We start from the raw sequence: 144,179 nt of genomic DNA, 5'->3' as shown, positions 1-144,179 counted from the left end.
TCATCTATTTCTCCAGATCTCCAAAAAGTCTTGGACAATCATTCCAAGGTATTTGAGACTCCCAAAGGTCTCCCACCTATGCGTGATCATGATCATGCTATTCATCTGATTCCAGGAAGTGTTCCTCCAAAAGAGTGAAATTGAACGTATGGTTGCAGAAATGCTAGAGGCTGGTATAATTCAACCGAGTCAAAGTTCTTTCTCTGCTCCAGTAGTATTGGTGCACAAGAAGGATGGATCATGGCGCATGTGTCTGGATTATAGGGAGCTCAACAAGCTCACTATTAAAGATAAGTTCCCCATTCCTGTCATTGATGAATTACTGGATGAATTGCATGGATCAATTTACTTCACCAAGTTGGATCTTCGTTCAGGATATCATCAAATCAGAATGAAGACTGAAGACATTCCGAAAACAACATTTAGAACTCATGAGGGTCATTATGAATTTTTGGTCATGCCTTTTGGCCTTACCAATGCACCTTCAACATTTCAAGGTTTGATGAATTCAATTTTCAAACCATTCCTTAGAAAATTTGTGTTAGTATTTTTTGATGATATACTAATCTACAGCAAGTCTTGGAAGGATCATGTTGAACATGTTGACAGGGTGCTACAACTATTGGAGGAGAAACAATTATATGCAAAAAGATCCAAATGTTTCTTTGGAGTCCAGGAGGTGGAATATCTGGGTCATATTGTATCTCATGAAGGAGTTAAGGTAGACCCTAGCAAAATTAAAGCCATTAAGGAATGGAAAATCCCCACATCCATAAAGCATCTGCGAGGATTTCTTGGGTTGACAGGGTATTATCGCAAGTTTGTTAAGAATTATGGGAGAATAGCAGCACCTCTAACAACATTATTGAAGAAAGATGCATTTTCATGGACTCCGGAAGCAACAAAGGCCTTTGAACATCTTAAAGAGGCAATGTGCCAAGCACCGGTCTTAGCTACACCGGACTTCACAAAAACCTTTATTGTGGAATGTGATGCTTCAGGAAATGGAATTGGTGCTGTTCTAATGCAAGATGAAAGACCCATTGCTTTTGAAAGTCGTCCAATCAAGGGAAAGTTTTTAAGCAAAGCTATTTATGAGAAGGAAATGTTGGCAATACTCCATGCACTTAAGAAATGGCGACCCTACCTAATGGGAAGACACTTCAAGGTAAAAACGGATCATGATAGCCTTAAATACTTTTTAGAACAAAGATTATCCTCTGAAGAGCAACAAAAGTGGGTCACAAAGATGTTGGGTTATGACTTTGAAATCATCTACAAAAAAGGGAAGCAAAATGTGGTGGCAGATGCACTCTCAAGAAAGGATGAGGATGTGGAAGCATTGTTGTGCGCCATTTCTATTATCCAACCAGATTGGATAAACGAAGCAAGGGAGGAATGGAAGAATGACGAAGAAGTGTGGGCACTTATTCGAAAGCTACAACAAGATTCCAGTACGTCTGATACATTTAGCTGGAAAAATGATTCGTTATGGTACAAAGATCGCTTATACCTCTGTAAGAATTCCCAGCTAAAACAAAAGATTCTTATGGAATTGCACACTTCTCCCTTAGGAGGGCACTCAGGATTTTTAAAAACTTACCACAGGGTTAAGAAGGAATTTTTTTGGGATGGCCTTAAATCAGATATTCAAAAGTTTGTGGCGAAATGTTTGGTTTGCCAACAAAATAAAGTTGAAACAATTAAGACACCGGGTCTATTACAACCTTTATCCATTCCAAGCCAACGTTGGGAGGAGGTTTCAATGGATTTTATCACAGGTTTACCCAAGTCTGAGGGAAAGAGTGTCATCATGGTGGTAGTTGACAGACTTACCAAGTATGCACACTTTTGTGCATTATCACATCCATTTAAAGCCAGTACAGTTTCTACTGCATTTATGGAAACAATTCAAAAGCTACATGGAAACCCAAAGATTATTGTAAGTGACAGAGATCCCATTTTCACTGGAAATTTTTGGACAGAATTATTTTCTTGTCTTGGTACTCAGTTAGCTCATAGCTCATCTTATCATCCTCAATCTGATGGGCAAACTGAGATAGTAAACAAATGTTTGGAAGGATATCTTCGTTGCTTTGTATCTGATAAACAGACACAATGGGTCAAATGGTTGCCTCTGGCTGAATGGTGGTATAACACTTCCTTCCATACAGCAACAAAAATGACCCCATTTATGGCACTTTATGGGTATCAACCACCATCCATCACATCATATTTAAGAGAAAATTCTAAGGTTCAGGCAGTGGAACATCACATCGAACATCAACAACAAGTCCTCCAACTCTTAAAGGATAACCTCGTGTTGGCACAGAATAGAATGAAACAACAGGCAGATCAACATCGCAGTGAAAGAAGTTTTGATGTAGGTGATTGGGTATTCCTACGGCTACAACCATATAAGAAAATGTCCCTCAAGCAAGCTAAGAAGGATAATAAATTATCACCAAAGTATTATGGTCCGTACAAGGTGTTGCAAAAGATTGGTACTATGGCATACAAATTGGAGCTTCCTGCAGCTTCTCGATTGCACCCAGTTTTCCATGTTTCATGTTTAAAGAAGGTTATAGGCAACAAGCTCCCAATTCAAACAATATTGCCAAAACTTGATGAGGAAGGAAAAATTATATCTGAACCAGAAGCAGTCACAGAAACAAGAACTCGACAGCTACGAAATCGATCAATTTCAGAGTATCTTATCAAGTGGAAGAACTTATCTGCTGAAGATTCCACATGGGAGGATGAGAATTTTATGCAAAAGTATCCAGAACTACTCAAGCGTTGAGGACAACACTTTTGAAGGAGAGGGGCATGTTGGGTCCCTATAATACTAGTGATTACCCATTACTATTGTAGTTATACCCCTTATTAATATTGTTGTGCCCCTATTGCCCCCATATTGTTATTACTGTGCCCCATAGAATCCCTCTATTGTTATTTTTGTGGCTTTATATTATTATTGTTAGGTCGGCTGTATTATATTGTGACTCCTTAGACTCCTATATATAGAAAGGAGGTTTTGTCATTTGAATCATCGAAGAATTGTTCATTTATGTAATGTAAAGGAAGTTGCCCCCTCGAAGAGGCTAAATTCTAAGGCGTTGATCTATCTTTTATATCTTTTCTTGAGCTGGTTTCATAATAGGGACTCTTTTGAAAAATGACTAATTCCAATGTTGCATATGTATATTCTCAAGTGGTAGGTTAGTAATATTGGAAATTTTGTATAAAATTTTCTCTTCATAATTGATAAAAAAATTAACTTACAAAAAACTTGTGCATGGTGGTTAAGAACATGTGTGCTTTTTGGTAAGAGTTCACATGTTTAAATCCAAAGGGGAATAAAATATATACACTTCAAGAAAATCTAGTAGTCAAATCATGAAGATCCCACAAATAATAAGATCCCATACATTAATTTAGCATCTAATCTCACAAAGACAACATCAATTGAAGATAATGTTTATATTTTTTACTTAAACTCCCTTTTAAGGTATTAAATATAAAAATAGGAAGAAGGATACTGAGGCTGAGGAACTCCAACAGTGAAAAGTGGTTGGGATCCGAGCAAAACATTTCAAAGAATCTTGTAGTAGCAATGTTTGAATCTTGTTTTTAATGGTGGAAATAGATCCAACGCCATGAAAAACCTCTAGATTTGAATGATTAGACATGACAAGGACTCGAGACCCAAGTTCTAAGCCTTTGGGTAGATATAACAACACTACGGTTGCAGTCAAGTCATCTTACTTCATTTCACAATACATTACATTCAAGATATTGCAGGACTCAGTCCATTCCCAAAAAAAAAATAGAAACATCTCCTAATTCCTCCGTTTTCTTCTCTTTATTCATCCCTAGTTCTACAAGCATAACAAGAGCGTTGACGCAACTTTCACCGGGTTCAATCTTGTTCATTGTAACCTCCAATGTCTGGTTAGTACTCATGGAATTTATCTTGGCCTCAATACATCTGCCATAATGACATCAGATCTTGAGGTGGTTAGAGACCCCTTAAACAATCCACTCAGCAATTTCATGTTCAACATGGCTATGGGATTTGTGCTTAAAGGTGATTATTGAAGCTTCCTATGATGAATTTCTGCTACACGTCTCCTAGCATACGACATCAGTCTAAAATTAACGGTGGCGCTCTGAACCTCTAACACATCAAGAAAGTGGTGCTTAGGAATATGATGGATGATGCTCCATCCATAACGAGAATGAGAAGAATCTTTCCCAGATGATGGATGAGGGATTAAAGCTCCTGGGAGTATTCAATTGTGCTAATCACTCATTTTTTAAAATCATCTCTATTTTATTGTCCATTTTTTTCTTAAATACTATAGTAATAAAAACATGTGTTACTCTACGTTTTTGACTTATTTATTTTTCTTTACTTTTTAATATATCTCAATTTTAACTTAACTTACATATATATAAAATTGAAAGACTTTGGGGGTGAGAAGGGAAGGGAGCGAAGAAAATGGAAAATAGAGATAGGGTTTTTATGCTCTGCAATGGGGCCTGAGGCACTGCTACCATATTCCATCCCTTGGACAGCTCATGGGGATGCAGGGATACTGATGCATAACGTCGATGGCAGCACCAATCTCCTAGATGGGGTTTATATGAGAAACCATTTTGATGGGAACAAACATGGCTGATTTTTTGCACATGGCTTCGTTATCTCTCTGAGCCCATAGAGATCGGATCCTTCAAGATGATTTGGCTACCAAGGCTATTTGGAAGGATTTATGGTCCGCAAAGACTGTATATTACTCTGGGAACAAAGCAATTTATTACTGCCACTTTGGTGAAATGCTTCCTAGTTTGGGCCTCCTTATGACCGAGGGCATTGTAAGGGGGAATGGATCAACCAGAGATGAGATTTGGCAGATGGATCACTGGGATCACGGCGCCATGGTGGAGGCAAGACCATTTGGTTGGTTACTCTCTACATTAGTCGGCTACAAACATTTCCCACCCCTTGTGTGATTGAAGATCAAGGATATACCCACGACTTGGTTGGTTCTATGTCATGCACCATATGTGGGGGCACAAATAATGCTCCCCACCAACTCGCAAACACCTTGGACCCCACGCTGTTTGGGATACCTGAATTTGGGTGTTCTATGGATCATAATAGGGAGACCGGCCAACGGAAACAGGGCAACAGAACACAGATAGAGATCACCTTCAAATGGAAACAGAACCCAAACCTCTGGTAATTTCTCTTCATTTTCAAGTTTTTCTTAAAACACATTCTGGGATGTGACTTTTGGTATGGGTACATGCAACCGACTGCGTGTTGCATTTGAAGAATCTCATCTCCCATCATGTTGGATATCCTATCAGATTACAACATCTAATTTTTGGGGGCAGAGCACTCTAGGACCCTAGGCCCCTCATGGACTACAATATTTTACCTGTCTACCATAATACTCAATCTGAGGCTGAGAGGTGGCACGACAGACTACGGTAAAACAATTATATGGGAGGGTTCATTGGGAGAAGCTCAACAAAAAATACAGAAACACATCAGAAGAAGAAAAACGAAGGACTTTCTTTCAAGAACATCCTCTAAGGGAAAAATACACTGTCAACAACACCAAAGCAAGCTGGAACCGAACCCAGTCCATATATTGTGGAGCAACTGAATTATACCCCATAATTAAATATAGATATATGAGAAATAGATGAGCATTGTATTGCATTTGAAAAACAAGCTATAATTTGTAGATTCAACTGCTTCTAACCAAAACTAGTTGAGCACCTTCAATGGATTTTCAAAAACTAGACTACTCACTGTGAAATTCACCTTTATTCCAAGGGTTTCTTCATTGTAACTTTCCCTTCAACAGAAGCCAGAGACATTATATTACGGGAAGGACCATGGTTCTGGGGATCCACGGGTCTCTTCATCACACCATGGTTTCCAAAATTTGATGTAAATAGAATGGTTGTTTCCAGGATGTCAGTTTGGGTTTGTTTGCACAATCTCGCATTACATATTTGGAACCAATAAGTCCTTGCAGATACCGATAACACCATAGGGAATTTTATAAAACAAACACACAAAGACTAGAGGAAAAATTTTCACATTCACATGAATTTGCATGGAAGTAGATCTTAGCAAAGGCTTGCTAGACCAAATACAACTGAAACACAAACAGAGGTGCTGGACATAGATACTAGATTATGAAAATAAAACATTTAGATGCAGAATGTGCTTCCAAACAGGACATCTACAAAATACATGCCCTGAAGCCAAAAAAGATACCAAAAGAAAGAAGAAAACAAGGAAACAATCCAAGGGATGTCAATTTCCCCCACCAGTCTCCGATGAGGAGGAGGAAGCTCATGTGGAACATCCCATACCGAATGAGAACAATCAGATGAACAAAAAAAATTTAAAAGATCTGATGGACTTGCAACCGACAAAGATACTAGAAACAATGGATATCAGTGGATCCAAATGATTACATATATCAGACAACTCTAATTCTGATAAATACAAGCCTCAACCTATGGTCGACACTTCACTTTCACTTGTATCTTCGATGCCGACTCAAGGGGAGTGGTGCAAGGTTGAGAAGAAAAAAGGGGGAAAAGCATGATTTTCTCCCCATTTATACATTATGTTTTGTTTTCATTGAATTTATGATATGCAGTTATTGAATGTATCACACCATCTGCAACATGTAATTTTGTTTTCATTACTAAAATTACAAATTTTCTTTTGGAAAAGAAAGCTTACATCTATATAAAAAAATTAAACTGAATATAACTTTAATCCCATCCTTTAACTTATATATATGAAAAATTAAACTTAAATATAACTTTAATCCCATCCTTATGAACATGCTTATTTATTTGCAACTTATATATATTCATTTTCATAATTTGAATTTGTGAAAGATGTAATAGTTTCATTTTTCTTTCTGTCCCTGCATTTTTTTTGTACTTTAATCTATCTTTCATGTGGTAAATTGAGCTTTATGACATTTCCGAAAACGTAGTGATGGCCACAGTAGTGATTCCATGTAAGGGAGATGTAAAAGTTTGAAATTTTGATAGTTGAAAAAAATGTGGACTGCTGCTGGGTAAGACGGATTTAAAACTTTTAAAAGAGTGATAGTTGAAAATTTGTCGAATATCGCTCCCTAAATATAGCAAACTAATGAATCAAAATTATATTGCGTACTTATGTTATTGATACAGTAACATCAATTGGTAAGTGTTATTGTTCCTTAACTACTATATCATATATCATAAAGCTTACTAATATAGATTGTATATGAGTTTAGCTCCTGGTGACATTCAAGAAGTAGCCAAAAAAAGCAATATTCATAACGTTTAGCGATTTAATTTAGCTATCGGTAAGATTTAAGAAGTTAAATAAGCCCATATCATAGTGTTTAATGGTATAAAATGATTTTTTATCTTATGCTCAACTTTACATCCCAAAAGTAAATATTTTTTCCAAGGCATTAATTATATATCCTACTCGTTTATATATATATATATATATATATATATATATATATATATATATATATATATATATATATAATTCAAATAATGTGAATCGAATTTCACTTAACATATATCAAAGATAAGTTTAACATTATTTTTAATATAAAAATGTTAGCATGCATTCATCTCATAGATTAAGTTGTATATAAAAAAGAAATTGAAATAATGTGAATCGAATTTTACTTAACATATATCAAAGTTAAGTTTAACATTATGTTTAATATAAAAATGTTAACATGCATTCATCTCATAGAGTAAGTTATATATATATATAAAAATTCAAATAATGTGAATCGAATTTTACTTAACATATATCAAAGATAAGTTTAACATTATTTTTAATATAAAAATGTTAACATGCATTCATCTCATAGATTAAGTTATATATATAAAAGATTAGTTTTAATATAAATATATTTACTAATATAAAAACTTGTATTAATTATAAATATATCAAAAATATAATATATATAATGTTAAGTTTAAGTAGAGATTAATTTTAATTTTAATATTGAATAGAAGAATATTATGTATAATTGTAATAAATTATCACTAAAATTATGTTATAGAATATTGTCATTAGAGTTGTGTAATACTATTGCACATGGCACTTTCCAATTGAGTATGACACTTTTCTACTGAATTTTGAACCCGTGGCTTTCACATTACTAAATGATTTAACAATACATCCCATTATCATCTATCCTCTACCCAATAAGTCAAATAATAATATGTTTCCAATCATTTAAATTATAGAAATCAAATTAATTAAATTTAACCTTATTTTTAATTTAAAAAAAAACCATTACTATAAAAGTTTGTATTAATTTTTATTTTCTAACTGTAATTTAAGTGAAATATAAACATTAATGGCACAATTTGTATTTCTTATAATTGGCTTTTAATCTCAACCCTTTCTCATTAAACATGACATTCTAATTTGAAGATTGTGGAGGGAAGATAAATCAACCATAACCTTAACCAGTGATCAAATTGGAAGGGCAAGTCTTAATTTCATTTAGAAGGGCACACATCTAGGTCACTCTTCTATAATGAAAAGCATAAAAAAAAATGCAATTCAATTGACAATAGTAAATTATTTTCAAATTTCTTTTTATTTTTTCACAAACAAAAAGATACTACTATGTTAAAGGCTGCATTAGTAAATGAATTACTCTTACACGTGTGATTGACAAATGTAACAACATAAGATCATATTGCGCAGGCCTTGAACTCAGCCACAATTGAACCAACTATAGGGACAAAATCATAGTTGGGAAACTGCATATGAGTACAAAAAATAAACATATATACATAATTACATCTTAATGAAATTGAAATAAAAATAAAAATACGAAGAAACAAAAATACTTATATTAAAAGTATATGGAAGGTCCCATTTACAAAATTAAAAATAAATTCTAGCTTATATAGGAAGTATCAGTGTAATTCTAGCTTATAAACTTCAAATTTGACCAAATCACTATTCTATTGTCTATTAAAACTCTTTTGGAAAGCTGAGACTTCCAATATTTGCACAACTCAAATTATTGGAACTACAGTCCCTATACTTGGCTGCAAAATTGATCTAAGATAGCTTTTTCTTTCAGTTATAAAACTTTGACAGTCGTGGTCCTCCAGCTTAACATATCTTGTGCAATATCCTGCAATGATGACATTCAATATGTGTTAGAAAAACTTCACATACAAACTTGAAAAATATTGTTATGCTTTCATTTACAAAAGGCAAATGGTATAAAACTAAAAAAATTCACTTACCAAAATGGTTCATTCAAGTGCTCGATAGAGTAAGACAATGATGGTAATAAACACTGAAACTTACTAGTTCTTTCAATCTATTTTCATAGTGGAAGAGGTTTTCGAGTTTTCATCACTTTCCATTCATCATAAATAGCATTCCAATCTACCTCATTTAGAGCATGAGGTGCACTGAGAGAGATAAACATTAACATATCCAATGTTTTTAAAGAAAGCCTTGACCTATCCTCATTTTTTATCCGATTTAATTTTGAAAAACCTCTTTCACAAACTGCTGTACTAGCTGGAATAGAAAGAATTGCTTGCCATAGCTGCATTAAGCATGGAAATCCTTCAAACCATTCAATTTCACCTCCACATAGATCCCATGCTCCAAACATATGCTTTCTTGGGTAAGATTTATACATAGTACATATAAATTCATCCATTTCACCCATACATTTAATGTTTTCCACAACAAGCAAGCCTGCAGCACTAAATTTTTCACATAAACATGTCAACCATCTTCTTGTTTGAGAGTCTCTATCATCCATATCCTCATAATAATTATGAGGACTAAAAAACTTAGCTGCATTAAAAATAGGTAAATCTGTGAATGTTGCATTTAGAGAGTCAATCACCTTCATTACAAAAGCCTTTCCCAGCGTAATGCAGTCATCTAGTGTCCCTGATATTTGTGACTTTGGCAAACTCTCAAACCTCAATTCATGTACATGTACTATACCTGTGAAATCTGCAAACTCAAGAGTTCCTTGTTGTGTTTTATTTAAGAAGGATGTTGTATCCATTGCACCTGCCCCAAATGTGCCTCTTAGAAATCACTTATGAAGAAAGCTAATAGTGATATCCAAAGTTGTTCCAATAGATGTAATGTCAACATGATCCTCTTGAAACTTTTGATTCATCTTATTTAATTCAATAAGCACATCTGCAAGTAAGTGGATGCAAAATTGAACTTGAAATATTGTAGCCATCTCATACATTTTTTTCTCCACTAACTCCCAGTCCCTTAACAAAGCAAGCATGAGCTTAACGATTCTTTCCATGACTTTTCCTCTAGAAAGCCATCTAATATGATGAATTTGTAACACTTCTAGCCTTGGTATTTGAGATGACTCCATTAGCTCTTTCAATTCTCCATGTATTTTAGTAGATTTCCCTAACCATGAATAGATCTTGTTTGCAAACTTATCAATAGTTTCCAACTCTTCAAAATAAGATGAAGCATCATTAGCTGCTAATGCTTCTTGATGAGCTATACAGTGGATATCTACTAAATGAGGGGCATGTCGACGAAGCTTATTAGATAAACCTTCACGAATACCCCTCATGGATGATGCTCCATTAGATCCAAATCCAACTAACTTTGTGATGGATAGATTCATGTTTGCTAAAAGAGATGTCACAGCATCATACATAGACTGTGATGTTCCATCCCTAATTTGTAGCAATTGTATGAATTTTGTAGCACATGGACCTCTTCCTTCATTGGTCAAATATGTAATATAAATAATCAAATGTTGCACCATAGTCCGATCAGTGCTTTTATCAACTAAAAGTGAGTAATATGGACTTTGGAAAATCTCATCTCTTAATTTTTTCCAATATACCTCCTTAGTAGCTTCTAGAAAGTCTTTTCCAGATGTTGTATTTATATATGCTGAGTATTCATCTATTAGAGGCATGTGAGGAGTGTTTTTATACCTATTGAAGTCACAAATTGGCTTATATACTTCCAAAGGTAAATCATGTATTGCAACAAAATACATGTTCTCAATAACTGATATAATTCTCTCTTTCTGAGCATCAACCATTAGTTCTACACGTTTTGTAATTGGAAGAGTACTCCATTTACTTTCTCCCTCTACAAGCTGCAAAGAAAATTTATGAGCCTCTGATGTTGCATGGATGTTTAAAGCACTGACTTGAAGGGTTGTGCTTCCATATTTAGCAAATGAAGTTTCCCTTTTAAATTTTACACACCATGAACATTTTATCCTTTCAACACCATTAAAATCTTTTACAGCGTAAGCCCATGGAAATCTCAACTTCCATTTGGACTTGAATGTTCTTTTGTACCTCTCGGATGTTGGTTCCTCTTCAAGAAGTTCTCCACTATATGATTCATGGTCCTCATCCACATGATCATATACTTCATTTTCAGAAATATGCGGTTGATTAGAACATTCAGAGATACCAAATGCATCGGAAAGTGAATGTTGTTTCAGATCCTTTTGGGGGCGACCAAGAGGTGGCATTTTATACCTATAGTCAACAAAACAAGAAATATAAAAATATAAATTAATATAAAAATACATAATACTATTTGAAAATAAGACAATATATAACAAAATTCATATGAAAACTAATGAAAAGCAACAAATAGATCTCACACACATAGGTCTGTTGATCATTGAAAATTAAGATTAACATTGATCTTCATGGAAGGTTATGCACATTGCTATCACTAAAATGAAATTTCTTCTATAACAAGGAATCTCTCAAATTGTGTTTTAGTAATTGTAATGTAGAAGGCATCATGATTCACAAGGACAACAATCACAAAAAAGGGGATGCACAAAGCACACCAGCAGTTGGCAGTTCGAGTGGGGCAAGTCTATGCAGCATGTGTCATGTATGAATACTTCTTGAGAAGAGTTCACAAACACTTCCAACTAGACAAGAGCATTAAGATGCTTCCTTTTGTCTCAAATGAAGAAAGTGATTCTCAGCAGTTGAATTACACCCACCCAGAATTAGAAGGTAGAAATTAGCAAGAAAATTCAGCTGTACAAGGTGGTGTGGCTGGATAATAAATAATGAATAAAAATCACACACGATTATCTCCCAACACTGCTAACACCAGATGATTAGGATAGCCATGAATATTAACATGCATGGTTCCATGATTTTTATCTATGTTAACAACTACATATGGTTGAGAGTGGAGGTGGGCAACTAGAAGTCCAAATTTCAATGCTCAACCACTGTACATTTCAAGTTATGGTTCTAATTACATCACACATAAAATTATAGACATGCATGTGTGTAAATTTCAATGTTATGGTTCTAATTACATCTCAAATAAAATTACAAACATGAAAGAGTGTGCATTTCAATTGTTTCAAATACTCTTATTGTGTGTTTTTCTTTAGGAAAATAAAAACAACAAATGCCTCTATCTCTCTCTCTCTGAGTTGTTACATGCCTTTATTAGTGGAATATTTTTCTTCATCTATTTATCCTTCTTTTATACAGTAAAAAAAATGCATTGAACAATGTACATATGTTTCAAATCATTCCATTGCATCTCAAGTCAACTTGTTATAATGAACATAATATTGACTAGTCAACACATATAAACATATTATCACATGACATTGTAAAGCCATCACTCATTCTATCTTATTAATTATTATTGTCCTATATGGATTTATATCTATTGTTTTTGTATGTATAAATTAACATTATTCATTTCACTATTCCTAACATGTGATATTAGACGTCTCTAGGATTAAAATATAGGTAGATATACTTTGATCAATGTCATTATTGTATAGGGATTTAAACAATACTTTGATTGATTGAATAACTTCCAATTTTTTTATCCTTCAAAATGCTTGTTTATATTTTTGTAAAAATAAATAAAGTGAATGAACAATAATCAATTCACTCATGAGTGTGAGTTTTTTCTAGTGTAATTAAATTGCTTTGTATATCATGACCAAAAACTTGTGTTTCTACTCTAAAATATAGCATTTTAAATTTCTTTGTTTAATTTAAAAAGATATAAAAAAATTATTTTCTTACTTCTTGATTTATAAAATTGAAATCCATATTACATTTGGTAAAAAAGATGATTGCCATATTGAAAAAAAATAAATAAAAACAAAAAAAAAACAAAAAAAAAACTGTTGTTAAATCTTTTCCACTTACATCTTATTATTCTCTTTTTACTCATTATTCTTCTATATTCATTTCATTAACTAAACTTTTATGTTCAAAATAAGTTGTTATGAGAGACAATTGATTGTAAATCACTTTACCATTAACTTTATTGGCAATGAAATTGATAATTTTTCAATTTTTGTTCCCCTTAAATATCTTATATTGTGCTATTATTAAATCAATCTATGTATCACTTTGGTCTAACTTCATGAATTAGAATTTGGGATACATAATTCATTTGGGATACAATGTTAATGAAATTGATAATCTTTCAATGTTTGGTCCCTTTAAATCTCTTATATTGCGCTATTATTAAATCAATCAATGTATCGCTTTGGTCCCCGTTCACCAATTAGACTTTGGGATATTATGTTTTAGAGCATACATTCATAGTCAACACAAATGTATGAGCAAAATTAATGGCCACTCATTTGAAATTATTATTAATTCTTATAAATTGAATAAATTAAGCTTAATTGCAACTAGGAGAATGAGGTGTTTTTGCATTTAAATTGAATTAACTAAATGTATGAATTATGTGTCTAAATTAAAATGAGTATGGAAATTTTAAAGACCGAAAATTTTCTTCAAACTGAACATGGAAAATTTGAAGGATGGAAAAAAATTTCCAAGTTTAAAAATGTTAGAAAAAAATGTTTAGCAATATTTTTGTAAGAATACTAATTTTTTTAATTATTTTATAGTCTCTAAATTAGTATAAAATTTAGGTGAATCATTTTTAAAATAAACGGAAATTCGCAAATCTTTTTTTTTTTAGAAAACCATGGAAAATTAGCTCACTTGGAAACATTGGCCCCTATAACTTTCCTTGAAAAACAAAAAAAATTCATCTGCCTTTAATGTCAATATTACAATAATAAAAAAAATCATTTGAATACATTAAAAATATATCATAGATTCATCTTAACCTAGTCCAAAATTATATCATAGATTCATCTTAACTTAGTCCAAAATTATCACCAATATATGATTAGGCATTAAGCTAATTCTATAATATAACAAATATTCATATAAAAAAAAAATAAAAAAATTCACAAAATTAAAAAAGCCTCTGTAATTTTTTTAAATAATTAATTTATAACCAATATTTAATAAAACTAAAATTAAACAAAACATTTACTCTCATTTACATATTTTTATTTTAACTTATATTTTTTATTAATTATATATATTAATAACATAGAAATATATATTAATAACATATTTGTAACCTTCCATTAAAAAAAATTCACGTAATATAATGCTATTTGTGATGTCTTCTTGTTTTGGTAACTCTCTATTGATATATTGTGAAAATTTTATATAATATTTCTGAGTGAAAGGAGATGAATAAACTAATGGGCATATATCAAACTATGATTTGAACTAAATTCCGTCTCATTATATTGTTACAATCTCAATTTATTGGAACAGATTGAAATCACCCCTATGCAGTGATTATGCCAAATGCATGATATAGTCATTGTAAATGGCCAGTTACCAGGACCAACTCTTTTTTAATCAACGAGGACACTGTGGGATTCCACTATTCACTAGTTTGTCTCTGCTCTCATATTTTGGACATCCCTTAATTGGAATATGGTGATTCAATCTTTGGTGAAGTTAATTTAATTCAAATTCACCGGGCAGATTTTTGGAGATTCAATTTCTTATATTAATTGCACATTTCTGAAATATTTTATTCAATTCAAAATATTTCTGGTATGAAGGTCTCTATTAGGCAACTAGTTCCTGGCATGATACAACAAATGCAACATGTCTGTCCCGATTGTAGAGGCTCAGACGAGACAATCAGTGGCAAGGATGAGTGTCACACGGACCATATATTAAAAACAAACCACTATCCTAACCACTCAACTAACTATAACCATAACCATATATTAAAGAAAACCACCATCCCCTACCACTCAACTAAACACCCTAATGAGTTGCGATGTCCGTTGAAGTTAAATCTAAAGCTATGTGGCTTGGAAATAAGACGGGGTTATTAGCGTATCTCGAAGACGGGGAACACTCACCAAATAAAGGAAGGTTCGGCTCATTGACTCCGTTATAAACACTTCACTTGGAACAACCAGATGATCTCATAAAGAAAATCACTAAACTTGTAGTTTTCTTTATAAAATTGTAGAAGCGTCTGAGAGAAACAACAATCGCTAACAACCACTTTGTAGAAGCGTCAGGGAGAAACAATATTCAGAAAAAGGATTTTGGCAGAGCAAAAGCCTATCACTTTGTCTTCTACGTAGAAGAGGTATTCTATATCTTTGGAGTAGCTATTTTCCCTTTATATTTTCTTTTGTTAATGTGAGAGTTAGGGCTGGATTATTCACTTACAATTTTTCTTTGATTTTTATCACTGAGATTGGTAGGCCTGTTATAAAATATTGTTGTGGGTGTACGCCGTTTCCCTGTTCTTAAAGTTCAGTTTGTTCTTTTATGTAGAGTATTTGCATACAGTTTAGCCGAAAATTAGTTTCCTCCGGAAATTCTACGTGGTTCTTAACAACTTCGTCGGAATGTGCTGATTCACTATGCACTGGCAATTTCTTTAACTTGTGTTCACTAGCATTTACATGTTTCGACTCGTGTGGTCAGTGTAAAGGGAACAAAGTTGTTCAAGACAAGAAAGTACTAGAGGTACACGTCGAGAAGGGACTCTTGCATGGATAGAGGATAGTCTTTCAGGTTGAAGTTGATGAAGCACCGGACACTTTAACTGGGGACATTGTTTTTGTATTGCAATTGAAAGATCACTCTAAGCTCAAACGAAAGGGTGATGATGAAATGGACCATCCTATTGAATATTGATATTGATGGGAAATAATATGATATTGATTGATTAAAAATGAGTACATGTGTTGGGTCCCTATAATAGTAGTGATTACCCCATTACTATTGTAGTTATACCCCTTATTTATATTGTTGTGCTCCTATTACCCCCATATTGTTATTTCTGTGCCCCATAGAATCCCTCTATTGTTATTTTTGTGGCTTTATATTATTATTGTTAGGTCGGCTGGATTATATTGTGACTCCTTAGACTCCTATATATAGAAAGGAGGTTTTGTCATTTGTATCATCCAAGAATTGTTCATTTATGTAATGTAAAGGAGGTTGCCCCCTCGAAGAGGCTGAATTCTAAGGTGTTGATCTATCCTTTCTATCTTTTCTTGAGCTGGTTTCATAACATTTGGTATCAGAGCTTTGGATTCTAGGGTTTCGCTGCTCCAAACAGGTCATCGTGGCATTTTCGCTATAAAGTTTTTTCTGTAAAGTTTCAGAAGTCGCCAAAAATACCCATTTGAGAAGAAATTGCGCTGAACCTTGGGTCCGAATTTCAGAGATTTTCGCGCGATATTTGCGGAGATATGATCTGAGGAAGTTGGTCTTTTTGCAGACTCCTGAATTACATTGAAAACAGGTGACCTGGGGAAAATTGTCATAACTTTCTCTCTGCGGATTGGATTGAAATTTCGTAAGAAGGTACAGAAAGAAGACGGACTGTAGTTTCTTGTATGTGTGTTTCAGATTCAAAAGTTGAAACAATGACTCGTGGTACGTCGTACAAGTTCGCTCTATTGAAGTAGTCTAAAAGCATGTCACTGTGGGAGATTTCACATAACTATTCCTTGGAGAATCCAATTTGGCTCAGACTTGTGGCATTAGAAAGAGGACGCAGAAGGCTACTACAGGTAGCAATTTCAGAACTGGATGATCCGAAATTACAGAGATACACCAGATTCAATATCAGGCTTCTATAAAGTGAAAAAAGGTGTGTAGTTTTTTTTTAAATTTTTGTGTAAGCTTGGTTTAACGGAATTCAAAGGGCATAGTAAAGCATTATTATCGGTAATTGATGCCCCGAGGAAAGAAAATGCAAACACCTAGTAAGGAACTTGAAAGCTCTAGCATGACTCATGAAGAAGAGGAAAAAATGCTACATGATATATCAAAATTACAAGAACAAGTGCAACAAATGTCACGCTCACAAAAGCTAACAGAAGCTAAGATAAGTGGCGTGGAATCTAAGATAAATGGCGTGGAATATAAGATAAAGGGCATGGAAGCTAAGATGGATGATTTGAAGACAGATTTGAAGAGAGACATGGCAGATTTGAAGATAGATTTGAAGACAGACATGGAAGAATTGAAGAAGTTGCTACAAGAAAGGGTCAGTAATGGTGAAAAGGTAGTAAAGGAAACTCATGATGAGAACAAAAGAAATGTTAATCGTGATTCCATAGATGCTAATGTTGGATCGAAGAATCACCATATTCCAAAAATCGATATGAGGAAGTTTGATGGCAAGGATCCCGCCACATGGATATTACAGATGGAGCAATTCTTCGATCTCAATAATGTGCAAAACGCACAAAAGGTACGTATGGCAACTGTATATTTGGAACCAAATCAGTTTGTATGGTATCAATGGCTTTGCTCTCGTAAACAATTTATCACTTGGGCAATTTTTACAGAAGAATTGATAGCACATTATGAAGATACAAAAAGCAACACTTTTTTTAGCCAATTGATAAGTCTCAAACAAAAGGTTTCAGTAATGGAGCACATTGAGGAGTTCCAAAAATTGAACATAAGGGTAAAAGATATTCCAGAGGAGCATAGGATTGATGTGTTCATAGGGTCTTTAAAGGATAATATCCAACATGATGTTCGCCTTTGGGAACCTGATTCATTAGAGAAGGCATTCATGTTAGCAAGAAAAATGGAAAGCAAAATTATGGCAACCAGGAAGCATACCACTCACAACTATAAAGACGGAAGTGTTGTTGCCCCTAGTGTTCCACAACCTATAAGGTTGACACCACAACAATTGGAAGAAAAAAGAGCAAAAGGGCTTTGTTACAGTTGTGATAGCAAATACACTAAAGGTCATAAGTGTGCTGAGAAGAAATTATTCTACATAGATTCTGAAGAGGAAGAAGAAAAGGAGTAAGAAAGGTCAAAAGAAGAAGATATACTCCAGGAAAAAAGCCTAGATGAAGAACAAATAAATCCGACCATATCTTGTAATGCATTGGCGGGAATTACCACTCCTCAAACCATCAAGATAGAAGGACAAATAAAGAAGAAAAAGGTAATAGTGTTGATTGATTCAGGAAGCACCCACAATTTTATTCATTGTAGGGTAGCCAAAGAATTGAATTTCTTCCTATATCCAGCACCAAAGTGTCAAGTGATGATTGCAAATGGAGGAACAATAAATTGCTCTGGAAAGTGCCATAATATCAAGCTATCCATGGGAGAATATGTATTGACTAGCCCAATGCTTTCCATTCCAATGGGAGGTGCTGATGTTGTACTAGGAGTCCAATGGCTACAATCCTTGGGTACAATAGCTTTTAATTTTCAAGAACTTTTCATCAAATTTTCTACGGAAGGAAAGGAAGTTGAATTAAGGGGTATTGCAGGGAAACCAGGAAAGATAATCAGCTCTAATGGCATGACAAAGCTTCTAAAAAAGGAGCAAAGAGGTGTAATTGCACAATTATGTTCGCTAGATGTTTCCACATTGGAATCATCTATTTCTCTAGATCTCCAAAAAGTCCTGGACAATCAACAATGTAAACTTTGAAACGGGAACTGATACTATTACCCGTTTCGTAGAGATAGCAAAAAAATGACCCGATTTTCAAAAATGGTGATGCAGAATACACATGTTTTTTTTAGAACATGGTTTTTGGAACTTTAATTTTTTTTTCATGTTCAAGGATGAAATCAAGTTTTAGAATGGAAGTGATTTTCATGCTGATTTTAAAAAGTGAGTATTCTGCATCACACCCTTTTTTTAAAAGACCTATTTTTTGACTTTTAATTTTCTAGTGTCTGAAATGTAAAAAATTATTTTCTAAATTTGATAGTTTTTGAAGTCGTCATTTTATTCATATTTTCGTGTTCTCTATCTTAATTTTTTTTTTTAGGGGCGTTTTTATTGTTTTGCGTTTTTAAATTAGAAAGTCGATAGTTTGAATTTTAGATAATCTACATATTTATACATCCTTAATTAATTTTTCAATCCACATGAAATAATTGTTTCTAAAAACAACATTTTTTAAAAATGGACATAAAAATAACCATTTTTAACATAAATATAACAAAAAAACTAAACGTTTTGATAATTGTTTGCTAGAATTAACATGTCAAAATCACAATTTTTATACAAAAATATTAACTAAAAATGGTCAAATAATAGTTTTTTTTATGAATTTCATGTCAAAAAAATAATAATAACAACTTTTTTTTCAAAAAATAATAATTAACTTAAAAATCAATGCGAAAATCACAGTTGTGCTCTCTCTTTCTTTCACATACCAGACTCTTGATGGAAATTTCACCTCTTTTGAACGTTTCCAATCTGAGATTAGCTTCTTATCACTTAAAGCACTTGAAATATTTGTAGGCATGAGCTCAGGTGGAGTTCGTTCACCAATGGTTTTTGAAGATACACCTTTAAGACTCTTTGGTCCAGAAAGATTCACAGAAATTTTCGTTGATGCCATTTTCCTAAAAAAAACACATAAATTAGTAAATAAAAAAACATATTAACTTAAATTAACAACAAAAATATACCATAAATTTTTTATTTGTATAATCAGAAATTCCCAGCCACCTCTAACGTGCAGGCGGGTCGATGGGCGAGCGGGAGGTCAGGTGAGGGATAATGAGACTAAGTGCACAATTAGGCAAGTATGGGCGAGCCCCTACCCATGCGCCCCCCACAACCCCCTGACGACTACATTGAAGCCCCGACCCCATTAACTTATTCCTCTCACGAGAGATCTCTTGTCTGGATTCACTACACATTAATAATTAAAGTAACACGCCTGATCCAATCTCCGAAAATGATGATGATGACAAATCCCTCGATATGATTACCAAGTTATTGTACTCCTTGCATCCATCAAATCTGTGTTTTCTCTTTGTTTCGCTCGCTAACTCTGTATTTCTTCGTGGTCCATCTTTTGCATGCCACGCTAGATGTTTGTTTTCAGCTGAATTTTCTGTTTGAACGAAGCTTCCTAAGCTTCCCCCCTCGCCGGCCCCCTCCCCTTCCCTCACCCTACCCCCTACCGTCCCCCCACACTCCCGCGCCCCATCCCCCCTCGCCCCCCGCCCTCGCCACCCTTTATCCCCCCAAACCCCCGCCCCCCCCATCCCCCCAAACCCCCTACACCCCTCAACCCCCCCCCGAGGGAGTAAACTTGTTTGAATAACAATAGAAAAGGTGTTTGGTTTTTTCAATGCATGGATAGAGAGTGATTTGTTGTTGATATTTAAGTAATGATATTTTGTTTATGATTGAATTTCAACGTAATCTTTAGGTCTTCCGTTGTGATAAGAACACACATGTTTGACATCATATTCTAGTGTAAAAATGTTGTTTCTACATTGATACATAGCTTAATCTCAAGTCTTTTACAAGTAGTTAAAGTGCCAAAAGGCACATGCAAGGGAGGTTGTGGGCTATTAGCTATAGAGCAATGAATACTACCATAGAGGGACACAACAATCACAAAAGGAGTCATTTTTGAGGAGATAATTGAGACTTAAATAAATATGGATAAGTAGGTGGCAATCTAAAACAACTTAACATATCTTCCTTATTGTGTAGAAATCAATTTTAGTAATGTGATTGCGTGCATAAAATGAGTAAATATTTCCTTCAAACTTAAATCATTTAAACATCAAGCTTTGCATAGATGGTTTGTTTATTGAGTTATCAACATGAATAGTGCATGGTTTATTACCTTTTGCAAAGATTGGCCTTTGAAGAAATTTTGTATGAAATGTTTTGACAACATTTATCCTTCTATTAAAAATGTAAATATTAGAAGATATACTTCCATTATTTTGGAGTTCCACCTAGGTTTCCATTGTGTCTTTTCTAAGCCATTTTTCCTTCAGTGTAAGCATGTGTACAAATTTATTTATTTATTTATTAGAAAAAGTCAAAACAACAATTAGAAGCCCCGCTTCACTCTAACAGTGATAATCGTAATAATTAGAAAATATGATGGTATTCAACCTTGATTGAGGAATCCCCATGTATGGTCCATGTATTAGATATAGAATATGGATATGCAAGCATTGAGAAACATTTCTTGGAATTTGAATTGCTCAACTTTTCATTCCTTTTGAGCATGACCTTTTTTTTTTTTAATTTTTTCAAATGCACTCAGGAATGCTAAAGTAACAGTGTTTTCTCAAATTTCAAATATAAAATGTTATCCTTTGCTAGACATTCATATGCATACATCAAATTCACATACTAACAAATAAATGCATTTTTTCCAACACATAAATGTAAAGACCTTATTTTTAAACATGTGTTTTATTTAATATTATCCTCACATTGATGAGTAGGGAGCCATGTAACATTAATTCCGATGTGATTATTCAACAAGAGTAAACACATCATTTGCTTTATAAATCGTTATTAAAAGAAAAATGGCATAATGTCACTACTTTTGGGATTGTGCTAATCGATGAGACACAACTCTATAGTATTGTTTCAAGGTTTCAGACAGAGTATATAAATAATTGCTTCTCCAATCCACTAATAAGTATGCCTTTCTTATTTATGTAATGCTATGATTTTCATATATGAATGTTCAACTAGGTTTCCATTATTATTTGGGTTAAATCAATTACATATAGCCAAACATTATTTCCATTGATACCAGTAACCATTTTAAAATGCTAAAATCTCAAGTTTTTGTAGTTATAATTTAAGCCCATTGTGAAATCTCATATATTTTTCCACAAACAATATTGATCATTCTCCAAAGTTAGTTCTCTCAACTCCATCGGCAAACTTTTCGTGATAGGCTTGATGCCTTACCTTTTCCTCTCATTGCCTATGTTGTAAAACAAATTCTATGACTGTCAGTGTTCCACATTTAACTTGCTTTCCTAAAAATGCCCATTAAAATTAGTTGGCTATGCCTAAAATAAGAGTTAAGAGCAAAGGATTGGTAGATTAATGGATGAAACAATATGTATTAGCTCATGTAATAGGAAGGAAAATCCTTTAAACCTCTGTGAAAATGTCCATAATGAGACAAATAACTCTATAACATCGTTTCAAGGTTTCAGATTAAGTATATAAATTAATTTGATTATCCAATCCACTAAGAAGTACACCTTTCTTAATTTATGTAATGCTTTGATTTTCATATGTGAATATTAACAGATGATTAGGATAATCAAAGAGTATTCATTCACTGAAACAAGACTTAACTTATTATATTACAGTTTGGAAAATTAAAATTTTAAGTCTTTCAGTTTTCACAGATTTCATATTACTTTAATAATCTATAAAATTATGTCTGAATCAAAATTATTATTAATAATAACTTTTATCCTAATACAAATATGAAAAAAAATATATATATAAAAATGATCAGCTACCCCTTCTCCTCCTTAAAAATAAATAAAGTGAAACTGCTGATTCCGAAACCAGGAGTAGCAACTACCTCATTTAATGGATGATTAGGGTAATCAAAAAGTATTTCCTTTACTGAAACAGGACTCATTATGTTAACCATTTAAGAGATTTAAATTTTAGTTTTTCAGTTTTCGCAAATTTTATATTACTGGAATAGTCTATAAAATTACTTTTAAATCAAAATTATTATTATTAATAACTTTTATCCTCATACAAATATGAAAAAAAAAATTATAAAAATGATCAGCTACCACTCCTTTTTAAAAATAAATAAAGTGAAACTGTTGATTCCAAAACAAGGACCAGCAACAACCTCATATAACCGATGATGAGGATAATCAAAGAGTATTTCCTTTACTGAAACAGGACTCCGCAGTCGGCTCTCATTATTTTTTCTGAGTTGTGTGTAAATATTGTGCACATAATGGTGAGAAGCCTTTCTGTATATACAGAGATGGAGAATTCAACCTGAAATAGCTATGTGCCGAAGTCAAATTAACGTTGGATATGGAATCATATTTTCAGTTTTTAAGGTATATATGTTCGAATCTTTTCGCATTATTTTTCTTTTCATCAAAGTTTTTATTACTGAATTCAAATTTAATAACTATGCATCAACTACTAAATTCCCCACCATTTGAAGAGAGAATGAAGGGCCATGGCGGGGCGGTCGATTCCGGGAATCGACCGGTCGGGTGGCGCTGCTCTTTGGTTCACTCGAATCACAATATCATTTCCAACTTGCATATTCCCCACCATTTGAAGAGAGAATGAAGGGCCATGGCGGGGCGGTCGATTCCAGGAATCGACCGGATGAAGCCCCAGTGTCTGTCTGTGCAAAATATCCGCCAAGTTGGACTCAAAATTATATAAATTAATCTAATTTAACTTGTATAATAGTAAATTAGTTTTGGAAATGAACAAGTTATTTTTAATAAAATATTTGTTTTTAAACTATAAATTTGATAAATAATAAACTTTTCAAACTGATCAAAATTTTATGATAATTGAAACGTTGCGAAATTATATTTTCAAGAATTCTTATCCAATTTTAAATTGATTTAAAAATTTAAATAAATTTCTAAATTCATAAAGATTTCAAACTCCTAGGACAGCTTTGTTATAAAAAATAAATAAACAAATAAAAATTAAAAAAAATAGTAAAACTTGAGAAAAGTTTATAAAAAGCTCGTAGAATATTGGAGGAGTTAGAAACGTGAATCGCATGCTTTAAAGTACGAACAAAACATTAGTAGAGATAGGAGAAGCGTGTAAAATTCCAATTGCATATGCAATCTTGGATTGATTAGGAGAACTCTTTAATTTTTTTAATAACATTTATGCTGAGTTTAGGTTAAGGTGCAAGCTAATTTTAATGTTAAGTGGAAAAATGATATATATTTAATTGTGAAATGCCGTTATTAAATTTTAATGTTCGAGTCAAAAAGAATTAGATATATTTAATTATAAAATATTGTTATTAAAATTGTGCTAGTTTTTTTTCAATTAGTTTGAATTCTTTTATTTATATTTAAATTAAACTAAAACAACTATATTTTAAATTGTAAAATACAAATTTAAATTACTTTGATGAAATCTAAATAATCTTAGGAACGGTTTTTACATTACAGTTAGATCTCACCGTAAATGCTGCCTCTGCCCTAAACCGTCAAAATCATAATTATCCTAAAAACATAATTTGAGAAAAGCAAAGTGTAGTTTCAGCCATAATTTGAGAAATGCAAACATCTTTTGTTTCCTCTAATTCTGGTGGTCTAGTCTCCGGCCGCGCACTAACTGATATTTCCATCATGTCGAGGAATCAATGAGTTAGTTGGCAGGTATGAATAATTGCGTGATTTCGACGAATCAGTGAGTTGGTTGGTTGGTACTTGTGAATCATAAAATGTCGTTGAGACGCCGTGAACTTGACTTTACATATCGCGTTCGTTTATCATTCACATTCAAAAGGATTATCGCAGACCCTGTTTCAAAATGCTGTGTTCAAACTGATGCAGGGCCATGGTAAAACTGAAAAAGCTGAGTGTCCTTCCTTTGAAAATTTGGGAGTGAAACATTACGTTGAGCCGTAATATTTCAATGTTTTTCAGTGAATATCAGGCCGTAATATTTATGTTTTTCAACTGAATAGCGGATATCTGAATTTTACAAGGAATTAATAGCAAGGGTGAATTTTCCTTTTCATGTCAAAAGAGAAGTTTGAATTTTTTTTTCAATGTGCAAAGAGAAGTGATTTAGTCAAAGCGATTTTTTTTTCAATGTCCAAAGAGAAGTGATTTAGTCAAAGTGATTTAGAGAGTCACCTATGGGAATAGACAGCAAGACTTGTGAGAAACCACCTCTGGTAGACCACAGCCCATGGGCTGAATTACTTTGCAATGTTAGTGGCAGTAAATTACCTGTAGTGGATCAAAATCAGAGTAGATTACTTTAGCAGTGGATTGGGTGTGGAGCTTAATTCAGGGGGAGATCTGCAATTTTAGGCGAAGAATCTCGAGGTACTTCAAAGCATCTCGCCTGATAAAGTCGCCGTCAAAATCCACGTATCGAGAGTTGAGCCGGCGTGTATACTCCTTTAGGTGTGACTTTTCTAGAATTTTTAACATATAATGAAATTATTATAACCTACCAGAAACATAAATTGGACATTAACGTATTAGCTCGTGTACCGCCCCCGTCGATTCCCGGAATCGACCGCCCCGCCATGGCCCTTCATGCTCTCTTCAAATGGTGGGGAATATGCAAGCTGGAAATGATATTGTGGTTCGAGTGAACCAAAGAGTAGCGCCATCAGACCGGTCGATTCCCGGAATCGACCGCCCCGCCATGGCCCTTCATTCTCTCTTCAAATGGTGGGGAATTTAGTAGTTGATGCATAGTTATTAAATTTGAATTCAGTAATAAAAACTTTGATGAAAAGAAAAATAATGCGAAAAGATTCGAACATATATACCTTAAAAACTGAAAATATGATTCCATATCCAACGTTAATTTGACTTCGGCACATAGCTATTTCAGGTTGAATTCTCCATCTCTGTATATACAGAAAGGCTTCTCACCATTATGTGCACAATATTTACACACAACTCAGAAAAAATAATGAGAGCCGACTGCGGAGTCCTGTTTCAGTAAAGGAAATACTCTTTCATTATCCTCATCATCCGTTATATGTGGTTGTTGCTGGTCCTTGTTTTGGAATCAGCAGTTTCACTTACTTTATTTTTAAAAAGGAGTGGTAGCTGATCATTTTTATAATTTTTTTTTTCATATTTGTATGAGGATAAAAGTTATTAATAATAATAATTTTGATTTAAAAGTAATTTTATAGACTATTCCAGTAATATAAAATTTCAGAAAACTGAAAAACTAAAATTTAAATCTCTTAAATGGTTAACATAATGAGTCATGTTTCAGTAAAGGAAATACTTTTTGATTACCCTAATCATCCATTAAATGAGGTAGTTGCTGCTCCTGGTTTCGGAATCAGCAGTTTCACTTTATTTATTTTTAAGGAGGAGAAGGGGTAGCTGATCATTTTTGTATATATATATTTTTTCATATTTGTATTAGGATAAAAGTTATTATTAATAATAATTTTGATTCAGACATAATTTTATAGATTATTAAAGTAATATGAAATCTGTGAAAACTGAAAGACTTAAAATTTTAATTTTCCAAACTGTAATATAATAAGTTAAGTCTTGTTTCAGTGAATGAATACTCGTTGATTATCCTAATCATCTGTTAATATTCACATATGAAAATCAAAGCTTTACATAAATTAAGAAAGGTGTACTTCTTAGTGGATTGGATAATCAAATTAATTTATATACTTAATCTGAAACCTTGAAACGATGTTATAGAGTTATTTGTCTCATTATGGACATTTTCACAGAGGTTTAAAGGATTTTCCTTCCTATTACATGAGCTAATACATATTGTTTCATCCATTAATCTACCAATTCTTTGCTCTTAACTCTTATTTTAGGCATAGCCAACTAATTTTAATGGGCATTTTTAGGAAAGCAAGTTAAATGTGGAACACTGACAGTCATAGAATTTGTTTTACAACATAGGCAATGAGAGGAAAAGGTAAGGCATCAAGCCTATCACCAAAAGTTTGCCAATGGAGTTGAGAGAACTAACTTTGGAGAATGATCAATATTGTTTGTGGAAAAATATATGATATTTCACAATGGGCTTAAATTATAACTACAAAAACTTGAGATTTTAGCATTTTAAAATGGTTACTGGTATCAATGGAAATAATGTTTGGCTATATGTAATTGATTTAACCCAAATAATAATGGAAACCTAGTTGAACATTCATATATGAAAATCATAGCATTACATAAATAAGAAAGGCATACTTATTAGTGGATTGGAGAAGCAATTATTTATATACTCTGTCTGAAACCTTGAAACAATACTATAGAGTTGTGTCTCATCGATTAGCACAATCCCAAAAGTAGTGACATTATGCCATTTTTCTTTTAATAACGATTTATAAAGCAAATGATGTGTTTACTCTTGTTGAATAATCGCATCGGAATTAATGTTACATGGCTCCCTACTCATCAATGTGAGGATAATATTAAATAAAACACATGTTTAAAAATAAGGTCTTTACATTTATGTGTTGGAAAAAATGCATTTATTTGTTAGTATGTGAATTTGATGTATGCATATGAATGTCTAGCAAAGGATAACATTTTATATTTGAAATTTGAGAAAACACTGTTACTTTAGCATTCCTGAGTGCATTTGAAAAAAAAAAAAAAAAAAAAAGGTCATGCTCAAAAGGAATGAAAAGTTGAGCAATTCAAATTCCAAGAAATGTTTCTCAATGCTTGCATATCCATATTCTATATCTAATACATGGACCATACATGGGGATTCCTCAATCAAGGTTGAATACCATCATATTTTCTAATTATTACGATTATCACTGTTAGAGTGAAGCGGGGCTTCTAATTGTTGTTTTGACTTTTTCTAATAAATAAATAAATAAATTTGTACACATGCTTACACTGAAGGAAAAATGGCTTAGAAAAGACACAATGGAAACCTAGGTGGAACTCCAAAATAATGGAAGTATATCTTCTAATATTTACATTTTTAATAGAAGGATAAATGTTGTCAAAACATTTCATACAAAATTTCTTCAAAGGCCAATCTTTGCAAAAGGTAATAAACCATGCACTATTCATGTTGATAACTCAATAAACAAACCATCTATGCAAAGCTTGATGTTTAAATGATTTAAGTTTGAAGGAAATATTTACTCATTTTATGCACGCAATCACATTACTAAAATTGATTTCTACACAATAAGGAAGATATGTTAAGTTGTTTTAGATTGCCACCTACTTATCCATATTTATTTAAGTCTCAATTATCTCCTCACAAATGACTCCTTTTGTGATTGTTGTGTCCCTCTATGGTAGTATTCATTGCTCTATAGCTAATAGCCCACAACCTCCCTTGCATGTGCCTTTTGGCACTTTAACTACTTGTAAAAGACTTGAGATTAAGCTATGTATCAATGTAGAAATAACATTTTTACACTATAATATGATGTCAAACATGGGTAAGGGGGGTGCCAGGGGGGGAGGGGGGTAGGGTAGAGGGTTGGCGGGGGAGGGGGGGGGAGGGTAGTGGTTGGGGGGTGGCGGGGGATAGGGTAAGGGTAGGGGGGTGCGGGGTAAGATAAGGGTGGGGCGTGGGGGGAGGTAGGGGGTAGGGGTAGGGAGGAGGGGGGTAGGGCGCGAGGCCCATGGGGCCGGCGTTAAGGAAAGGGGGGAGGAGTTGAGATTGGAGGGGAATGGGAGTTAGGAGGTGGGCTTATGGGGAGGAGAGTTGTGGGGTAGGGAAGGAAGAGTTGGGGAAATGGTGCATGGGTGGGTGAGTTGGGGGTAGCAAGGGCTGGCGCATGGGTAGGGCAGAAGGGGGAAGAGGGCATGGGTGAATGGGAAAGATCGGTAATGGGTTGGGGGAAGGGGGCACGACGACGACCTACCCACGGTTATTGGGTGATTGAGTTTGAATAATTGTTTAAGACAGTTTATATAACTGATGTATGCATCGTATCTTCAAATAAAATTAATGTTTTCCATATTTTGTTAAATGAGAAGTTATGAAGCAATTTTATGTTGTTGGATTATGTCTTAAGTATGATAAATTTTATTGTTTAAACATCTACAATGCAATATCAAATTAGAGATATAATGTCTGTTTTATTCAGTATACAAATAAAGACTTTTGAATTCATTCAGTGATATAATTTGTTCATAATGTCATGTTTTTTTAGTTTTATAGTTGAAAAAATTTCAATTTCTTTTGTATCTAGCATGTTGTGGTTGGAGGAAGATGGAATTAGGCTCTGACGGCGTGCGACAAAAATAACCGCAAAGGGAAGGTTAGCCGCAGACCGCAGCTACAGGACCACAGGATGGAGCAGTTTTCGGCAGCTAGGGTTGCGAGCGATCGACAGATCAGCACCAGCGACGGGAGGCTACAATCGCTGTCCGGCATGGAAGGTTTACCGGAAACGGACCTCGTGGATTACTCTGAGGATCCGTTGGAGGGTCAGGTCTTATTCTCTAACCCTTACTCTGCCCCCCCGGGTTTCGTTCCTCCGCTTTCTGATATCTCAGGTGCCCAGAATATCCTTCCGGTAATCTCCTTGCCGGATCCCTTTTCATCTGGACTAGTAGCCCTGCCTCTCTCTCCCGGCACAGATTCTTTTCTTGCTTCTCATTTGCTTGATCCCGCTGATCTGGATCAGATCCCATCCCCGCCTCCTGATCCACAGACTGCACCAGAGGTTCCTCGGACAAATGTGACAAATCCCTCCCTGGATTTTGGGGCAAAACCCTCAGGCGCTTTCAGCACCCCGGTTGTTAACCCTAAACCCTCTGGACCACCTCCGCCCGGGGTCACAAACCCGCTATCTGAGCATCCGTCGGCCCCCCGATCCAAGAAGCAGAGGTCGAAATGCGTTAGGGCAATTTCGAAAGATACCACGGTTATCTACGGTGACTCTCCGGATTTTGAAGCAACCATGGCTCTAGCTCGCACAATGTTGGTAGGGCACGTGCGGGGGCGTTCCTACACGGTGGACAGATTGATGCGCTGGGTGAAAGAAATTTGGGGAGTACTCCTCACACAGGTGCCGGAGGTTGAGGTTCTACCTCGTGGGTGGTTCTCCCTTCAATTCGCAAACGAAGAACACACAAATCTGGTCCTCGAAAGATACTGGCATATAGAAACTGCTCCTATGCTTCTAAAGAGATGGAGTCCGTTATTCGATCCTGAGCGCGAGCAAATTGCTGCAGGGCCTTTATGGGTCCGATTACCAGGGCTTCCCATACAATATTGGAGCGAAGAATCATTCAAAAGGATCGGCAATGCACTTGGGACATATCTGGATCATGATCGTGGCTACCTCGATACCCGGAAGAAAACTGTAGCTCGCATTCTGGTGCATCTGGACACCAGAGAAGGATTGGAGGAAAGAATTACATTGCAATGGGGTAAGCTCAGGCGTACTCAGATGCTGGATTACGAAGGAGTACCCTTTCGGTGCAATCGATGCCACCAAGTGGGTCATCTCTACAAGGATTGCCCTTTGAAAAAGCGACCAGACAGCACTCCAAAACAATCCCCCATAGCATCCATGTAGACTTCCCCGATCGTTCCTCAGCCATCGCAAGGATTCTCCGTTCCGATTGGAGCTCAGGAGTATACATAGATGAACTCCCTCGAGGCGCCATCGCCTCCGTTGACTCGGGCTCGGGCAGCTACCGCAGCCGCACAAGCTTCGGGTACATGTTCTATCTCTCCCTTTATCTCTAATGCACAATCTTCTGATTATGTTTCCTCTGTATCATGTTCCATGGCTTACTGCAATATTCCCACGCCCCCTCCTATTCCTTCTATCGCTCCACCCACTCTGCGATTCATCATGTCTCCGCCCCCATCTCCTCCCATTGAGACCCCTGTTAATAAGATTCCCCCTCACCCATACTCCCTCCGCCCCCAGACCTCCCTCCCGGAATCCTCTGAGAACCATATGGGTTTGGGCATTGTTCCCTCAAGCGTGAGCTCCGCTTCTACTAGGGGAAGGAAATCAGATTTAAACAAAGCCATCAAAAGAGCTGGCGCAGAAGTCGCATCAGGTCGACAATCCACCATTGTTGGGGCCCTTAGAGCAAATCCCCCGAAAAGGGGTCCTCCATGAAGTGCCTCTCTTTCAATTGCAGGGGTTTGGCTAGCTCCCCCAAAAAGCTAGCCCTCAAACGACTTTTTGAGGTCGAATCCCCTGATATCATCCTCCTTCAAGAAACCCTAGGTCCTGCGGAATCCATCTCCCTCTCCCTGCAAAATATCTCGTCCAGATGGAAGTACATTGCTATGGATGCCAATGGTAGATCAGGCAGCCTGGCGATTGGATACAATCCAAAATCCATAAGACTGGACTCTTCTTGGGGGGGTCAGGGTTTCATGGGGGCTAACATATTCTCATTGGACTTAGGCCTCTCCCTCCGCATCATCAACATTTATGGCCCTTGCCAACAGAGAGAAAGCTTCTGGAGGATGCTTCTCAGCAGGAACCTGATGACTCTGGACCGTATCATTCTGGGGGGGGATCTGAACTTCTCCTTGGGGTTTCGTGAATCATGGGGATCTCGGGCGCAAGTAGATACTATCACTGCTTTCATGAGGAATATGCTGGAACTGCATGACCTTGTTGACATTCCCATGCTGAACCCCCTACCAACATGGAGGAACAGGAGGGTTGGGGAAGCGGCCTTGGCCCGCAGATTGGATCGATTTCTGATAAAAGGTCCGCTGATTCACCAACTACACCACTTCAAGCAATGGGTGGGATCTGGGGGCATCTCTGATCACTCTCCAATTCTAATGGAAATCAAGGGACCCCTACCTAAGCCAAAAGCTCCTTACAAGTTCAATCACCTTTGGCTACAGGATCCTAGCTTCTCAAAACTGGTCTCGGAATTTTGGCATTCACATCCTATCGATAGAGAAGCATCGATGGCCAGGGGATTTGTTAAAAACCTGACTGAGCTCAAGCACATAGTGATTGAGTGGGCCAAGGCAAAAAAGGCCAGAGAAGAGGAGCAGCTCATCAAGATTGAAGAAGACTTAAACTCCCTTCTGGATGAGAGAAGTATGGGGTTCATCTCCGAGGATAGCAAGACTCGACTTATTGAATTGGAGAAGCAAAAGCAAAATATTCTAAAACTCCGGGAGGAATCGCTCAGACTGAGGAGCAGGGCACTATGGCTGAAAGCGGGGGATGAAAACTCTAGATTCTTCTATAATTTTTCCAAAGGAAGGAAGGTGTCCAATACCATTTGGGACCTTCCTCTTCCTGATGGGGGAGTGGCAGATACCTTCAATAAATTATCTCAGCTTGGAACAGCACACTTCAGAGGGATTTTCAAGAGCCCTGCTGGTACCAATCTTGCTGAGATTATCAATGTGGCATCGCACTTTCCCAGGTTCGTAAACAACGATGATTCTGAAGCTCTTACAGACCTTGTTTCCATGGAAGAGCTCGAAAGTACGATCAAATGGTTTCAGAAGGAAAAGAGCCCGGGACCTGACGGATGGACTATTGAGTTTTACATTGCCTTCTTTGACATCTTAGGAGGTGATATCCTGAAGGTGGTAGAGGAAAGCAGAATTTCGGGACAAATCTACCATGCAATCAACTCCACTTTCATCGCCCTCATCCCCAAATCTGACTCCCCCTCTTCATTTGACGACTTCCGCCCCATCTCCCTGTGTAATGTCCTATACAAAATTATATCTAAGATTATTGGCAACAGGATCAGGCCAATCCTGTCCAAGCATATTGCCCCCCAGCAATTTGCATTCTTAGAAGACAGACAAATCCATGAAGCCATTGGATCAGACCAGGAAGCCATTCATTCCATCTGGACTAAACGTCTGAAAAGCATTCTCCTTAAGATCGACCTCTCCAAGGCTTTTGACAGAGTCAGCTGGCTCTATATCAAGATGATTCTCATCCACTTGGGTTTTCCTCATCCCCTCATCAATTGGATCATGGCTTGCATAACATCCCCCACTTACAATATCCTGATAAATGGTGCAGCCTCCCACTTCTTCCATTCTGAGCGAGGCCTTCGACAAGGCTGTCCTTTATCCCCACTTCTTTTTTTCCTGGTAATGGAAGCCTTGAGTCGACTGATCATCTCTGCCAAAAGGGAAGGTACTATCAAGGGCCTTAAAATATCAGAGGACTACTTCATTACTCATCTGTTGTTTGTAGATGATGTACTCATCTTGCTTGATGGCAGTATACAAGACACCTCGACATTCAACAGGATTCTAAAGCTATTTGCACATGCCACTGGAATGGAGGTTAATCGATCCAAATCTTCTATCACTTTGGTAAACACCTCGGTAAATAAATCATATTCTGCCTGCCAAGCTTTCCCTTTCACCACACAGCCCTTGGACAGGGGATTAAAATACCTGGGTTACTGGCTAAATCCCACCACACAGAAGGTGGCAGATTGGGCCTGGCTGATTACCAAAGTGGAAAAAAGGATTACATGTTGGAGCTTCAGATATCTATCCAGAGCAGGAAGACTTACCCTGATCAAATCTGTTGTTGAAGCCACACCAGTTTTCTGGATGGCTCTCACCTGGATTCCCCGGAACATCCTTTCAAAACTCCAGCAGCTCTGCTCTAGATACCTTTGGGCTGGCAACAAAGACAAGCGCACATTTGCCTGGATCGGATGGAAAAAGATTGCCCTGCCCAAGAAATGGGGGGGCTGGGGTTTGAAGGATCTTCCTTCCTTTGCTAGTGCTTTGGCTCCCAAGATGGGTTGGGCACTGCTCTCCTCTCAAAGTCTATGGACAAACATTACATATCACAAGTACATTTGGCCTCTCAACATCTTGGATTGGGCTAGGCTCCCATCTTGGAACAAGACTGGCATATCCTCCATATGGAAAGCCCTTCTACATTCTCTCCCGCTGATCAGGAACAATATAGTATGGAGAATAAGAAACGGAAGCAGAGTCCGCATTGGATTAGATCCTTGGAGCGGTTGTGGGGGGAGACACATGCTCCCACAAGATCTGGTGCAATATCTATCTGCCCAAGGTATTAGAGTCATCTCACAAATCGCGGACCAAGAGCAAACTGACCTTTTCCATCAGGCTTGGAAGAATGCCGCTCATCTCAACCTCCCGCAGAGATGGCACGATGCATGGAGTGAATACTGTGCGGCCCTGATGGAATCACATGTCAGAATATCTGAGGGATCGGACGAAATCATTTGGCACCTGGCGGACAGTGGGCGATATACACCTAAAGAGGGATACGTTCATATCATATGGCAGAGAAAACCCGAAGTTCTTGATCGATGGTGGCATAGCATATGGAAGCTATCTCCCTCTCCTCGCTCGAAATTGTTCACTTGGTGCGTTCTCAGAAACAGGGTACCCACGGGTGAGCATCTCATGCGAAGAGCTCAATTCGGACCGTCGAGATGCGCTCTGTGCAAAGATGCTAGTGAATCCACAGAGCACCTCTTTCTGCGATGTAACGCTGTACTGCAAGTATGGAACAACATAAAACAGGTTATACAATACACGGGAGAATGGAGAGGAATCGACCTTATCAATGCATGGATTGAATGGGGCAACAGTCACAAAGGCACAAAATTTGCAAACTTGCCCATTATCATAAATTGGTCCATCTGGAAAGCAAGGAACCAACTGATTTTCGAAGAGAAGGCCTTACAATGGCCACTTATTGAAGCCCGTATCATATGTGCTTTCAATTAATTACCTGATCCGCCTCCACCAAAATCCCGCAGACCAAATCCTCCCCCCTCCATTGATCGGGGAACTCCTTGGGCTTATTTCGACGGGGCTGCCAATGTCCAAAGCAGCGGGGGAGGGTTCATTTTGCACAAAACTGAAAATCACTCCTACTTCATCAAGGCTGGTTTGGGGGCCGGGACCAACAACTTCGCTGAGCTTATTTCTCTTCATCATCTGCTTCATTTTGCTTTAAGTCACCATTGCAACAGCATAAACATCTTCGGGGATTCACAAATCATTATAAATTGGTTCAACAATATCTCTACATGTCATATTCACTCACTCAATAACATACTTGATGAAGTACTACAATTCAAGGAAGCTTTTAATCACATCTTCGTTTCTCATATCTATAGGGAACATAACCAGGATGCTGACAAACTTTCCAAGGAGGCCGCGTTGATGGAGAAAGGACACTGGGAGATAACCGAGTTTTTGGATCAACAGGAACAAAAGTTTTATCATCGCCCATACATAGACCCACAATATCCTACTGTGGGTCTGCATGAGACTTAATCTAAAACAACAATATGACAGTAGCAGTACACAGAACTGTGGTTTTTTGTAAATTTTTTGTAATCAGATTGATGCCATAAGGCATCAACTCTATGAACTATACCGACCATACAGCGATATAATGCAACATCAGATATATGTATTTATTTTGTAAAATGTACAGAGATACCAGTGAACAAATGGCATATGCGGCATGCATCTACATATGTAACCTTTCATCTTTAATGAAAAGTTTACGGATTTTTCCAGTGGAAAAAAAAAAGCATGTTGTGGTTGAAAACATGTTAAATTTATACTTAGGAAAGAAAAATGATATTCTACCATAAACATTAATGTGTTTTTTCCTTAAAATTTAACTTTTTTTGAGACACAAAAAATTGGTTTTATTAGCATTTTTTAAAAAGTTTGAAAATTGACCCTAAAAAAAAAAATCATTATTCCAGTATCAACACTTTCGTTTTGAAGCTATATTTTGCACGAAAATTTCGTAGTAAATTTCGTAGTCACTTCCATTTTTAAAACACGTTCAAAATTGACACCTAAAAAAAAAAACATCGTTCCAGTATACAGGCTTTTCGTTTTTAGCACTGCTTTTGATGTTTTTTTCGGGTTTTTTGGCTAGAGTTCCCGTTTTGAGTTTATAGTTCCCGTTTCAAAGTTTACATTGTTAATCATTCCAACGTATTTGAGACTCCAAAAGGTCTCCCACCTATGCGTGATCATGATCATGCTATTTATCTGATTCCAGGAAGTGTTCCTCCAAACATCAGGACGTACAGATATCCCTATGTCCAAAAAAGTGAAATTGAACATATGGTTGCAGAAATGCTAGAGGCTGGTATAATTCAACCGAGTCAAAGTTCTTTCTCAGCTCCATTAGTATTGGTGCACAAGAAGGATGGATCATGGCGCATGTGTCCGGATTATAGGGAGCTAAACAAGCTCACTATTAAAGATAAGTTCCCCATTCCTGTTATTGATGAATTACTGGATGAATTGCATGGATCAATTTACTTCACCAAGTTGGATCTTCGTTCGGGATATCATCAAATCAGAATGAAGATTGAAGACATTCCGAAAATGGCATTTAGAACTCATGAGGGTCATTATGAATTTTTGGTCATGCCTTTTGGCCTTACAAATGCACCTTCAACATTTCAAGGTTTGATGAATTCAATTTTCAAACCATTCCTTAGAAAATTTGTGTTAGTATTTTTTGATGATATACTAATCTACAGCAAGTCTTGGAAGGATCATGTTGAACATGTTGACAAGGTGCTACAACTATTGGAGGAGAAACAATTATATGCAAAAAGATCCAAATGTTTCTTTGGAGTCCAGGAGGTGGAATATTTGGGTCATATTGTATCTCATGAAGGAGTTAAGGTAGACCCTAGCAAAATTAAAGCCATTAAGGAATGGAAAATTCCCACATCCATAAAGCATCTGCGAGGATTTCTTGGGTTGACAGGGTATTATCGCAAGTTTGTTAAGAATTATGGGAGAATAGCAGCACCTCTAACAACATTATTGAAGAAAGATTCATTTTCATGGACTCCGGAAGCAACAAAGGCCTTTGAACATCTTAAAGAGGCAATGTGCCAAGCACCGGTCTTAGCTACACCGGACTTCACAAAAACCTTTATTGTGGAATGTGATGCTTCAGGAAATGGAATTGGTGTTGTTCTAATGCAAGATGAAAGACCCATTGCTTTTGAAAGTCGTCCAATCAAGGGAAAGTTTTTAAGCAAAGCTATTTATGAGAAGGAAATGTTGGCAATACTCCATGCACTTAAGAAATGGCGACCCTACCTAATGGGAAGACACTTCAAGGTAAAAACGGATCATGATAGCCTTAAATACTTTTTAGAACAAAGATTATCCTCTGAAGAGCAACAAAAGTGGGTCACAAAGATGTTGGGTTATGACTTTGAAATCATCTACAAAAAAGGGAAGCAAAATGTGGTGGCAGATGCACTCTCAAGAAAGGATGAGGATGTGGAAGCATTGTTGTGTGCCATTTCTATTATCCAACCAGATTGGATAAACGAAGCAAGGGAGGAATGGAAGAATGACGAAGAAGTGTGGGCACTTATTCGAAAGCTACAACAAGATTCCAGTACTTCTGATACATTTAGCTGGCAAAATGATTCGTTATGGTACAAAGATCGCTTATACCTCTGTAAGAATTCCCAGCTAAAACAAAAGATTCTTATGGAATTGCACACTTCTCCCTTAGGAGGGCACTCAGGATTTTTAAAAACTTACCACAGGGTTAAGAAGGAATTTTTTTGGGATGGCCTTAAATCAGATATTCAAAAGTTTGTGGCGGAATGTTTGGTTTGCCAGCAAAATAAAGTTGAAACAATTAAGACACCGGGTCTATTACAACCTTTATCCATTCCAAGCCAACGTTGGGAGGAGGTTTCAATGGATTTTATCACAGGTTTACCCAAGTCTGAGGGAAAGAGTGTCATCATGGTGGTAGTTGACAGACTTACCAAGTATGCACACTTTTGTGCATTATCACATCCATTTAAAGCCAGTACAGTTTCTACTGCATTTATGGAAACAGTTCAAAAGCTACATGGAAACCCAAAGATTATTGTAAGTGACAGAGATCCCATTTTCACTGGAAATTTTTGGACAGAATTATTTTCTTGTCTTGGTACTCAGTTAGCTCATAGCTCATCTTATCATCCTCAATCTGATGGGCAAACTGAGATAGTAAACAAATGTTTGGAAGGATATCTTCGTTGCTTTGTATCTGATAAACAGACACAATGGGTCAAATGGTTGCCTCTGGCTGAATGGTGGTATAACACTTCCTTCCATACAGCAACAAAAATGACCCCATTTATGGCACTTTATGGGTATCAACCACCATCCATCACATCATATTTAAGAGAAAATTCTAAGGTTCAGGTAGTGGAACATCACATCGAACATCAACAACAAGTCCTCCAACTCTTAAAGGATAACCTCGTGTTGGCACAAAATAGAATGAAACAACAGGCAGATCAACATCGCAGTGAAAGAAGTTTTGATGTAGGTGATTGGGTATTCCTACGGCTACAACCATATAAGCAAATGTCCCTAAAGCAAGCTAAGAAGGATAATAAATTATCACCAAAGTATTATGGTTCGTACAAGGTGTTGCAAAAGATTGGTACTATGGCATACAAATTGGAGCTTCCTGCAGCTTCTCGATTGCACCCAGTTTTCCATGTTTCATGTTTAAAGAAGGTTATAGGTGACAAGCTCCCAATTCAAACAATATTGCCAGAACTTGACGAGGAAGGAAAAATTATATTGGAACCGGAAGTAGTCACAGAAACAAGAACTCGACAGCTACGAAATCGATCAATTTCAGAGTATCTTATCAAGTGGAAGAACTTATCCGCTGAAGATTCCACATGGGAGGATGAGAATTTTATGCAGAAGTATCCAGAACTACTCAAGCGTTGAGGACAACACTTTTTTGAAGGAGAGGGGCATGTTGGGTCCCTATAATACTAGTGATTACCCCATTACTATTGTAGTTATACCCCTTATTTATATTGTTGTGCCCCTATTACCCCCATATTGTTATTTCTGTGCCCCATAGAATCCCTCTATTGTTATTTTTGTGGCTTTATATTATTATTGTTAGGTCGGCTGGATTATATTGTGACTCCTTAGACTCTTATATATAGAAAGAAGGTTTTGTCATTTGTATCATCCAAGAATTGTTCATTTATGTAATGTAAAGGAGGTTGCCCCCTCGAAGAGGCTGAATTCTAAGGCGTTGATCTATCCTTTCTATCTTTTCTTGAGCTGGTTTCATAACAACATGTTTATTTACAAATCACATAGAATTGCCTTCTATACCGATCTCGACTAATCTTGTTACGTTATGACATGCATTTCCTCAACAAAACTGTCAATACTCATCAACCAGAAACCGACTAATTTCTTCAAACTCTACAAGGGACTAAAACAAGATTGTTCCCCTTCTCCATTACTATTTATTTTAGTTATTGATGGTCTGAGCAGAGGCATTCAGTTGGCTAGAGAAAATGGACTAATTGCTAGATGCGGGGTAATAAGAACCACTGGTATTTCACATCTCATGTTTGTGGATGACCTGTTGTTTTCTAGAAAAATAAAGTAAGCAAACTACAAGCATTCCACAACATACTTTCCAGATTTGGGGTGGCATCTAGAATTATTATGAACAAAGATAAATCTGTTCTCTGATTACTAGTATCTTGCCTCCAAGTCACTAGCACATTTACTAACACTGATACAAGTAACTCATTCAGAAATTGGGAATATGAAAACATACCAGGAATTGGGAATCCGCAAACAAATAAAATCTAGTACGTTAGGAAGCCTGTGGAATGCGCTCCTCTCCAAGCATAAATTGTGCTTAAACCTTGCTTGACAGGTGTTTGCTGAATCATGAATCTATGCTCCTCTCCAACTTAAATCATTGTCAAACCTTGCTTTGGGCAGCCTTCAGGCACAACCCAGTAAAATTACAGACCCAATACATGACCCATATTAACATCTAGTGGCTCTCAATTGAAACTACAAAATGAAATGGTATGAAAGGGTAATTGTGAAAAAATAATTAATAAGAACTTGGATCATATGCACAATTAGAAAAAACAACTCAAAAAGAAACTGTTGTTTTTTAAATGGGAGCAACTTAGAAACTGCCAAATGTAATGGTATGAAAAGTTAATTTTGGCATACTAAGTAATAAAAACTTGCATCATATGCACAATTAGAAAAAACAACTCAAAAAGAAACTGTTGTTTTTGAAATGGGAGTTTCTCAAATGGAATTTAAGTTTTAACATGAAAGGAAATTCCCAAATTCAACATTCTTAAAATTTTAATTTTAGAAAAAATGAAATTTAAAAAAAAGGTTGAGAATTTAACAGGGCTTCTTAAAAAATTTTAAGATATTATTCCAATTTTTTTTTAAATGACAAAAATCATATTTTAAATTTTTTTTGACGCATAAAAATTTCTCCTTACTTCTCTGACGTGTCAGAGGCCCTTTGAAGGGCTCTGACGTGTCAGAGGCCCTTTGAAGGGCTCTGACGTGTTCAATTTTGAACGCTGGTCCTTAACCTAACCTTCAAAGAATATTCCAATGAAGATGGTGACTTTGTGTGCAGCTTACGAATCTTCGTTTTCGAAGTTGAATATGTGGTCGACGTGACAGTTATCCTTGAATGAAGGCTGGTTGGTGATTTTTCTTTCCTCTGTTCTGCGGTGCACACCATTTTCCACTTCTTTTGGGTAGTTGTCGTGTGGTCAATTGAGCTTTGTGATACTGACAGGAGGAGGCGAAGACGATGAACCAGCAATAACCTTAATCCATTCTTTCAAATTTCATTTCAATGATCACGGTGATTTTGTTGGCAGCTTATGTTGATGGTGATTTTGTTGGCAACTTAGGTTGAAAACGGGGTTCGTCTGACAATTTTTTTATATGTAATTTTTTTTATGAGTGAATTTTTTTTATGTATTTTTTATGACTAGATATTATTTAAATGTTTTGTATAATTATATATATATATTTTAGATTTTTCATAATTTTTATTTTGGGGAATCTAAACAAAATTTCAATTTAATTTTGATGACCAACAAAATTACACAGTAACCACTTAACTCAATAATAAGGTTTTGGAAATTTACTCGTACCTCTCTATATTTATTTAGTGTAATGGCAAACCTCAAGCCTTAACAAAGTTTGATTCCCGTTAATCCCATCGAAAGGAATATTAGGACTAACCGTCACTGCCAACTCAGCATAATGACATGGATTTTAGTATAATGACTGACAGTCAAAAATATGTGGAATGTCGCTCGGAAAATAGAAAATTATAAATGTATTACCCTAATTTTTTGCCGACATATTTGCAGTAGTGCAGCCTGGCGCTATACAGACCACAGACAAACGAGTGACAGTCGAAAAAGCGTGGAATGTTCGTCTCTAAAGGAAATTTATTAACAAAATGAAAATTTCTTACTTTTCAATTTTACAAATGACAGCTTTCTTCCACTTGCATGGTTCACGTTTGATGTTGGACTCTTCACTTTCTTTTTGGTAGTGACTTTAAAATATAGATATTCGTCCACTCGGATTAAAGTATCCATTTTCCATGCAATTTGCATAAATATAGTGTGTTACTTTTAAATATACATATTACTTTGTAAAAAAATGCATATTCAATGTAATTGGATTTATTATTTTTTCTAATAAAAAATGCTGTTTTTATTTTCTTAACAGGGGTGAAATTTATAAGAAAAATATTTTTAAAAAATATTTAATAAATTTTTTTATTAAATATATTTAAAAATTAAATATTTATATTCCGAAATATAGAAAATAAAAATAGTAATATAATCGATATATATATATAAATAATATTTTAATAATATAATTTTTTTAATTAAATTTAGTATAAATGAAAATAATGTATTTTGTGCAGTTTTTATCTGAATTAAAGATGGTACTTTCCTTGGTCTTTATTACATATATATTTTAATTTTTGTTTTTTGGTATTGGTTATAAATTTATTTAAAAAAAAAATTAACATTTTATTTGCTTTATTGTTGATGATGAGTTATATTGGGTGATTCGAAACCCATAGACTCAACATTCTATTTATGATTTCTTATAGAAAAAATTTCCCAAATACAATATGAAAGACATAAATCTAAATTTAGAAACCTCAATAAAATTTAAAAAACCAATTCAGAGAAAATATAGTGAATATTTTTTACAATACAATTTTATATTACTAAATATTTTTTAGAATGTGATTTTTACATTTCAAATATTAGGGAAGTGAATTGTACTTTCATTATTATATTTTAATATATTAAAACAAAATATAAGAATATCAATATGGTTTTGGTCAACAATGAGGTTACAAATATATTTATGGAAGAAATATTGTAATATTATCGGCCTTTTCTATTATGTTTTCTACAAATAATTCTTGGTCGAATTACATATAAATAAATATAAAATAAAAATATTAAAAAAACTGCAAATCTTTGCATAATTAGAATTATAAAATAAATAAGCCCACGGGGCTTTGGATTGACGGTGAATGGGTGCATTGTTTTCATTAATCCTTGTGGGTGCTTACCTACCCAAAAAAAATTATAAAATAAATAAAAATAATAATTTTAATTTTAACTTTATAATTATAAAGTTAAATAGATTAAATTATGATATGGATTTTTCCCATAATATTCTTCTTTAATATAGCCTATTCAATAATTATAATTTTAATTGTACAATCATAAAATTAAATAAACTAAATTACACTTCAAAACGTTTCAGCCAAAAATTTCTCTTATGTGATTTCTACCGAAAGATTTTGCTAAATTCATTATGGATCACAGAAGTCTGAATACAGAAGTAAAATAAACTATTGAAATCCAACTTTTTACAACCCATGGAATTTTGTTTTCACAATCCATGGTTTGTCTCATGATATTTTTCTTTAACTATTGAATTCCAAGTTTTGACAACCCACATATGGTTTTGATAACCCATAATTTAAATAAGAGGCACAAATATCTGCATAAATAAAATAAAAAATAATAATAATAATTAAAATTTTAACTATATAATTATAAAGTTAAATAAATTAAATTATGGGACTTTGGGTTTTCCCATATTATTCTTCTTTAATGTTGCATATTTAATAATTACAATTTTAAATGTATAATAATAAAGTTGAATAAGTTAAACTATAAAAATCCAACTTTTCAGAACAATGGTTTTTCCTATGGTTTTAACACCCTACGGTTTCTCCCATGGTATTCTTCTTTAACTATCTGACTCTAATATTTGACAACGTATGGATAGTTTTGTTAACCCATAATTTAAAGAAGAGACACAAATATTTTCATAATTAAAATTATAAAAATAAAATTAATAATTATAATTTAAACTATATAATTATATAGTTAAATAAATTAAATTATGGTACATTGAGTTTTTCTCATGGGTTTCTTCCTTAATGTAACCTATTTAACAATTATATTTTTAACTATGTAATCATAAGGTTAAATAAATTAAACTATAGAAATCCAACTTTTCACAACCCTTGGCTTTTCCCATGGTTTCAACAACCCATAGCTTCTCCAATAGTACTCTTCCTTAACTATCAAACTCTAAGTTTTGAAAACCCACTGATTATTTTGGTAACCCATAGTTTTACCCATGGTATTCTTCTTTAATGTAACATATTTAAAAGTATAAAATTTCAATGAATTTTACTTTTATTAAAAAAAAACAAATTTCATTTTAAATACTAATTCTGTAATACAAAAAATTAAACCAAGCATTCAAACAAGTTTGGTAATAGAAATCATACATTAGCTTCATGTTCAAGAACTTGTACTTTAACTACATATTTTAGGTAAAAAGCACTAGAAACAATGCATGTGTTGAGTTTTTAGAACCCCTATATTAACTTATATTTTGAGATTAGTGTCCTAATACACAAAGAATTCAACTAACTACATGTTTTAAGTAAAAATAAATATAACCTATATGTGTATTAAGTTTTTAAAATCCACATATTAAATTATAATTTTAGGGTGGCTCTCATCCATGAAGAATTTAACTGATTAAAAAACACTATAACCTACATGTGTATTAAGTTTCTAAAACCCTTATATTAAATTAGAACTCGAATAATGATAATAGGTAAAAATATTAAATGAGAATAGATCCATCTTAACTCTAAATCTATCAAAGAGGGATCAAATCCCTCAAGGTGCAAACCTCTTTTTTAATAAATAAAAGTAAATGTTTTTTATAATATTTGTTTATTTTTTTAATTCAAATTACATGGATCAACATCATTTGATTTTGATGGGTATAAAATGCCATTAATTTACTTATATCAACAACTTTCACTTATGTGGTTGTTTATAGCTGATATTGGATGTGTGTGGGGGAGGATTAATAGAATTTTGATTAAAATATAATTGTAATTAATAATGAGATAATATGAAATGGTTCATCATAGTTGACTACAAATGGGTTGACCTTGTTGACCATGGTGACCACATTGTCGATGGATGGCTATGTTGAAAATGGATTACCATGTTGACCATGATCATCATTGACTATGACCTTGACGAAATTATATCTTTACTATACTTACCATGTTGTCCATGATGATGATGGATGGCCATGTTTACCATGCTTGAACACGTGGAACATGGTGACCATTAAAAAATCATGGATGATTGTGTTGACTGTGACCATCATTGATTGTAGTTGACCTTGACCATGGTTGACTATAATTAACCTTGACCATGTATATGGTTGACCATATTAACCATGGATGTTGACCATGGTTCACTATCTTGACCATGGATCACAATGATTGAACATGGTTTACCATATAAATATAATTAATAATGAAATATATATGATATGGTTCACTATGGATGATCATATTAGACCATGGTTGACCATGAATGAAAATGGATGATTACGATTTACCATATAAATATAATTAATAATTGAATATCTATTATATATTTGACCACGTTAGACCATGTTTGATCATGGATGATGACATTGACCATTATGACCATGTTAAATATGTTGATGATGGTTGCATGACCATCATTGACTGTAGATGATCTTAACCATGGTTGACTAAGGTTAACCATAACCTTGTCCATGTTCACCATGGTAGCCATGCCAAACATGGATGACCATATTAACTATGGTCAACTCTAGTTGAGGTCAACCGTGATTAATTATGGTAGATTGAGGTTGATCTTGACAATGTTTTTGGTTTACTATGCCTAATTATTTCCTTTTCTTTAATCTCCTCCAACAATGATTTATTTGAGAAAAATTCGTCAATGTTGCGGAAGGGGATTTTGTTGAACTCGCACCACCTTCCATTATCCTTTCTTGACTTCCCATTATCCATATTTGCCTGTGGTCACTTGGGATGATTATATTGAGGTTGGTTTTCCTTGCTTTGTCACTCATTTTGTGTGTTAAGCCAATTTTTTGAGGCTTCTATTGTGGCACATTTGTAGACATGAAGTCATTCTTACTTTGTTGCTTCAATTTCTGTTTTATTTTGGAAGCATATGCATAAGTGTCTCCCAATGAGGATATGTTTAGGGAATCAATATCCATTTTGATTTACCTGTGTAGCCCACTACGATACTTCAATACAGGTCTTTCTCGAAGTCTCTAATACCTAGCTTCAAGCAGAAGGTATAGAAATTATTGGTGTACATGAATACCATATAGTCTCTCTCCTACTGCATAGTTATCGACCTCGTATATTGCTTATTAGAGTTCCCTACAAGGTAGAATTCTTCCTTAAGGGAATCAAGAAAATCAACCCAAGTTGGTCTTACATTAAACATCACAAAATCATATTCCTTGTATCTTTCCCAGTAACCTTCCCACTAATGTTTGACATGGGGAAAATTTTTTAGTAGTACAAATGTAACACCCCCTCCCAGGTCTACTAAAAGTAACCATGCCAAATGAAGAAAACATGAGGAGAGATGCTACTACAATTAGATTTGACCTCCTATGTCACATTAAGGAAGTGTAATCGATGAAACATCACATACAATCATACAACATCATCAACCGAACCCTCAAGAGACAAGTCAGGCTCTTAGAAAACCTGTTCATATGTTCCATTTCTATTCTGCAACTCTTAGGCCATAATCTCTCTCATGCTATGGGAAAGGGAGCAACTAGAAACCTAAATTCGCTCTCATAGACCTACGTGCTAGTGACTCTGGACCAAAATTGATAGTTCTATGCTTGGGACACTGGGATTTAAGCCACATTTCTAGCCCCCAATCCTCGCCTTTGCCCAGAACTTGTTGTAACTTTCATAATTCACTAAAACAAGATAAAAATGTTGATCAATAAAAAAATCACACTCAAAACTAGGCTCGTGAATCCCCAATCGGGACTGACATTTTGTCAAACTCTTAGCATCAATGCAACCTACAGGTCTAGGATACAAGACAGGGCATAAATGACTGAAAAAATTATGAAACATAACCAGAAGGATCACCTCCTTCCCCATTCAACTACTATGTCATCAATTAGTTCTTGTATTCATCCATTTAACAGTTACAAGTAAATATATGAAATAACCATGACATAAACCACTCATTCCACCATGATTATAACCAACACAAAACCATATAAGTATGAGAGATATGACAACCATTAAATCCACATATAAATCAGTGCAAACATAAGGGGACTTAGCTTTTATTAATCATAGGAAAATTTGACCAGGTTCGGGACTTCCACATATGACCCGACCATAGACACGGTTGAACCAAATATCTCTTTCAGCGAGTCACCCATGTGCCTTATTCCAAGCATAAATGTGGGATCTAATTGAACCACCAATCCATGAAAAACCAAGGGAAACCAGAAGTTAAACCACCTCCACCCTCATCAAATGGTGATCACACAAAAACCAATGTTCTGATCACAACGAAACCAAACCTTGAATGCGATCCAGAATCCATCACTATCCTTGAGGAATTTTTTGTCTACTTGTCTCTTAAGCTTTACCACAATCGAAACCTGGATCACTATGCCCTAAACCGAGACTACTCCCTTAGGCTTTTCTGTGTATCCCGCCAAAACCAGCCAAGGGATTCCTAGGCCTTTGCTAATTTACCTTGAGACCACCTCCGTCCAGGATTTTAAAATCCATTTGGAAATTCCAAAGCTCAAAAACCGAAATAAACATTGCAACATACCATGGCATCTCAGGAAATGCTAGGTTAGGCTGAAACCCACTATCATAACCCAACAAAACCATGCCACCAATAGTAAGAGAACCATACATGAACATGAAAAGACGTTCATGTCCAAACCAGCTAGAAAGTAACAGATGCAAAAGGTTACCTGCAAGTATTTCTGTTGAATTTACTTGATCTTGCTTTCCTTTCCTTGATCCTTGCTTGTGTTTCCCTTACTTTACTTACTTTTCCTTTCCTTGCTGCAAACTAGAGTATTCCAAGAAACCTCTAAGTGACCAAGAGATTGAGATTGAGAGCTAATAATGAGAGAGCTCCTAGCTTGAACTAATCCTCAGAAGCATTTTTATGCATGAGGCCTCTATTTTCTTCATTTTCCATTATTTTCCTTCAATTTCCTCCTCACATGAAACCTGCGACGTTTCACCTTACTTTTCTCCTAATTTCTTTTATTTTCATCAATAAATGTGCCAAAAATGGACATTTTCATTTTAATACCTTTGCCTTAGGCTTTGCCAATTTTCCTTAGTCAGAACACACATCTAGTGATGCCCACTAGGATATCTTTACCCAACATTCAACTTGGAATAAGTGTCCCTTATCTGTGGTCTTATTTTTCCTTTATTAACATTTATTACATTAATTTTTCACCAGGGCTATTACAGAACCCTCCCCCTTGGTGAACATCATCCTCATTGTTAAACCACATAAAGACCTCAGCAAAACCATGAAAAAACAAACATATTGCTTATGCAGTTTTATAACTTAGCTCATTGAAGTATTTACAATGAAGAACCTGGTCAAAATAAAAACATCATGACAACATGATAAGATAATCATACCTCTTATTGGAAATTTATAAATTAGCTCATGGTGGTATTTACATCCATATACATATACATATACAAATATCAAAACATCAGCAAAACATATACCTATCCTATGCTTCCTTGAGATTCTTCTTTATAACATGCATTTCCTGCTCCATGTTCATCAACATCTATGACCAAATAAGTACCCTGTTCACTCAATCACTCCATCTGATGGGAGTGTTACGATTCGGTCCATACAATGCTGCTAAAGGCCTCCTCAAATACTCCCGATAACCATTATTGCATGGAAACTCCACCAATGGAATATACTCCTCCCATTTCCTCTAATGGTGCACCACGTACATCCTCAACATATCCTAATATCATGTTGACCCTCTGTGTCTGACCATATGTCTACAGATGATAAGCGATACTAAAGGATAACTCTATACCCATGCTTGGAAATAGCTCCTTCCAAAACTTGGAAGTGAAATTTGCATCCCTATCTGACATAATCTTCTTTGGAACACCATGTACTCTCAATATCTCTCTGAGGAACGCCTGTGCTACCTCAATGGTTGAATATGTAGTCGTTATTGGAATGAAGTGAGCTACCTTTCTCAAAATATCAACCACGACCATAATAAAATCATGTTGCCTCACTGTCCTCGAAATACCTGTGATGAAATCCATGGAAATAACCTCCCATTTCCATTATGGAATCACAATAGGATGTAGTAGACCATGTGGATGCTTTTATTATACCTTTAGCTACTGATAGTCTAAACATCCAGCCACGAACTCTGATGCTTCCTTCTTCAAATTTAGCCAATAGTGAAACTTATTCATTGTCGTCAATGTCTTCCGGTATCTTGGATGACCCAAATATAGTTTCATGTGAATCTCCATCAAGATAAGCTTCTTGAGCCCACTACAATTCTGCACATATATCTTGTCTCGAAACCTCACCAGGCCATTTAGCGTAACACGATAATCGGCATATTGATCACCTCTACCTGTACCTGCACTTGTACTTGTTCCAGTACTCTACTATAACCCGTTCACAATCTCCATCATCCCGTTGTCCTGCCTACAAGATCCTATCCTATAACTCTATCCCATTGGAGCTTATAACCATTATATGATTTACCTATACCTTCCTGCTAAGATCATCTGCAACCTAGTTATCCTTCCCTTTGATGTATCTGATCTCGAAGTAAAACTCACTAAGGGTAGCCAACCATCTAGCTTTCCTGGCATTTAGATTTGGTTGTTCAAACAAATACTTCAACCCACTTTGATCACTCATCAATGTAAACCTCCTCCACAAAAGATAATGTCTCCACATCTTCAATGCATGTATAATCGCTGCTAGCTCAAGATCATGCATTGGATAGTTCTGCTAGTGCTCATTTAGTTTTTGTGACTCATAGCACACTACCTATCCTTCTTGCATGAAAGCTCCACCAAGTCCCCTCTTACAAGAATTTGTACACACTACAAACTCCTTGTCTAGATCTGCAATATTTAGCATTGGTGCATGTGTTAAAAAATACTTAATTTGCTCAAAAATATCTTCACATTCTACTGTCCATTCAAACTTCCTACCTTTCTGCTACAATGATGTGATAGGATATACAATGTGTGAGAAGTTCCTGATGAACCTCCTGTAGTAACCTCCCAATCCCATGAATGATCTCACCTCATCTACTTTCTTAGGAGCTTCCCATTCCATGATGGCCCTTAACATTTTTGTATCTACTGCTATGCCTTCCTTGGAGACAACATGTCCCAAGTAGTGTACCTTAGTCTGAAAGAAGCTGCACTTGGTAATATTATAATGCAATCGATTTTCTCTTAGCAATCTCAACACTGCTACTAGACGTTCGACGGGTTCTTCCTCATTCTTAGAATATTCTAGTATGTCATCAATGAATAGAATAACAAACTTGTCCAAATAGGGACACAACACACTATTCATCAAACACATGAATGTAGTTGGAGCATTAGTTCACGCAAATTGAACAACAAAAAACTCATAATGCCCATACCTGGTCCTAAAATTAGGATTGAAGGTATCCTCTTCCTTGATGTGTACCTGATGGTATCGCAATCTCAAGTCGATCTTAGAGAACACTCCTGCTTCCTTCAATTGATCAAACAAATCATCAATCCTCGACAATGGGTACCTGTTCTTGATTGTTACCTTGCTCATCTACCTGTAGTCAATGCACAATCTAAGAGTACCATATTTCTTCTTTACAAACAACATTGGTGCACCTGAAGGTGATAAAATGGGTTTGATCTATCCTTTGTCCAACATTTCCTTCAGCTACAGCTTTAACTCAACGAGCTCGAGTGTGCTCATTCTATAAGGTTCTTTCAACGCTGGAACTTCCCCTAGAACTAACTCAATAGAAACATCTACCTCCTTGTGAGGTGGTAACTTTGTACTGTCCTCCGGAAATACATCGTGAAACTACTGCAAAATTGGGTACCTTTTCAACACATCGGCGTTCTCAACCTCCTTACCCTTGTCACTACAAATGTGTACTGCAAACATCACACAACCTTTTCTGCAACTACGCTTAGCCTCCATAGCTGTAACCATCCTCACTGATGTAGGCTTCTTATTTCCATACAAGGTCCTCTTTTCCCACTATCCTCCACACACTCAATGGTCTTTTGGAATAAATCCACTTTGGTTTTGTGAAGGTATAACCAATCCATAACCAAAAGCATACTATATGAACCCAATGGAAGTACATTCAAATGTGTTGTTGTAGGCATACAGTTTAACTCAAATGCACGAGCTCTTACCCAATGGTGAACTCGCTTATTTGTACCTGTAGCCAACTGTAGCAGCCAATATTTTGCATGCACTTCTTTTCTCAAACCACACTTATCCACCAGGTCAGGATTAATATAACTATAGTTAGATCTAGTATCAGTCAAAATAGAAGAAACTTGATTAAATAGCTTTTCGTCCATCTCAATGATCAATGCTTGATGATTTGCATGCTTGTTTCCCACAACCACATAAATCCGAGGAATGTTATGACCAACATCACCAACTATATGCACCTCCTGAGAACTTTAGATCTAGGTTATACCACCATTCTAATACTCCACACTATACCTCTTACAATGATCCTTACCACATATCCAACACTACAATGGTTCCATACCACCACCTCTAGTTTTCTATTCTCCATGTGCCTACTTAGTTGTATTGAATCTCTTGTAAGAAACTGTATTATCTTTCTCACTTGCATCTTGATGTCTTCCTCGCTTTGGTGGCCATTGTCATTTAGATTTGTTGTTCTCTTCAAGTCATGCTTCGGCTCAACATTGCACGTTGACTACTCAAAACAATGCTTCAACTTTCAGATGGCATCCTCCAATGATTTAGGCTCATTGAACTCAAACCAGTCTCTATATGAAACTGGAAATCCACTGATGAATCTATAAACCTTGGCCTTCTTCTCTATGAGGTAAGGTACGTATCTCTACAGCTACAAAAATCTCCTAGTACACTCATCTATCATAGAAGCTATCTACAACTCATAAAACTCCTTAGCTCTACAATCATAATACCTCTCACACACGTACTTCTTAAAGAGAATTTTAAATGCATGCCAAGACAAATCATCCTCATGTATGTCCTTGAAATTCTTCATGTCTTCCCACCAAATATCTACTTTAGTTTGAGACTGAAAAGGGCTATCCTTTCTTTCATGTTTTCTGAGTAATCACATAATCTAAGGAATTTCCTCCTGCCAAGCTACCAAGCCTCCACATTCTTCTATTTCTTCATATATCCATCAAAGGTAGGTGGCTTTGGCTTCTTGAACTCATCCATCAAGTATCCCCTATCATTCCTCCTGTATGGATGATAATGATGCCGATCATGATGTCTATCAGAACCAGAACTAGAGTAATACTTGTGTTTGTCACCCCTCCTAGCGAGAGTGTCCAACATCTTGCCATCTCTGATAGTGTCAGATCTATCTGACCTATGTCTACTATGAGACTTGCTGCCATATGCCCCATTAGTTATGTCCTCATGTCCATGGTTGATTCGAAGAGGTCCCTGTCACTACAAATCTAACAAACTTTGAAGTAATATCACATTCACCTCTGCATGTTTATCTTGTGGCTCCATGATTTTGTCATTGTCTACTTTGCAACTCCTTATTTCATCCTTCAGGCTTCTCAATGTGTCTGCCAGGTCAGAAGAGTGTGCCACACCATACTACCCATCTGATGCATAGGGAGATTCTATGTAGTCTACCACCTTTCTAGCCATCTGATATCTTTCCTGAAAGACATATTATGTCAGCTAAACCAATTCACCATAAATCAAAATGCCTTAGCATAAGTTGGGGAGGATACCTTGTCTGCAAGATCATCAAATCAGCGTGATGCATGTACAACATAACCATAATAACATATAGACATATATCAATAAGTTCATCAATGCATAACCATCATACTAACTAAGGTCCATTCATCAATGCAAGGCCATATCAACAATGCATGCTATGACCTCATGCATGAAAACAACCATTACTCCAGCATACACATTGCCTCATGCAACTATCCACCTGCATAAGTAATGCCTAATCAACTACACATATGCATAAGTGCATGTAGATGAGCATAAGTGATCAATTCTTGTAATCAAACTACAAGACTGATGCATGTAATCAAATAACCAAGAATGCAACCCAGTGTACAAGGATGTAATCAAGCTGCATATAATTGTATAACCAGTCATATACTCATTACGATGCGTTTCATAAAACCATCATCATGTTCCTAGTGATAACTTTACTACTACCATGCTCAATATGATGCAGTGCAACAAGAAAATGGAACGCAAGTGTAAGAGCCACACACGCAATTGACATGCATGCATGACCAACAAATTCACCCTATGTGTAGCTTCTGATATGACCCAAAGAGAGTGTAACCATGCTTTGATACCGATCTGTAACACCCCTTCCAAGGTCTACCCAAAGTAACCATGCCAACTGGGGTAAACATGAGGAGAGATGCTACTACAATCAAATTCAACATGCTATGTCACCTTAAGGAAGAGGAATCAATGAAACATCACATACAGTCATCCAACATCATCAACAAAACCCTCTGGAGACATGTCAGCCACCAAGACAACCTGTCCTTGGGTCCCATTTCTATTTTGCTGCTCTTAGTCCATAGTAGTTCTCATGCTATGGGCAAGGGAGTGACTAGAAATCCAAAGTCACTCTCACAAGCCTACCTTTCAACAATTGTGGACCAAAATTTCTAGTTCTGTGCAAGAGACCTCGAGATTTGAGCCACTTTTCTAGCCTAGAATCCTAGTCTCTACCCAGAACTTGTTGTAACTTCCAAAATTCATTAAAGACATGATAAAAATGTTGATCAATAAAAAAATCACCCTCGTGACTAGGCCTAAGAATCCCCAACTGAGACTGACATTATGTCAAGCACTTGGCATCAATGCAACCTACAAGTCTACGATATAAAACAGAGCATAAACAACTGAAACAACTTATGAAGCATAACCAAAAGGATCACCTCCTTCTCCATTGAACTAATATGTCATCAATTAGGTCTTTCATCCATCCATTTAACAGTTACAAGTAAATATACTAAATAACCATGACATAAACCACTCATTCCACCATGCTTATAACAAAAAAAAACCATATAAATATCAGAGATATGACAGTCATTAAATCCACATATAAATAAACGAAAAAGTAAGGGAACATAGCTTTTATTAATCATAGGAAAATCTGACCAGGTTCGAGACTTCCACATACCACCCGACCATAGACATGGCTGAACTAAATCTCTCTTTCAGTCAGTCACCCTCGTGCCATATTCAAAGCATGAATCTAGGATCTCAAAGAACAACAAATCCAAGAAAAACCAAGGGAATCCATAGGTGAAACGACCTCCACCCTCATCAAACCGTGATCACACCAAAACCAGTGCTCCGATGAAAACCCAACAGAACTTGGAATTCCATCTCGAATCCATCACTATCCTTGAGGACTTTTTTGTCTCCTTGTCTCTCAGGCTTTACCGCAATCCAAACCAGGATCACTAGGACCTAAGCTGAGACTACTCCCTCAGGCTTTACCATGTATCCTGCAAAAACCACTCAAGGGATTCCTAGTCCTTTCTGAATGAACCTTGAGACCACCTCCACTCTCGATTCTGAAATCCATCGAAATTCTGAATCTCGAAAACCAAAAGAAACATCCGAGCATACCATGGCATCCTGAAAAAGGCTCAGCTAGGTTGAAATCTATTATCATAACTTCGCAAAACCATGCCATCGACAACAAGAGAACCATACACCAACATGCAAAGCAGTGCATGTTCAAACCAGCTAGGAAATCACACATGCAAAAGGTTATCTGCAAGTATTCTTGTTGAATCTCATTGATGCTAGTTTTCTTTCCTTGGTCCTTGCTTGCTTTTCCTTTCCTTGTTCCAAACTAGAGTGCTCCAAGAAAAATCTAAGTGACCAAGGGAGTGAGAGAGAAAGAGAATAATGAGAGAGCTCCCATCTTGAATCGAAAAAAGCCATGAACTGATCCTCAAAAGCCTTTTTATGCACTAGGCCTTTATTTTCTTCATTTTCCATTGTTTTGCTTCAATTTCCTCCTCACATGCAACCTATGACCTTTCACCTTCCTTTTCTCCTAATTTACATTATTCTCATAAATAATTGTGCCAAAACTACCTTTTTGCCTTTTAATGCATTTGTCTTAGCCTTTGCCAATTTTCCTTAGCCAAAACACACATCTAGGGATGCCCACTAGGATATATTTTCCTAACATTCAACTTGGAATAAGTGCCCCCTACCCATGGTCTTATTTTGCCTTTATTAAATTTTATTAGATGAATTTTCCATGAGGGCTATTAGTGTGAAGGTGATCTTCTCATTGTCATATTTTTTTTTTGATAAAGTAATATCCCTCTAACAGATTTGACCATTTCTCCAAAGCATATACATCTATTTGGCCTTTAAATAAGGGGATATCAAAGTTAATTTTTACCTTGAAGTCTCACGCTACCAAAAGTACGAGTTATTGAAGGTTCCTTGACCATTTTTGGTAGACGATGAAGGATCTTGGTGACATATTCCATTATCTCACTCCTTTGTCATGTGAGTGCTTCCTTCAACAACAACTTGACAGGATATTTTTATCTCTCATCTCTTGTATGTTTGACCATGGGAGGACACTTGGGTCTATAAGATTGATCATTCCCATGTCAAGCTAAATCGAGACCCAACTATCTATACTCGTACCTCATTGGGGATATGCACTGAGAAGCTAGAAGGAGTAGATTTATTTGATACCACTGATCTAGGGTATATAAGGAATGAAATGAAATTTAAGAAAGTAAATGGAACACACATAGAGAAATATAACAAAGATTATAATAATGTGGTGGAAATCCCAACTTTTGTTAATAAATGGAATACTAGAATATTGTAGAACATAAACTGGCTAGAATGGTGGTTGATGTCACTAAAGAAAGAGATATGGCAGCTACCTAAAATCATGAAGTATATTACAATAGGCTAACAAAGTGGCCTTTTAGCTTAAAGAAAGAACCCCAGAGGTCTGAAAACCTAACCTTGAAAGGAGCAATGGAAAAATGTTTGCAAGCCTTAATGGGGTTAGTGGTACGCCAAGTTATTTATGTCGTAACTATTGGATACAATCTCTACTTGGTTAACTTGGTAGCCCATTGGCAAGGTTTAGTCAAGAATTACACTTTCTGATTGAGGTGCCGGCCAAAGCTTATGACTATTTCCTGTGCTCCTGCCACGTCAAAAAAACATGATACCAGGCCTCAAAACAAACCTAAACGTTTAGGACCCTAACAAGCATAAAAATACCAAGATGGAGAATTATGCTTTGAGCTAGAGGACCAGGTGGGTTACTGCTTATGTCAACCTAGATAAAACTATTAAGATATGGCAGTCATTAAAGGCATTTGTTTTTGAAATTTTAAAATAATTTGGCCATTTCTACTTTCTAGGAGCCTTGGTGTAACTCAATCAATGGGATTTAGAGATTGAATTGGAATAAGATAAAAGAATCATTTTCATGAATGTATCCTATTCATGAGAGGTTAAGAAAGTATGGGATACTTAATGAGAATTTAAATAAATTGATGTCAATGCAAATAGTTATAAGTGCTCATGTTCATACAAAAAGATATTTCCATAGTGAAAGAAAATCCCATAAACAAGATTCTTAAATCGAGGAAAAAATGAGCATAAACCTTAGACCCATAATGGATTGAAAGTTCTCTAATATTGAATGATTTTAAATTTCACAACAAGGTGTGAGAAATCCCACCCATGAGTAGAGCTCTACACATGATTGTAACTAAACCAGCCTAGATCCATCTTAACACCAGATCTATCAAGAGCCAAGAGGGATCAAATCTCTCGAGATGAAAACCTATTTTTTGAGTGCAAAACTTGAGGAAACGTTTACACCTCAAGAGATTTGACCCCTTTCGGCGCTTGATAGATCCGGTGTTAAGATGGATCTATGCTGGTTTCGGTTGTGTGCGGTCATACAAAATTTGCTGAACATCTAATTATTTTGACCATTTTAAATATGCTAAATACGTCTAAGATTAATTTTATAATTTTAATTTAAAATTTTCTTATTTACCTCATTTTGTTGAGATGAGAGAGACTGTTAGTAACTTGAATGATGAAATATGATGAAATAAAAATTTTGACTGCAAAGTGTCAATGTAACAATTTTGATACATAGAAAATGTGAAAACTAAGAATATAGTCAATTACAAACAATCTTCATTGCAATCAATCTGAAACTATTTTTTTCCATTTTCTCATATCCATCATATGAAAATAGTAGATGGAATCATAGATCATTCAAATATTTAACTTGATCTACTGTAGTAAACAACATACCTTGTCTCTGTTTCTCTCCAATATTAATAGTAGTTTTCTCCAAAGTCAATCATTCTGACTTATGGAGTGTTAAACCCCAAATAATTTTCAATGGTAGTTATTTTCTATTACTACGTTGGAATGCAAAGTAATTAACAATGTTGAATGATGGAAAATGGAAATAATAAGAATGTAGCCAATTATAAATAGTTTATAGTTTCAAGAAGCAAACATTTGGGGTAAGAAAACATTTTATATAGGATGAAAATTCAAGTATTGTATCTAATGTTGAATAATTTTTATGTGCTTACATTGAGAGAGAGTGTGTGTTTTGGGGGTGAGAAGGAGAGACAAGGGGAGATAGAGATATAGATAAGGAGGAGAGGGAAGAAGAGAGAGAAAAGACAGGGAGGGAGGAAGATATATATATATATATATATATATATATATATATATATATATATATATATATATATATATATATATATATATATATATATATATATATATATATATATATATATGTTAGAGAGAGAGAGAGAAGGGGAACAGAGAGATATTTAGGGGAAAGGGAGGGAGCGAGAGATAGATATATATAGAGAGAGTGTGTGTGTATGTTTAGGGGCTGAAATAGAGAGATAGAGAAGGGTAGACAATGGGAGATAGAGATATAGATGGAGGAGGTATAGATGTGCTTACAATGAAATCAATGCACATTATTAATCTAATTACTTTGAAATTAATGTACATCATACATCTTGTTGCATCAAATTAAAAATCAACCTTTACACTAAAATCAACGCATGTAGTGCAAACAATCAAATAGGATTAGAAATCAACATCTATATTGAAATCAATGCATCTAGTGAAAGAAATCAAATAGGATTAGAAATCAATATCTACACTAAAACCAATGCATCTAATGCAAGCAATCAAATCTGAGTAGAAATCAACATCTATGTTGAGATCAATGCATCTAGTGTAAGGTATTAAATATGATTAATAACTGATATCTACATTGAAATCAATGCATCTAGTGCAAGCGATTAAATAGGATTAGAGACTAATATCTACGCTGAAACCAATACATCATGTGCAAGCAATCAAATAGGATTACAAATTAATATCTACATTGAAACCAATGTATCTAATGAAAGCAACAAAATATGAGTGGAAATCAACATGTACACTGAAATCAATGCTTATAGTGTAACATATTAAATATGACTAGAAATCAACATCTACACTGAACTCAATTCATCTAGTGAAAGTGATCAAATAGGATTAGAAATCAATATCTACACTGAAACCAATGCATCATGTGCAAGCAATCAAATAGGAGTAGAAATCAACATCGATAGTGAAATCAATCCATGTACTGTAAGGTATTAAATAGAATTATAAATCGACATCTACATTGAAATCAATGCATATAGTGCATGTGATTAAATATGATTAGAAATAAACAACTACATTGAAAGCAATACATCTATTTTAGTGAAAATATAAAAAATTCATGACTTTCTAGATCTAACTTCTATGTCTGTATTTGTCTCTGTGAGGCTCTTTTCTTCTTCTCTCCACCTTCCATTATGTGTCTATCTCCCTCATCTCCTCCTTCGCTCTCTTCCACTCCCTCTCTCTCCCGTCTCACTCTAGCTACCTCTCCCTAACTTTCTCTATCTTTCTCTTATTTCCTCTATCCCCCTACCATCTATATTTCTACCTCCCTCCATCTCTCCTTATTTGTCTCTCTATCTCAACCCCCTAAACACATGCCATGCTCTCCCTCTCTCCCTATATTATATATCTATCTATGTCTCCCTCTTCCTTTCCCTCTCTATCTCTTCCCCTTCTCTCTATCTCTTCCCCTTCTCTCTCTCTCTCTCTCTCTCTCTCTCCCTCCCTTGCCACTCCCTCTCCACCTTTCTCTCTGTATGTATTTCTTCCCCTTCCAACTCCATCTCTCTCTTCCCCTCTCTCTCCTCTCTCTTAAATCCTCTCTCTTTTTCCCTCCTCTCTCTCCCACCTCCCTCTATTTTTTAATATTTTTTAATGTAACATTACATAACATGACAACATCTCCCTCATATACTGGGTTGTAGCGTGTCTCTCAGTGCAAATATACTGGACTGTAGAGTGCCTCTCAATGCAATAATATTTTATGAAATTTTACTAAACAAATCATAATTTATAACTATCAACGAATATAAAAGAGAAATACATATTAGACCATATTGATTAGCAACAAATCACAAAAATAGAGATAGTTGGAAAAATAGTCTCAACTACTCCATAATATTAGAAAACTAAAAAAATTCTCAAATAAATATACATTAATAATCTCCTCATACAAATAATAATAATACAGTACTCTAAATACATACAAATAATAATATAGTAATATAAGTACTTAGGTTAATCAATATCATTATGATATATACATAATATACACTTTGAAAGAAAAATACATTAATATTATTCAATATTCACTCTATAAAACCTCTCTAAAACTATAAAATATTTATTTAAAACATTTTTAAAAATAGCCTATATCTACGTACTTGAACATGTTTTCCTAAAAATACTTATCCCTAAGTAATTGAACATGTTTTCCTAGAGTAAAGAATGATGGTCCCTAGCTCTTACACCTCTTTGAGCCTATAGAACAAAGTTCACATGTTCAAGTTAGAAAAAAGGAAAACCAAAACTTAATGCATGTACATCTCGATAACTCACTTTGCTTCTTTGATCGGCCTCTTCTTTAGTTCAATATCCCCTCAATTCCAAAGCTATTGAAAGCACTCTCTCCAATATCTTCAAGAACTAAAAGAAGTTTGTCATTATCACTATTAAACTGTATAAATGTTAATAAATTTATTGTTGTTTTAATTTTAACAATTACAATATTGACAAATATTTAGAAATTGGCTATAAATCTTTATTTAAATGTAAATTAAAAAAATTATTTAATATTAAATAGATTTTGGTGTAAAATAAATCTAAATTAATTTATATTAAAGTGAAATTATTATAATTTTCATTTAATATTAATTTTTTTGAGGAAAATTATTTTTTTAATGATTACTCTTGCTCTTTATGGGTATTCTATATTTTTGGGATTAATTATAATAATATCCATATAGAATAGAGAGGAATCAATTTTCTTAAAATGTAAATATCTTTTAAATACAACAAAAAAAAGTTTTGATCCCATATATATATATATATATATATATATATATAATTTAACTTGCATTTAATAGATTCAAAGACTTGAAAATTTCATGGGAACTTCCATTATATAGACTACACATCTTAAACTTACAAATCTAACAAATTTTGGCTAGATTTCTCACAAAATTGATTGGAAAATATACCTAAAAATGGGACAAAATGTAGAATAATAATACTACTTCAAATTTGTAACTATAATTTTTTTTTTCATATTTTCAAGTTATAAACAATATATACATAGTTTTATTTAATATGCGCCATTGTTTTAATTATTTATGGACGTTGACCACATTATTTTTTTGGTTATTAATATATTTTTAAATACAACTAGATATTACTTAATTATGTATATTAAAATATTTTATTTATAAACAACTCCCTTTTATTATTATTATTACAAAGTAACTGATATTTTTTACTTTCAATTACTTTTTCTCTTTGGGGACTTAAATATTTTATTATTATTAAAATGAATAACAAAAATTTCTTCCACACACACATGTAAATCTTATGTTGAAATAAATCAGTTAACATGGATATTCAAATCTCACATACACTCTCTCTTCCCCACACAAAAAATTATATATATATATATATCCCCTGCGAGGATGTTAACGTGGCATATCTACATAAAGTATATTATTAACATAAAGTATATTATTAACATATTCTGATTAGTTGATGCTAAAATTTGTTAGGGTTTTGTGCGGTTTGGAAGTACTTTTTGATTCATTCAATAACAGAATCTCGAGGTGGGAAAACTCTAATGCAATCTTAGGTTCGACATTTTTTGTGGAAAGATGATTATTCTTCTACTCGTTACAAGTCACTCAAGTGAAACCTTAATGAAACAATTAAATCAAGCATTTGTGGTTAGTTCTACATACTTCAAGATGCGAGGGTTCCATTTAAAGGGTGAAACAATGTCTCGAGTAGCTTGAAAACCAAAAGCCCTTCTAGGACACATGAAATGTCGATAACGATTTTACAATTATGATCACAACCATGAGTGTAGCGCTTATGGTACCTTCAAGGTGCTTGTTGTATTCTACTTTTCTGCTTGTCGGTGCATATGCATCTGGTGGTGTTATTCTAGTAGATTACGACCAATCATCGCCACGAAGATAAGTAACTATTCTATTTGAAAATTATTTCATTTTCATATGGTGCATGAAATAATATGAATCAAATTTATTTGTTTAAACTATTTCGTGTTATAAAGAGTCAAGATTATTTTCTTGTAAGACCTCCATGGACTCTAGTGCGCAGAGGAATAATTGTTTTGTGCATTGAATTCTTAAAAGATTTCATGGCTAAATAATTGTGTGAAATGCATGATGTATATGGATAGAGGTTAATTCAACCTAGTTGTTATCTTAGAAAAAATTCTTGTCTATTTTTCTTTTGCATAAAACATGGGTTAGAAAACATGAGAACCTTGCGCCTAGAATGATAGAGAAACTATGTGTCACTTCAAGAAAACATTATGTGAGTATCACGTCAATAAAAGGACAAATAGCCAGTTTTTCTTTAGTAATTATTTTAGTAAGTTATTGAAAAAGGAATATGTGCTTAAATGCACAGATATAATACTTATTTTTCCAAGTTTCTTCAAAAAGAAACACGAGTTTGCATGAAAGAAAAGATATTGTTTTAGAATTTCATAGAAAAGAATAATTATTCCTATGGGAAGAGATCATGTTGCCTCTCGCATGAAAAGAATAATTGTTTCCTTGGGAAAATACCATGTTCCTTCTTACAAGAAAAGATTAATTGCTTCTTGGGAAAATATTATGTCATTTTATATATGTTGTTCTTTCTTGGAAAAGGTAAGTTATTTTCATGCACCAAATAGAACTACTATGCTTGATATTTCTTGGGAGGAAATAAGTTATTTGCATGCACACAATAGAAATACCGTGTGTGATATTTTTTGAAAAGCAATATGTGATTTTGTTGCACGTAAAATAAAAATATTATGTTTGATACAGCGTTCAAAATTGAACACGTCAGAGCCCTTCAAAGGGCCTCTGGCACGTCAGAGAAGTAAGGAGAAATTTTTACGCGTCAAAAAAAATTTAAAATATGATTTTTGTCATTTAAAAAAAAATTGGAATAATATCTTAAAATTTTTTAAGAATGGTTGTTAAATTTTCAACCTTTTTTTTAAATTTCATTTTTTCTAAAATTAAAATTTTAAGAATGTTGAATTTGGGAATTTCCTTTCATGTTAAAACTTAAATCCCATTTGAGAAACTCCCATTTCAAAAACAACAGTTTCTTTTTGAGTTGTTTTTTCTAATTGTGCATATGATGCAAGTTTTTATTACTTATTATGCCAAAATTACCTTTTCATACCATTACATTTGGCAGTTTCTAAGTTGCTCCCATTTAAAAAACAACAGTTTCTTTTTGAGTTGTTTTTTCTAATTGTGCATATGATCCAAGTTCTTATTAATTATTATTTCACAATTACCCTTTGATACCATTTCATTTGGTAGTTTCAATTGAGAGCCACTAGATGTTAATATGGGTCATGTATTGGGTCTGTAATTTTACTTGGTTGTGCCTGAAGGCTGCCCAAAGCAAGGTTTGACAATGATTAAAGTTGGAGAGGAGCATAGATTCATGATTCAGCAAACACCTGTCAAGCAAGGTTTAAGCACAATTTATGCTTGGAGAGGAGCGCATTCCACAGGCTTCCTAACGTACTGGATTTTATTTGTTTGCGGATTCCCAATTCCTGGTATGTTTTCATATTCCCAATTTCTGAATGAGTTACTTGTATCAGTGTTAGTAAATGTGCTAGTGACTTGGAGGCAAGATACTAGTAATCAGAGAATAGATTTATCTTTGTTCATAATAATTCTAGATGCCACCCCAAATCTGGAAAGTATGTTGTGGAATGCTTGTAGTTTGCTTACTTTATTTTTCTAGAAAACAACAGGTCATCCACAAACATGAGATGTGAAATACCAGTGGTTCTTATTACCACACATCTAGCAATTAGTCCATTTTCTCTAGCCAATTGAATGCCTTTGCTCGGACCATCAATAATTAAAATAAATAGTAATGGAGAAGGGGAACAATCTTGTTTTAGTCCTTTGTAGAGTTTGAAGAAATTAGTGGGTTTCTGGTTGATGAGTATTGACAGTTTTGTTGAGGAAATGCATGTCATAACGTAACAAGATTAGTCGAGATCGGTATAGCAGGCAATTCTCTGTGATCTGTAAATAAACATGTACTCATTTTTAATCAATCAATATCATATTATTTCCCATCAATATCAATATTCAATAGGATGGTCCATTTCATCATCACCCTTTCGTTTGAACTTAGAGTGATCTTTCAATTGCAATACAAAAACAATGTCCCCAGTTACAGTGTCCGGTGCTTCATCAACTTCACCCTGAAAGACTATCCTCTGTCCATGCAACAGTCCCTTCTCGACGTGTACCTCTAGTACTTTCTTGTCTTGAACAACTTTGTTCCCTTTACACTGACCACACGAGTCGAAACATGTAAATGCTAGTGAACACAAGTTAAAGAAATTGCCAGTGCATAGTGAATTAGCACATTCCGACGAAGTTGTTAAGAACCCCGTAGAATTTCCGGAGGAAACTAATTTTCGGCTAAACTGTATGCAAATACTCTACATAAAAGAACAAACTGAACTTTAAGAACAGGAAAACGGCGTACACGCACAACAATCTTTGATAACAGCCCTGTCAATCTCAGTGATAAAAATCAAAGAAAAATTGTAACTGAATAATCCAGCCCTAACTCTCACATTAACAAAAGCAAATATAAAGGGAAAATAGCTACTCCAAAGATATAGAATACCTCTTCTACGCAGAAGACAAAATGACAGGCTTTTGCTCTGCCAAAATCCTTTTTCTGAATATTGTTTCTCCCTGACGCTTCTACAAAGTGGTTGTTAGCGATTGCTGTTTCTCTCGGACGCTTCTACAATTTTATAAAGAAAACTGCAAGTTTAGTGATTTTCTTTATGAGATCATCTGGCTGTTCCAAGTGAAGTGTTTATAACGGAGTCAATGAGCCGACCCTTCCTTTATTTGGTGAGTGTTCCCCGTCTTCGAGATACGCTAATAACCCCGTCTTATCTCCAAGCCACATAGCTTTAGCTTTAACTTCAACGGACATCCCAACTCATTAGGGTGTTTAGTTGAGTGGTAGGGGATGGTGGTTTTCTTTAATATATGGTTATGGTTATAGTTAGTTGAGTGGTTAGGATAGTGGTTTGTTTTTAATATATGGTCCGTGTGACACTCATCCTTGCCACTGATTGTCTCGTCTGAGCCTCTACAATCGGGACAGACATGTTGCATTTGCTGTATCATGCCAGGAACCAATTGCCTAATAGAGACCTTCATACCAAAAATATTTTGAATTGAATAAAATATTTTAGAAATGTGCAATTAATATAAGAAATTGAATCTCCAAAAATCTGCCCGGTGAATTTGAATTAAATTAACTTCACCAAAGATTGAATCACCATATTCCACTTAAGGGATGTCCAAAATATGAGAGCAGAGAAAAACTAGTGAATAGTGGAATCCCACAGTGTCCTCGTTGATTAAAAAAGAGTTGGTCCTGGTAACTGGCCATTTACAATGACAATATCGTGCATTTGGCATAATCATTGCATAGGGGCAATTTCAATCTGTTCCAATAAATTGAGATTGTAACAATATAATGAGACGGAATTTAGTTCAAATCATAGTTTGATATATGCCCATTAGTTTATTCATCTCCTTTCACTCAGAAATATTATATAAAATTTTCACAATATATCAATAGAGAGTTACCAAAACAAGAAGACATCACAAATAGCATTATATTACGTGAATTTTTTTTAATGGAAGGTTACAAATATGTTATTAATATATATTTCTATGTTATTAATATATATAATTAATAAAAAATATAAGTTAAAATAAAAATATGTAAATGAGAGTAAATGTTTTGTTTAATTTTAGTTTTATTAAATATTGGTTATAAATTAATTATTTAAAAAAATTACAGAGGCTTTTTTAATTTTGTGAATTTTTTTATTTTTTTTTATATGAATATTTGTTATATTATAGAATTAGCTTAATGCCTAATCATATATTGGTGATAATTTTGGACTAAGTTAAGATGAATCTATGATATAATTTTGGACTAGGTTAAGATGAATCTATGATATATTTTTAATGTATTCAAATGATTTTTTTTATTATTGTAATATTGACATTAAAGGCAGATGATTTTTTTTTGTTTTTCAAGGAAAGTTATAGGGGCCAATGTTTCCAAGTGAGCTAATTTTCCATGGTTTTCTAAAAAAAAATGATTTGCGAATTTCCGTTTATTCTAAAAATGATTCACCTAAATTTTATACTAATTTAGAGACTATAAAATAATTAAAAAATTTAGTATTCTTACAAAAATATTGCTAAACATTTTTTAGCTTAATATTGAGGATTAATAAGATTTTCTAACATTTTTAAACTTGGAAATTTTTTTCCATCCTTCAAATTTTCCATGTTCAATTTGAAGAGAATTTTTGGTCTTTAAAATTTCCATACTCAATTTAATTTAGACACATAATTCATACATTTAGTTAATTCAATTTAAATGCAAAAACACCTCATTCTCCTAGTTGCAATTAAGCTTAATTTAATCAATATATAAGAATTAATAATAATTTCAAATGAGTGGCCATTAATTTTGCTCATACATTTGTGTTGACTATGAATGTATGCTCTAAAACATAATATCCCAAAGTCTAATTGGTGAACGGGGACCAAAGCGATACATTGATTGATTTAATAATAGGGCAATATAAGAGATTTAAAGGGACCAATCATTGAAAGATTATCAATTTCATTAACATTGTATCCCAAATGAATTATGTATCCCAAATTCTAATTCATGAAGTTGGACCAAAGTGATACATAGATTGATTTAATAATAGCACAATATAAGATATTTAAGGGGAACATAAATTGAAAGATTATCAATTTCATTGCCAATAAAGTTAAGGGTAAAGTGATTTACAATCAATTGTCTCTCATAATAACTTATTTTGAACATAAAAGTTTAGTTAATGAAATGAATATAGAAGAATAATGAGTAAAAAGAGAATAATAAGATGTAAGTGGAAAAGATTTAACAACATTTTTTTTTTGTTTTTTTTATTTTTATTTTTATTTTTCAATATGTCAATCATCTTTTTTACCAAATGTAATATGGATTTCAATTTTATAAATCAAGAAGTAAGAAAATATATTTTTTATATGTTTTTAAATTAAACAAAGAAATTTAAAATGCTATATTTTAGAGTAGAAACACAAGTTTTTGGTCATGATATACAAAGCAATTTAATTACACTAGAAAAAACTCACACTCGTGAGTGAATTGATTATTGTTCATTCACTTTATTTATTTTTACAAAAATATAAACAAGCATTTTGAAGGATAAAAAAATTGGAAGTTATTCAATCAATGAAAGTATTGTTTAAATCCCTATACAATAATGACATTGATCAAAGTATATCTACCTATATTTTAATCCTAGAGACGTCTAATATCACATGTTTGCAATAGTGAAATGAATAATGTTAATTTATACATACAAAAACAATAGATATAAATCCATATAGGACAATAATAATTAATAAGATAGAATGAGTGATGGATTTACAATGTCATGTGATAATATGTTTATATGTGTTGACTAGTCAATATTATGTTCATTATAACAAGTTGACTTGAGATGCAATGGAATGATTTGAAACATATGTACATTGTTCAATGTATTTTTTTTACTGTATAAAAGAAGGATAAATAGATGAAGAAAAATATTCCACTAATAAAGGCATGTAACAACTCAGAGAGAGAGATAGAGGCATTTGTTGTTTTCATTTTCCTAAATCAAAACACACAATAAGAGTATTTGAAACAATTGAAATGTGCACTCTTTCATGTTTGTAATTTTATTTGATATGTAATTAGAACCATAACATTGAAATGTACACACATGCATGTCTATAATTTTATGTGTGATGTAGTACAGTGGTTGAGCATTGAAATTTGGACTTCTAGTTGCCCACCTCCACTCTCAACCATATGTAGTTGTTAACATAGATAAAAATCATGGAACCATGCATGTTAATATTCATGGCTAACCTAATCATCTGGTGTTAGCAGTGTTGGGAGATAATCGTGTGTGATTTTTATTCATTATTTATTATCCAGCCACACCACCTTGTACAGCTGAATTTTCTTGCTAATTTCTACCTTCTAATTCTGGGTGGGTGTAATTCAACTGCTGAGAATCACTTTCTTCATTTGAGACAAAAGGAAGCATCTTAATGCTCTTCTCTAGTTGGAAGTGTTTGTGAACTCTTCTCAAGAAGTATCCATACATGACACATGTTGCATAGACTTGCCCCACTCGAACTGCCAACTGCTGGTGTGCTTTGTGCATCCCCTTTTTTGTGATTGTTGTCCTTGTGAATCATGATGCCTTCTACATTACAATTACTAAAAAACAATTTGAGATATTCCTTGTTATAGAAGAAATTTCATTTGGGTGATATCAATGTGCATAACCTTCCATGAAGGTCAATGTTAATCTTAATTTTCAATGATCAAGAGACCTATGTGTGTGAGATCTATTTGTTGCTTTTCATTAGTTTTCATATGAATTTTGTTATATATTGTCTTATTTTCAAATAATATTATGTATTTTTATATTAATTTATATTTTTATATTTCTTGTTTTGTTGACTATAGATATAAAATGCCACCTCTTGGTCGCCCCAAAAAGGATCTGAAACAACTTTCACTTTCCGATGCATTTGGTATCTCTGAATGTTCTAATCAGCTGTATATTTCTCAAAATGAAGTATATGATCATGTTGATGAGGACCATGAATCAGATAGTGCAGAACTTCTTGAAGAGGAACCAACATCCAAGAGGTACAAAAGAACATTCAAGTCCAAATGGAAGTTGAGATTTCCATGGGCTTACGCTGTAAAAGATTTTAATAGTGTTGAAAGGATAAAATGTTCATGGTGTGTAAAATTTAAAAGGGAAACTTCGTTTGCTAAATATGGAAGCACAACCCTTCAAGTTAGTGCTTTAAACATCCATGCAACATCAAAGGCTCATAAATTTGCTTTGCAACTTGTAGAGGAAGAATGTAAATGGAGTACTCTTCCAATTACCAAACATGTAGAACTAATCGTTGATGCTCAGAAAGAGAGAATTATATCAGTTATTGAGAACATGTATTTTGTTGCAATACATGATTTACCTTTGGAAGTATATAAGCCAATTTGTGACTTGAATAGGTATAAAAACACTCCTCACATGCCTCTAACAGATGAATACTCAACATATATAAATACAACATCTAGAAAAGACTTTCTAGAAGCTACTAAGGAGGTATATTGGAAAAAATTAAAAGATGAGATTTTCCAAAGTCCATATTACTCACTTTCAGTTGATGAAAGCACTGATCGGACTATGGTGCAACATTTGATTATTTATATTACATATTTGACCAATGAAGGAAGAGGTCCATGTGCTACAAAATTCATACAATTGCTACAAATTAGGGATGGAACATCACAGTCTATGTATGATGCTGTGACATCTCTTTTAGCAAACATAATCTATCCATCACAAAGTTAGTTGGATTTGGATCTAATGGAGCATCATCCATGAGGGGTATTCATGAAGGTTTATCTAATAAGCTTCGTCGACATGCCCCTCATTTAGTAGATATCCACTGTATAGCTCATCGAGAACCATTAGCAGCTAATGATGCTTCATCTTATTTTGAAGAGTTGCAAGCTATTGATAAGTTTGCAAACAAGATCTATTCATGGTTAGGGAAATCTACTAAAATACATGGAGAATTGAAAGAGCTAATGGAGTCATTTCAAATCACAAGGCTAGAAGTGTTACAAATTCATCATATTAGATAGCTTTCTAGAGGAAAAGTCATGGAAAGAATCATTAAGCTCATGCTTGCTTTGTTAAGGGACTGGGAGTTAGTGGAGAAAAAAATGTATGAGATGGCTACAATATTTCAAGTTCAATTTTGCATCCACTTACTTGCAGATGTGCTTATTGAATTAAATAAGCCGAATCAAAAGTTTCAAGAGGATCATGTTGACATTACATCTATTGGAACAACTTTGGATATCACTATTAGCTTGCTTCATAAGTGATTTCTAAGAGGCACATTTGGGGCAGGTGCAATGGATACATCATCCTTCTTAAATAAAACACAAGGAACTCTTGAGTTTGCAGATTGCACAGGTATAGTACATGTACATGAATTGAGGTTTGAGAGTTTGCCAAAACTGCATTACGCTGGGAAAGGCTTTTGTAATGAAGGTGATTGACTCTCTAAATGCAAGGTTCACAGATTTACCTATTTTTAAAGCAGCTAAGTTTTTTAGTCCTCGTAATTATTATGAGGATATGGATGACAGAGACTCTCAAACAAGAAGATGGTTGACATGTTTATGTGAAAAATTTAGTCCTGGAGGCTTGCTTGTTGTGGACAACATTAAATGTATGGGTGAAATGGATGAATTTATATGTACTATGTATAAATCTTACCCAAAAAAGCATATGTTTGGAGCATGGGATCTATGTGGAGGTGAAATTGAATGGTTTGAAGGATTTCCATGCTTAATGCAGCTATGGCAAGGAATCCTTGTTTTCCAGCTAGTACAGCAGTTTGTGAAAGAGGTTTTTCAAAATTAAATCGGATAAAAAATGAGGATAGGTCAAGGCTTTCTTTAAAAACATTGGATATGTTAATGTTTATCTCTCTCAGTGCACCTCATGCTCTAAATGAGGTAGATTGGAATGCTATTTATGATGAATGGAAAGAGATGAAAACTTGGAAACCTCTTCCACTATGAAAATAGATTGAAAGAACTAGTAAGTTTCAGTGTTTATTACCATCATTGTCTTACTCTATCGAGCACTTGAATGAACCATTTTGGTAAGTGAATTTTTTTAGTTTTATACCATTTGCCTTTTGTAAATGAAAGCATAACCATATTTTTCAAGTTTGTATGCGAAGTTTTTCTAACACATATTGAATGTAATCATTGCAGGATATTGCACAAGATATGTTAAGCTGGAGGACCACAACTGTCAAAGTTTTATAACTGAAAGAAAAAGCTATCTTAGACCAATTTTGCAGCCAAGTATAGGGACTGTAGTTCCAATAATTTGAGATGTGCAAATATTGGAAGTCTCAGCTTTCCAAAAGAGTTTGAATAGACAATAGAATAGTGATTTGGTCAAATTTGAAGTTTATAAGCTAGAATTACACTGATACTTCCTATATAAGCTAGAATTTATTTTTAATTTTATAAATGAGACCTTACATATACTTTTAATATAAGTGTTTTTGTTTCTTCGTATTTTTATTTTTATTTCAATTTCATTAAGATGTAATTATGTATATATGTTTATTTTTTGTACTCATATGCAGTTTCCCAACTATGATTTTGTCGCTATGGTTGGTTCAATTGTGGTTGAGTTCAAGGCCTGCGCAATATGATCTTACGTGGTTACATTTCTCAATCACACGTGTAAGAGTAATTCATTTACTAATGCAGCCTTTAACATAGTAGTATCTTTTTGGTTGTGAAAAAATAAAAAGAAATTTGAAAATAATTTACTATTATCAATTGAATTGCATTTTTTTTTTATGCTTTTCATTATAGAAGAGTGACCTAGATGTGTGCCCTTCTAAATGAAATTAAGACTTGCCCTTCCAATTTGATCACTGGTTTGATATCTTGAACAGAAATATGATCTTTATATCCATGAAATGTACAACTATGATGTTGCATTCTTTGAAAAGAGATACGAATGGAAATAATATAATTATTGTGTTATACCTTTTAAGGAGAAAAATGAATTTGTGTGTTGAAAAGAATAATTATTATGTTATACCGTTCAAAAGAAAAAAAAAATTGTGTGTAATAAATGCATTAGATTTCCTTTGGAAAAATACATATATCCGCACACAAGAAATAAGAACTAACATGGTAGTTTTCATTTAGAACAACATGTGTTTACATGTACAATAGACTTTTTAAATAGCTCTATATGGGAAAATAGGCTTTTGGAATGCATTCACATAAATAATAATAAGAATATCTATGGTATTGGAAATATTACTTAGTTACATGCATAAAGAAAAAGCCGAGGGGATAAATTTCTTTAAATAAGTATTATCTAACTACATGCATGAAAATCAAAGCTCAGATGTTAGTATCCTTTAAATGAGAATGGATGGCTAATAATGTTTTCCTTTGGAAAAGAACGTGTTCATGTGAGGGAAGAATCATAGTAATGTGGTATTTATTTTGACATGATTTGATAACTATATGCTTATAATTAATGCATGAGCAGTGTTGTGAGAGGAAGCATGTTGCGATATTTTATTTACATTTCATGTATGAACATGAATAGATGTTGAAGAATCACTATTAAATATTGATTATTGGTTGACTAATACTTTATTTAATCATGGATCAAAATTTGGTGATGACAACAATGGAAAGAAATGATAGTGACTTGTGAAAGATAGATTATGTTTAACAATGTGGTAGGTAAAAAGCTATTGGTCCATGTAGATTGAGGAGTGTGAGGTGTAGGGGTGTCTAGTGATAGAATAAATAGGTCACAAATATATAAATATTGAAGATTTGTGGGTAAATGATATAATGATGATTGTAATATCTTTTATATAGATATGTTGTGTTTAAATGATACTTCTTTGAAATATTTTATGACAATGTTTAAGGGATTGACCTTCTTACAAGACATTGAGTCAGGGTTGAACACCCTCATGAGTGTTTAATACTAAAACTAAATATTTGTTGGTTTTCACCCTGCGAAGTTTCTAGGGTATATCAATGTCCAATAATATGGTTCCTTGTTGTGCTACTTATATGATGTGGATTCATTGCATGAGCTAATATTTATAGTATCAAGTATGTGATTAACTAATCTAGTTGAATGAATCATCAAAATGATGCAAGGTTACATCAGAAATTTTATGTTAATATGATACAACAGTGGTTGTTAATAGTTATGTAACTTACAATTCTTTTACTAAAGTTACTCTATGTAATGATGAAGATTCTATTTAATTGTTAATGAGTAACCATGAATTATAATTTAGATAATTACGCGTGGGTAAATTGTGTAGAATTTTTCTAAATCCATGCATTTTCATTTGAGGTTACCTAGGGATGTTACAAGTGGTATCTAAGCTGAAGATTGTAGCACTGGCGCCTTTTGGTACTTGGAAGGAGGAAAGAAATCAAGGTATGATAATAGTGGGCATCAACTCAGGTATGATTCTAACAATATACATATTGAAAGATGTTGTATACTACTTTTGACATGAGATGAATGATGCATGTTTATAATCGCATTGAAGAGTAGTAAGTAATAAAGCATTAAAAAATTGTGTTAATCACATTTGAATCCTGTTGAGGATGAAAGACAATAAAAACTTTATTGCACCTATGACAAAGTCTGAACAGACACTAGTGAAAGTGATATTTGACTACCAACCTTTGCAAACATGAAAATATTAATGATACATTTAATTAACATGTCTAGAATTTACAATGTATTATTTATAATGAATCAACGCATGAATGTAAAAGATTGGAAATGTCATTGAAGAGGACGATAGAATTTTTTTAAATGACATTGAAATAACCCATTTAGATGTAAAAAATAATCAATGATTCAAGTAGTGAGACTTGAATTTAATAGCTAGTTGTTGATTGAGTCTTGTCATGGCTACATTAAGATGGTTGGTAACATTGATTAGTTAGCGTTGCATGACTAACTAATAAAAATTATATCCATGAATTGGTTTTGATTAAAGCCGATTTTAAGTTGGAAAGAAGTCAATATGGTAATTACTTCATGTGTGGGTTTGTTGGTAATAATTCATTGTAGAAATTTGGAAATATTTGGTTTGCTACCCTAACTGTGATTGACATTTACACATTATTGAATATTTGCATATAATTTTATGGATGGTAGTATTGTATGCATGAAACTAAAATTATTGTGAAAGTTAAAACTTGTTTAAACAATTCATATATATGACTAAAGGTTCTTGAACGTGACGACAACTTGGATCGTGATATAGTAATGTCATTAAAGTGATTAAGTAGATGGTTCCATCAAATTAATGATAGTAGTAATCAGATCATATGCCAATTACCTTGTTGTTTAAGCCTTACAACTGTAAAAATTGATGATTTTAGTGTGATGTTATCTGGTATGCATTAATAATTGTTCATCAGATGCACATGCATAAATGAAATGATAGGTTGCATGAGTTAGAAACTATGGGAATGATAATGATTAAAGTACTTTCTCCTTAACTATTGTATTTAAAAAAAAAAAAATTTGATTTAAATTTTCTTGGATGTAACATCGGGAAGATGTATCCTTCCTTGTTATGCTTGTTATAATGCATGAAAAAGGTTTATGAAAAGTAATAGGATCAATACCTTTCTACATGTTGAATTATTGAGAAAATTGATAAAATTTCTTATTTATAACAATATTTTGTAGAAGGTATGATTTTATTAAAAAAAAAAATGACTAATGCTGCTAATGGGATTAAGCAGGGGTAGCTTAATGGCAACATGAGAACGTGTGAAGGTAAAATGTTGCAATGTGAATTGCAACCATAAATGACAATGTATAATGTAATGATATGCATGATTGTGTTATTTGGAAAATCAGAACGTATACTACTTGTATCTCAGTTATGTTTCCTATCAATCTAGATATTGTGGACCCACGTTGAGGGTCAAGTATGAATACATGATGTACGTATATGTTCATATTGCTTTAATGTCAATGTGCATATGGTAAATTATGAAAATTACAGTGGGAAGAGGTGCTAAAGAGAATTTCACTTGCCAAACAGTTGTGGACAGTTGTGAAAGGCTAGGAGGCCTTTGGTTGATGAAAGTTTCCTACCTGGATGGGTTAATGGTGGTCTCCTACCCATATTTCCTCTCCCTAGAGATAGATGATCTCATTAAAGGAAAATATTTGGCCAATATGGTGAAGAGGGGATAAATCTTGAGGAAAACTTGTATATTTTGGATCCACTTAGAGGAGACCCAAAATTCCTCATAAGCGAGACATTGTTAGAGGAATATGCAGGACTTTGCTAAGAAGAATCATGTATTGAACCCTGTGTGGTCATTAGAATTCTTAAGATAGTTGTCCAGTGGAATTCCATAATGGACCTGGTATGGTCTTTGTCATTTAACTGTCTAGATGTGAAAATGGCCCAATTTGGTTTTAGAAACCAGTTCCCACTGGTTTGGAGGAGTATTCTTCTCCCATTGTGGTTCTCATAGTAGAACAAGTCGACTAATTAGTTATGTGTTGTATTAAAATTAACGTTCTATATGATTGTGCAAGGATGTTATGTACATTTTTAATGGAAAGGAGCCTACTTCTAAAGAAATTTCTAGAAGTGTAAGTTCCTTTATTATATTACCAATATTGTGAATGCCATTAGCAAGAGGCTAAAACAATATGAACTTGGCCCAGTTATTGATCATTTCAATGATTCGAGAGCTTGTCACTCTTTGAGTACTTGTAGAAGTATTGTGTTGATGTCTCTAGCAAGAGGCTAAGAAATTATGCACTTGATGCAATTATTTATCCTTTTTATGGTTAGAGGGTTGGATTCTCTCTCAATACTCATGGAAGTATTCTGATTAACATATCACTTGACATTGTATAAATAAGTGATAGTTATAATAATTTCATTTGATTGAAAATATTGTGACTAATGTGATTATGTTAGATTTATTTATCATAGATTACAAGGTGCTTTTTGTTTGGATGTCAAACCATTGGAGTCCTCATGTCAAAGTGACCATGACGTTCAAGAGTAATTGGTATGTAATGGTAAGTTGGTATAGAGATTCTATTTTGTTTCTATGAATTTGAATAATGGCCAAGTGATGGAAAGTAGAATTTGCATATTTTCGTAGCTATAAATGCTTATGACTAATAATAAAACATTATTATTTTTGTTTTTTGACATTTCTTAGAATGAAATCCTTAATTTTAAACAAGCAAGATCATCTTTTGGGTGGTTTAGATTATTATATCATGAGTAAAAGTTAAAGTTCTAACAAGAGAGGAACAACGAGGATGATGTTCTCTTTAAGGGGGGGAGTATGTAATACCCCAAGCTAGCATGTTCATGTGCCATATCTGATTCATTAACGTAAAGTATATTAGTAAATACTCTAATTAGTTGATGTAAAAAGTTGGTAGGGTTTTGTGTGGTTTGGAACTACTTTATGATTCATTCAATAATGGAATATCGAGGTGGGAAAACTCTAATCCAATCTTAGGTTCGACCTTTTTGGGGGAAAATGGTTATTCATTTGTTGATTGCAAGTCACTCAAGTAAAACCTTAATGAAACAATTAAATTAAGAACTTGTGGTCGACTCTACATGCTTCAAGCTGTGACCGTTCCATATAAAGGGTGAAGCAAAGTTTTAGGAAGCTTGAAAACTAGAAACCGTGATATAATACATGAAATATAGATTGTTGAAAATGGAAAGGATGAATTTACAATTACAATAACCGCCACAAGTGGAGTGACATGTTGGTGTGTATCCATCTAGCCTTGCCATTGTGGTGGTGTCTAGGAAATCATGGCCACAAAGATAAGTAAATATGCTATTTGAAAATTATTGCATTTGCATATGGTGCATGAAATAATAAGAATTAAATTTATTTTCTTAAAATATTTCATATGATAAAGAGTCAATATTATTTTCTTGGACAACCTCCATGCACTCTCGTGCGTAGAGGAATAAGTATTTTGTTCATTGAATTATTAAAATATTTCATGTGCAATGAATTCTTAAAAGATACCATGGCTAAATAATTGTATGACTTGCATGATGTACGTGGATAGAAGTTAAGTCATCCTATTTGTTGTCTTAAAAGATATTCTTGTCTTTTCATTTTTGCATAAAAGATGGGTTAGAAAACATGAGAACTTGACATCTATAATGATATAGAAACTATGTGTTGGTTCATGAAAATGATTATGTGAGTATCATGTGCATAAAAGGGAATTAACCATGTTTTATTTAGTAATTATTTTAACAGTTTCTTGAAAACAGAATATGTGCTTAAATGCATAGAGATAATAGTTATTTTTCCAAACTTATTCAGAAAGAAACATGTGTTTGCACGAATGAAAAGTTACTATGTTATATTTTCATAGAAAAGAATAATAGTCCCTTTGGGAAGAGATCATGTTGCTTCTTGCATGGAAAGAATAATTGTTTCCTTGGGAAGAGACCATGTTGCTTGTTGCGTGAAGAGATTAATTTCTTCTTGGGAAAATATCGTGTTGTTTTATATACATTTTTCTTTCTTGAAAAGAAGTAATTTATTTTCCTGCACCAAATAGAACTAATATGCTTGATCTTTCTCAGGAGGAAATAATTTATATGCATACACAAAATAGAAATGCTATGTTTGATATTTCTCAAAAATAAATGTGTTATTTGCTTGCACAGAAAATAGAAATATTGTGTTTGATCTCTTAAAAGGAAATATGATATTTGCATCCATGAAAAGTACAAATATGATGTTGAATTCTTTGAAAGGAAATATGCACGGAAATAGTATAATTTTTGTGTTAGACCTTTTAAAGAGAAACATGAACTTGTGTGTAGAAAAAAATAACTATTATGTTAGACCTTAGAAGAGAAAACAAGTAATTGCATTCAATAAATACATTAGCTTTCCTTTGCAAAAATAAATATATCCACACAAAAGAAATAATAAAAACATGTTAGTTTCATTTTAGGACAACGCATGTATTTGCATGTACAATAGATTTTTTAAATAGTTGTATCTTGGAAAATATGCTTTTGGAAAATGGACTTGCATTTGCATGCATGATAATAGTATCTATTGTGTTAGCTTTCCCTTAGTAGGGTACATGCATTCGCATGCATGCCTAATAATAATAATAATAATAATAATAATAATAATAATAATAATAATAATAATACATGTTGTATTGGAAATATTACTTAGTTACATGCATGAAGAAAAACCTTAGGCGCTAACTTTATTTGAATAAGTTTCATCTAATTGCATGCACGTAAATCAAAGCTAAGATCTTAGTATCCTTTAAATGAAAATGGATGGTTATAGTGCTTTTCCTTTGGAAAATAACATGTGCTTGTGTGAGAAGAATGATAGTAATGTGGTATTTATTTTGACTTGCTTTGGTAGTTATATGCTTATAATTAATTCATGAATAGTGGAAGAATTTTGCAATATTTTATTTACATTTCATGTATGCACATGAATAGATGTTGAAGAATAGCTATCAAAGATTAATTATTGGTTGATTAATAATTTATGTAATCATGATATCAAATTCAGTTGACGACAAAAACAACAAGAAAGGATGGTGACTTGAGAAAAATATATATTACTTTTAACAATGTGGTAGGTAAAGAACTAATGTTCCATGCAGATTAGTGAGTGTGAGTTGCAGGATGGTCCACCGATGGGACAACTAGGCCACAAAGATATAAATGTTGAATATTTGTGGGTAAATAATATCATGATGATTGTAATAGCTTTTAGCTAGATATGTTGTATTTAAATGATATTTATTTGTAAGATATTATGGAAATGGTTAAGGGATGGATTCCCTGTTGATGGTACTAGACTCGCCAACATTCAAAGAATATCCACAATATGAAGCCCTAGCTAGACCTCATATTGTTTGTTGTAAGATTCCCATCCGGTATAAAGGCTCGTTTTCTTAATCGCTAAATATTTGCCTTGGCTCTAACTATTAGAAAGAGAGAGGGATGAAATGATGTCTTCGAAAAGAAAGAATGTGAGGCTAGTGAGTGTTCAGTTGTATATGTGTCAAGGTTCTTCTATTGTGGAGAGGAGAGAAAAGTGAGCCTCTAAGTGAGAGGTAGTAGTATCACCCAAGAAGAGACACACATGAACAGGAAGGATCCATCTAACATCTAGTGGAATAGTCCACAGAGGATGTGATGGTCATTAGAACCAACGAATGAAGAAATATCTATCTAATATCCCGTGGAATAGTCCACAAGGATAGGACAACAATGACAACCATTACAACACATTCTAACTAAAACAACCGAAATAGTTCAACTATCTTAGTACATGTGAAAGAAAACATGAAGTACACGCATCCACAGAATAGTTTTACAAACATTCATAATCCATGCATAAAGAATGTATTGGCCTTGAAGGCTTCTATTATTAAGTAAACCTTCCAAGACACATGTTTACAATGTACATCACTAGCTCCAACAGTGGAGCATTAGAGCCACCCCCTTGTCCTCAAAGAATTGATCTATCTCTCTAATGCCTTATAGGAGGAGCCAATTTGAAAAGACCTTTTCTTATACAATGAGGGAGTATATATAAGCAAGGATGACTCTTTGACTACCCCCGTGACTATTTGACATCCTATGAAATTTAAATTTACATGACTCTTTACATTTCATGTGTGTCCTATGGACTTCCACTTTCAATACATTTTGAATATAATATACATTGTATTCAATGGAGATGTGACATCTGACAACTCATGACATGACATGACATGACACTGCTCACATGGATTTCTGGGTGACGTGGTAATTTCAAACCATTGTTGTTGTTGAGTGTTGGATGTATTCTTGAAGATTCTTTCTTTTCGCTATTATATGGCTTGGTGGTGAGGAATCTTCAATCATCTCAAGTGTTGGATAGTGATCGCAAACTAGTGTTCCTTCACTTTCTCTTGATAGATCAACTTGTAATTTCCTCTACAAGAGAGTATTTAAGCATGCTACCCTCCTTCTTCTCCCTCTCCATCATCTTCTCATGACATGATAAGGTACACGTTCCAGCAATTCACTCATGACGAGATGACATCAATCTGAAAATAGCCTAGTCTAAGATGATGCATTCTGATCCACTGACTAAGATCGGAACAACTGATAGGCTGGGAAGAGGGACTCAATGACTACATAGTTCATAGTTCCAGAAGCTAGGGGAAATGCTTGAGCCTTGATACTGCACAGTGTGTAGTTCAGGCAAGTTTGACGGACAAGACTGCAAAGTTTCTGGAGCAACTCGGACAGGCTGAGGGAATGGGAACTGGGAGAGATAACTACATAGTTCTAGGAGTCAAGGAAGGTTGGAAAAATCTACAGCTTCATAGTTCAATGGCTCAGGGGATGATATTGAAGCTTGAGGATGCCAAGTGCACAGTTTAAGTCAGGTTGGGGACATGACTGGGAAATTATGGAGGTCATGGTCGGAGCTTGGGCAACGAAATTGCGCAGTGCAACAGTTCTGGGAGGTAGGGACTACACATTGCACAGTGCCAAGAAAAAATATCATAGCTAGAGGACTAAGACTACGTAGTGTGTAGCACAGGAGAGGCTCGGTGAAGCTATGTTGCTCGGTCAGGAAGTGTTTCCAAAAATGGCTAAGTGTGGGATAGGTGACATCGGTGTGAACAGTGATGAAATTTGACTGTGATTACACACTTAGAATTTTTTTGACAACATGAAAACACAGATAATCTAACATATGAACAAATAATCTCCCTCCATGTGACAACTTTATAGAAAGTTATGACAAGTGCAACAGTTAAGATAGACTTTGGGACGACTTTGACGACACTAGTGCGATAGTACTCAGAACCTTATGCATGAGTGTGATAGTTGTTTACATTGTTATAACAACTCATATACACAAATATATATCCTTGAAATCATCAAAATAGGCTTGGACACATTGTGTGACAACTAAACATGCCAAAAGATGATAGTTTACTCCACATGTAAAAGGGAGCAAAATACTTCAAGAAAGTTCATGAAATAAGTTTAGTTGTTTTCTACACCAATTTACAAGAGCAAGGAAGGCTCTAAAATTGAGTGTAAGACAAAATTTTTGAGCATGGTGTAGCAACTACAACACTTGGAGACACGCTAGGTGAATTCCAACTTCTATATCTTGGTTAACTTATTCTATGCAGGGCCCTGGTTCTTCATGGAGTATTGATTCATCATGTAGATTATTTTGGTATTACCAATTACTTCACGAATAGACTCAGTCCCTTTTATCCCTTCTCAGTTGAACACAGAATAATATTCAGCAATATCACAATGTCTCAAGTTGGGAAGGGTAGTGTAGCTCGCAAGATTAATATTTTTAGAGTATAATTGCTCATCTCTAGCATTACTCTACTGCCAGCAGGCCAGTATAGTACCCCAACAGAGTCACAGAGGAGAAAAAACATTTCTCCACTGCCAACAAGCCTGGACAGTACCCGAGTGGAGTTACTTACTTCACCCCTCTCTGCAAGATGTCTTTCTCTTCTTTTGCCTTTATTTATTTATTTAAAGAGAAGTGTGCATCGACACATATTTATTTTGGGGCCAAATATGGATCCCAACTTATTGAGCATAGAAGATATTTCTCTTTTAGAGAACCATATAGATGCCTCTAATTTAGGTTTTCTTATTTAGGTTTTTCTCCTTCACTTCTTCTACTCATTGGGTAAACATGAAAACAACGAAACATAAAGGAAAAGTTTAGGCATGAGGTTTCCGAAATAGAAATGGGTTCATGGTTGGACCAAAAATCCCCTTATTGATGGATTGAATTTTCTGTTTGGAACTTCATTAGTCAAAAGATATAGCCAACACAAGGAAGATGTAAAAAATATTATCCAAATATTGATGTGTCCTAAGACTCTTTAGAGTTTGACCACACACATAATTAGAAGCCACAACATTTACATGCACAACACTTATTCACAGGATGAAAACATAAGAAAATTCAAACAACCAAGGAAGAAAATACTATGTACACAATGTATAAGGGAACAACCCTAGATCTTCGTTGGAAGTATTATTTTAAGCCTTGGCCATTCACAGGGAGATATTCAATCTTCCCTTAATGTGATTGAAGATGATAAGTGTGTTGGCCAATCCTTTCATGTACTGTAAATGGTCTAATTCATAAGGACTGAAACTTAGTGTGTTTTCCTCTGTCCTTATGGGATTTGTCCCACTTGAGGACTAAGAAGTTGTTCTTCCTTGTAGACTTCTTGTTGAACCACCTCTTAATACGACTCTAATGAAGTGATTTTTTTTTCACTTTTAAACTTTCTTCATATAGCTTGTGAAGCGTGTCCATGCTACGTTTCACTAATAGACACAACTTGCCTTTAGATTATTGTGAGAGTTGGAGGGAAAGCATGTAGATGTTGGGGAAGAGGATGGCTTGTTTTCCATATACCAGTATGTAAGGGGAGGTGTTCAGGGAAGGCTTCCACATGAATCAGTCAACTGGTAAGGAATTTACCAAAGTGAAGTGCGAGTTTTTCTACAGAGAATAACATGGTCTTTTTGATAACGAAGTTTAGGTTATTATTCATGGATTAAGAAAGACCATAACCCTATGGAAAAAAAATTAGCTTGATGCTTTAATATAATACGATTTTCAAATGAAAATCCATAAACTATTAGTGATTAGAAGTATGTTTCATTGTCAAAAACAAGTGAAGTAGGGATGCCAAACCTGGAAATGATATTATGCTGAAGGAAATTTATGACTTCCTAATGATTCACCTATTTGAGTGGAACTGCTTCTGTCCACCATGTGAATTAATCTATGGCAGTAAGGATATAACAGTGTTTCTTTGATGAATGTGGAAATATTTGTCCAATAATATCCAAGCCCCACTGTTTAAAAGGTTCTTCTACTGCAATGGGATACAATGGGGCTGCTGACTTCTTGTTTCTGTCGGCACATCTCTCATAGATCAAACATTCCCAGGCGTAAACATGAGTATCTTTGAATAGTAGGCCAATAAAAATTGGCATGCATGACCTTATGCACCAATGTGTTGCCCGCAAAGTGTCATCCGGCTAGTCCGTCATGGAGATCATGCAATACCTCTCCTGAATCATGTCCTTCAAAACACCTGAGACGTACTTCGTTGTGGTGATTTCTGAAAATAACCCCATACACCAACTGGTAGGATAATTTCTTAAGTCTGAGTTCCCTCTTCTACCATATGGAAAATTGGGAGGGCACGGTGTCGTGGTCAAGGTATTGTTGCACATCAACGTAGCAATATTTTGTGCTAGCAGAGGGGAGGCTTGCTTAATGTTGTACATATCAGTTTATTTCTCCCATCCTGAAAGATCTTCTTCTTCTCCCTTTCTGTGCACTTGTTCTACCGCTAACCAACAAAGACCATGGCCCTTGATTTTGTTAACTGGCTTGATCTCTAGATCATATTCTTGCAAACTAGTCATCCAGTTCGCTCTCCTTTCACCCATCTCTTGTTGAAAGAGAAGTGATATGACTTTTAGTGGAGAACGAATATGACGCAATGCCTTTTCAATAGATAGGGAAAAAAGTTCTTTACCACCTCTTATACCGCAGAAGGTTTTTTATCGACAGCGGGATAGTTAATTTTGGGTCCTTACAGACTCACGCCCGCAAAGGAAATAGGTTTCTCATTGTTTATATCATCCTTTTGGGTGAGTACAATGGTGAGAGAAGTATAAGAAGAAAAGGTGTAGAGAAAAAAATCTTTATTGAAGTCTCAGTTGTATAATGCAGGTGCTTCTGTGATATCCTATTTAATACGGGAAAATGCATCTTTTCCCCTTTTATCCCATTTATAAATTGCTTCCTTCTTCACCATACCCTGTATCGGGTTAACAATCTGAGCATATTCGGAGATGAACTTGCGGAGGAAATTGATTTTCCCTAAGAAGGACTGCATGGAATTTTTGTTCACTAGGAAGGGAATATGTGTGATTTCTTTGACCCTATCTGTGTCTATATTAATCCCACTTTTGGAAATAATGTGTCCTAAGAGATTACCCTCGGACGCCATGAAGATACTTTTCTTGGGATTTAAATATATCCTGTACTTGTGACATCGCTCAAAATTTTTCTTTAAGTGGCGTATGTGGTCTGACCTTTGTTTGGAAAATATTATCGCATTTCCAAGATAGACCACTACACTCTGTCCAATCAACCCGTAGAATGTGATGTCCATAGCATGTTGAAATTTTGCACCAACATTGATTACCCAAAATAACATTCGCTTGAATGCCAACGTGCCCCACTTCATGAGAAAGGTAGTCTTAAGTCTATTAGGCTCTGAAACCAAAACCTAGTTGTATCCAAAGTAATTGTCTAGCAAAGAAAACATTTCTGATCCTGATACTCTTTGTAGTATTTGTTCCATGGATGACATGGGGTAGTTGTCCTTTTCCAAGGCACGATTGAGATTTTAGAAATCGACGCACAAGTTTATTTCCCCAAACTTCTTTCATACTGGGACCAAATTTGACACCCAAGTTGTGTGCCACACTGTGTATATGATTCAGGCATCTAACAATTTCCTTAACTCTTTTTGAATAAGAGGCTCAAGCGTTGGATGTACTTTTCTCATTTTTTTTTGGAATGGCTTGGCCCCTTCTTTTATTGGTATCACATGCTCGATGATTCTCGTGTCATAAGTTTTAAACTCATCGTACATCCACGTGAACACATCTCAGTACTGTATGAATACACAGATAAAGGCTTGCCACTATTGTGGTGTACAAAAAGTACCAAGATTGGCATACTTCATATCCTCTTTTGTTCCCAAGTTAACCTGCCTGTGTGATAATGTGGAACTATGGGTTTTAGCATTAATAGGTCCCCAGAAGTGATTCTACAAGCGATACAACTTTTCAAATGAGACCACACCTTTTGGGTTGAGATTTCCTTTACTTGCACTAGTTGCTTCCCGCAATGCCTTTTTGTTCTCGTCCTCATCGATTGTTACGTCTTTGAACACATCAACGTTCACAATGAAGCACAATATTTGTTGGTCATCATCAAAAATGTGTAAATTAGTGATATCATTGGGGACAGATGGCTTATAAATAATTTCAATAGAAAAACTGTCCCTCAACAGTGAGAACCTAGCAGTGGCATTTTCTAATGAAGTCATAGCTATGTTACACATTATTGGAACATAAATGGTATTAAAAGCTTGGAAATGTGAAACCAGACACCATACCTCTTGTTGATAGCTTCTAATATGAGCTGACACACAATGTATGGTATTGTTGACCTGTCGTACGAAAATTTCCGAGTCACCTACTACTTTCAGGATCGCAACGTTGAGGTCAATATCTCTTTGTAGGCCCAAGATGAGTGCTTCATATTCTGCAGTGTTGTTCGTGCACTCAAGTTCCAAGCGACTAGAGATGAAATTATTTCTCTGTAGTAGGTCTATTAAAATGCTACCAGCTCCAGATTCCTCCTATTTTTTGAAACCATCAAAATAGAAGGTCCACATACCATATGTACAAGGACTGGGAACTACACTGGTGCTATTATTACTATTGCTAACTATACAAATGTCCTTTCATCAGTTGGAATAGGAAGGAGTTCCAAATATGTATTTGGTGGGACTAGTGATGGTTGTGCAATATAGCACCCCAGTTGGGTTTCCAAGAAGCAATTACTAAAGATACGTTTTGTGAAATCTACCAGTTCATTCTGTCCATTCAAGGGAGTGATGATATGTTTCATGTATCTTTCTTAATTCACCCAGATCTGATTATTTCAGCCCTTATACGAAATCCATAAATGTGACCAGTCTATAGAAAAGTACCCTTGTAGCTTGCTGGACAAGTATCTTCTCAACAACACTCCATATGCTTCTAGAATGTCCATAATCACTATGTTTATACATTGGTGGACTTGCTCGTTGGATGATAAATAGATGATCACATCTTTAAGTTCACCAATTTCATGGACATGAGTTATGTCTAGATGAATAATTTGTGCATCTATTTTGTCTGATTTTTCATTGACTTTCTTGGTGACAGATAATGGCATTATGTTCACCAATGCATTGGAATCAACAAGGAAATTGTGTACATTGAAATTAAATATTTCAAAAGTTAACATGAAAGCAGGGAAGAGTGTATTTGCATCCATTGTAAAAGCATTAAGTACAGATTCGAGGTAAATAAAAGATGGATAAGATTCCTTGCCAAAAGAAGCATCATTACCTACAGTGGACTGCCCACATGCACGTAAGAGGATGTCCCACCAGTTCATGATCTTTGTTAGTTCGAACATTGAAATGTTCACACGAACCTTCTTCATGTCGTCAACTATGTTGTAGTCTACAACGGGAAGGATTTTCGAAGGGTTTGGAACGTAACTTGGTTTGTGACTTCTGGAATGTCGATATTATTAATACTACTTACGAAATCAATTTTCATTGTATTAGTTACCAGACTTTCTCTGAGTGTTCTTTGTTGAGCTAACGGGTGGAATGATCAATCTTAATAGTTTTTCTTTGATTTTCTGCTTCATCAACTATGGTATAGTAGTGTTAGGCCCCTACACTACCAGTGTAACCCTTATTGTTATTAATACAACCCCCTTATTATATTGTGCCCCATAGATGCCCACTATTGTTATTATTGTTCCCTTACATTATTATTTTTATGTTGGCTCTGATTATATTATGACCCCTTAGACTCCTATATATAGAAAGGAGGTCTTGTCATTCGTATCCTCCAAGAATTGTTCATTTGTGTAATGTAAAGGAGGTTGCCCCATCAAAGAGGCTTATTTCTAAGGCATTCATCTATCTTTCCTATCTTTTTGTGAGCTTGTTTCATAACTTTTGGTATCAGAGCTTTGGATTCTAGGGTTTCACTACTCCAAACAGGTCATTATGGAATTTTCACTATAACACTTTTTCTACGAAGTTTCCGAAGCTAAAAAAAAACCCATTTGAGAAGAGATCGATCTAAACCTCGATTCCAAATTTGAGATCCTCTCACACTACATTTCCAGAGATATAATCTAAGGAAGTTAGGGCTTTGTAGACCCCTGAATTACATTCCAAATAGGTCACCTTGGGAAAACCATCATAAATTTTGTTCTGCACATCATATTGAAATTTCGTAAAAATTTTCAGAAGGAGGACTGCCTGTAGTTTTCTATAAATTAGTTTCAGATACTAAGGTAGAAACAGTGAGATGTGGCATGTTGTACAAGTTTTCTCTACTGAACTAGTCTATAATCAAGTCACCATGGGAGATTTGGCATAACTCTTTCTTGGATAATCAAATTATGATTAGCCTTACAGGTTTAGAAAGATAACTCAGAGATTTACCGCAGGAAGAAATTTCAGAACTTGGAGATCTTAAATTACAAAGTTATAGTCGTTTCAAGATCGAGCTCCTAAAATCAAGAAAAATCGAGACGAGGAAGTTTGATGGCAAGGATTCGGTAAATTGGATACTATAGATGGAGAAATATTTGGATCTACATGGTGTACCACTATTACAAAAGGTAGGTATTGCATCTTCATATTTACAACAAGATCAATTTTTGTGGTATAAAGGGCTTTGTTCTCGTAAAACACTTATTACGTGTTGAATTTTCATGGAGAAAATTATAGCACATTATGAGGATACAAAGAGCAACACCTTCTTTAGAGAAACACCACAACAATTGGAAGAAAAAAGAGAAAAAGGGCTTTGTTACAAAGTGGAAAGAAAAATTATGGAAATAAGGAAGTCTACCCAACACAACTATAAAGATGGAAGTGTTGTTTCTCCTAGCCTTCGACAACCTACAAGGGTTACACAACAACAATTGGAATAAAAAGGAGAAAAATGGCTTTGTTACAATTGTGATAAAAAATACATTAAAGGTCATAAGTGTGTTGAGAAGAAATTATTTTACATTGATTGTGGAGAGGAGGAAGAAAAGGATCAAGAAACATCAAAAGAAGAGTATATACACCAGGAACCAACCTCGGAGAGAGAAGAAATGAATCTGACCACATCTTGTAAAGCATTGGAAATAATTACTACTCCTCAAACTCTTAAGATAGATGGACATATCAAGAAGAAAAAGATTCAAGAAGTGAAAGATCACATCGAGCATCAACAACAAATTCTCCAACTTTTAAAATATCATGCCACTTTGGTGTAGAATCGAATGAAACAACACGAAAATCAACATCGCAATGAAAGAAGTTTTGATGTAGGCGATTGGGTATTTTTATGGTTACATACATACAAATAAATGTCCCTCAAGAAAGCTATTTATGAGAAGGAAATGTTGGCAATACTATACACACTTAAGAAATGGCGACCTTACCCAATGAGAAGACACTTCAACGTAAGAATGGATCATGATATCTTAAATACTTTTTAGAACAAATATTATCTTTAGAAGAATAGAAAAAATGGGTCACAAATATGCTGGGTTATGACTTTGATATCATCTACAGAAAAGGGAAGAAATTTTTTGTTGTAGATGCACTCTCAAGAAAGGATGAGGACGTGGTAGCATTTTTTTGTGCTATTATCCAACCAGATTGGATAAATGAAGCAAGGGATGAATGGAAGAAGGACAAAGAAGTGTGGCCACTCATTCAAAAGTTGCAGAATATCCCAATTCAAACAATATTGCCAGAACTTGAAGAGGAAGGAAAAATCATATTGGAACCTGGAGCAGTCACAGAAACAAGAACCTAACAGTTATGAAATCAATTAATTTCAGAGTATCTCATCAAGTGGAAGAACTTACCTACTGAAGATTCCACATGGGAGGACAAGAATTTTATAGAGAAGCATCAAGAAGTACTCAAGCATTGAGGACAACACCTTTTGAAGGAGAGGGGCATGTTAGGCCCCTAGACTACCATTGTAACCCCTTATTGTTATTAATACAACCCCCTTATTATATTGTTGTACCCATGTAGTTGCCATGTTGTTACCATTGTGCCCCATAGAATCCCACTATTGTTACTATTGTTCCCTTACATTATTATTGTTATGTCGACTCTGATTATATTATGACCCCATAGACTCCTATATATAGAAAGGAGGTCTTTTCATTTGTATCCTCTAAGAATTGTTCATTTGTGTAATGTAAAGGAGGTTTCCCCCTCAAAGAGGCTTATTTCTAAGGCGTTCATCTATCTTTTCTATCTTTTTATGCACTGGTTTCATAACAAGTAGCTAGCCTTTGGCTTCTCAAATTGTACCAGTTGGTCTGCTTTTGGTTCAGACCATCGTTCGGAGGTTTCTTGTCAGAAATAATATTTTTCTCATGAGTATTATATTGAACATGTTCACTATGTGCCCCACACTCAGAGTCTCTTTCGTTGTAGCAACTTTTCGATTTTCTTCTCCAGACTCAGTCTACTCCTCAATGGTTACCGTATCAACAAGATGCATGGAAAGAATTCTCATGGACTGATTCCACTGTGGTTATGTTTTGGCGGAATGAGATTCATGATTATACGAACGATATTGATTTGTGCCCATGTTTTCAATATTCAATACAACATTAGACCTCTGCGCAGATTTATCAAGTTGGTTGTTGCTACTGCCAGAAGTTACAACCCCTCTAAATAGGTTTAACCTAAGATGCTTTCTACTCATGGTGGTTTTTCATAGCCTTTGTTTCAGTTTTTCCAACTCATTTGAGAGAGTCTTGATAGTACGGGTCAAGCTCTCAAGATCAAAAGTTTCTTTCTCTTTGGCCTAACTCATAAAGGCCTTAGACCTTTTACCCGTGTCCTTGGATCCTTTAGCTAACTCATCATATGAAATGACTCCAATCATGTGAAATTCCTTTTCAACCACGATTTCCTCTTCATAATTTTTGGTCAATGTTTGTTTCACAGTTCTCTTTACAAACTATGGAATGCTAGTTGACAAGGCAGAAGTGTAATAGTCGATGGTGATGGAGTCATGAGGTTTAGTGCTTGCTAAATATTTATTGAGAATGCAGATAAAATAGATTAAAATATTTTACCTTTTCCTTTTTCTCGATCATGGGGTTTTCCATCTCTTTAAATAACATGATGGGGGTCTTGTCACCAACAAATTTCACAAGGACTAAATCCCCGCCATTTCTAGATGGAATTCGGAGGAATACTATGATAATGCACACATTAGGGGAATTTTGACGTCTAATATGGGTCTCCTAAGAAAAATGTATAACCAAAATAAAATTCATAAGAACCAATAGGATTCATGATGATGATGTAAACCATGGGCGATGATTCACCTTTTTTGGAGTAAAAAAGTACAAAAATTAAAAAATAATAAAATAATAAAACTAATTTTTCACCTTGTATTTTCAATTTATCTCAATAAGGTTTTATTCAAATTTCGAGTGGGATTACTCAATGGATGAAAAATTTAATTCCTCATCCAAGGAGTAACCATGTTGCTACACAAAAAAATGAAAAATAAAAAATACATCAAAAGACCTGGACCCTGCTATACAAAAAATGAGAAATACATGAAAAAACATGATTGCAATCACATTTTTCATGTATTTCTCATTTTTCGTGTAGGAATGTCCTTCAAAAGTATGAAACAATGGCACTCCTTGGATGAGGAATCAAATTATGCATCCAATGAGTGTTTCCGCTCAAAATTTGAGTAAACCCATAGGGAGATAAGTTGAAAATATGATTTGAAAAAATAGTTTTTTCTTTTTTCCCTCTAAAATGTGATGATGTAATACAACATTATTTTATTATTTCCACTACTATTTTATAATTTCCTTATGAGGCCCATTTTAGACATCAAAATTTCCCTAATGGATGCTCTACCATATAAGGTACACAAAAATAGTCTACATGCAACATCATCATAGCGTACCTCAAGTGTTTGCAGAAGTAAGTAGAAGTTGTCCAGATGGTCCTCTACCTTTACTGCCCTATCAAGGTCATACTTCGATGGGAGATTTTCTCGATGCCTTGGCATCTTGTGTAACACACTTGTTAGTGCAAGTGGGCTCTAAGACATCCAATCGAGACCTTGATATTCCATGTCCTCTTTGATGTCTTCCCCTCCTCCTTTAGAATCTGATTTGTCTTCATTTTTGTCTTCTTCTTCACCCAACCCATATAAGTTATCATCTCAGAGCACTCCGTTATTACCATCACCATTGTTGAAGGTTGGAGGCTATTCTGGTTTTTCTATGCTTTCTTTAGAATCTGCTAATTCTTCAAGGGTGGTGAGAACCAACTCTTCAACTCTTGAAACCACTATCCCACTAGGGGTGGTTTGGTTCTTCTTCGGAAAATATGGAAGAATTTCTATTCTAGGTATTAGTATGATAGCTGTAGTAAACTTTTGAGTGATGGGATGGATGGCCTAGAGATTTTCGTATGTGAGTTCGTAAGGCTGTGCAGACTTAGGCTTAGAAGAATTACCAACTTTTGGAATGCATGCAGGGGAGTTACTAGGAATATTACTACCTTATCCAGAGGAAGTAAGATTGGAGTTTATGGGGCTATCATCCATAAAACTCTGATTGGCCTCCTTCCAGTGCCAAAAATGTTGATGGTGTTGGAACCATGAACATTCAGGGGATATCCTCGATATGAAGTCCCAACTAGACCTCACACCATTTGGTGTAGGAGTATCATCTGGTATAAAGTCTTGTTGAATCCTTAAATATTTTCCTTTTGTCTAACTGGCAGCAAGAGAGAGGGATGTAATTGTGTCTTCTAAAAGAAAGAAGGTGTGCCTGGTGAGCATTTAGTTGTATATGTGTCAAGGTTCTTCTACGATGGAGAGGGGAGAAAAGTGAGCCTCTAAGTGAGAGGTAGTAGTACCACCTAAGAAGAGACACACATGAACAGGAATGATCCATCTAACATCCAGCGGAATAGTCCACAGAGGATGTGATAGTCATTACAACCAATGAAAGAAGAAATATATGTCTAATATCCTATGGAATAGTCCAAAAGGATGGGACAACAATGACAACCATTACAACACATTCTCAATAAGATAAGTACTAAAACAACCAAAATAGTTCAACTATCTTAGCACATGTGAAATCAAACATGACATAGAAACATTCGCATAATATAATTACAAACATTCATAATCCATGCATGAAGAACGTGTTGGCCTTGAAAGCTTATTTTATTAATTAAAAGTTCCAAGACACTTGTTTACAATGTACATCACTATCTTCAGTAGTGGAGCATTGGAGCCAACTGTTGCTCCTCAAAGAACTGATCTATCTCTCTAATGGCTTGCGGGAGGAGCCAAGGTGAAAAGTCTTTTTCTCATACAATGAGGGAGTATATATAACCAAGGGTGACTCCTTGACTACCCTGGAAACTGTTTGACATCCTATGACTTTTCAACTTACATGACTCTTTACATTCCATGTGCGTCCTTTGGACTTCCACTTTACAATAAATTTTGAATACACTATACATGATCCATAGTGGTGATTTGGCATATGACGACTCATGACATGACATGACATGACACTACTAACATGGACTGCTTGATGATGTAGTAATGTCAAGCCACTATTTCTGTTGAGTGTTGGATGTGTTCCTGAATATGATTTCTTTTCACCTCCACATGGCTTCGTGATGAGGAATCTTCGATGATCTCAAGTCTTGGATAGTATTCACAAATTAGCGTCCCTTTTCTTTCTCTTGATCAATCAACCTATAATTTTAGCTACAATAGAGTCTTTAAGCTTGATCCCCTCCTTCCTCTCCCTCTCCATCATCTTTTCATCACATGATAAGGTACAAGTTTGTGCAATTCACTCATGACAAGACAAAATCAATCTGAAAATCCCCAAGTCTAAGGTGATGCATTATGATCCATTGACTAAGCCTAGAACAAGTGAAAGGCTGGGAAGGGGGACTCAGTGAAATTGTAGTGCACATATCCAGTAACTAGGAGAAAATCTTAAGCCTTGAGAATACATAGTGCATAGTTGTGGAAGGTTTGAGGGACAAGACTGCGCAATTTTTGGAGCCATTGAGATACGCTGACAAAATGGGCACTAGGAGAGCTAACTGCACAATTTCGAGCATCAATAAAGGTTGGAAAAATAAACATCTATGTAGTTTAAGGGCTCAAGGGATGAGCTTCAGGCTTGAGGATGTGAAATGTGTAGTTTAATCCGCACTAGGGACATGACTGCGCAATTCTGGAGGTCAAGGTCGCAGCTTGGCCATAGAAACTCCGTAGTGCAATAGTCCTAGGAGGTAGGAAATATGCACTGCATAGTGACAAGAACCAAGGTCATAGCTAGAGGACTATGACTGCGCAGTGCGCAGCTCAGGAGAGGCCCAGTGAATCTTGGTTTCTCGGTCGTGAAGTCTTTTTGAAAATGGCTAAGTGTGGGATCGGTGAGATCGGTGTGAACGATGATGAACATTGACTTTGATCACACAATTACAATATTTTTTATGACATCAGAAAGTATATCATCTGAGCATATAAACAAATTATCTCCCTACGTGCGACAACTTTACGATGAGTTACGACAAGTGCGATACTTAAGATAGACGTTGGGACGACCGTGAGGACAGTTGTGCAACCATGCTCAGAACCTTGTTCATGAGGGCGATAGATGTTTACATAGTTAGAACAACTCATATACACAAGCATAGACCCTTGAAACCATCAGAATAGTTTACTCCACATGCAAAAGGGAATGAAATACTTCAGGAAAGTTCATGAAATAAGCTTTAGTGTTTACAACATCCATATACGAGACCAAGGACACTAAAATTGAATATAAGCCAAAATATTGGAGGGTGTTGTAGCAACTAAAACACTCCCTTATAAGCCATTGATTGAGGGTTGAACAACCTCACAAGCATTTAATAATAAAATTAAATGTTTGTTGGTTTTAACCCTACGGGTTTTCCAGGGTATATTGATGTCTAATGATGTGGATTCCTTGCAAGATTTGATTTTTTTCATGTCAAGCATATGATTAACTAATATATATAAAGGAATCATGAAAATGATGCAATGTCACATCAAAAAGTTTATGTTAATATGCTATAACAGTGGTTTTTGATGGTTATGTAACTTACTATTCATTTACTAAAGTTTCTCTATGTAATAATGAAGATTCTTTCTAATGGTTAATGAGGAATTGGGAATAGTAATTTGGATAATCACCCATGGTTAAATTGTGTACAAAAATTCTAACTCCATGCATTTTCATGTGAGGTTATTAGACGATGTTACATAAACACACTCTCTCTGCCGCCCCACACACACACACACACACTATATATATATATATATATATATATATATCCGTGAATGAATGAAGATAGGTTACACTTTTGGGCCAAATGTGGTGACGAAATCTCAAGTTTTTCCTCTTTTATCGAATTGTTGCCCTCAAAATTCATATAAGCATTGTGAATTTTGATTAGGAGTAAAATGAGAATATGTGTAAAATTATGTTGTTGTCCTAATTATATTTTTTGTAAAAAAATTTAGTGTCATATAATCTCTCAATTTTCCATTTAATGCAATATATGTCCTTGCAAATTTTCAAAAAACTTAAGAGGTATGCATGTGCTCATGTAGCATAACTTAGTCTAAAATCTATAATTTGTAAAAGATATAAATATGAGCATGATATACATGGAGTGAAATAAGTTTTTCATATTAAAAATTTAATTTTTTATGCAGAATTATATTTTTTATTATTTTTTGAAGTTGGTGAAGTAATATTTCAATTGCGTTTTGGAGACACAGGTTCACATAATATCTTTTTCAACTCTTTGAATGAATTGAAAAACCAAGAGTACATTTTTTAAGAGGACTCGTAAACGAATATAGTGGTATATTTTGAATTTTTTTTGTTTTGTATATTTTATATTATTGATTTTTTATTCAACACATTTGAAATTGTCCAAAAAAATTTCAGGCGTTATGTTTAAAAGAAATTAGATGAGAAATATCATATTAATTCAAAAGTGTCAAATTAATATGCTATTGGATAGAGGATTCTTTCATGAATCCAACATGATCAACTCCGCTACTTAAGGACAAACTATTCCCTAAATCTGCTAGGGTACAAAAAGGGGTTGCAGAGAAATCTATAGAAGGGGTGTTGCAACTATGATTTTTAGGACCTCAAGAGCATGATCAAACTTTTCAAACACTCGATCACGCACTTAAATTAAAAATTCAAATTGCTCAATCAAGCGTTAAAGAAAACCTCCATTGAGTTGTATATGTGGTTAACCATTGACTTGATCGAGCCATTAAAAGCCTAACCTACCATTAAAATATAGCTTGATCAAGCAATAACTCTCGATCAAGACTTTAACTCAGGTTATAAAGTGGCTCAATCAAGGGTTTGTTTAAACGCTCGATCTAGCTATTTTTAAGCACCTCAATAGCTCGACTAAGCGCTTAAAAATTGTTTGATCAATTTCTTAAAATTTCTCAATTGAGCATCCTTTTAGTACTAAAATGCATCCTAGTTTCACCAAAAGATGTAACCCAACTCAATGATATACATATACATATACATATACATATACATATACATATACATATACATATACATATACATATACATATATATATATATATATATATATAGATATATATTACTTTAACTTTCTTTAAAGTTGATATAAAAGTAAGTTACTTCACATGGACATTAAAATATTTTATTTATGGTAGAGAGTGAGAGTGAAATATTTTTACCACATCACCTTCATATTGGATTAAATTGGATTATCATACTTTTAATTAGAACTATCAAAATACTTATATTCATTTATATGTTTTAATTATAGTGGAAATTGTTTTTTATTTAAATAATATTTTATTTTTATTTTAAAAGGGACACATGCCAACTCCATGTTAAACATGGAAGAAATCACACATCGCTATCACATTGGGCTATAAAATGTGCATATGAACACAATCAACAATAAATCGAATGACATAGTGAGGTTGATATTATTTATATTTTATAATGTTTCTAATTTAAAACTAACTAAACATTCATTTTTATTTTTTTATTATAGCGAAGATTTCTGAAAGAATATTTATTTTAATTTTAAGAAGGACATATGTAAAATCCACATTAAGCATGAACGAAATCACACATCGCCTGATTTAATTAAGGTAATAATATCACATTCCTTATTTCAATCCAGGTAATAATATCACATTCCTTATTTCAATCCCACATAAAGTTTGCTTGACATGATATGTAAACTAATTATTGTTTCCCCTTATTAGAAAGGACTAAAAAAAAATCATATTATTGTAAATTACGTGGATGGTAGGAATTTAACCTCCATAGAATATTTTGGATGCTATCATCAGCATAGGTGGATGGTTTGAATTTGGTCTCCATACAATATTTTGGATGTTATCATTAGTATTGTGAGAAACATGGTCAATCTTAGACACCCGCAAAGGTGGTTTCCCCCCACATTAACCAATTGGTGGACACCTCATGGGTTAAATCAATGGTTTAGATTTATCTCCAAGGTAGTTATGGTATTTTTACCCTTTTGTTTAAATTTAATAATCAAATGTTATGTAATATGAATAAACATTATATGAAGTAAGTTATGATTTTTTTGGCATGTGATATTGATAAGTCATGGTATTGAACCATAGTATTCTAAAAAGGCATATTTACAGAAGAAAAAAAATCTCCATGGTAGAGTGGCGTAAATATTCATGGTTAAAAGTTTTGTTGAATGTATTTTAAAATTATATATGTTTAACTTATATATTAATCATTTTTATAAACATGTGGATAGAAATGTCTATAGGGGAATAAGGCTTCCATGATTTTAATTTAATTATCAGTTATTATTAGTTGGATGGTAGGTAATTAAGCTTGATAGAATATTCTTAGTAATATACACAAATCAAAGGTTGAGATATATTTCAAAATAGTTATGGGTCCTCTTTCCTTTTAATTAAATTCATTAAATAAAAAAAATGTCATATGAGCAAAGCCATGGTATTGGCCCATGGTAATGTAACAAAGCCTATTTACAAATTAAGAATATTTATGATAAAGTTTGGTTGAATTTCCATGATTAAGAGTCTTATTTGATGTTTTTTTTAATGTATGCATGTTTAACTTATATATTAATTATTTATATCATTAATAATATTATTATTATTTTATATAAAGTTATAATTTAGTTAATTCATATGATTTTTTTAATTTTAGAAGCTTGAGATGTTTGATTAAGGAAATGTTTTGATTCTTATTATGGATTTAAGCTTATAGGCATTTAATAGCCATTTAATTTATATGATTGCGCTAGTTAATATTAATTTAAAATAAAGTTATAATTTAATCAATTTATATAAAGAATTTAATTTTAGCAATGTGAGATGTAATATGAATTGTTTTGATGCTTATTATGGATTCATGCCTATCGGACTTTACCAACCATTTCATTTATGTGGTCATGCTAGTTGCTATTCCTTTATAATATTGATATTATTCAGTATTTTATTTCTTACTAACCATGCATATATGCCTCAACATGCTTGGAAATATATTATTAACTTTAGCCAAAGACTTGCACTGTTGTGATTTATATTTTACTTTGAACTCATTAACTTTTAAATTATCCATGTTGTATGCATGATTAACTAATCATAGATGAGTCATTATGTTGATAGCCATGTCTATTTTGGAATAGGGTTTCCAAAATATAATTTAATTTTTAATAATTAATAGGATAACCTCGATGGAATATTCTAGAATATTCTTAGTGTTATACACAAATAAAAGGTTTAGATTTATCTTGAAAGCATTATGCCCTTATTAAACTTTTAATTAAATTGATTAATAAGAAAATGTCATATAAACAAGTGTCATATGAAGTGAGTTATGGTTTTTGGTCATGTGGTATTGATAAATTGTGGTATTGGCCCATTGTATTTAACAAAACCTATTTCTGATTAAGAATCTTAATTGTAACCACCCATGTAACCACCTGAGATGAAATAAATGTTGGAATAAGGAATTACTAAGAGGGGAGGTGAATAAAGAATAGTGCGGTTCTTAATATTTAAGCTCAATTCTTAAATTTCCTTTCACTTTTTCCAGTTACTTATCTCTCTCTCTCTCTCTCTCTCTCTCTCTCTCTCTATATATATATATATATATATATATATATATATATATATATATATATATATATATATAAACCATTCACATGAGCATGCAATCCACGGCAACACACACATATTGACATAGGTATTTTTTATCTGGAAACCCAAAGGGAGAAAACAACAATCTATTTGTTATTATGCTATAAATTAAGAAACCACATAATTACATGAAGTTGTTTGTGAGAACCCACTCACAGGAGGCTCCAACCCTGTCAAGGTAGCAAGCCACCACCTGCCACAAGGCCCTAACCTATTATGAATGCAGGCCACTACCTTCTCTACCCATTGTTATGCTTTTCATACAATTTCTAGACTGAAAATAGAGGCCAGTAAAAATGATAAAAAATATAGACTTGAATCATTCTTGCATCAACTCCTTCCCTTATACTTTGCACTTACATGTTCCACTACCCTGTTCATGGCTTGACTAGCTCTAGTCTAAGCCATCGACTTCACTGTATAAACAGTTAACTCTTGGGACTTAGCTCCCTTCTTATCACACATTGCTTCTCACACACCCAGTCTCAACACAAATTTTGCATCCACATATCTATGCTATTGTAATCCATAATTTTGTTCCTTTGGTGTACTAAAAATGATGCAGTCTATGTTTTCCTCCATACTACCTGAAGGTGTGCACCATAATACTTTCCCATGCCACTGTTACATCAAATTGTCTATAATTTGCAACCACATTAAACTATGAGAATGGGATTCATTTACTCAACTATTACAATTGCATTAAATGACAAAATTTCACATAAGTGTCTCTTATACTGAGAATAAATTCTCAGTCAAACTACACACTTCAACAAAGCTCCCCGTGCTTATTAATTTACCACAGAAGAAAAAATGTATCTCAGACGTCACTTTGTCCTTCTATAATCAAATCTTCTACACTTAGTGATATTATCAATTTAATTCCTTATGGTGTACAAGCAAGAGTAGAGGAGACTTGCTTCTTCTCGAGATAGACTTTGCACTTTCCATTAATCCAGTCACAAATCTTGGTATGCACATTTACTCAACTCTTAAACCATTCAACTAAGTACACATGCATTTTTCTATAGATCGACAATCCTTGTCAAAATTGCACTACAAAATTAACTTACCTCAGATCCTTTTTATTTTATTAAATAGTGTTGTCAAAAAATAATTTTGGCCTTAAGCCCCTTTCACGCTAGCACCAGTTTGATTTTCCACCATAGGATTACTTCTGTGACCATCGGCAAAACCTTTGGAGCTAAGTTTCTTTGTTCCCTTTGTGGGGCGAGTTCCTTTTACTATATTCTTTGCACCCTTGGTCTTATATCTATGCTAAATGACCAAGCGTTAGTGGTAAGGCCAAATCTCTCTCTATCATGACACTTTTGTTTATGCTTTGTTAATAAACCTCTAGACTCATGCCTCTGGTTTGATTCCACTTGTCACCCTCCGATATGTTTTCATTTCCAAAAGGTATGTCCTCTGTGCCTTGACACATTTTCTCCCAATGTGTTTCCTTTGCAATCCTTAAAATTCCTTTAGGCTTTTTCTCGCTGGCTTAGATGTCAATGGGGGTTTGCCAGGAATGATTTTAATTGGTTGTTGACTTCCATATTTCCATGTTATTTCCATCATGGACTAATAATATCCTCCTATAGCTTTCTTTATTATGCATCTAAAAACTTTTCTAGGCTCCAACCAGTAGGATGACATCATGTTGATGTCACCTATGTCACGTGTCAACCTGTGAGTGGTCCATGTGTCCACTAGAAATTGGGCTTTTGGTTACTTAAAAATTCCAACTCTATCTTTTACGTGTCACACACCATGTCATATTGATATAATCCTCTAACCATTATTATGCTACCACCTATCCTTTGTCAAAGGAGAGAAAAAGGTTCCTACTACCCTTGGTTGCACCAATTTCCTTTATAAAATTTTCAAAGGTTTCTTGCTTGTTTCTTCAAATATTCCTCCTACTTGAATCTCCATCACATGCCTCTTTGTTATCCCTATAGGTTAGCCCTGAGTAGGTTGATTTGTTGGAGTGGGGACGTCCAGCTCAAATCTCATTATTTTGTGATTTGCCTCTGTGTCCTGGCACCTGTCTCCCAACACATTCATTGTGTGCACCTTACGGTTACCTTAGGGTTATACTGCCGGGCTTGACTCCACCAAGTGGGATCCACTTGCACCAATAATAGGTCTCTCCACTATACTATTGGTGCTCCAAGTTAGGCCACCTAATTGCATCCCAACAATTTAACTTGTGCACCCTTTGCAAACTACCAAGGAACATTCGTCAAGATAACTCCACTGGGTGGGCTCTACCTAAGCCAATAAAAAATGTTGCCACCATTGCATTATTAACCACATTAGCCCACTCCTCTTTTGGATGATCCTCTAAATTTTCCATGGTGTTTGGTGAGTGTGCCATACTTAACTATGTGCCAAAAGGATCTCTGACCCTTTTGTCTCTACAAATTTTGACTTTTTGGGTCCAGAGATTTGACTGACTCAATATTTTGATCAAGGAGGCCATTTGCAGGCTTCCACATATTTTTGGAAAGTTGTTTCCAAGAACTAACCAACTATGCCACTTTAATGAGCCTTTAAGTTAATCTCATGAGGTAAAACTCTCTCAAATCCTAGGAGTCTCAACCATCATAGATATGTTTTTATGACTTCTCCACTAAGCCTGCTACTATGATGATTCTCTACAAACTACTGTAAAAACCATGGGGCTCCCGTTGATCTTGACACATCAATAATATAAATGCCAACATGTATTGCCACCAACCTTAATGCTAATCTGGTTTACGTCAATGTCAACATACTGAATGCCACCACCCATTTAGACAAAACCAACTGTCCAACAATCTCCCCCTTTGGAATTGATGGAAATAGACCAAGCCCCCCCCTAAAACTAGACATGGTTTTCTCCATCATTTTTCTTTTGCTTGGAACTAATAAAATTTTCCCCATTTGACATCAATGGAAAAGTATGATTGTTAAATCTCCCCCTGAGACACTGCAACCTACTCTTGAATTCATCCCACAAATTGTGTAGCTGCAAATACTTACTGTAATTGAGTCACTTGGGTGAAGGAGTCACAACTCCTATCTATTGCCAAATATATTCAAAGGGTTCTCTTGCCAATGGCTTAGTGAAAATGTCTGTAAACTGCTCTTTAGTGGCCACATATTCAAGTAGAAAAGTGTTAGCAGTAACTTCTTCTCTCAAGAAATGAAATTTGATAGGAATGTGGTTGGTGTTTGAGTGCATGACAAAGTTCTTAGAAATTTTGATTGCACTAGTGTTGCTGCACATGATTGGAATTGGATCAGTAAGCTCTACCTTAATTTCCTTTAGGGTCTGCTTCATCCTGGTAATTTGTGAGAAAGAAGTGGCGACTAGAATATACTATGTTTTAGTTGTTGATAGAGAGATGGAGTCTTGGTTCTTATTAACCCATGCTAATAATTAGTCTCCTAAAAATAATGTTGCACAGGAAGTGTTCTTCCTATCATTAATGTTCCCTTCCCAGTCAACACCAATATAGGAATTTAGTTTAAGCTCTCTACTTCAAGAATACTTCAACCCATAGTCTTTTGTGTCTTGCAAGTATTTGAAAATCATTTTCATAACAATCATATGACTTTCATCGGGGGCAAGCTTGAAATTTGGCCACCAAACCTACTTCTTACATGATGTTGGAACTAGTTATTGTGAGGTAAAGCAAGATTCCAACCATCAATTTGTAGACTGTATGATTTGTAGAAGGAGTCTCATCTTCTTTACATAACTTACAACCAGTAACCGTAGGAGTGCTATTTGGATTGCATTCTTCTAGTCCAAATTTCTTCAATGTTTCTCGCAAGTACTTGGATTGACAGATGATGATGTCATCCTTTGATTGAGAAATTTGTAGCCCTAAGAAAAAGGATAGTTCTCCTATCATGGATATCTTAAAATCACTATGGATATAGTTTGTATATTAATGTCTCAATTGCTCCAGATCACTGCCAAAGATTATGTAATCTACATACACTACCACAATCAATAGGTGGTCATCTTTAGACTTTATATATAGTTTTATATCTGTAGTGCCCCTCTTAAAGCCTTTTATTTGAAGGTATCTATCCAATCTGGAATACCAGCCTATTCGGGCCTATTTGAGCCTATAAAATGCCTTTTTCAGTTTGTAAACAAACCCTTCATTTCTAGTGAGCATGAGCCCTTCTCGTTGCTCGATGTATAATTCTTCTTCCAAATGTCCATTGAGAAAAGTCGACTTCACATCCATCTAATACACCTTGATGTTTTTATAACTAGAAAAAGATAAAAACATTATGATAGCTTCTAATCTTCCTACAGGTGCAAATGTTTCTTCAAAGTTTATCCCTTCTATTTGGGCATACCCTTTGCGAACTAAGCAAGCCTTGTTCCTAATCACTTTACCTTGTTCATTTAGCATATTTTTTAATACTCATTTGGTGCATATGACATTTATCTCTTTGGGTATAGAAACATGCTCCAAAGATTCATTATTCTCAATTTGATTCAACTCCTCATTCATTGCATTTACCTAGGACTGATCCTCACTTGCATGACTGAGATTCTTGGGCTCAATCTAAGATAGCAGAGCAACATTTATGGAGCTTGGGATATCATGGGATCTCTTCCTTATTTGAAAACCTAGTATTTGATCTCCAATAATTTGACTCTCGGGATGTTGTTTCTACACATAAATGGAAGGAGTTTTGGGACTTGGAGTTACACTTGTTTCTTTATCTTCATCATCTCCCTTTATTTCTGCTTGATACGACAATTTGGTGGCTAAAATTTCTTGTCCTTCTGAGTTCATGTTTTCTTTGGAAGACTCTAATTGTGGTACTATTTCATCCACTACTATGTTAATGCAATCTTTGACTCTCTTTGTTCTTTTTTTGAAACATTTGTACCATTTTCTCTAGACTGAGTACCCAAGAAATATACCCTCATTAATGCGAGGATTAAAATTTTCAGGTTTTTTATCATTCCTTTTGATAAACAATTTTCTCCCAAACACCTTTTAATTTTTTACTGATGCAGGTCTCCCCTTCAATAACTCATAGGAAGTCTTAAAATTATTAGGCTTGAGTTGTGTTCTGTTTTCTAAGTACAATGTTTCATGAGTTAGTTCTTCCCAAAATGTGTGGGGTACATCTGCTTCATCTATCATCTCTCTGAACATATCTTGAATTGTTCTATTCTTTCTTTCTGCTACTCTATTTTGTTGTGGAGTTTTGGCCACAGAATATTGCCTTCTTATACCATGTTCTTCACAATACTCCTCAAATTATCTCTAACTAAATTATCCACCTTTGTCTGATCTTAAAAATTTGATATCTAGATCTTTCTAATTCTCAACTTGAGCCTTGAATTTCTTAAAATATTTAAGATATTATGATTTTTGTTTTAAGAGAATTATCCATGTGGCTCTAGTAAATTCATCAATAAATAAAATGAAATACCTTTCTCCTCTTGGAATTTTTGTCCTAATAGGCCACATATGTCAATGTGAATTAACTCTAGAGGTTTAGATGATGTGAAATCCTTTGTCTTGAACTCATTTATTTTCTATTTAAGAAATTGACAAGACATGGAGATTGAATTATTAGGCCTTGACAGTCTTGGCAATCCTCTTACAACTCCTATCTTGTTGACTTTTATCAGACTATCAAAATTCATATGACCAAATCTCCTATGCCACAACCAAGTTTGATTTGTCTTACTCAAGTAGCAACTTACTCTGGAGCAATCAAACAAATATACATTATTGTGAGTTATGACTACATTTCCCACTAGATTTCCATTCTTCTCATTTTGAATCTAGCAGTATTTGGATTGAAATGTATCACATGATATCCATTGCCACATATCTGACTCACACTTCGAAAATTGTGCTTGAGATCCTCTACATATAGCACATTTTGAGCTTTAGTCTTTTCATCAAGATTGACTATGCCCTTACCCTTAATTTTTATTGGAGCATTGTTGCTGAAAGTGACATTGTTCCCTCTGTCTTTTTATTTTAGAGACATGAATTTACTCTTATCTTCAGTCATGTGCTTGGAACAACCACTATCTAGATACCACCTATTTTCTTGATCATGTGCACACAAATAAAGTCTACACTCCATGGTTTTCTCATTTTTACATTTCTAGCTCTTCTTATCTTTTGGGAAAGAAGATTGCCAGACATACTGAGATTTAGAAGCATACTCAAAACAACTTCTATATTCATTGGCCTTATGTTTGAAATTGTTACATTTAAAGCATTCAACATCATGTCCATTAGGGGAGAGAAGTAATTTCCATTCCTTGGAGGGGGAGTTTTGAGATCTAAAATTCTGATACATTCCTATCTAAAATTTTCATCTCTTTCAACAATGACTCTTCTACAATTAACAATTTTATGTTCAAAGACATTCCATTTACACAAGTTACCATAAAACAAATTACGATACCTAAAATTGGACAGTTCATTGTTTTTTGTAGGTTGTTGGTATCTATGTTTTCTTTTTTATTGATTCAATCTACCTTCGTGCGAGTCCTTTGAGAATTTAGAACTCTTGTTCCTATGTTGGGTACCACTTTTACTAGAGTTCAATTTTCCCCCATTGATTCAACCTTGGAGCACCTTCACATAGCTCTGGGGTTCTTCAAGTCCTATGGACCTCAACTCATATTTCTCATAGATGAGTCCTTTGATATATAATATCCCTAGCCTATCTTTCTTTCTGGAGACCTTTGATTACTTAGAATGTGATTTATCTTTCTAGTCCCTTCATCAAACCTTTCATCAAGGTCCTTCTTGGTCTCCAATTTCTCAAGATTTGTTCTTAGGGAGACAATCTCAACCTCTAGATTCTAATAGTGATCCTCTCATTTGAGAATCATACCATTAACAATTTCTTCTTTCTTTCTTGCTTCCTCTAGGTTGACTTTTAGGGACATAATCTCCTATTTGCATGGTTCATAGGTTATAATTTTCCTTCTCTCTCTTAATCTAGTTTTTCTTTAAGAGACTATTTTCTTCTTCAAAGTTTGTAATATTTTATTTCTCGGAGTAAGCTCCAAATTCCATGAGTAAACACTCATTTGAGCCATCCTTTGAGGAATTATTGCTATCATGATTTGGTGTCGAGCTATCCTATGTGGAGCAGAGCCCCTTGTTCTTAAATATCTTCTTCTTTTAATGTTTCTGATCTTTGCTTATGACCTTTTGATCATCTTCATTTTTTTTCTTTTCTTTGTAAGTAATAGAGAATTCTTGAGGTCTAAACTAGGCCTCCTAAGGAATATTATAAAATATATTGGAAATAGTAAAATAATATTAGACTACACAATCAAATTTTAAAGGGAGAAAAGGAAACAACTATTTTTTCAACTCGTATTTTCAAATTATCTCCCTACACTTTTACTCAAATTTCGATTGGGATCTCTCATTGAATGCATAATTTAATTCTTCATCCAAGGAGTACCCATGTTGCATATTTTCGAAGGACCCTGCTACACAAAAAATGAGAAATACATGAAAAATGTGATCGCAATAACATTTTTCATGTATTTCTCATTTTCCATGTAGTAGGGTGCATTGAAAGTATGCAACATGGGTACTCATTAGATCAGGAATTAAATTTTGCATCCAAGGAGTTCTCCTGCTTGAAAATTTATTACAACTATAAGGATATATGTTGAAAATTCGATTTGAAAGAGTAGCGTTTTTTTGTTTTTTGTTTTAATATTTTTACCTTCTTACTCCAAAAATGGTGAATTATCCACCATGGTTGACATCAACATCTTGAATCCTGTTGGATCCAAGAAAGTTAATTTTGGTTGTACATTTTTGTTTTGAGGCCCATTTTATACCTCAAAATTTCTCTAATGGACACTTGGATCCAAAATGTCCAACTTTACTATTGTCAAAGCATTTGAAGGGAGGCTTCCCTCTATACTTTCTTGAGCCACGCTTTAGTTTCCTAGAAAAGTGGGCCAACTCTTGATCATATTCACAGTTGGAACAATCTTAATGATCTTTGTGCTCCCTACCCTTCTTAGACACCTTGAAGATTGCCTCATTTGGTTCATTCTTCTCTTGTCCTACTCTCATTTCATAGGTTGTGAGAGTACCAAGTAGTTGGTCCATTGTGAGACTTTTCATATTAGACATCTCTTCAATGGTTGATATTTTATCATTAAATCTCATAGGTAGAGATCTTCAGACTTTTTGAAGAATTACATCTTCTTTGATAGCTTCAACAAGTCCTCTAATGATATTGGTTACTTCATCACCTTTGAGGAAATACTATGATATGCTTTTCTCTTCACTCATTCTTAAGCTCTCAAACATCATTCTGAAAGTTTGAAGTTTTACCTTCTTGACTCTATCATCTCCTTCATGACTCTGATTGAGAATGACCCACACTTCATTGCCAGACTTACAGTGCATAAATTTTACAAGCTTAATTTGACTAAGGCCAAGGAGAATGGCATTCTTCTCTTTAGCATTATTCCCATACACCTTTTTATTTTCTACATCTATGGGAGGGATGTCAGGGAAATCATAATATAGAAACAAAGATCTCCAAACATCTACTCCTAGGGACATAAGATAGGCTTCCATCCTAACATTCCAAAAGGCATAGTTTGTCCCGTCAAAGACTAGTATCTTACTTGAGTAAGCATCCTGACTCTCTTGACTAGACATAATTCCTTATGGATCTACCTTCTAGTGGTTAAACTATTACCGAAGGAAACCTCACTCTAATACCAATTGTTGGAATAAGGAATTACTAGGGGGGTGAATCATTAATAGCGAGGTTCTTAATATTTAAGCTCAATTCTTAGGGTTAGGGTTTTAGATGTTTATGGTTTCTCATTGTTTCTTCATGATAAAAAGGCCTCAAGCCTCATTATAACATAGCTCAGGAAGGTGCATAACCATCACATCTTTTCATGGTGATAAGATACCACTATTCAAACTAGTTTTCTTTCATTCTATATGTAAATAATTTCAACATTGTTGAATTGAGGTTTTTGTGATCCATATCAAGTTTATGAGAAAACGTTTTTTGGCGTAAATCGCATGATAATACATTTGTGACACGTTTTGAACCAACGAGTGTGGTTCATTGTCAGGACAAGTTGAAGAATCAGATCATGGCTACATATTAAATAGGGAGAGCAGATCATCCAATGGCTAGGTTTGACTGAAAAACAACTATATTAGATCAAACTGGATAAACGGCTAAGATTGACCAAGAAATGGCTAGATTTGACTATTCAAATTGTTTAATTATATAATATTATTATGTTAAAACAAATATTATTTTAATACCTATCATATGTTATTTAAGTGAAAGGTTAACCATATTTGAGTTAACAATACTACTAGGGAATATTTATAATAAAATTGATTGAAATGTTAACATATAATAATATATCTAGGGAAAATAATTGTTAGTAATCGAAACGATTTAATAATAACTAATAATAATTAATATTATATTATTATTATAATAATGTTCTACTATTAATCTTATTATTAATGTTTTCTGTAACTAATTAATATAAATTTAATAGTAAGGTTATTTAAGGGAATAAGTATTAATAGATCTAGGGATATTAGTAATTGTAACGATTTAATATTAACTAAAATAATAATAATTATTGTTATATTATATATAATAGATTATTTAGATTAGTCATGAAAAGGGAATATCTATACTAATATCTAACATATATTATTAGTCATATTAACTAAAGTAATATTAGTTATTATTATATTCTTGTTATAGTAATAGTATTATCCTTATTATTAATGGATAGGGTATCAATTTATTAGTAATCTAATAAGAAAATATATTAATAGTTCCAGGGAAAATTAGTAATTGTAAGGATTTATTGTATTATTATTAATAATATAATAGTGTTATAATAATAGTATTTAATTAATTAATATAGATTTATTAGTAAAGATGTCATACTAGATAATTTAACCCATTAAGATAGGTATGAAAAGGACTATCTTTAAAAATAAGAAATCAAGGAAGATTTTCAAACAAGATCAAAGAACTATGGCTAAAGAAAGCAGGTTAAAGGATAACAAGGGGAAATTTTTTTTTGTAAGAAATCTAGAACAAGCTATTAATAGAGGGAGGGGAGGAAGGGGAGGAAACGACTAGGAAGCGAGTGTCAGGATCTAGCAACTACTGATCTTCTAGCCATCATCTTTACTGAGATTGCTTGGCCTTCTTTCAATCTCAATGGCTTCCCTAAATTTTCGATGATGGAACTACAGAACTTTAGCAATAACATTGGCCTCCTCAATACAAACATGATGTTTGGTCTTCTCCACATGCTTTGCTAGTGTGGAAGACTTGGTTCTCCTATGTTTAAGGTCAGTTGCATGCTCATTAATCCTTTGACTAATAGAGCCTCCAGTCTCACTAATATAGGGGGTCCCACAGGAACAAGGAATAATATAGACACCCTTCATGTTCTTAGGGTCGATAAGATCCTTCACTGATTGGAGGGATTTACGAATTGTGTTAAGGGGTCTAAATGTCGAGGGAACATTATGCTTCTTCATAATCCTTGCAATCTTATCAGTGGTCCCTTGAAAAAAAGGTAGATGGACCCCTAGGACTCGTTCTTTAGGTTCTTTTTTAAGCACTGAATTTCTGTAAGCTTTAAGGAAAGCCTTTTGTCCAAGGTGTCTACTATAACCACTCTCAATAAAGACATTAAGGAGATGGGATTTCTCTTTCTCGAAGCTCTTTTCATCAGAGATCCTTAGGGCATGAGTAGTGAGGGCGTTAAGAACGCCAAACTTTTGAGTCAAAAAATGATGGGAACTGGCATGAAGATATTTCTCCGTATGTGTTTTCTTCCGAAACACTTGGTGGGAGAGGGAACCATCAATATTCTTTGAAATAATAATATCAAGGAAAGGGAGGCAACCATCAACTTCCTGTTCCATGGTGAACTTAATGGAAGAGAACCAACTGTTGGGATGATTGAAGAAGAGATCTAATTCCTCTTGGCCATGAGACCAGATGACATTAGTGTCATCTACAAATCTTTTCCAAAGTTTAGGTAGGAGGCAGGCCAAGGCTAGAGCCTTGGATTCAAAATCTTCCATAAAAAGATTGGCAATGATAGGTGATAGGGGTGATCCCATGGCAACACTACAGGTCTGCTCAAAGAACTCACCCTCAAAACTGAAAAAGGTGGAAGTGAGACAAATCTCAACTAACCGAGCGATATTGGGATTCATTAGGTGGTTGAGCACTTCCATGGCCTCCTTTATAGGGATGCAAGTGTAAAGGGAGACTACATCAAAACTAACAAGAATGTCCCCAGGGTCAAGCTTTATGTCCTTGATCTCTTCAACAAAGGATGCAAAGTCTTTGATGAAGGACTCTGTATGGCCTACTAAGGGTTTAAGCTTTAAGGCAAGGAATTTAGCCAGAAGGTAGGTAGGACCACCAATGGTGTTGACAATGGGCCTTAGGGGAGCCCCCTCCTTGTGAATCTTAGGGAGCCCATAGATCCTTGGAGTAATGGGACTGCTCTCAATGAGTTTATGGCAAAGGGAACTCACTGAGCTACTGGACTTGATGGCAAGAGTGATAGTCCCAGAAATCTTCTTTAGCGGGTTCTTGCGAAGCTTTTTATAGCTTCCACTATTATATAGATGATCTAACATCTTCTTGCGGTAATCTTCTTTGTCAAGAATGACAGCAGCCCCTCCTTTTTTGGCTTTCATAACAACGATATCTTTGTTCTGGTTTAAGGATCTGAGGGCCACAAATTCTTCCTTGTTGAGGTTGCTTTGAGGGGGCTTTACCTTCCTAAGGATAACGGCGCAATCCTGTCTAATAGTGTCCTTAATATTATCTGGTAAACCTCTAATCCCGAATTCTATGTCACAAATAATGTCATCTACCGGGATCTTGTTAGTGGCCAGGGAAAAATTTAAACCTTTACCCAAAAGCTTAAAAACAGAAGGGGGAAAGGAGAAACTAGATAAATTGATAACTTTATTATTATGAGAGGGTGGGGGAAGATTAATATTATTATTAATGTTTCTGACAAATTTGTTTATATATTTTAAATTATTATAGTTGTTAAGAATCAATAACTTACTATTATTATTAATCTTATTGTTGTAATTAAGGGATAAATTATTAATATTAGTATTATTATTATCATTAACAAGAAATAAATTATTACTACTGTTATTATTACTCTTATTAATGGATATATCATTGTTTTTATTGTCAGTAATTAATACTATGTTATTGTTATTATTATTATTATTATTATTACATACAAAACTTAAATCACGATTATTAAGATCCCTGCAGTGGGATAGGTTTGTGCCTTCACTGCCGACGTAGATAGGGCTAACTATATCTACGACAAGAACCAAGGAAAGATCCGACTTCAGCGAGAATGAGAGTTGGTTCACTGTTTTCTCAGAGAAACCAACCAGAGATGAATAGCTATGGGATGAATCAGGACCTGGTGTCTCGCGGAAAAAACAAGCGTTCTAGTTAGGCAGGCTAGGGTTACTCGTAATTGACTGTGATAGCCTTGTTGGCATATCACTTCTGCGTAACGAAGAAGAGCTGCATTGTAATCCAGCATTTGGATCAGGCTAACTGAAATGGAGTGTACCCTTGTGCGATGGTTCTGAGGAGCTCAGCACGATACAAACCCTTAGGCTGGGCTCGAAAGATGAAAGATTGTCCATTGAGTTGAGACAGGATTGCTCTGGGTTCATAGCCAAGCAGGAATGCGTTACTGGAGAGATGGAATTTGAATTTGAAAAAGACTGGAGTGGATTGAGGCGACCAGAGGAGATGGCCTCTGCGTCCGAATTCACTGAGTTTTCTTGAACCGTCAGCGGGGGGAAGAGTCAGAAACACCGGAAGAGCCATAGGATAACCAAGTCTGTAGGGTTGATTTTTGATCAACCGAAAGTTGGTTGTTTCAACATTTCTATTTATTAATTGAAGTTCAATTTCACTATATCTTTGTGCTTGATTTTAAATTTGTATTTCATTTTGTTCCATTGTTAAATTCTGGTCATTCATGGAAACAACAACCTGCTATGCCCATTATTAGTTCATCGTAGTACAACATCAACTATTCATATCACTTCCCACCATCATCTAATCACATGGAATAGATGATTGGGTGTTAAATGCAGATCCTAGTTTTCATAACAAAGTTAGGAAGGAATGTTTTAAATGCTATATTTCAGTGCGTGTGTTCTCAATGAGGCCGAAGGTGTATTATTTTGGAGGATTTCGCTGCATATAGTGTCATGAATCCCTTCTATTCTAATATTTTCACTCATTTCTATTATCTAATTGTCATGTATCTATTATACTTGTTCTCACTCTTTTCTTGTACTTCCATGGCTCAAGGTAAATCTTCACATCTTGATCAATAAGGTATAAAGATATTTTTCTATTATTATAGAGCTAAGGAGAGTTCTTCCACTTCTCAAATTTAGCTCTAGGCTTGTGAAGTGGTCAATGCCCTCTTAGAGCATGTTCCTCCACACATTTTTGAGGAAATTGAATAGTGGAGAATCAAATTATGTAGGAGAAGGAAACCATACCAAACTAATATGTTATTATGAAATATTATAATAACATTGATTTCTATTGGCATCTCAAAATAGTTGTTAGGAGACTACTTATTTGTCACAATGAGGTGAAGGAAGAAATCTTGCTACTATTAGACACAATTGAATTACTACTTAATGAAATCATTTCCAGGTTGTCACATTCTACTCAACAATATCTAGTCCATCAGACTTTTAGGTTCATCTTAGAGGCATCAACTTCAAATTTTGCAAACCCTCCACTAGGTATTTCCTTTTGTATTATAGATTAGTCTCTTGGATGACTAGGGTTGTTTTTTTTTTCTAGTATATATGTCAATTATCTCTATCTCTATCTCTTTATGGAATATGAGATGTTATTTTTTGACATAAAGCTTTCTTAATTTTCTTGTTATTATGAAGATAGCGGGGACTCTTTTGAAAAATGACCAATTCCAATGTTGCATATCTAGATTCTCAAGTGGTTGGTTCATAATATTGGAAATTTTGTATAACATTTTCTCTTCATAATTCATAAAAAAATTAACTTACAAAAAAACTGTGCTTGGTGGTTAAGAATATGTGTGCTTTTTCGTAAGAGGTCACAAGTTTAAATCCAAAGGGGAATAAAATATATACACTTCAATAAACTCTAGTAGCCAAATCATGAAGGTCCCTGATCCAGGTGGATATTGGTGGCCACCTACCAAGTTCACTTTGACCCTTGCCATTGTTGCTTTTAGCTTTCCAGTTTCCTTAATTGTAGCACAATTTACTATTTTTAGCAGTTTTTCGGGTCCTGAACTTCCAGAGCCATTTTGAGGCTCTAAATGATGTTTTTTTGGGAATACTGGGAGTAACATCGGTCCATGGACTGATGTTGCTCTTCCCAAAGTTTTAGTTCTCATATGGTTCTTTCTAACGAGATATTGTGCACATCAAATGGAGATTGTATGCCAAAATTACAACCGTGGGAGGTTGATGTACCAATTTACCCAAACGGGGCCCACAGTTTGGTGTTTCATCTTCTAGGGTTAGGGTTTTGGATGTTTAGGGTTTTCCATTGTTTCTCAACAATAAATATGCCTTTGAGCCTCATTGTAACACAATTTAGAGGCATGTAGCTGCCACATCTCTTCTCAGAGGTAAGCTACCATTGCCCTAGCTAGTTTCTTTCCATTTCTATTTGTAAGCATATTTCAGTATTTTATAGTAATGAAATGAAGTATTATTTCCGCTGCATCTCTATGTTTATGGTTATCTATGTAATTTGTTTCGTTCTTGTTTAAATCTAGATCAGTGGTATCAGATCAGTCTGCTTTTTCTCTGTTTTTCTTTGCATGTCCCCAACGAGGTTGGGATATAAGGGGTTAGGGCTTGAACTGGTCGAACCTTTGCAAGACTAGCCTCACAAATCCTGATGGCCTCCCATGGTGGATGAAAAGAAAGATGAGGGGGCAAGTGATCCTATCAAAATATTGCTTGAAGAAGCCCTCGAGTGACAAAGGAATGCGATGATGGACAACTTTGCCCAGATCCTTCAGCGGCTACCTAGGGGCGATGCATCGACTTCCAGCAACTACTTTGGAAACACCACACCATTTAAGTTACAAGTTAATTTTGAAATCCCCATATTGGAGGGTTAGATAGATGTAGATGTCATCAATAAATGGTTAAATCTGCTAGAGCATTATTTTTCTATTCAAGATTTTTCCAGTCGAGAAAAGATTGTTTTCGCTCTTCTCAAAGCAACCACCCACATCAAGGACTAGTGGGAAACCTATTGCGAGTAGAAGGATGAAAGTACAGGCTCACTATCTTCAGCTGTACCCACTTGGAATTTATTCCAGGATGCAATCAAGGATCGATACTACCCTGTCGGAAGCTATGAGGATCACTACATAAAGTGTACCATGCTGCGGCAGGGAAGGGACCAAAGCGTGCTAGAGTTTACCAATATTTTCCATAACCTTCACACAAAGTTGGGTATCAAGGATTCAGAGAAGCATTTGGCACTCAAATACTATGGTTGCCTACACAAGTACATCCAGGAAGAAATAAAATTCCTGAACGTCTCCTCGCTCGGCACGACATACTAATATGCCATCAAGGTCGAGTAAAAGTTTAAATAGAAGAAGCGAGACTTTGGATCTGTGAATCTGAAGCAAGGGAAAGGTGTCCCCAAACTACAGAACAAAGGACAAAGCCATGGTAGGGAAGCCCAAGACAACCCACCAAAGCTACAAGCGAAGAACAATGCCGCGAGGCCAGAAAATGACACGGGAAAGTGGTGTGAGTTTCACAAGAGCTCCACTCACAACATAAGTGAGTGTCGGGCCAAGCAGTCATTGGTGGTCAAGCTAAAGGTTTCAGAATCAGATCCATGTTTCGACTCTGAGTCAGAACCTAACAAGGGGAATGACAAAGGGAAGCAGATTATCGATGCGGACCCCAATGCCACTGTTGCCACCACGAAGATCTAGAAGGAGGAACCCGAAGATCCAGAGGAGGAGCAATGTCTCTTACACTCCTAGATGTGGGTAAAGGGCTCCCCACCACAGTTCATTATCGACAGCAGGAGCCAAAAGAACATCATTTCGGAAGAGGTCATGAAGCGACTTGGGTCAAAAACCATAGCACATCGACAACCGTACACCATCGGGTGGCTTCACCAAGGATGGGATCTTCACGTGAGCCAGTAGTGTCGCCTTCCATACAACATCAAGCCCTTCACGGATGAGGTATTTTGTGACATTTCTCCCCTTAAAGTTTGTGATGATTATTAGGACAACCATACTTGTGGAAGCAATATGATGTGTATGAATTAGGGCCCCATGCTGTTATTGTTACACTCGGAAATAAGTTCTACAGGATACCGGAGGTAGCACCACCTACCGCCATCTCTTTGGTTACTACAAAACAATGTAGTAAGCTCAATTCCAAAACTAGGAAATTTGTTTTGCTGATGATACACCTCAAGGAAAGAAGAAGACAGTGGCCACGACCTCCAGAAAGGGCCCCTCCACATGACAACTACAGATGGACAAGGTCATGGAGGAATATAAGGACATCTTTAATTCCCCCATAGGGGTTCCTCTGTAATGTCAAGTCAAGCACTCCAATGATCTGACACTAGGTACGCCGCTTCCTAATGGACCGATATATCGGTGCTCTGTTCTAGAGAATGATGAAATCAAGAGGTAGGTTCAGGAGCAGCTATATAAAGGTAACATCCGTCGGAGTTCATCACCCTATGGGAGCCTGATCGTGTTGGTACAGATGAAGGATGGGACTTGGAGACTCTGTATTGACTATCAGGCACTGAACAAGATCATTGTCCATAATAGGTACCCGATCCCATGGATTGATGACCTCCTGGACCAACTGAATGTGGAAAAATACTTTAGCAAGATTGATTTGAAGTCAGGATATCACCAGGTACCAATCGAACCCTCCAATGTGTGGAAGACTACCTTCAAAGCCAAGGAGGGCCTTTTCGAATGGTTGGTTATGCCTTTCGGATTGACGAATTCTCCTACAACCTTCATGAGGCTAATGGATGGCATCTTGCAACGATTCACCAACTCATTTGTAGTGGTATACTTGGATGACATCCTGATCATCAGCAAGAGTTGGGAAGAGCACTTCCACCACATCTGACAGGTTCTCCAAACACTACGACAATACAATTTATGTGCCAATTTGGAGAAATACACTTTTGCCAAGACCCAGGTTCAGTATTTTGGATACATTATTAATGAATAGGGGGTGCATGTGGATCCAGCCAAGGTCCAAGTCATTTGGGATTGGCCATCTCCAACCACTCTGACAGAGCTCCGCAACTTTCTAGGTCTTGCCAACTTGTACCGCAGGTTCGTGATGGGATTTTCTCATATCACTTAGCCCTTGAGTCAAGTCACCAAGGGATAAGCAAAAGAAAATTTATTTTGGTCTGAATCTCAATAGAAGGCATTCCCAGAGTTGAAACATGGCCTCTGCTTGGCACCAGTGCTCGCATTACCAGACTTGCAACAACCATTTGAGGTCAAGACACATGCCTCTGACTATGCTATTGGGGTAGTCCTTACTCAACACGGGCATCCAGTGGCATATCACAGTGAGACACTTTCAGATACAATCTGGAAGTATCCCACTTATGACAAAGAGATGTATCCCATTACGCAGGCCTACCGACAATGGAAGCATTACATTTTGGCGAAGGAAAGGGTCATCCACACAGACCACCAACCCCTACAGTTCATACAGACCCAAGGTAAATTGTAGAATGATCACCATCAGAAGTTGTCCACATACCTACAAAAATTCCATTTTAATATCAAGTATAAGAAGGGAAGCAACAGTAATGTTTCAGATTGCCTCAGTCGACCACCGATCATGGCATTAACCATGGTGCTCAACTCTTGTGGGCAGAAGACTTTTGATTGGGCACTTCTCTACAAAAGTGACCCAAAATTTGGCCACACATACTAGACACTCTTGGAGGGTTAGCATGTTCTAGATTTTTCACCTCCACGATGCCCTGTTATGCCACCTGGGTCACCTTTGTGTTCCTTCAAGCAAGCGTACCAAGATGATTTGGGAAGCACACTGTTGTCGGGCTGCTGGGCATTTCGGGGTCAAGAAAATGGTGGCAGTACTACAGAAGTATTTATATTAGCCGAATCTTCGACAGGATGTTGGGAAGTACATTAGATCATGCACTACCTACGCTATTGCCAAATGACAATCAAGAAGTATACCCTCTATACCTCACTACCTACCCCTAGTCGACCTTGGTAATCCATCTCCATGGATTACATGTCAGGCCTTCCTTCCACTAAGCATGGAAACGACTATGCTTTCATGGTCGTCAATAGGTTCTCGAAGATGGCCATTATGGCGGCCTGCAAGAATAATATCATAGCAGAAGCCACTGCTAAACTCTTCTTTGAATGACTGTGGGTATGCTTTGGGATCCCACGGTCTATCATCTCAGATCGGGATAGCAGGTTCCTCAGTACATTTTTGTCCAGTCTCTGGTCGATGTTGGACACCAAGCTCACTAAGTTCACAACCTTCCATCCTCAAATTGATGGCTAGACAGAGGTTGTCAACATGATGATCATACACATTATGTGCATGTACAACTCAAAGCATCCACATACATGGGACAAGAGCCTCCCCTATGTTCAACACAGTTACAATCAAGCCCTCTACAGCTCGATTGGCCACAACCCTTTTCATGTGGGCTTGGGATTACAGCCACTATGTCCCATTGATGTGGCCATGCCATTTGCATCTACTCACATAAATTCGGCTCATGTCTAGTCCAAAACAGATAAGGCAAACAAGTTCATTGGGCACATCCAACATATTCGCCAGTAGTTCCATGACATTCTGGAGAAATCGAATGCCAAGAACAAGTAGCGACATGATCAACATTGGGTGCCACACAAGTTTCATGTGCGTGACAAAGTCTGGTTGCATTTGTAAAAGGAATGCCTTACCGTAGCCTATCGAAAACTCAGACCACTTCGATATGGTCCTTACACCATTACGAAGGTTGTGGGAGATAATGCATTTGAGCTCAGCATTCCCCCATTCCTTGGCCTACACCCAGTGTTCAATGTGGACCACCTTCAACCATACTTCCACCATTACTAGACACCTCCGACATTGTAGAACAACTCACACCCACAGAGTTAAATCTAAATTGCATGGAACAAGCAGCAACTGATTGGATCATGGACACACAGATCAAGCACACTCGCCAACAGAATATCCAACTATATCGAGTTGTCAAAGTAGGCCAACTCCTTCACTACGGCAAGTGGCTCACCAGGGACCAAGTTCAACAAAAGTTTCCTCATCTCATGGAGGAACTCAACGCAATGGGGACCATTGCTTCCTAAGGGGGAGGAATGATCTAGGTGGATATTGGTGGCCACCTGCCAAGTCCACTTGGACCCCCGCCATTTTTCCTTTCAGCTTTTCAGTTTCCTTAATTATAGAACAATTTACTATTTTTAGCAGTTTTTCAGGTCCTGAACTTTCAGAGCCATTTTGAGGCCCTAAACGACGTTTTTTTATGAAAACTGGGAGCAACATGGGTCCACAGATTGATGTTGTTCTTACCAAAGTTGTAGTTCTCAGACAAATCTTTTCTAATGAGATATTGTGCGCATGAAACATAGATCACATGCCAAAGTTACGACCCCGGGAAGTTGATGTACCAATTTACCCAAACGGGGCCCATAGTTTGGCGTTTCATCTTCGATGGTTAGGTTTTTGGATGCTTAGGGTTTTCCATTGTTTCTCAACTATAAAAAGGCCTTCAAGCCTCATTGTAACACAATTCAGAGGCATGTAGCCACCACATCTCTTCTCAAAGATAAGCTACCATTGCCCTAGCTAGTTTATTTCCATTTCTGTTTGTAAGAATATTTCAGTGTTTTATAGTAATGAAATATAGTATTATTTCCACTGCATCTTTGTGTTTATGGTTGTCTTTGTAATTTGTTGCATTCTTGTTTAAATCCATATCAGTCCCACAAATAACAAGAACCCATATATTAATTTAGTATCTAATCTCACAAGGACAACATCAATTGAAGATAGAGTTGCTATTTTTTTACTTAAACTCCATTTTAAGATATTAAATATAAAAATAAGAAGAAGGATACAGAGACTGAGGAAATCCAACAGTTAAAAGTGGTTGGGATCTGGGAAAAAAATTTCAAAAAATCTTGCAGTAGCAATGTTTGAATCATGTTTTTAATGGTGGAAATAAATTGCGCACCATAAAAATCTCTAGAGTGGAATTATTAGACATGACAAGGACTCAAGACCCTAGTGCTAAGACGTTGGGTAGATATAACAACACTACGGTAGTCAACTCATCTTACTTAATTGCACAAGACATTATGTTCAAGGTATTACAGGAGTCAGTCCATTCCTAAAAAAAATTAAAAATGTCTCCTAATTTATCCATTTTATTCTCTTTATTCATCCCTAGTTCTACAATCATACAAGAGTGTCGGCTAAACTTTCACCGGGTTCGATCTTGTTCACTGCAACCACCAATGTCTGTCTAGTACTCAAGGAATTTATCCTTGTCTCAATACGTCTGCCATGATGACATCAAATATTGAGGTGGCCAGAGACTCCTTAAACAATCCACTCAATAGTTTGATGTTCAACATGGCTATGGGATTTGTGCTTTAAGGTGATTATTGAAGCTTCCTATGATGAATTTCTGTTACACGTATCCTAGCATACGATATCAGTCCAAAATTAATGGTGGCTCTATGAACCTCTAACACATCAAGAAAGTGGTGCTTAGAAATATGATGGATGATGGTTCGTCCATACCGAGAATGAGAAGAATCTTCCCTAGATGATGGATGAGGGATTAAAGCTCTTGGGAGCATTCAATTGTGCTAATCATTTTCTATCTCTACGAGTGTTTGACATACTCAAAATCAATAGTTTTTGCATTTGTTTTGTCTGGCATGTCACTAGTATATGGTGGAAAATCATAGTATTTGTATAGTGGTAAAGTCAAAAGGAATAAATAAAAGCATACTCGATGATGAAATTATAGTTCTAAAACATTAATATATTAAAATTAATACATTGTGCAGAGTGAGGAGGAGCTCTAAGAGTGGTGTCTCCCTTGAACCTTTAAAAACTGCATCATGTATCAAGATTATGTCCTCCACCTTACTTAAAGTATTGTTAAAATTTGGCATTGTAGGTTAGGCATATTAGTATAAGTATCGGAGATGGAATGGCCATTTACAAAATTAGTTTTTTTTTTTTATTTTACAAAAAATAAAAAGCCCCTAGGGGAATTATGTCCCCGAATTCCAAAAATAAAATGCCTCTCATGGCAATTATGTCCCATCACAACTTTATCAACCAATTAAAAATTAGAAATATTTTTTTATAGAATTAGAAAACTATTTTTGAATTTACAAGAAAACAAAAATATTCAACATTTTCTTGAAATATTAGTTTGAATTGTAAGAACATAACAAAATAATACAAATCCAATACACTTTGACCAAGAGACAAATACTATAGTACTTGGCTAGCGAGACAAAATTTGCTAAAAATAAAAATAAAATACACATAAAATATTTTATTGTTCTCGTAATCACTCATTTTTTAAAATCATCTCTGCTTGATTATCCATTTTTTTCTTAAATAATATAGTAATAAAAACACGTCTTACTCTATGTTTTTAACTCATTTATTTTTCTTTACTTTTTAATATATCTAAATTTTAACTTAAATTACATCTATATAAAATTGAAAGACTTTGGGGGTGAGAAGGGAAGGGAGCGAAGAAAATGGAAAACATAGATAGGGTTTTTCTACACTGCAATGGGGCCTGAGGAACCACCGCAATATTCCATCCCTTCGAAAGCTCGTGGGGATGCAGCGATACTAATGCACAAGGTCGATGGCCACTCCAGTCTCCCAGATGGGGTTTATATGAGAAACCATTTCAATGGGAACAAACATGGTTGATTTGCCACACACAGCTTCATTATCTCTCTGAGCCCATAGAGGTCAGATCCTTCACGATGAATTGGCTACCAAGGCTATGTTGGATGGATTTATGGTCCGCAAAGATTGTATATTACTCCAGGCACAAATCAATTGATTACTGCTAGATTGGTGAAACACTTCCTAGTTTGGGCCTCCCCATGACCGAGGGCATTGTAAGGGGGAATGGATCAACCAGGGATGAGATTTGGCAGATGGATCACTGGGATCACGGTGCCACAGTGGAGGCAGGACCATTCAGGTGGTTACTCTCTGCATTAGTCGGCTACAAATATTTCCCACCCCTTCTGCAATTCAAGATCAAGGATATACCCATGACTTGGCTAGTTCTGTGTCATGGACCATATGTGGGGGCACAAATAATGCTCCCCGCCAACTCGCGAACACCTTGGTCCTCTGCCCTGCTCGGGATACCTGAATTTGGGTTGTCTAAGGATCATAATAGGGACACCGAACAATGGAAACACAGCAACAGAACCCTGAAGGAGATCACCTTCAGAGAGAAACAAAACCCAAACCTCTGGTAAATTCTCTTCATTTTCAATTTTTTATTAAAACACCTTCTAGGATGTCACTTTTGGTATGGGTACATGCAACCGACTGTGTGTTGCATTTGAAGAATCTCATCTCCCATCATGTTGGATATTCTATCGGATTACAACATCTAATTTTTGGGAGCAGAGAACTCTAGTACCCTAGGCCCCTTATGGACTACGATATTTTACATGTGTCTACCATAATACTCAATCTGAAGCTGAGAGGTGGCATGACAGACTACAGTAAAATAAATTACCTGGGAGGGGTCATTGGGAGAAACTCAAAAAAATACAGAAACACATAAGAAGCACAAAAATGGAGGACTTTCTTTTAAGAACATCCTCCAAGTGAAAAATACACCGTCAACAACACCAAAGCAAGATGGAACCTAACCCAGTCCATATATTGTGGAGCAATTGAATTATACCCCAGAATTATATATAGATATATGAGAAACAGATGAGCATTGTATTACATTTGACAAGCAAGCTATAATTTGTAGATTCAATTGTTTCTAACCAAAACCAGTTGAGCTCTTTCAATGGATGTTCACAAACTAGACTACTCACTGTGAAATTCACCTCTGTTCCAAGGGTTTCTTCATTGTAACTTTCCCTTCAACAGAAACCAGAGACATTATATTACGGGAAGGACCATCGTTCTGGCGATCCACGGGTCTCTTCATCACACCACAGTTTCCAGAATTTGATGTAAATACAATGGTTATTTACAGGATGCCAGTTGCGTTCATTTGCACAATCTCCCATTATATCTTTTGAACCAACAAGTCCTTGCAGGTATCGATAACACCATTTGGCATTATATAAAATAGACACAAAGACTAGAGGAAATAATTTTCACATTTGCACGAATTTGCATGGAAGTAGATCTCAACAAAGGCTTGCGAGACCAAATACAACTAAAGCATAAACAGAGGTGTTGGACACAGATACTAGATTATGAAAATACAACATTCAGATGCAAAATCTGCTGCCAAATAGGACATCTACAAAATACGTGCCCTGAAGCAAAAAAAGATACCAAAAGAAAGAAGAAAATAGGGAAACAATCCAAGGGATGGCAATTTCCCCCACCAGTCTCCGATGAGGAGGAGGAAGATGATGTGGAACATCCCATACCCAACAAGAACAATCAGATGAACAAAGAACCAGAAGAAGAGGAATTAAATCCAAAAGATCTGATGGACTTACAGTCGGCAAAGATACGATAAACAATGGATACCAGTGGATCCAAATGACTACATACATCAGACAACTCTGATTCTGATAAAGACAACCCTTGACCTGTGGTTGACACTTCACTTGCACTTGTATCTTTGATGCCGACTCAAGGGGAGTGGCGCAAGGTTGAGAAGAAAAAAGGGATAAAAGCATGATTTTCTCCCTATTTGTACATTATTTTTTGCTTTCATTGAATTTCTTATATGCAGTGATTGAATGTATCACACCGTTTGTAACATGTAAATTTGTTTTCATTAATAACATTATGATTTTTCTTTTGGGAAAAAAAACCTTACATCTATATAAAAAATTAAATTGAATATAACTTTAATCCCATCCTTTAACTTACATATATATGAAAAATTAAACTTAAGTATAACTTTAATCCCATCCTTATGAACATCATGATTTATTTGCGACTTATATGTATTCATTTTCATAATTTGAATTTGTGAAAGATTTAACAGTTTCATTTTTCTTTTTGTCACTGTTTCATTTTTTTTTATTGAATTTAGGCTTTTGTGATCCATATCATGTTTGCTAAGATTCTTCGGTGAAAATCACATTGAGATTCTTTTGTCGACGCGTTTCGAACCAACCAGTGTGGTTCATTGTCAAGACAAGTTGAATGAACAGATCTCGCTTTGCATATTAAATGAGCTTCATTTTTTTTTTGTTCTTTAATCTATGTTTCATGTGGTGAATTGAGCTTTATGACATTTCCGCAAAGGAAGTGATGGCCACAGTAGTGCTTCCATGTAAGGAAGATGTAAAAGTTTGAAATTTTGATAGTTGAAGAAAATGTGGACTGCTGCTGGTTAAGACAGATTTAAAACTTTTAAAAGATTGATAGCTGAAAATTTGTCGAATATCGCTCCCTAAATATAGCAAACTAATGAATCAAAATTATATTCTGTACTTATGTTATTGATACAGTAACATCAATTGGTAAGTGTTATTGTTCCTTAACTACTATATCATATATCATAAAGCTTTACTAATATAGATTGTATATCAATTTAGCTCCTGGTGAGATTCAAGAAGCAGCCAAAAAAAGGCAATATTCATAATGTTTAGCGATTTAATTTAGCTATCGGTAAGATTTAAGAAGTTAAAGAAGCCCATATCATAGTGTTTAATGGTATAAAATGATTTTTTATTTTATGCTCAACTTTACATCCCAAAAGTAAATATTTTTTCCAAAGCATTAATTATATATCCTACTCGTTTAATTATATATAGATATATAATTCAAATAATGTGAATCGAATTTTACTTAACATATATCAAAGATAAGTTTAACATTATTTTTAATATATAAATGTTAACATGCATTCATCTTATAGGTTAAGTTATATATAAAAAAAAATTAGTTTTAATATAAATATATTTGTTAATATAAAAATTTGTATTAATTATAAATATATGAAAAATATAATATATATAATGTTAAGCTTAAGTAGATATTAATTTTAATATTGAATAGAAGAATATTATGTATAATTGTAATAAATTATCACTAAAATTATGTTATAGAATGTTGTCATTAGAGTTGTGTAATACCATTGTACATGGCACTTTCCAACTGAGTATGACACTTTTCTACTGAATTTTAAACCGGTGGCTTTCACATTACTAAGTAACTTAACAATACATCCCATTATTATCTATCCTCTACCCAATGAGTAAAATAATAATATGTTTCCAATCTTTTAAATTATAGAAATCAAATTAATTAAATTTAACCTTATTTTTAATTTAAAAAAAAACTATTACTATAAACATTTGTATTAATTTTTATTTTCTAACTGTAATTTAAGTGAAATATAAACATTAATGGCACAATTTGTATTTCTTATAATTGGCTTTTAATCTCAACCCTTTCTCATTAAACGTGACATTATAATTTGGAGTTTGTGGAGGGAAGATAAATCAACAATAACCTTAAGCTATCCTTCAAAGAATATTCCAATGAAGATGGTGACTTTGTGTGCAGCTTACGAATATTCGTTTTCGAAGTTGAATATGTGGGCGACGTGATAGTTATCCTTGAATGAAGGCTGGTTGGTGATTTTTCTTTCTTCTGTTCTGCGGTGCACACCATTTTCCACTTCTTTCGGGTAGTTGTCGTGTGGTCAATTGAGCTTTGTGATACTGACAGAAGGAGGCGAAGACGATGAACCAGCAATAACCTTAATCCATTCTTTCAAATTTCATGTCAATGAAGACGGTGATTTTGTTGGCAGCTTATGTTGATGGTTATTTTGTTGGCCGCTTATGTTGAAATGGGGTCGACGTGGCAATTTTTTTTATATGTAATTTTTTTTATGAGTGGATTTTTTTATGTAATTTTTTTAAAATAGTTTAGCGGTAAAAGTGTGATTCGTTACATTATCAATTCAAATAATGGAATGATCTTTTACATGGATCTTTGATCCATCTAAAGCTCTATTTCCAGATAGGTTCAAAACCTCCCCTATACCATCCATCCAGAGTTCATATGTTACACAACTTTATATACTTTACATTCCCATATTAGAGTATAGTGCCTCCAAAGCCACCTGTACCACATAACGAAATTAGTTTCTTTCACCTTCAGCTCCTATACACGCTTAGATAAGGAAGTATACTTACTTATGCTAATATAAAAGCTGGTAAACCTACTAAGCAATAGTTGGTGCGCTAGCACCCTCCCTTCCCTGTGCTAAGAACGAGAGAGAATAATGTAAATGCGCTAGCCAATCTTATTGACCTGATGGGACCGTAGTCCGGGTTCAGGCCTTGCTTACTTCAATAGCTTGAATAGACAGGAAAAACTAGAAGCTTGTCTAGAATGGTTAGACTAATAGTTTGAATAGAAAGGTTTATCTAATCTTCCCACTAGCCTTCTTAGAAGCTAGGAGAGGGAATAAGAAACCTTCTTCCTTAGTCAATAGATTGTTATAGAGAGAAAGCCTTAGATATTGGAATAGAAAGCTTAGACTCTTCTACCTTACCTTTCGGCGAACTGTGGACTTGAGGTTTTCACATCCCTATGGTTGGAGTAAGTTCGTAAGCATAAGTTCGTAAGCAATCAATCAATAGCGGGTAGGTTTTTATGGTGGGCTTTCGTTTCACTGTGTCCTTTTGGTTCTTCGCTGATCAGCAAGATCTAATCTCTCTTCGGGGTTGACAAAATGATTGAACCTGTGCGTCATACCTACCTGTGATCGATCTATCTTACCGCCTGCCTGAGTGAGGAGATCTGATCTCGACCTACTTAGATATTCTCTCGACCTTCCTGCCTTCAACTTACTGCCTTGCCTGAGAGATCTTGCTGCCTTATCCCGCCGCCTTACTTACTGCTTCGACCTTGCGACGACCTGCCTTCGATCTATTATGCTGAGATCTCGATTCTTGTGAACTGGTGGGGTGGAGACAATGAACTGGGGATGCTCTTGCTGGATAGACCTAACAAACCGAGGAGGCTAGAATAGAGAGAAGAAAACGACCCCGCGGGATGAGATTACTTACGCAATTATGGACGGATCTTTTTTGTATTTACTTATTGGGTGGGGGGCGGCTGCTGCGGGCTGGGATAAGAAACCGGTGCTCGTTCCAAATATGGGGGCAGTATAGCGGGCAGTAGCAGAAGGAAGGGCGGGTTGTTTCGGTAGCGCTTATTAACAAGGCTCCTTTGTTGGTATCGTTTCTTCCGCGGAATATTCTTTGCTCTTTCCTCTCCTTAACAGTCGAGCGATGGCGGCCTTATTAGTCGAGCGTTCGTTCATTTTACTTATTGGGTGGCCCCTATCAAATAAGTAACTAAAAAAGTCACTAACATTAGTTGGCAATTGAAGATATTATGTGTATGTGTGCGTTCCCTGTTAGATACGCCCTCAATGTCTAAATGGCTCATAATTATGGTTTCATGGCCCATGAATCTCGTATATGGAAACAGGAGGGTGCCTCTAATATAATGGTCACATACATATGAATATTTTGTATTCTCATTTTCCTACCGAGTGATGGTAGTTTGCCTACCGAGTGATGGTAGTTTCCCCGTCGCCAGGGTGATACCTAAAAAGGGATAGACAAAAGGGACAAGTCATTCGTTCCCTTCTCATTCAAATGAAATCAGAACCGTTCCTTATGCATGAATGAATTATATATGTCATTACAAAACCTCCGCCTCCTTAAATGGCAAGAATAGGAGAGAAAGATGTGAAAACCTCCTGCTTACGCATCCTTAACAATCGAGCCCTGCCAGTCCTTATGGTCGAGCCCCTCACCCATCGGAATGAGTGAGTGACTCCGTCGATGGTGGCCTTGACAGTCGAGTGTGCTTATGCACCCTCACCATCGGAATAGTGAGTGACTCCGTCCCTCCGATCCTATCCTTAACAGTCGAGCCTGCCTCCGCATCCTCTCCCTCTCCTCTCCCTTTTGGTCGAGCACCTAAAGGTCCTCTCCTTAATAGTTGAGCCTGCTTACGCATCCTTAAGAGATCTCAATTGCAAAGAGGTTAGGACCCTCACGCTGCTTCTTTCTTTATTCTATTGCAGGCGATGGCACTGCTAGGATATTTTTCATCCTCATTATGCAATGCTCGATCGTTTAACTCTTTCTTTGTTCGGATCATAATCGAACTGGACTTCCCGAGTTTACCCAATCTATTATTCTTTCAATACGAGCCTTTTTCCATTATTATTCATATTACTAATGAACAATTATTCAATTTATTCCCGCTTGCGGGTGGTTCTGCTTTCCCTCCATTTCCTCCTCAAATGGTTCCGCCATCTTCAATGTTTGTTCTTTAGACACTACTTGCCTTAGTCCATAGTGTAAGTTCAAGCCTTAAAAGAGTGGCTGTATTGAAAGCTGAGTGAAAGCCTTTAAGTTGTCTCCATTCTTAGAAAAAGAAATATGTGGGATAATAACTTATATAATGCAATCATTGCTTGTGTGATGGAAAGTGTAAGGATATTGATGGACAACACATCTTCCGAGAGAGGCGTTCCCACCGGACACAGGCAACTTCTCACCCAATAGGCCATACAAAATCATTCGCTCTTATTATTTAAATATTTTGTATAATTATATATATACTATTTTTATTTTTAAATTTTTCATCATTTTTATTTTGGCGAATCTAAACAAAATTTCAATTTAATTTTGATAACCAAAAAAATTACACATCAAACTAAGTAAAATAACCTCTTAACTCAATAATAACTTTTTGGAAATTTACTATACCTCTCTATTTATTTAGTGTAATGGCAAACCTCAAGCCTTAACCAAGTTTGATTCCCGTTAATCCCATCGAAAGGAATATTAAGACTAACCGTCATTGCCAACTCAGCATCATGACATGGATTTTAGTATAATGACTGACAGTCAAAAATATGTGGAATGTCGCTCCTAAAATAGAAAATTATAAATTTATTACCCTAATTTTTTGCCGACATATTTGCAGTTGTGCAGCCGGGCGCTATACACACCACAGAGAAACGAGTGACGGTCGAAAAAGCGTGGAATGTTCCTCTCTAAAGGGGAGGTTATACATTTATTAACAAAATGAAAATTTCTTACTTTTCAATTTTACAAATGACAGCTTTCTTCCACTTACATGGTTCACGTTTGATGTTGGACTTTTCACTTTCTTTTTGGTAGTGACTTTTAAATATAGATATTTGTCCACTCTGATTAAAGTATCCATTTTCCATGCAATTTGCATAAATATATTGTGTTACTTTTAAATATACATATTACTTTGTAAAAAATGCATATTCAATGTAATTGGATTTATTATTTTTTTAATAAAAAAATGCTGTTTTTATTTTCTTAAAAATATTTTTAAAAAATATTTAATAAATTTTTTGTATTTAAATATATTTAAAAATTAAATATTTATATTCCTAAATATAGAAAATAAGAATAGTAATATAATCGATATATATATATATATATATATATATATATATATATATATATATATATATAATTTTTTTAATTAAATTTAGTATAAATGAAAATAATGTATTTTGTGTAGTTTTTATATGAATTAATGATGGTACTTTCCTTGGTCTTTATTAGATATATATTTTAAATTTTGGTTTTTTTGGTATTGGTTATAAATGTAATCAAATGTTTTTTAACATTTCATTTACTTTATTGTTGATGATGAATTATATTGGGCGATTCGAAACCGGTAGATTCAACATTTTATTTATGATTTCTTATAGAAAAAAATTCCTAAATAGAATATGAAAGACAGAAATCTAAATTTAGAAACCTCAATAAAATTTAAAAAACCAATTGAGAGAAAATATAGTGAATATTTTTTACAATACAATTTTATATTACTAAATATTCTTTAGAATGTAATTTTTACATTTCAAATATTAGGGTAGTGAATTGTATTATATTTTAATATTCAAACCAAATATAAGAATATCAATATGGTTTTAGTCAACAATGAGGTTACAAATATATTTATGGAAGAAATATTGTAATGTTATGGGCCTTCTCTATTATGTTTTCTACAAATAATTCTTGGTCGAATTACATATAAATATAAATAAAATAAAAATATTAAAAAAACTATAAATCTTTGCATAATTAAAATTATAAAATAAATAAGCCCATGGGCTTTGGATTGACAATGAATGGGTGCATTGTTAAGGCACTAATCCCCATGGGTGCTTACCTACCTAAAAAAAAATTATAAAATAAATAAAAATAATAATTTTAATTTCAACTTTATAATTATAAAGTTAAATAGATTAAATTATGATATGGATTTTTCCCATAATATTCTTCTTTAATATAGCCTATTCAATAATTATAATTTTAATTGTACAATCATAAAGTTAAATAAACTAAATTACACTTCAAAATGTTTCGACCAAAAATAACGTTTTGACCAAAAATTTCTCTTATGTGATTTCTATCGAAAGATTTTCCTAAATTCATTATGGATCACAGAAGTCTTAAAACATAAATAAAATAAACTATTGAAATCCAACTTTCGACAACCCATGGAATCCATGGTTTGTCTCATGATATTTTTCTTTAACTATTGGATTCTAGATTTTGACAACCCACATATGGTTTTGATAACCCATCATTTAAATAAGAGGCACACATATTTGCATAAATAATAATTAATAATAATAATAATAATAATAATTAAAATTTTAACTATATAATTATAATGTTTTCGATTTAGTTACCGGAGAATCCACAGTAAGAACCATTTTCTGCCAACGCTTCAAATCCCAACTCGGATCCATCATCAGGACAACTTGAATGCTTGATAGAAGAAGAGCTTAGCTGAGCGATTAACAACCCATGGCTTCTCCCATGGTATTTTTCTTTAACTATCTGACTCTAATATTTGACAACGTATGGGTAGTTTTGTTAACCTGTAGTTTAAAGAAGAGACACAAATATTTTTATAATTAAAATTATAAAAATAAAAATAAAATTAAAAATTATTTTTTAAACTTTATAATTATATAGTTAAATAAATTAAATTATGGTACTTTGGGTTTTTCTCATGGCTTTCTTCCTTAATGTAACCTACTTAGTAATTATATTTTTAGCTATGTAATCATAAAGTTAAATAAATTAAACTATAGAAGTCCAACTTTTCACAACCCTTGGCTTTTCCCATGGTTTTAACAACCCATAGTTTCTCCAATAGCATTCCTCCTTAACTATCATACTCTATGTTTTGACAACCCGATTGTTTCGGTAAACCATAGTTTTACCCATGGTATTCTTCTTTAATGTAACATATTTAAAGGTATAAAATTTCAAAGAATTTTAGTTTTATTCAAAAAAAATAAAATCATTTTGAATACTAATTCTATAATTAAAAAAATTAAACCAAGCATTCAAACAACTTTGGTAATAGAAATCGTACATTAGGTTCATGTTCAAGAACTTGTACTTTAACTGCATATTTTAGGTAAAAAACACTAGAAGCTATACATGTGTTGAGTTTTTAGAACCCCTATATTAACTTATATTTTCAGATTAGTGTCCTAATACACAAAGAATTCAACTAACTACATGTTTTAACTAAAAATGAATATAACCTATATATCAACTAACTACATGTTTTAAGTAAAAATAAATATAACCTATATGTGTATTGAGTTTTTAAAATCCATATATTAAATTATAATATTAGGGTTAGGGTTGTGATCCATGAAGAATTCAAGCAGTCTTAAATGAAAAAAACAATATAATCTATGTGGATTAACCTTTAAAACCTTTATATTAAATTATAATTTTAGGGTCAGGGCTCTCACCCACGAAGAATTTAACCGATTGCATGTTTAAGGTAAAAAACACTATAACGTACATGTGTATTTAGTTTTTAAAACCCTTATATTAAATTAGAACTCGAATAATGATGATAGGTAAAAATATTAAATGAGCATAGATCCATCTTAACTCTAAATCTATCAATGAGGGATCAAATCCCTCAAGGTGCAAACCTCTTTTTTAATAAATAAAAGTAAATTCTTTTTATAATATTTGTTTATTTTTTTAATTAAAATTACATGGATCAACATCATTTGATTTTGATGGGTATAAAATGCCATCAATTTACTTATATCAACAACTTTCACTTATGTGATTGTTTATAGCTAATATTGGATGTGTGTGGGGGAGGATTAATAGAATTTTGATTAAAATATAATTGTAATTAATAATGAGATATTATGAAATGGTTCATCATAGTTGACTACAAATGGGTTGACCTTGTTGACCATGGTGACCACATTGTCGATGGATGGCTATGTTGAAAATGGATTACCACGTTGATCACGATCATCATTGACTATGACCTTGACGAAATGATATCTTTACTATACTTTCCATGTTGTCCATGATGATGATGGATGGAAATGTTTACCATGCTTGAACACGTGGAACATGGTGACCATTAAAAAATCATGGACGATTGTGTTGACTGTGACCATCATTGATTGTAATTGACCTTGACCATGGTTGACTATAATTAACCTTGACTATATATATGGTTGACCATATTAACCATGGATGTTGACCATGATTCACTATCCTGACCATGGATCACAATGATTGAACATGGTTAACCATATAAATATAATTGATAATGAAATGTATATGATATGTTTCACTATGGATGATCATATTAGACGATGGTTGACGAGGGATGAAAATGGATGATTACGATTTACCATATAAATAGAATTACTAATTGAATACCTATTATATATTTGACCACGTTAGACCATGGTTGATCATGGATGATGACATCGACCATTATGACCATGTTAAATATGTTGATGATGGTTGCATGACCATCATTGACTATAGCTGATCTTAACCATGGTTGACTAAGATTAACCATAGCCTTGTCCATGTTCACCATGATAGCCATGCCAAACATGGATGACCATATTAACTATGGTTGACTCTAGTTGATGTCAACCGTGATTAATTATGGTAGATTGAGGTTGATCTTGACAATGTTTGTGGTTTACTATGCCTAAATATTTCCTTTTCTTTAAGCTCCTCCAACAATGATTGATTCGAGAAAAATTCATCAGTGTTGTGCCAGGGGATTTTGTTGAACTCGCACCACCTTCCATTGTCCTTTCTTGACTTCCCATTATCCTTCTTTGCCTGCGGTCACTTGGGATGATTATATTGAGGTTGGTTTTCCTTGCTTTGTCCCTTATTTTGTGAGTTAAGCCAACCTTTTGAGGCTTCTATTGTGGCAGATTTGTAGACATAAACTCCTTCTTATTTTGTTGCTTCAATTTCTGCTTTATTTTGGAAGCATATCCATAAGTGTCTCCCAATGAGGAGATGTTTAGGGAATCCATATCCATTTTGATTTACTTGTGTAGCCCACTACTATACTTCAATACAGGTATTTCTCAAAGTCTCTAATATCTAGCTTCAAGCAGAAGGTATAGAAATTATTGGTGTACACAAATACCATATAGTCTCTCTCCTATTGTATAGTTATTGACCTCGTATATTGCTTATTAGAGTTCCCTACAAGGTAGAATTCTTCCTTAACGGCATCAAGAAAATCAACCCAATTTGGTCTTACATTAAACATCAGAAAATCATATTTCTTGTCTCTTTCCCAGTAGCCTTCCCACTAATGTTTGACACGGGGAAAATCTTTTAGTAGTACAAATGTAACACCCCCTCCCGGGTCTACCCAAAGTAACCATGCCAAACGGGAAAACTATGACGAGAGATGTTACTACAATTAGATTCAACATCCTATGTCACTTTAAGGAAGCCTAATTGATGAAACATCACATACAGTCATACAACATCATCAATTGAACCCTCAAGAGATGGGTCAGACACTCATAAAACTTGTTCCTAGGTCCCATTTCTATTATGCAACTCTTAGGCCATAATTGCTCTCATGCTATGGGAAAGGGAGTGACCAGAAACCCAAATTCGCTCTCATAGGCCTTCCTACTAGTGACTCTGGAATTGCTAGTTCTATGCCAATGACCCTGGGATTTAATCCACTTTTCTAGCCCAAAATCCTCGCCTTTGCCCAGAACTTGTTGTAACTTCCATAATTCACTAAAAACATGATAAAAATGTTCATCAATAAAAAAACACCCTCAGAACTAGGCCTGAGCATCCCCAATCAGTATTGACATTCTGTCAAATAGTTAGCATCAATGAAACCTACAGGTTTAGGATACAAGAGAGAGCATAAACAACTGAAAAAATTATGAAACATAACCAGAAGGATCACCTCCTTCTCCATTCAACTACTACATCATCAATTAGGTCTTGCATTCATCCATTTAATAGTTACAAGTAAATATATGAAATAACCCTGACATAAACAACTCATTCCACCATGCTTATAACCAACACAAAACCATATAAATATCAGAGATATGACAACCATTAAATCCACATATAAGTTAGTGCAAATGTAAGAAAACTTAGCCTTTATTAATCATAGGAAAATCTGGCCAGGTTCGAGGCTTCCATGTATGACCTGACCATAGACATGGCTGAACCAAATCTCTCTTTCAACGAGTCACCCATGTGCCATATTCCAAGCAATAATGTGGGATCTCATAGAACAAGCAATCCATGAAAAACCAAGGGAATCCAGAAGCTAAACCACCTCCACCCTCATCAAACCGTGATCACAAAAAAATCAGTGCTCTAATCACAACCAAACCAAACTTTGAATGCGATCTTGAATCCATCACTATCCTTGTGGAATTTTCTATCTCCTTGTCTCTTAGGGTTTACCATAATACAAACCTAGATCATTGGGCCCTAAAACGAGACTACTCCCTTAGGCTTTACTGTGTATCCCGCCAAAACTGGTCAAGGGATTCCTAGGCCTTTATGAAATAGCCTTTAGACCACCTCTGTGTGGGATTCCAAAATCTATTTGGCAATTCCAAAGCTCGAAAACAGAAATAAACATCCCAACATACCATGGCGTCTCAAAAAATGCTAGGCTAGGCTGAAATCCATTGTCATAACCTAGCAAAACCATGCCACCAATAGTGAGAGAACCATACACCAACATGAAAATCCATTCATATCCAAACCAGCTAGAAAATAATAGATGAAAAAGGTTACTTGCAAGTATTTCTGTTGAATTTGCTTGATCCTTCTTTCCTTTCCTTGATCCTTGCCTATGTTTCCCTTACTTTGCTTTCTTTTCCTTTCCTTTCTCCAAACTGGAGTGCTCAAATAAATCTCTATGTGACCAAGAGATTTAGAGAGAGAGAGAGAGATAATAATGAGAGAGCTCCTATCTTGAACTGTAAAAATCCATGAACTGATCCTCAGAAGCCTTTTTATGCATGAGGCCTCTATTTTCTTCATTTTCCATTACTTTCCTTCAATTTCCTCCTCACATGAAACCTATGACCTTTCACCTTACTTTTCTCCTAATTTCTTTTATTTTCGTAAATAAATGTGCCAAAAATGTCCTTTTTCATTTTAATACCTTTGCCTTAGCCTTTACCAATTTTCCTTAGTCAGAACACACATCTAGTGATGCCCACTAGGATACCTTTACCCAACATTCAACTTGGAATAAGTGTCCCTTATCCGTGGTCTTATTTTTCCTTTATTAACTTTTATTACATGAGTTTTTAACGAGGGCTATTACAGAGCCCTCCCCCTTAGTGAACATCATCCTCGGTGTTAAACCACATAAATACCTTAGCAAAACCGTGAAAAAATAAACATATTGCCTATGGAGCTTTATAACTTAGCTCGTTGAAGTATTTACAATGAAGAACATGGTAAAAAGAAAAAAATCATGACAACATGATAAGATAATAACCATAATTCTCATTGGAAATTTATAAATTAGCTCATTGAAGTATTTACATCCATATACATATACATATACAAATATCAAAACATCAGCAAAACATATGCCTATCCTATGCTTCCTTGATATTCTTCTTTATAACATGCATTTCCTACTCCATGTTCATCAACATGTATGACCCAATAAGTACCATGTTCACTCAATCACTGCATCTGATGGGAGTGTTACGATTTGATCCATACAATGCCTCGAAATAACTCCTTCTCAAATACTCCTGATAACCATTATTGTTTGCAAACTTCACCAATGGAAGATACTCCTCCCAATTCCTCTAATGGTGTATCACGTACATCCTCAACATATCCTTTAACATCATGTTGACCCTCTATTTCTGACCATATGTCTACAGATGATAAGTGATATTGAAGGATAACTCTGTACCCAAGCTTGGAAATAGCTCCTTCCAAAACTTGGAAGTGAACTTTGCATCCCTATCTGACAGAATCTTCTTTGGAACACCATGTAGTATCAATGTCTCTCTGAGGAACATGTGTGCTACCTCAATGGTTGAATATGTAGTCCTTACCGGAATGAAGTGATCTATCTTTCTCAACATATCAACCACAACCATAATAAAATCATGTTGCCTCACTGTCCTCGAAAGACTTGTGATGAAATTCATGGAAATAACCTCCCATTTCCATTCTGGAATCACAATAGGATGTAGTAGACCACCTAGATGCTTTTATTCTACCTTTAGCTGTTGATAGTCTAAACATCCAGCCACAAACTCTGCTGCTTCCTTCTTCAAATTTAGCCAATAGTAAAACTTATTCATTGTCGTCAATGTCTACTAGTATCCTAGATGACCCAAATATAGTTTCACATGAAGCTCCCTCAAGATAAGCTTCTTGAACCCAATACAATTCTCCACATATATCCTGTCTTAAAACCTCACCAGGCCATCTACCGTGAGATGATAATCGGAATCTTGATCCCCTATATCTGCACCTGCACTTGTACATGTTCTAATACTCTTTTGTAACCTATTCATGATCTCCATCATCCCGTTGTCCTGCCTACAACATCCTATCCTATAACTCTATCCCATTGGAGCTTATAGTTGCTCTATGATTTACCTATACCTTCCTGCTAAGATCATCTGCAACCTGGTTCTCCTTCCCTTTGATGTATCTGATCTCGAAGTCAAACTCACTAAGGGTAGCCAACCATCCAGCTTGCCTGGCATTTAGATTCGGTTGGTCAAACAATTACTTCAACCCACTTTGATCACTCATCAATGTAAACCTCCTCCTTAAAAGATAATGTCTCCACATCTTCAATGCATGTATAATCGCTGCTAGCTCAAGATCATGAATTGGATAGTTTTTCTCGTGCTCATTCAGTTTTCGTGACTCATAGCACACTGCCTATCCTTACATGAGAACTCCACCAAGTCCCCTCTTACGAGAATCTATACACACTACAAACTCCTTGTCTAGATCTACAATCTTTAGCACTGGTTCATGTCTCAAAAAATACAGTTAAGTTTCTCAAAACTATCTTCACATTCTACCATTCGTTCAAACTTCTTACCTTTCTACTACAATGATGTGATAGGATATACAATGTGTGAGAAGTTGTTGATGAACCTCCTGTAGCAACTTGCCAATCCCATGAGTGATCTCACCTCATCTACATTCTTAGGAGATTCCCATTCCATGATGGCCCTTAACGTTTTTGTATCTACTGCTATGCCTTCCTTGGAGACAACATGTCCCAGGTAGTGTACCTCAATCTGAAAGAAGCTAGACTTGCTAATATTAGCATACAATTGATGCTCTCTTAGCAATCTCAACACTCCTACTAAATGTTTGGCATGCTCTTCCTCATTCTTAGAATATACTAGTATGTCATCAATGAATAGAATAACAAACTTGTCCAAATAAGGACACAACACACTATTCATTAAACACATGAATGTAGTTGAAGCATTAGTCCACCCGAATTGAACAACAACAAAATCATAATGCCCATACCTGGTCCTAAAAGTAGTATTGAAGATATCCTCTTCCTTGATGCATACCCGATGGTATCCTGATCTCAAGTTGATCTTAGAGAACACTCATGCTTCCTTCAACTAATCAAACAAATCATCAATCCTCGACAATGGGTACCTATGCTTGATTTTTACCTTTTTCATTTTCCTGTAGCCAATGCACAATCTAAGAGTACCATCTTTCTTCTTTACGAACAACATTGGTGCACCCTAAGGTGATAAAATGAGTTTGATTTATCCTTTGTCCAACATTTCCTTCAGCTGCAGCTTTAACTTGAGTAGCTTAGGTGTGCTCATTCTATAACGTTGTTTCAATGTTGGAACTTCCCCTAGCACTAACTCAATAGAAACATCTACCTCCCTGTGAAGTGGCAACTCTATAATGTCCTCCAAAAGGCATCCTAAAACTACTACAAAATTGGGTACCTTTTCAACACATTGACATCCTCTACCTCCTTACCCTTGTCACTAGAAATTTGTACTGCAAACATCAAACAACCTTTGTTGTAGCTACACTTAGCCTCCATAGTTGTAACCATCCTCACTGCTGTAGGCTTCTTATTTCACTGCAAGGTCCTCTTTTCCCACTATCATCCACACACTTAATGGCCTTGTCGAAGAAATCTACTTTGGTTTTGTGAAGGTATAACCAATCCATACCCAAAATCATAATATATGAACCCAATGATAGTACATTCAAATGTGTTGTTGTAGGCATACCATTTAACTCAAATTCACAAGATCTTACCCAATGGTGAACTCGCTTCTTTGTACCTGTAGCCAACTGTAGCAATCAATATTTTTCATGCACTTCTTTTCTCAAACCACACATATCCACCAAGTTAGGATTACTGTAACTATAGTTAGATCTCAGATCAGTCAAAATATAAACAACTTGATCAAAGAGCTTTCCATCCATCTTAATGATTGATGCCTGATGATCTGCGTGCTTATTTTCCACAACCATATAAATCTGAGGAATGTTATAACCAACATCACCAACTATATGCACCTCCTGAGAACTTTAGATCTGGGTTATACCACCACTCTGATATTCTAGACAATACCTCTTACAGTGATCCTTACCACATATCCAACACTACAATGGTTCCCTACCACCGCCTCTAGTCTGCTACTCTCCATGTCCCTTCTCAGTTGTATTGAATCTCTTGTAAGGAACTACATTATCTTTCTCACTTGCATCTTGATGTCTTCCTCGCTTTTGTGGCCCTTTTCATTTAGATTTGTTGTTCTCATCAAGTCATGCCTTGGCTCAACTTTGTGCTTTGAATACTCGGAACAATGCTTCAACTTTCCGATGGCCTCCTCCAATGATTTAGGCTCATCGAACTCAATGCAGTCTCTATATGCAACTGGAAATCCATTGATGAATCTTTGAACCTTGGCCTTCTCCTCTTTTAGGTAAGGCATAGATCTCAACAACTACAAAAATCTACTAGTATACTCCTCATCTATCATAGAAGCTATCTACAACTCATAAAACTCCTTAGCTCTATCATCATAATACCTCTCACACAAGTACTTCTTATTAAAGAGAATTTTAAATGCATGCCATGTCAAATCATCCTCATGTATGTCCTTGACATTCTTCATGTCTTCCCACCAAATATCCACTTTAATTTTAGACTAAAAAGGCCTATCCTTTCTTTCATGTTTCCTAAGTAACCACACAATCTAAAGAATTTCTTTGTGCCAAGCTACCAAGCCTCAACATTTTTCTACTTCTTCATACCTCCATCAAAGGTAGGTGGCTTTGGTTTCTTGAACTCATCCATCAAGTATCCCGTATCATTCCTCCTGTATGGATGATAATGATGTCGATCATGATGTCTATCAGAACCAAAACTAGATTAATACTTCTGTTTGTCACCCCTCCTATCGAGAGTGTCCAACAACTTGCCATCTCTGATAGTGTTAGATATATCTAACCTATGTCTACTATGAGACTTGTTGCCATGTGCCCCATTAGTTATGTCCTCATGTCCATGGTTGATCTGTCACTACAAATCTGAAAAACTCTGAAGTAACATCGCATTTACCTCTGCATGTTTCTCCTTTTGGCTCCATGATTTTGTCATTGTCTACTTTGCAACTCCTTATTTCGTTTTGTAGGATTCTTAATGTGTCTGCCAAGTCAGAGGTGTGTGCCTCACCATGATTCCCATCTGATGCATAGGGAGATTCTATGTAGTCTACCACCTTGCTAGCCATCTGATATCTTTCCTGAAAGGCATCGTACATTAGCTAAACCAATTCACCATAAATCAACACACCTTAGCATAAGTTGTGGAGGATACCTTGTCTACAAGATCATCAAATCGGCGTGATGCATGTACAAAATAACCATTATAACATATATACATATATCAATAAGTTCATGAATGGATAACCTTCATACTGACTAAGGTCCATTCATCAATGCAACGCCATATCAGCAATGCATGCTATGACCTCATTCATGAAAACAACCATTACTTTAGTATCCACATTGCCTCATGAAACTATCCACCTGCATAAGAAATGCCTAATCAACTACACATATGCATAACTACATGTAGATGAGCATAAACAATCAATTCTTGTAATCAAACTAGAAGACTGATGCATGTAATCAAATAACCAAGAATGCAACCCAATGTGCCAGGATGTAATCAGGCTGCATATAATTGTATAACCAGTCATATACTCATTACGATGCATTTCATAAAAACATCATCATTTTCCCCGTGATAACCTTATTACTACCATGATCAATATGATGTAGTGCAACAAGAAAATGGAACGCAAGTGTAAGAGCCACACATGCAGTTGACATGCATGCATAACCAACAAATTCACCTCCATGCTCTAATACCAATCTGTAACACCCCTTCCGAGGTCTACCCAAAGTAACCATGCCAACCGAGGTTAACATGAGGAGAGATGCTACTACAATCAAATTTGACCTCCTATATCACCTTAAAGAAGTGGAATCGACAAAACATCACATATAGTCATCCAACATCATCAACAGGACCCTCCGAAGACAAGTCAGCCACTAAGACAACCCATCCCTGGGTCCCATTGCTATTATGTTGTTCTTATTCCATAGTCATTCTAATGCTATGGGCAAGGGAGTGACCAAAAATCCAAAGTCACTCTCAGAAGCCTGCCTTTTAGCGACTATGGACCAAAATTTCTAGTTCTGTGACAATGACCCCGAGATTTGAGCCACTTTTCTAGCACAGAATCCTAGTTTCTACCCAAAACTTGTTGTAACTTCTAGAATTCATTAAAAACATTATAAAAAATTTGATCAATAAAAAAATCACCCTCACGACTAGGCCTAAGAATCCCCAACCGAGACTGAGATTATGTCAAGCACTTGGCATCAATGTAACCTATGGGTCTATGATACAAGACAGAGCATAAACAACTGAAACAACATATAAAACATAACCAGAAGGATCACCTCCTTCTCCATTGAACTAATACATCATCAATTAGGTCTTGCATCCATCCATTTAATAGTTACAAGTAAATATACTAAATAACCATGACATAAACCACTCATTCCACCATGCTTATAACAAAGAAAACCATATAGATATCAGAGATATGACAGTCAATAAATCCACATATAAATAAGTGAAAAAGCAACAGAACTTAGCTTTTATAAATCATAGGAAAATATAACTAGGTTCAGGACTTCCACGTACCACTCGACCATAGAAATGGCTGAACCAAATCTTTCTTTCAGTCAATCACGCCCGTGCTATATTCCAAGCATGAGTGTGGGATCTCATAGAACAACCAATCTAGGAAAAAACAAGGGAATCCATCGGTGAAACCACCTCCACCCTCATTAAACTGTGATCACACCAAAATTGGTGCTCCGATGACAACCCAACCAAACTTGGAATCCCATCTGGAATCCATCATTATCCTTGAGGACCTTTTTGTCTCCTTGTCTCTCAAGATTTACTGCAATCCAAACTCAGATAACTAGGACCTAAACTGAGACTACTCCTTTAGGCTTTACTGTGTATCCTGCAAAAACCAATCGAGGGATTCCTAGGCCTTTTTGAATGAACCTTGAGACCACCTCCACCCTCGATTCTGAAATCCATTGGAAATTCTGAATCTCGAAAACCAAAAGAAAGATCCGAGCATACCATGGCATCCGGAAAAAGGATCAACTGGGCTGAAATCCACTGTCATAACCTGGAAAAACCATGCCACCAACAACAAGATAACCATACACCGACATGCAAAGCCATGCATGTCCAAACCAGCTAGGAAATCATGCATGCAAAAGGTTACCTGCAAGTATTCTTGTTGAATCTCATTGATGCTAGTTTCCTTTCCTTGATCCTTGCTTACTTTTCCTTTCCTTGTTCCGAACTAGAGTGCTCCAAGAAAACTCTAAGTGACCAAGAGAGTGAGAGAGAAAGAGAATAATGAGAGAGCTCCCAGCTTGCACTGAGAAAAGCCATGAACTGATCCTCAGAAGCCTTTTTATGCATTAGGCCTTTATTTTCTTCATTTTCCATTGTTTTGCTTCAATTTCCTCCTCACATGCAATCTGTGACCTTTCACCTTAATTTTCTCCTAATTTACTTTATTCTCATAAATAATTGTGGCAAAAATGCCTTTTTTCCTTTTAATGCCTTTGTCTTAGCCTTTGCCAATTTTCCTTAGCCAAAACACACATCTAGGGATACCCACTAGGATATATTCACCTAACATTCATCTTGGAATAAGTGTCCCTTACCCATGGTCTTATTTTTCCTTTATTAACTTTTATTACATGAATTTTTCACGAGGGCTATTAGAGTGAAGGTGATCTTCTCATTGTCAGATTTTTTTTGGATAAACTAATATCCCTCTAACTGATTTGACCATTTCTCCAAACCATATACATCTATTTGGCCTTTAAATAAGGGGATATGAAAGTTAAATTTTACCTTGAAGTGTCATGCTACCAAAATTACAGGTTATTGAAGGTTCCTTGACCATTGTTTTGGTAGCCATCGAAGGATCTTGGTGACATATTCCATTATCTCATTCCTTTGTCATGTGAGTGCTTCCTTCAATAACAACTTGATAGGATCTTCTTATCTCTAATCTCTTGTATGTTTGACCATGGGAGGCACCTAGGTTTGTAAGATTGATCGTTCCCATGTGAAGCTAAATCAAGACCCAACTATATATACTCGTACCTCACTGGGGACATGCATTGAGAAACTAGAAGGAGTAGATTTATTTGATACCACTGATCTAGGATATATAAGGATTGAAATGAAATTTAAGAAAGTAAATGGAACACACATTGAGAAAGATAAAAAAGATTACAATAATGTGTTGGAAATCCCAACTTTTCTTAATAAATGGAATACTAGAATATTGTAGAACATAAACTGGCTAGATTGGTGATTTCTGTCACTAAAGAAAGAGATATGGTAGCTACTTACAATCACGAAGGATATTACAAGAGGCTAACAAAGTGGCCTTTTAGCTTAAAGAAAGCTCCTCATAGGTCTGAAAACCTAACCTTGAAAGGAGCAATGGAAAAAGGTTTGCAAGCCTCAATGGGGTTAGTGGTACACCAACTTATTTAGGTTGTAACTATTGCATGCAATCTGTATTTGGTTAACTTGGTAGCCCATTGGCAAGGTTTAGTCAAGAATTACACTTTCTGATTAAGGTGTAGGCCAAAGCTTATGACCATTTCCTGTGGTCCTACCACGTCGAAAAAACATGATACATGGCCTCAAAACAAACCTAAATGTTTAGGACCCTAACAAGCATAAAAAAACCAAGATGGAGAATTATTCTTTGAGCTAGAGAACTAGGTGGGTTACTACTTATATCAACCTAGATAAAACTATTAAGATATGGTAGTCATTAAAGGCAGTTGTTTTCGAAATTTTAAAATAATTTGGCCATTTTTACTTTCTAGGAGCCTTGGTGGAACTCAATCCATAGGATTTAGAGATTGAATTGGAATAAGATAAAAGAATCCTCTCCATGAATGTATCCTATTCATGAGAGGTTTAGCAAGTATGGGATACTTAATGAGAATTTAAATAAATTGATGTGGATTCAAATAGTTATATGTGCTCATGTTCATACAAAAATATATTTCCATAGTGAAAGAAAATCCCACAAAAAATATTCTTAAATCGAGGAAACAATGAGCATAAACCTTAGACCCATAATGGATTGAAAGTTCTCTAATATTGAATGATTTGAAATTTCCCAACAAGGCATGAGAAATCCCACCCATGAGTAGAGCTTTACACTTGATTGTAACTAAACCAGACTAGATCCATCTTAACATCGGATCTATCAAGTGCCGAGAGGGATCAAATCTCTCGAGGTGAAAACCTATTTTTTGAGTGAAAAACTTCAGGAAAGGTTTGCACCTCAAGAGATTTGATCTGTCTTGACACTTCATAGATCCAATGTTAAGACGGATCTAGGTTGGTTTCGGTCATGTGCGGTCATACAAAATTTGTTGAACATCTAATTACTTTGATCATTTTAAATATGCTAAATATGTCTAATATTAATTTGGTCAATTTAATTTAAAATTTGCTTAGTGACCTTAGTTTTTTGAGATGACAGAGATTGCTAGTAACTTGAATGGTGAAAAATGATGAAATACAAATTTTGATTGCAAAGTGTCAATGTAACAATTTTGATACATAGAAAATGTGAAAACTAAGAATATAGTCAATTACAAACAATCTTCATTTCAATCAATATGAAACGATTATTTTCCATTTTCTCATATCCATCATATGGAAATAGTAGTTGGGATCATAGACCATTCAAATATTTAACTCGATCTACTATAGTATGCAACATACCTTGTCTCCGTTGCTCTCCAATATTAATAGTACTTTTGTCCAAGGTCAATCATTCTGAGTTATGGAGTGTTAAACCCAAAATAATTTTCAATGGTAGTTATTTTATATTACTACGTTGGAATGCAAATTAATTAACAATGTTGAATGATGGAAAATGGAAATAATAAGAATGTAACCAATTATAAATAGTTTATAGTTTCAAGAAGCAAGCATTTGGGGTAAACAAAAATTTTATATAGGATGAAAATTCAAGTATTATATCTAATGTTGAATAATTTTTATGTTCTTACATTGAGAGAGAGTGTATGTGTTTTGGGGGTGAGAAGGAGAGATAAGGGGAGAAAGAGATATAGATAAGGAGGATAGGGAAGAAGAGAGAGCAATGACAGGCAGGGAGGAAGAGATATATATATGGAGCGAGAAATGTTAGAGAGAGAGAGGGAGAGAAGGGGAATAGAGAGAGATTGAGGGGAAAGGGAGGGAGGGAGAGATAGATAAATAGATATATAGAGAGAGTGTGTATGTTTAGGGGTTGAGATAGAGAGATAGAGAAGGAGAGACAATGGGAGACAGAGATATACATCGAGGAAGTAGAGATGTGCTTACAATGAAATCAATGCACAATATTAATCTAATTACTTTGAAATTAATGTACATCATACATGTTGTTGTATCAAATTAGAAATCAACCTCTACACTAAAATCAATGCATGTAGTGCAAACAATCAAATATGATCAGAAATCAACATCTATGCTGAATTCAATGCATCTAGTGAAAGAAATCAAATAGGATTAGAAATCAATATCTACACTGAAACCAATGCATCTAATGAAAGCAATAAAATATGAGTAGAAATCAACATCTACGTTGAAATCAATGCATCTAGTGAAAGGTATTAAATATTTTTAGAAATTGACATCTACGCTGAAATCAATGCATCTAGTGCAAGCGATTAAATAGGATTAGAAATTAATATCTACATTGAAAGCAATGCATCATGTGCAAGCAATCAAACAGGTTTATAAATTAATATCTACACTGGAACCAATGCATTTAATGCAAGGAATAAAATATGAGTGGAAATCAACACGTATGCTAAAATCAATGCATCTAGTGTAAGGTATTAAATATGATTAGAAATTGATATCTACAATGAAATCAATTCATCTAGTGCAAGTGATCAAATAGGATTAGAAATCAATATCTACATCGAAACGAATGCATCATGTGCAAGCAATCAAATAGGAGTAGAAATAAACATTGACACTGAAATCAATGCATCTAGTGTAAGCTATTAAATAGAATTATAAATCCACATCTACACTGAAATCAATGCATATAGTGCATGTGATCAAATATGATTAGAAATAAACAACTACATTGAAATCAATACATCTATTTTAGTGAAAATATAAAATATTCATAACTTTCTAGATCTCACTTCTATGTTTGTATTTGTCACTGTGAGACTCTTTTCTTCTTCTCTCCACCTTCCATTCCATGTCTATCTCCCTCCCCCTCTCCTTCTCTCTCTTCCCCTCCCTCTCTCCCCTGTCTCACTCTACCTGCCTCTCCCTAACATTCTCTAACTTTCTCTTCTTTCCTCTCTCCCCCTACCATCTATATTTATACCTCCCTCCATCTCTCCTCATTTGTCTGTCTATCTCAACCCCCTAAACA

This window comes from Pinus tabuliformis, chromosome X, assembly GCF_031772625.1.
Source record: "Pinus tabuliformis cultivar Carrire ecotype Pingquan chromosome X, CPIR1, whole genome shotgun sequence".
In the NCBI taxonomy this organism is placed as follows: domain Eukaryota; kingdom Viridiplantae; phylum Streptophyta; class Pinopsida; order Pinales; family Pinaceae; genus Pinus; species Pinus tabuliformis.
The sequence above is the reverse complement of the archived record's forward strand: the minus strand, read 5'-3'. Positions refer to the sequence as shown.